This window comes from Mus caroli, unplaced genomic scaffold (genome assembly GCF_978045245.1).
Source record: "Mus caroli unplaced genomic scaffold, Mus_caroli_1 scaffold_14, whole genome shotgun sequence".
In the NCBI taxonomy this organism is placed as follows: Eukaryota; Metazoa; Chordata; class Mammalia; order Rodentia; family Muridae; genus Mus; species Mus caroli.
The window spans coordinates 110,634,688-110,768,908 of NW_028227269.1; the positions used below are offsets into that span (position 1 = coordinate 110,634,688).

At 54.0% G+C, this 134,221-nt stretch overlaps 5 protein-coding genes and 1 long non-coding RNA gene across 12 annotated transcripts; 4 read left to right on the forward strand and 2 right to left on the reverse strand.

Annotated features, from left to right (window-relative positions):
- Positions 1–842: 842 nt before the first annotated feature.
- On the forward strand, positions 843–27,855 carry Inf2 (inverted formin 2). 5 transcript variants are annotated; one of them, XM_029484716.2, is made up of 24 exons: positions 843–961; positions 12,023–12,422; positions 13,328–13,443; positions 13,526–13,685; positions 14,171–14,204; positions 15,154–15,295; positions 15,784–15,925; positions 16,086–16,988; positions 17,482–17,627; positions 17,885–17,946; positions 18,337–18,439; positions 18,929–19,014; positions 19,451–19,551; positions 20,308–20,378; positions 20,456–20,563; positions 20,861–20,931; positions 21,687–21,807; positions 22,436–22,600; positions 22,779–22,881; positions 23,010–23,171; positions 23,687–24,313; positions 24,398–24,473; positions 24,813–24,872; positions 27,194–27,855. In XM_029484716.2, exons 2-23 carry the CDS (start codon positions 12,032–12,034, stop codon positions 24,826–24,828), a joined length of 3,906 nt encoding a protein of 1,301 aa, XP_029340576.1. In that variant the 5' UTR covers positions 843–961; positions 12,023–12,031; the 3' UTR covers positions 24,829–24,872; positions 27,194–27,855. The 5 variants fall into 5 exon arrangements, with proteins under 5 accessions (XP_029340576.1, XP_085686829.1, XP_085686830.1 ...); XM_085830703.1 differs by lacking the exon at positions 843–961 and adding an exon at positions 9,900–10,079; XM_085830705.1 differs by lacking the exons at positions 843–961; positions 24,398–24,473 and adding an exon at positions 9,903–10,079.
- Positions 27,856–31,905: 4,050 nt separating this feature from the next.
- On the forward strand, positions 31,906–54,307 carry Adss1 (adenylosuccinate synthase 1). Of its 2 annotated transcripts, none has more exons than XM_085830707.1 (13): positions 31,906–32,034; positions 40,731–40,833; positions 44,580–44,642; positions 45,070–45,120; positions 45,425–45,491; positions 46,536–46,643; positions 46,772–46,853; positions 46,993–47,119; positions 47,814–47,968; positions 48,776–48,900; positions 50,552–50,649; positions 51,985–52,134; positions 53,909–54,307. In XM_085830707.1, exons 1-13 carry the CDS (start codon positions 31,921–31,923, stop codon positions 53,959–53,961), a joined length of 1,296 nt encoding a protein of 431 aa, XP_085686833.1. In that variant the 5' UTR covers positions 31,906–31,920; the 3' UTR covers positions 53,962–54,307. The 2 variants fall into 2 exon arrangements, with proteins under 2 accessions (XP_085686833.1, XP_021034777.1); XM_021179118.3 differs by lacking the exon at positions 31,906–32,034 and adding an exon at positions 32,357–32,653.
- Positions 54,308–57,650: 3,343 nt separating this feature from the next.
- Positions 57,651–61,945, forward strand: Siva1 (SIVA1 apoptosis inducing factor). Its single transcript, XM_021179119.2, has 4 exons — positions 57,651–57,886; positions 59,586–59,780; positions 60,598–60,754; positions 61,774–61,945. The coding sequence occupies exons 1-4, from the start codon at positions 57,769–57,771 to the stop codon at positions 61,829–61,831; spliced, it is 528 nt and encodes a 175-aa protein (XP_021034778.2). The 5' UTR covers positions 57,651–57,768; the 3' UTR covers positions 61,832–61,945.
- Positions 61,946–66,835: 4,890 nt separating this feature from the next.
- Akt1 (AKT serine/threonine kinase 1) lies at positions 66,836–87,442 on the reverse strand. The gene is made up of 14 exons (XM_021179218.2): positions 87,166–87,442; positions 84,695–84,833; positions 75,990–76,118; positions 73,037–73,148; positions 72,617–72,764; positions 72,034–72,165; positions 71,886–71,951; positions 71,071–71,139; positions 70,672–70,797; positions 70,470–70,598; positions 70,180–70,394; positions 69,905–69,992; positions 68,121–68,223; positions 66,836–67,786 (listed from the first exon to the last, which is right to left on the reverse strand). Exons 2-14 carry the CDS (start codon positions 84,738–84,740, stop codon positions 67,707–67,709), a joined length of 1,443 nt encoding a protein of 480 aa, XP_021034877.1. The 5' UTR covers positions 84,741–84,833; positions 87,166–87,442; the 3' UTR covers positions 66,836–67,706.
- A 4,364-nt stretch (positions 87,443–91,806) lies between these two features.
- On the forward strand, positions 91,807–95,919 carry Zbtb42 (zinc finger and BTB domain containing 42). Of its 2 annotated transcripts, none has more exons than XM_021179665.3 (2): positions 91,807–92,069; positions 92,499–95,919. In XM_021179665.3, the coding sequence occupies exon 2, from the start codon at positions 92,516–92,518 to the stop codon at positions 93,776–93,778; it is 1,263 nt and encodes a 420-aa protein (XP_021035324.1). In that variant the 5' UTR covers positions 91,807–92,069; positions 92,499–92,515; the 3' UTR covers positions 93,779–95,919. The 2 variants fall into 2 exon arrangements, with proteins under 2 accessions (XP_021035324.1, XP_085686834.1); XM_085830708.1 differs by having other exon boundaries at positions 91,812–92,069; positions 92,677–95,919.
- Positions 95,920–111,961: 16,042 nt separating this feature from the next.
- On the reverse strand, positions 111,962–114,353 carry LOC147001333 (uncharacterized). Its single transcript, XR_015045141.1, has 3 exons — positions 113,471–114,353; positions 112,715–112,914; positions 111,962–112,370 (listed from the first exon to the last, which is right to left on the reverse strand). It is a non-coding gene; the product is annotated as an uncharacterized LOC147001333 (long non-coding RNA).
- Positions 114,354–134,221: the final 19,868 nt, after the last annotated feature.

Sequence of the window (134,221 nt, forward strand, 5' to 3'; positions counted from 1 at the left end):
TCCAAGAGCCAGTCAGCACCTGCCTTAGTGGTGCACACCCAACACTCTGGGGCCATCCCAACACTGGCTAGCTATCAAAGGTTGCTTTTGGCCCTGTGCTTGAGATGATAGGGCGGAGCAGATAGGGGGCACAGAATACTGAGATGGACATTTACAGGCAGCCAAATACTGGGTCCAGGATAGAGTGGCTACAGGAGATCCAGAGCCCTTCACTCCGCCCACCCGCCACATGCACCCGCCACATGCCCTCCACCCAGCTTGGAAGATTCAAGGCTCAAGTAAGTGGAGACCCTTTATTCACGTTCATAAACCTTTTAAAGGTACAACTTCAAGTTGGAGAAACTGAAGCGCGTGGGCGCACAGCCCAGGCTCGGGCCAGGGAGAGCACTTCAGCAGGTCCTCAGGACAGAGCTAGAAACTGGAAATCGCTATCTCCAATGAAAAAAGGATGAAGGTAGGGACATCGGAGGACTCTCGAGATCAGCAGCCTACAGCAGGGCTCCCGTCTGGGAGGTAAAGCTGGACCAGAGGTGGCGGAGAACCTGACCAACTCGTGAGTCCACCAGATGGCCATCGTAGGGGAGAGATAAGGAACGTGCTAGGGAGCCCGGGCGGGAACTGACAGTGAGGTCAGAGGCAAAAGGGCCATTCCCAGCAGGTCTCTAGAGAGTCCCGGAATGTCCCATTCCTTTTCATTTCTCCGCCCCCGCAGAGATGCCAGACCCGGGTGGGCAGGGCTTCCTTGGAGACCCCACCCCGCCCCGCCCCGGGCAGCACCGCCCCCCACGTGGCCGCCGCCGGGTGGGGCCGCACCTCCCCTTCCTCCCTCCAGCCCCGCCCGGCCCGCGAGCGCGGTTAGACTGTGCGGAAAGCAGCCGCGAGGCCGCCGCCCGCAGCCCCAGACGCTCCGGCGCCGGGACACAGCACTCTCTGCACCATCTCTCGGCTGTACCCCCACCCGGTAAGTCCACGGCTTCGGGATAGCCTGGAACGCAGAGGGAAACCGAGTCTGGGAGCAATAAGGGAAATGGTTGGGGTTGAGGAGAGGACTGCCGCGTGTGCACCAAGGTGGCCAAGAACCTGGTTCCGCGCTCTTAGCCCTCGACTACGGGCTAATACGGAGATGATGCTCACTGCTCATAGGGTGTTTGCTCCGGGTCTGACTGGAGGAGTTCCCCCACCTTGCGGCTACCACATCCTGACCATGAATCAGCCACAGTTGAGAAAATAAACTTCAACTGGAGGTCCGCCTCCGGGAAAGCACAGTGCGAGCTTGCGGCCCCGCCCTGCAGCTAGCTTCTAAAGATGCCCGCCGCCGGTGGGCTAAGGCAGACCTGAGAGAGTGACACAGCTCTGTTTCTTGTGGCTACCGCTGTCTACTCTCCTCCTGGGCAAGGACGCTGGGGAAGAAGGTGATCTTAGTAGGAAACCCAACTATGCCTTGGTGGACTCCCTAGAGGACTATGGGATGGAGAGCTGTCTATGGGCCTGTGTGTCCGGTCTTCTAACCACTCAGTGCCCAGTGGCACACGATGACAGGTTGGACACACCAGGAGTCAGCGGCAAAAATGACCCTGCTCCTTCCTGCCTTGGGCTCCAGGTCAGTGCACCCACTCTAAAGCTTGCACGCCCAGGTCGAAGCTAGAGTTGGTAAGTCCCTCCTTACCCGTCCTCTCAGGGCCTCAATTCCTTATCTAAACTTGAAGGGTGAGGAGAGTGGCTCAGACTGTATCCCTTCAGGGTGTCACCCAGGGCAGGGGGCATTTGGGAAGCAGACACTGTAGCCCCTAGAGCAAAAAAAAAAAGGGTGTTTGTTCCAAGGCTGGAGACAAAGGCGTCTCCCTGTCCCAACCCGTTGGTTGGGGAGCAGCTGTTCAAGTTGACCTAGCTGGGGTCCCCCTAGGACCAGGTAGGAGTTGCCCTGCCTAGCTCTGCCTTCCTACCTTTTCCCGGCAGTCTCTAAGCTTCCCTCCCTGGTACCCAAGCAGGCTGTTGGCAAGGGTTCTGCTCCTGAGGGGTTAACCTTCAGGTGAGGCCCCTCATTTTGTGGGGGTGCTGATGGCTGTCGAGCTAATTGCACCCATCTCGCTGTGCTGAGACCTGAAAGCACCTACCTTAAATAGACTCGTTCACCTTCTACCAAAGTGCACTTGTTACAGGGGAAAGTTTTCAGGCTTATGAAAGCTGTTGGGGGAGGCAGGAGAATTGCCGGATGGTGGGTGACGGGGACACCTGTGGGTGCAGGCAGGCTGCTGCTGGGCCATTCTGGGCAGGGATGGTGGCGGTCTCCGGAGTAGGCTGAGTCCTTGGGCTCTATGAGGGTCCTCACGGTCTGAAGGACGGGGCCTGATATTGTACTGCCTGACTGTACACAGCAGGTGTTTAATAAGTGCATAGTTCCTTGGCCAGTGGGCATCGTGGTTAGAGACGGTATGCCTCTCTCTTTCTAGAGTGAGCTTCAGAGTTAGTCTCTCGGGGCTACCATAAGGGGAACGGGCCTAGGGACAGCGGATGTAGAATGGCTGTCACTGGAGGTGTGAGAATGGGGCCCTAATATGTGGCCTTCACCCTGGTAGCCTGACCTAAGTGAGGAAGGTCTTGTGAGAATGTTCAGACAGCCTGGGCCTTGAACCAAAGTAGGATCCGTTTAGAGCTACCCCTGCTCAGGACCCAGTACATGGATCTGTTCACAGCTACCCCTACCCAGCACCCAGCACCCAGCACCCAGCACCCAGCACCCAGTACATGGATCTATTCACAGCTGCCCCTACCCAGCACATGGATCCATTCACAGCTACCAGGGCACACAGCACATGTCAACTCCAGCTGTACAGGAACTGGGTAGGGGAACGTGCCGGCTGAGCCTGTGTTCCCTGTGCCCCTGTCCTAAAGTGTGATTACATAAGGAACAGGACAGGAGCTAATTAGTGCCAGTCCTTTGCTGGGGCTACCTCCGTCATCCCTTGAGCACTGTCCCCAATCCCTATTCCCCTCACCTCCCACAGTCTGTGAGCAGGTCTGCGTGCTGAGAGTAGACAAGCCAAGGGCTGACGGGACCCATCTGGCCCTTTGGCTCTCACTTTGTCTGGAGAGTATGTGAGCTACTGTCTGTTCCGACAGGAGGCACGTACAGTGCCTGGTGCTGTAGACATCAGTTCCTGCCCTCACATCACCCCACCCCCACCCCAGGAGGTCATATCCATGCCACACAAAGCCCTCTTACCCCCATACTCCCTATTATGGAGGTGTGAGGATGAGGCCCTAATATGTGGCCTTTGTCCTGGTAGCCTGACCTAAATGAGCAAGTGTTTGCCACATGACAAGGTCTCAGGACTGGACACTGCAGTTCAGAGAGTAGAAGGCTTTGTCCAGGTCAGGTAGCCTCTGCTGAGTGTCTAGACGGGGTGTGTGAAAAGCAAGCTCACCCTCCAGTCTCCCTCTCCTCCACTGGCTATAACAGGACCTGCTGCCTTGAACACCTAGTGCCCGGTTCATCAGGTATTGGTAGATGGAGTCAGGTGTGGCTGAGGGGGATGTCACAGTTAGTGTTGCTATTGCTGTGATAAAACACCATGACCCAAACCAACAAAAACAAAAGACAACCTGAGGAGGAAAGGGCTTACTTCATCTTACAGCTCCCAGGCCACAGTCCATCACTGAGAGAAGACAGGGCAGGAACCCGAGGCAGGAACTGAAGCAGAAGCCAGGAGAAGGACTGCTTACTGGCTTGCTTCTCAAGGCCTGTTCACCCTGCTCTTTTAGGGTATTTCCAGGACCACCTGCCCAGGGGAAGCACCACCTTCCATGGGCCAAGCCTACCCACATCCATCACTAGTCAAAAAAAAATGCACTATAGACTTTCCCAGAGGCAATGTGACAGAGGCCTTTTCTCGGCTGAGGATCCCCTTGCTAGATGACTCTAGCTTGTGTCAAGTTGACTAAAGGGTGTGCACTGCAGGCCAGGACTCTTCACCACTGTGTGAGGACAGGACGCCCAAGGCTGCTTTCCTGTCCCACCCTCTTGATGGCTTTCCTTTCTGTAGGAAGCAGACAGGACAGAAAAGGGGATGGGACAGTCTAGAACGCCTCTGCAAGTCTCCTGCCCCTGGCTAATTCCTGTGGCATGTGGACTCCTGGGAAGGCAAATGGGCTTGAGGAGAGCAGCCTAGACCCCAAGAGAGGCCTGGGCAAAGTCGTAGTACCTGGGCAGCAGCCCTTGCCTGGGCTGTCATAGCATCCCACATGTTTGCAGAGCTGGACTTGCTCATAGCATCCCAGATTCACGTGGGTACTGCGTTGCCATGGGCTCTGCCCCACCAGCAGCTTGTGTGGCTTGCACTGACAGAGTTCCTGCTGACGAGAGCCTGGGTGTAAGGCTCTTAGTGGATGGGAGGCACCAACATCAAAGCCAAGTACCGAAGCCAACCCAAGACCCAGTGGGGTCAGGAGGGTCACACATATCTGCTTAGCACACCTGACCCAGGACCCACCACCTCCAAACAGCCAGCACCAGCTCCCAATCCCAGCTTGGTCCTCCCAGCACTGAGTAGGAAGTTGGCCCTTGCTAGAGGTAGGTGTGGCCTGAAAGCCACCTGGACCCCTCCAAGGTTTGTAAGGCAAACTGGTATCTCTGTGGCTCAGTCTCCCTGCCTGCCTGGTCCAGGGCCCCCGAATCCCCGGGCTGTGGTTTTCCTGTGTCCTCGCTTCTGCTCCAGGCACAGCTCTACTGCCGCCTGGATCCACGGCAGGGAGGTAGACAGCTGCTCCCACCTGGCCTAGGCTGGGAGAAAGGTGCTGCCTGCCCCCTGCCTCTCTCTGTCCCACTTCATATGTAGACACGAGTGGCCTGAGGACAAGACATCTCTCAGGGACACCCACACAGAGGGCCCAGGCTATGGAGGTATAGACAGGAGTAGGGGCCAAACCCTTGGCGTGGTACAGAGCTCTGCAGCAGGTTGCAGGGAGATGGGCCATCTCTAAGAGGGAGATGGGAGGTCGCCCCTGAGACCGAAGGGTAAGCAGTAGGTATGTGGTGCTTTGGGACCTGATGGTGGTTGTGTGGACAGTGCTGGGTCAGCCAATCCATGCTGAGTGTCTAGGGCTCCTTGGTGAACATCCTGGCTAGGGAAACCCAAGTCCAACGTGGGCTGGCTCTTGCAGGAGCCTCGGTGTCCTCATTTCCAGGCTGAGGATCTTGCTCGCCCGGTTGGGCCTGACAGGCTCCCTGGGACCAGGTGGCTGAGGAATGCTGAGCGGGGCCAGGGAGAAATAGAGACTCTCAGGGCACAGTCCACCCTGTGCGGCAGGTGCAGTTAAGGTGACACTCTTTCCTGACGGCCAAGATGCTGGCTGTAACACGCTTGCCGTCCAGCGTGTGAGGACAGAAACAGGAAATCTGCTGGGTTGTCTAAGGAACCAGCGGGTCAGAGTTGAAGCCCTCTCACATGGAAGCGGCCTTGTCTTCTCTATGAGTGCTGGCTGCTGCCCCTGGCTGTGCTAGGGGATATGAGTGCTGTCCCTCCCCCACTCTCTGTGTCTTTGTTCTCTTTGCCCCCGGGGAGGGGAGGCTTGCAGCTGGACACTGGCAGAGGGTGGGGACCTGATCTGGCATGTGGGTGGACAGGACAGCTTTCCCATGCCAGGCACAGACGGGGGTGAGGCCAGACTCTGAGGCAGGACTAGCATACAACACTTGTCACCTGCATCCTGAGGGACGACAGTTCTTCCCAGACTTGGAGAGGCCTGGCCAAAACCAACTGGGGATCAGAGGGCACATGGATCCTGGTGGGGGAGGGATTGTCTAAGAATGACTGGTTTTGGAGAGAGAACCCAAGCAGGTGAATTCTAGGATGACCCCCGTGGCCACGAACCCTTGAGTGCAGCCCTGCAGATGCAAGGAAGTTGAGGTGAAGATCTGGGATCTGTAGCCCACAGCCGTAACCCTGCCTTCCCCCCTGAGGAGCCTGGCAAACCCAGAACCCCATATCTGCTATCCTTCCACAGAAGGGGCTCAGCCACAGGAGGAACTCCCCAGCCCATGTACTCAGAAAGCGCCCTCACAGATGGGTCATTTCATGTCAGAGGGGGCCAGGCTGTCAGAGTATACACTGACATGTACTTCACCTTTGTCCATGTACTTATGCAGCTGGGGAGTCAGGCTGAGAAAGGGGCCCCTCTAGTGACATTGCAAGTTCTGGGACAGCTTGAGTCCCCACTGCATCCCAGAGAGGGTGGAAGTGAAAGCAGCTTCCTGCCGTGGGTGCCTCCACCCTTCCTGTCTCCACGTTGCCTGAGGGGAAGAGGGTGTTCTGAGACCACCCCAGCCTGCCCACAGAATCCCAGACATGCTGATGCCTGGCACCAGCTGCTTTGTGCAGACCTTCCTCCTAGAGAGCAGGGTCAGAGGGGTGTCCCCTTAGCCCTAGCAAGCATTTCCTGTTGACTGTTGCCATTCCAGCAGGTGTCCTGGGGACAGTCCAGGTGTTAATGTAGTCGTCGAAGCTCCACAGCCCTGTCTGTACAGTGCCAGAGTTCCATCATGCACGCTCCTTCCCAGGGCCTGTGTCAGGACCTATGCCCTGTGCCACATACTAAGGAGGCCCAGGGGGAACTAGTCTCCTCGCACACTCTAGGAAACTCCTTGGGATTTGGAAGTCCAGGGTTCTTCACCCTCATTCTGAGCCACGGTGTCAAGAGGAAGTAGGCCTGAGTGCCACTTGAACAGCCCCTTCACCGGGCCACGTGCACGCCATGTCTGTGGATATGGGGACAGTGAATGCTTTTCTTCTTTGAGGCCCACTGTGCAGAGAGACTGTCTTACCTGAGTTGGGCCACAGGCCAGCTGAGGTCCTTCCACCTTAGGTCCTCACAGTCTGGTAGGAAGATGGCTTGCTGGGAGCTGAGACTGCATGAGAAAAAAGGGAAGGGGGGGGGTCAGAGCAGGACAGCGGCTGTCCTTGAGCCCCAGGAAGCTACCAGGAATGTGTGCACTTCTACAAAACCGAGGGTTGTCAAGCAGTGGAAAATTTGGGCTCCTGGAAGATCTAAAAATACAGTGTGGCAGCCCCTGCCACCCAGTTCCGGAATCCTGCTTCTGCTGTCTCCCTCCCACCCATGGAAGACAAGCTCAGTCTTTTGTGTTTCCCCCAGCCCCCGCTGGCTCTGGGCCCAGTAGCACCCCAGGCCTTATTCTGGTGCTGGCAGAGTGCCTTCTCAGAGCTGCCTCTCCAGCCCAGGAAGCAGCCCCTCCAGCGATCCCCTAACCTGGCTTGTGCCTGCCCTAGCCACTTACCTCAGCAATGGTTCATCAGCTCCCTAGTGCTGGTAGGGGTTGGGTGCAGATGGCAGCTCCTGCCTCCTCGGGGCTTAGGTGCAAGGCCTGGGCTGCTACACCTCAAGGGATACCTGCGATATGTCTGAGAGCCAAGGCCCAGGGTTGCTGGCTGCAGGGCCTTCTGGCTCCTGGAACTATATAGTCCATGTTTCCCTGGATATAGAGATAAAGGAATTGCGATGTGGAGGTCTGTGGCTTACTCGGGTTCCTTAACGTGTGCCAGGCGACCCACGCAGGACTTCCTAGCTACTGTCTCTGCCTCGGTTTCCCTGTTTGCATGGGATCCCAGGTATGTGGCTCGGCCCTCCTCCCCCACTCAGCTCCCAGATGAGGATTAGTCAGTGGCGGAAGCTCTAGAGCTCCCTGAGTCAGAGGAGCTGCCCAGGCATGTGGGATGGAGGTGCCATGCCCGGCTGGCCCAGAGCTTGTGGAGGAGGCAGCAAGCTATTACTGAGAGCCACCCTCGCAGGCCTGCAGCCCTGGTCCTCTCCTGGAAATCCCATCAGTGCCCAGATCTGGGCAGGTCGCCACAGACCCTGAGGGAGACCTTGCCTTCAGGAGCAGTCTAAGTGGAAGGCCTGGCCTGGGCCTGTGGAAAAAGTGACGCTTAAGAACCATGTGTTCCAAAATACAAACAAACAATAAACAAACCGCATGTAAGGGCTGCAGAGATGGCTCGGAGGGTAAGAGCACTGACTGCTCTGCCAGAGGTCCTGAGTTCAATTCCCAGCAACCACATGTTGGCTCACAATCTATAGTGAGGTCTTGTGCCCTCTTCTGTCATGCAGGCATATATGCAGGCAGAACACTGTGTACTTAATAAATAAATCTAAAAAACAAAAAACAACAACAAAAAAAAAAACCATGTGTAAGCTAGGCATGGTAGTGTGCACCTTTAATCCCAGCACACTGTGAATTCAATGCCAGCCTGGACTGTATACCCAGTCCCAAGTCAGTCAGGGCTACATAGTGATACCCTGTCTATTTTTATTTTTATTTTTTGTAAGAAAGAAAAGTATGGGTAAGGACAAGCTGCCCTGAGCCCCTGGATCTAGGGCCGTATCTGCAAAGGCCTCGCCCTCTGCAGCCCTGTTAGTGCTGAGGGAATTGTGTAGGCACGTGAGAAGGTCTTCATGTCCTGTTCCCTGTCTGCCAGAGCCTGGGCTGCAATAGCAGCCCTTCTACCCCAGGATGCCGACTTCCTGTACTGGGCCATCCCCTACCCCTCAGGCAAGGCCAGGATAACCAGCCCCTCTGAGTCTCTGCCAGGTCTGGCTCAGAGTTGGAAGTGGGAGGACCTCTCATTCACAGATGGCATTAAAACAGCTGTGTGCCAGCTGTGGCGGTACACACTTGAAATCTCAGCACTTCGGAGGCACGTTAGAGGTTAGGAGTTTCAGCGTCAGTCTCAGCTACATAATGAGTTTGAGGCCAGCCTAGAGAACATGAGGCTCTGTCACCAAAACAAAACGAAACAACAAAAACCTGCGGCAGGTCTTCTAACTGCTCGCTCTGACCGCTGGCTCTACCTCTGTTTGGATCCCACTGCAACCAACCCACATTGCAGATGGGGGGGGGGGGGGAGAGAGAGAGAGAGAGAGAGAGAGAGAGAGAGAGAGAGAGAGAGAGAGAGAGAGAGAATTTCCAAGACACACAGGTGGAAAACGCAGGAGTGATTCAGCCCCAGCCTTGTTTGGCACCAGTACCTTCCCGGGTACAGTTCCCCAAAGATGGCTGGAATAAAGGGGTCAACCTCCGCTCTGTCAGAGGTTTGGAAGCAGGCAAGAGAGGGAAAGCGTCATAGTTTCTGTAGGGGAGAAAAAGGGAAGGCCTTGTGGAGGCCAGCAAGAAGTGGGACTGTGGCTCCAGAGATTTGCCTTTCTCTGGTTGGCTCTGAGTTGGGATCACGGCCACAGGGAATGCAGTCTTTCACTGATTATTGATCAGGCCCCAGCTGTTGGTCTTTCTGGACTGTGGAATGGCTGGGTGCTGTCTCAGGACTAGCCACCAACACCTGTCCACACTCAGTGTCATCCTACAGACAGGCAGGCAGCCCGGCACATGTCACAGGGGAACGAATGTGCTCCTCACTCTGGCATCTTGGTTTCCAGACAGGTGGCTCTCACAGATAAACACACTCCATCAGTAGGGCTTTCGGGGCCTCCCAATCCCAACACAAGCTACCCAGGTCAGTGGGCATGAGTCTGGGGCCCACTACACAGATGCAGACAGGAATCCCATCAGGGAGTGAGTCTACAGCCCTGGGACACACAGGGCCAAGGACTGGCCAGTGCCAGGGGGCAGCTGTGAGGCAAGCAGGTAATGTGTCTAGGGACCTCGGGCTTTAGTGGTTCTATAGCCTCAGAAAGATTGGGTGGATTCGGCATGAAAACTGGGGCTCCTCGGCAGAGAGAACTCTGGATGCCAGCGCCAGGTCTTGGTGAGTTCATACTCCGGCCACTCAGCCTGTGCCAAGGGGACAGGGCCTCTGGCCAATGGAGGCAGGGATGGGGGTGGGGAGACAGCTCTGGGCACCTCTTTGGGCAGCACAGAAGCTGGAGAGCGTGCAGAGGCCAGTCAGCCAGCTCTGTTCTGTGGTAAACCTTCTACATCTACCACCAAGACATACTTTGGGGTGTAACGCTGCCAGAGAGGGACCAGGCCCAGGCTGGCAGCGGGGATGAGAAGCCGGGGGCAAGGCCCCGAATGGATGGGCAGAGGCGGCCGTAAAGTCTTGCGTATCTGGGTGAGTAGAAGGCTGGATGGCCGAAGAGGCTTTGTCTAGGACTTGGTGAAGGCAGAGATCAAGGGTAGGACCCTGAGTCTCCGCCCAGTTAGGCACAGCGCAGAACCCAGGCTACCTGGACATCCCTCTTACCCAGAGGCAGGAGAAACAGCCCCAGGCAAGTCTCAGGAGCTCCCAGTAACTGAGGCGGAGATCCAGAGAAGGAAGCTGAGGCTTAAATATGCAGAGTGGCTGGGCTGAAATCTGCCAGGGGGTTCCAGGCCAGTGTCTGCTACACACTGGGAGCTGCCTGCGCCTAAGGCAGACCTACCTACTGGCCACCGGCATTTGAAAGGGTGGGGAATGGGGAGCCAGGCAGGAGCTCTGTCAGTACTGCTGGGCAGGTATGCTCTGGGGCACCCTCTCCCCACCCCCAGGGCAGCACAGTCTTAGGTGAGAACACCTAGGACCCAGCGCCACACTGGCAAAGTGCCTGAGCTCGTATTCCACTCAGGTTATGGACTGGATACCTCTTCAGCCTGGGGTCTCCCCTTCCCTCAGAGAGCAGAGTAGAACCAAAAGTGACGTGCACTGACCTCCCAGAATTCAGCGGGTCCCAGGAACATCCGCAGGGGACCCGTCAATATGAATGTGGGTGCAGAACCAGCCTCCTGGCGTGCTGCCTGCAGTCCTTCACCTGCCCAGCAGGTAGAATACCTGTCTCGTTATCTATGGAGAGTACAAGACCGGGCCCTTGGGATGGCTCCCACTATGAGAGCTTGTCCCACCAAGCTCTTTCCCTCCGTCTTTCCCTCCCACGGCTCCATGCTCCCTTTCTCAGATGCTAAATATAAGATCCCAGCCATACATGGTTGCAGGAGAGCCTGGGATGCCCCTGACCTTTGAAGCTGTCCCCAGGGGTATGATGGGGCAGCACTACGACCAGCCGGGCGCAGTGCGGATGCAGGAGACAGACAGCAAGAGTGCAGTTTGTCCGTCTACAGTTACGCTTTGGGGAAAGGCATTATTTGCAGAATGTTTTAGGCCAGACTTGCCCCCTCCCTCCACTGGGGGTGGGGGTGAGGCGGGGACGGGTCATTTCCTAAGTTGGAGTTGAGACTGTTGCTAATGAACCAGGTGAGGTTCTGTGTGCTGAGGGACAAGCTGAGACCAGAGGAAGCTGCCACCCCACTCCGTAAGCCCTGGGCATCTCATCTTACCTAGTTCTCAGCCTGCTCCTGTGACTTGCCCCTCCTCTCAGTGTCCCGAGGCTGTGGGCAGTGGGAAGCGCCTGGAGCCAGATAAGGGATCCCAGAGAGGCTGTTTTTGCTGTGTCACCACCACGATGTTATAGCATTCCAGCTAGCATGGCTGCCTGCAGCTTCGCTGACCCCAGGCCTCTCCTAGTTGAACTGGCACTAACAAGGACAGAACGAGTCATACTCAGGCACAGGTCTCTCTCTCTTTTTATTTTATTATTTTATTTTTGTTTTGTTTTGCTTTTGTTGTTGGGTTTTTTTGTTTTGTTTTTTTGTTTTTGGCTCTTTGAGACAGGGTTTCTCTGTATCACCCTGGCTGTCCTGGAACTCACTCTGTAGACCAGGCTGGCCTCGAACTCAGAAATTCTCCTGCCTCTGCCTCCCAAGAGCTGGGATCAAAGGCGTGCGCCACCACGCCCAGCAGGCACAGGTCTCTTAACCTAGCTACCTCGTGCTGAGCCTTGGGCACAGGGTCTTTGTGTGTAGGTAGGCCCTTCATGTCTGCTGTTCAAATCTAGGTGGAGTGACAACAGCCTTTACTGGGGTCAGGAACAAAGTGCCTGTCCCAACCTTTCATCACTGGCCCACAAGCAAGAAACTTAAAAGGGAAACCGAGGCAGCAAACAGTGCCTCCGCGTGTCACTTATGCCCACACTGGCTTTCCTTGATCAGACTGATGGCCCTGTCCCTCTTCTGTTCCTACAGTTTGACAAGATGTCTGTAAAGGAAGGCGCTCAGCGCAAGTGGGCGGCGCTGAAGGAGAAGCTGGGGCCGCAGGACTCAGACCCCACGGAAGCCAACCTGGAGAGCGCAGACCCTGAGCTGTGCATCCGGCTGCTGCAGATGCCCTCGGTGGTCAACTACTCGGGCCTGCGCAAGCGCCTGGAGAGCAGCGATGGCGGCTGGATGGTGCAGTTCCTGGAGCAGAGCGGCCTGGACCTGCTGCTGGAGGCGCTGGCACGGCTGTCAGGGCGTGGCGTGGCCCGCATCTCGGATGCCCTGCTGCAGCTCACCTGCATCAGCTGTGTGCGTGCTGTCATGAATTCACAGCAGGGCATCGAATACATCCTCAGCAACCAGGGTTATGTGCGCCAACTCTCCCAGGGTAAGCTGTGGACCGGTCTGTGAGGGCGGGGGAGGGGGGGGACCTGAGGGCTTATCAGGGACCTGGTACAAAGAACAGGTCCCCACATACACTCTGCCTGGCTCCAAGCCCCGTAACAGCTCAGCCACAGTCCTCCAGGCCTGGCCCATACTGCTGATGATACAACCCTCCGCCTTCCCAAACGTTCCCTGGTCACCACCCCTCTGTACCCAGTAGGTCACCCCTGGCCACACCTCCTGCTTCTGCCTCTGCATACCTCAAGAGTAGTTTCTGGCTTATTGTAACACCTTGGCTATGGCAAGAAAACCAAGGTGGATAGCGATCTTTCTGTGGGAGCAACTAGCTCCCACAGGGGCTCCAAGACCTAGGAAGCAGTGACCAGTGGGATGGGATCTGTGTGAGAGACGGAACCAGAGGCTGCCAATATGTCTAACCCAGGACCCACACCAATTGTAATCTGTCTCCCTAGCCTGGACCCGATTGCACCCCTCCATCAAGCCCCTCATCACAGCCAGATGTGAAGTACCCCCAAAACTTGCCTAGCTCAGGATGGAGAAGACTGGAGCTCATAGGGACAAGGAGGAATTACAGGCTGTCAGGAACACAGTTGCTGTCAAGTTTGGGGAAAAATGAGCCTAGAACCACCTGCAGGGGCTGGGCTGGGCTGGGCTCTATAGACCCCAGGTTCCTGCTCCTGCCTTCAAGCCCTTTCATGAAAGGGCCTGCCTTGACCCGAGAGGAGAAGTCGGGGTACTGGGAAAGATCAGTATGGCAAAGCTGGGCCTGGAAGTTTAGCTGGAGCTGTCACCCTAGTCTCTAGCCCTGGATTCAGATTGCAGTTGTGTTAAAGACAGATGGGGAAGACAGGACAGTGGGTTTCCTGAGATGTTTCTGACCCTCCACAGCTCTGGATACCTCCAATGTAATGGTCAAGAAGCAGGTGTTTGAATTGCTGGCTGCTCTGTGCATCTATTCGCCTGAGGGCCACGCACTGACGCTCGATGCCCTGGACCATTACAAGGTAAGTGGGTGGAGCGCGGGGGGACCCAGGCCAACAGAAAGACTCTCCTGCTGGCTGGACCCTGACCCCACCCGACCTGCAGATGGTGTGCAGCCAGCAGTACCGCTTCAGCGTCATCATGAATGAGCTCTCGGACAGTGACAACGTGCCCTATGTGGTCACCCTGCTCAGTGTGATCAACGCTATCATTCTGGGCCCCGAGGACCTCCGCTCTCGTGCCCAGCTGCGGAGTGAGTTCATAGGTGAGTGCCTTCGCCTGCTGCCAGGGCTTCTTGAAGACCTCCAAAGTGTCTGCTGGGCCAGCTCAGTCTGTGCCATACCCCCTGGGGATGTGGGACTGCAGCAAGTCCTTCCCTTACCCCACACCCCGTAGGCCCCCAGGGGAAGGCACTGTTCCAGGGTCTGGGTGCTTCCTACCCCCACCGGCTCCTGTGGTAGATAGAGCATCAGCACCGAGGGTTCTGTTTTGCAATTGTGTGGGTCTTAGGATCAGACAGGGGACCTGCTCCTAATTTTAGCTCTGTTCCTTCAAGGAATGGCCTCTGAACAAGCACTACCCTGTGTCTAGACCTTGTCCCCTTTTGGAATTTTAAGACTCCGTGATGGTCTTAAAGGAGGGTAAAGGGAGGTAAAGGAGAGTGAAGTCCCACGTGACCAGGAACTGGAGACAGAGATAGGTCAGAGGCAGTCTCCAGACTTTCTAACCCCATCCATCCATCCATTCCAGGGCTACAGCTGCTGGATATTCTGACCCGGCTACGGTGAGTCCCTGCTGTGGCTGGTTCTGCCAGCTGCTCTCTCCCCAGTCCTTTCTTGGGGTTCCCACCACCTGACCCAGATCTCCAGGCAGTATCTCCAGATGGGCTGAGAGATTGCTTCCAGGAGTGAACCTAGGACTCAGGCTAGACGCCTTCCTGGGCATTGCCTGTCGGAGCCATATGGGCAGGTTAGCCCAGGGCTTCCCGTTCACTTGGGATTGGGATACGCAGCATGTCGTTGCTGTAGAGTGTGGTACATACTTCTGATGGTTGCCCCCCTTGCTCTGGAGTTCTAGTATAGCCTGGCGTCTGTCTGCTGGCCCTGGCATCTCCAAAGAGAGTCCATCCAGTTGGGAACCCAGTCCTGACTATAGTCAAGTCAGAGCCCACTGGGACCTGTTTATTTCCAGGAAATCAGCGTGGGCAGCCTTACTGACTCCACTATTGTGGAAGTAGCCCTGTTGCAAAGCTCTACTTCCAGGAAGTCAGCGTGGGCAGCCTTACTGACTCCACTATTGTGGAAGTAGCCCCGTTGCAAAGCTCTGGGACCTGTCTCCAGGGGGACAGTGAGGGGGCAGTTATTGGACAGGCAGAGGTGGTGGTGTCAGCACCTGGTCCCAGTTTACACTCCTGACATCTGACTCAGGCTAATTCCCTCCCCTCTCATGTTTCATGGTGGCCCAACCCCATCCTGCATCCATCATGAGAATCTACCCTACCCCACCCCTGGAGATGCCCAGGTGTCCTCTGGGCAGCCTGGCAGGGTGGGAGGCTCAGACCCATGATTTACCACTCCAACTGCCATTCCAGCTGCAGAGCCTCAGGCTGGCCACAGAGTCAGTCGACCTGGGCCTTCTAGGTCCAGTGTGCTCACGTGGGCTGTGCGCAGGCTGGATCTGTGGGTAGGGCTTCCAGTGGGACAGCCGCTCAGCCAGTTATCCTTCTCCCTTAGAGACTTGGAGGATGCGGACCTGCTGATCCAGCTGGAAGCCTTCGAGGAGGCCAAAGCGGAGGACGAGGAGGAGCTTCAGCGTATTAGCGATGGGATCAACATGAACAGCCACCAGGAAGTCTTTGCCTCCCTGTTCCACAAGGTGGGGCTTGGCTATCTAGGGCCAGGGCCTCTGCTTGGGTCAACCCCATGATGGCTGGGGCAGCAGCACAGAGCTGGTACCACAAGGCAGAGGCTGGGTTGTCCTGGGGAAGCGGTTCTGATGCAGGTCCCGGGACAAAGCTTCCAAAGATCAAAGCTATCCGAGTTGGCCATGCCTTCCTGCATCACAGCTAGGTGCTCATTACTGGGGACTTGAGAGAGCTCTGAGGCCTGGTAAGGAGGGTTCAGTAGACTGAATCTTCCTGGCCCTAAGTCTCAGTTACTGAATGCAGCAGCTGTCATCTCAGGGTGACAGTAATAGGTAGAGACCAGGGGTGCCATTTAATGTCTCATAGCATGTCTCGGTGCCACCAGTAATCCTGCCACTGAGTCATTCATCACCAGGGCTTTAGTGAAGTGACAGGGCTGTAGGACAGGATGCCCCTGGCACATGAGAGGATAGCCATTTGTCCCTTTTGGTCAATTCAGGTGAGCTGTTCCCCAGCGTCGGCCCAGCTGCTGTCAGTATTGCAGGGTCTCATGCACCTGGAGCCGGCTGGCCGCTCAGGCCAACTGCTCTGGGAGGCCCTGGAGAACCTGGTGAACCGGGCTGTGCTCCTGGCCAGTGATGGTGAGAAGCTGGGAGGACCGAGGCGTGCCGCAGGGCACAACCCGTCGTGAAGACCCCGAGGTCTTTGGCTATGTGGGGAGGCCATGTGGGAGGTGGCCACCCTTTGCCTTGTTTTCATCTCTGGCCCTCTCCCTTGACTCTGTACACTTCCTTCCTGCAGCCCAGGCTTGCACCCTGGAGGAGGTGGTTGAACGACTGCTGTCCATCAAAGGGCGGCCCCGACCAAGCCCCCTGGACAAGGCCCACAAGAGTGTCCAGACCAACTCAGTCCAGAATCAGAGCAGTTCCTCCCAAAACACTACTACTCCCACAACTAAAGTGGAAGGCCAGCAGCCAGTAGTGGCTTCTCCCTGCCAACACATGGGCAGCATCCAGAGCTCCAGTGTTGACATAGCTCCACAGCCAGTAGCCCTTGAGCAGTACATAACAACCTCAGCTCTACCTATCCCACCACTCTGCAGCTCCACCCCTGTGCTCCCTCCAACCCCACCCCCCCTGCCAGGCCTAGGGGCCACATCTCCCCTTCCCCCTCCCCCTCCACCCTTGCCACCCCCTCTGCCAGGCTCAGGGACCATATCTCCCCCTCCACCCCCACCTTTGCCTCCCCCTTTGCCAGGCTCAGGGGCCACATGTCCCCCTCCCCCTCCCCCTCCACCCTTGCCACCCCCTCTGCCAGGCTCAGGGACCATATCTCCCCCTCCACCCCCACCCCCACCTCCCCTACCAGGTACAGGGGCTGTGTCTCCCCCACCCCCTCCACCACTTCCATCTCTGCCTGATTCCCACAAGACCCAGCCCCCGCCCCCGCCCCCGCCCCCACTCCCTGGCATGTGCCCAGTTCCTCCCCCTCCTCCACTACCCAGAGCAGGCCAGATACCTCCACCTCCTCCCTTGCCTGGTTTCTCTGTTCCCTCCATGATGGGTGGTGTGGAGGAGATCATTGTGGCCCAGGTCGACCACAGCCTGGGCTCAGCCTGGGTCCCCAGTCATCGCAGAGTGAATCCACCCACACTGAGAATGAAGAAGCTGAACTGGCAGAAGCTACCATCCAATGTGGCACGAGGTGAGCCCCTCCCTGTTCCAGCCCAGCTTTTCTGAAGAGGGTAGGTACATACCGGTCATTCTCCCTACGAGTGTCCACTGTTCCTGCACCTACCTTTGCTTAGCCAAGGCAGCCAGGCCCTGTCAAGGCTTCATTCCTACCTGTCTTACATGGGACTAAAGGCCACCTCAGAGGATATAGTCTCATCCTGTACACAGCCCTGTGGGTCACAGGTGTCTGCTGCTATAGGCCCTGCCCTGCCCTCTCTAAGGTTCTCTGCCCAGTGTTAGGTGCTGAAACCGACAGAAGGCAAGCCAGGGAGAGACCTGGTCACCTGCCAGCATGGACGTGTGCGCCCACACGTGTGTACATAGCTTGGAGGGTAGATGATGCATTCAACCCCGGCTGGGCTCCATGCACATCCTGTTCAGTCCTCAGAGGCCTCACTTGGCACAGCTGGAGCCCCAGGCCCGCAGTAAGCATGGGTTTCAGCAGAGCCTTGCCTGCCCCGCAGAGCGCAACTCCATGTGGGCCACACTGGGCAGCCCCTGCACAGCCGCAGTGGAACCCGACTTCTCCAGCATTGAGCAGCTGTTCTCCTTCCCCACGGCTAAGCCCAAGGAGCCCTCTGCTGCCCCCGCCAGGAAGGAGCCCAAAGAAGTAAGACTAATGACAGGGCCTGACCTCTCTCTCCTCCCAGTGTGTGTGTGTGTGTGTGTGTGTGTGTGTGTGTGTGTGTGTGTCTGTGTGTATATGTGTGTATGTGTGTGTGTATATATGTATGTGTGTGTGTCTGTGTATGTCTGTGTGTGTGTGTCTGTGTATGTGTATTTGTGTGTGTGTGTGTGTGTGTGTGTGTGTGTGTGAGAGACATCCTCTGCCCACCCTCCAGATACCAGCTAAATGGGGGTTTCTAGGTCACTTTTCTGGACTCCAAGAAGAGCCTGAACCTCAACATCTTCCTGAAGCAATTTAAATGGTGAGTGAGGGAGTAGTGTTGCTGCCAAACTCAGCCCCAGCCGAGCAGCCAGCTCTTCCCGGCATCCCAGCCCTGCCCAGCAGTGCCCTCTGCAGGCCTGCCAGGGCCATGCATGCTCCATCCCTAGGGCAGGAGGCTGTGGGTAGCTACCACAGTCTTATCTAAGATTCCTACATGCCAGAGTACAAGCGATGCCCAGAAAATCACTGATAGACCTTAGACAAGCTGTGGCCAAGTCAAGGGAAGACAGCCCTGCCTCCCAGTTTCCAAACCCTTACCTAAGAGTCCCTCCAGTAGCGCCTCGGGTGCCCACCAGCCACCCCCATCTCTAAGCATGGCAGGAGACAGGGAAATTTCCTGCTTCTTGACCCCTGCCCTCCCCCTCTCCAGTTCCAATGAAGAAGTCACCAGCATGATCCAGGCTGGAGACACCAGCAAGTTTGATGTGGAGGTCCTCAAACAGCTTCTAAAGCTTCTTCCAGAGAAGCATGAGGTGAGCCGGGGCCCTGATCAACCCAAGGAAGCAGGGATAGCAAAGGCCTGACCCACCTCACCCCAGGGGAGATCCAAGACTGGAGCCCCAGACCTGACTCACCTCACCCCAGTGGAAATCCAAGGCTGGAGCCCCAGACCTGACCCACCTCACCCCAGGGGAGGCCCAAGGCTGGAGCCCCAGACCTGACCCACCTCACCCCAGGGGAAATCCAAGGCTGGAGCCCCAGACCTGACCCACCTCACCCCAGGGGAGGCCCAAGGCTGGAGCCCCAGACCTGACCCACCTCACCCCAGGGGAGGCCCAAGGCTGGAGCCCCAGACCTGACCCACCTCACCCCAGGGGAGGCCCAAGGCTGGAGCCCCAGACCTGACCCACCTCACCCCAGGGGAGACCCAAGGCTGGAGCCCCATGGTGCTTCATGAGGAGCTGAGGCAGGCAAGTGCAGGTTGGGCAGACGATTGGTTCCTACATGTGGCCCTTCTGCAGATTGAGAACCTACGGGCGTTCACTGAGGAGCGAGCCAAGTTGTCCAATGCTGACCAGTTCTATGTTCTCCTCCTGGACATTCCCTGGTGAGCACGGTGGCCCTGGGATCCTGCTTAACCTGTGAGGAAGGAAAGGTGGAGAGAGTAGGGCAGGAGCCGAGCTTGGGTGAGGGAGAATAGGTCAGGAAGGCAGCTGTCTCTGAAACAGAGTCCCGAGGGCGCTGGGAATGAGTCATCTGGTCTGACGTAGTCTAAGCGTTGCTCCTGCTTCGCAGCCCCTCTCAGAGCAGAGGTGAGGCCTCTTACGCCCTGAGGCCAGAGACTTCCCGAGAAGCTCCGGGCATCCTGGGCTGCTACCAAGTTGCCCGGGCCTGACTTCTGTCCTGGGCACAGGCCTAGGAATGTATATGTTCTCAGCCCAGGCCATGGGGACTCTCCCTCAGCCCACCCACCAAGGGCAGAGCCTGTTCCCACTGGCAAACATGGTGGGATCTCCAGGCCCTAACCCCCTCCTGTGCACCAGCTACCCGCTGCGGGTGGAGTGCATGATGCTGTGTGAGGGAACAGCCATCGTCCTGGACATGGTGCGGCCCAAGGCCCAGCTGGTGCTCACCGCCTGCGAGAGTGAGTGGGGCCCAGAAGCCTACAGGGCTGGGAGGGATGGGCCTTCCACATGTGTCAGCCCCTGCTGGAGCCATGTCACAATGGCCACGTGAGGTGCCAGCTTTGCCACCGAAACCCATAGTCACCTCTGCTGCTAACACACACACACACACACACACACACGGTCCTGTACACTCACTCATTGCACACTTGAGTGAGAAAACACTCCATACCCACAGGCACAACATGCGTACATATATATATATTTGTATACAGCCACTCAGACACACAGAGCCACAAGGGTATACATACACTGACAAGCATACATCCGCCTTCTGTGAACAAAGAATGGCAGAAACCTGCTTGACCACAGTGCAGGGACACAGATGGGCTCACTTCTCTCACGAACCCAGCACGGGACGTCCCCGCTCCCATCTCAACCACTGCACTGGGCGGGTCCTCTCTGCCACCCATGCGACAGGGTCCTGAGAACCTGGGGTGTGGGGTGCCACAGATTAGAAGAAGTTCCTGTAGCATCCCAGAGTCCTCACCCAAAGTTCCTGGTCATGGCCATACACACCTGCTGAAGCTGAGGGTCCAGCAGACGTGAACACTGCAGAACGTATCCCCAGTGTCCCTACACCTATGGATGGTGAAGGACCATAATCCCACATAGCCCAGGCCTTGTTTCCTTTCTGGTGCTGGGATGGGCCTGGGCAATCCTGGGGTATACCCAGAGGCTTCAGGCCCTCCTTCAACACTGCTCATCCATCTTAGGCCTGCTCACCAGCCAGCGGTTGCCAGTCTTCTGTCAGCTGATCCTCAAAATCGGGAATTTCCTCAACTACGTAAGTCAGAGCTGTCCTGCGGCCTGCCTCCCACCGTACCCTGAGAGTCAGGGCGCCTCATTCCCTGTCCCTCACAGGGCAGCCACACGGGAGATGCAGATGGTTTCAAGATTAGCACCTTGCTGAAGCTCACAGAGACCAAGTCCCAGCAGAGTCGTGTGACGCTGCTGCACCACGTGCTGGAGGTGACCTCTGGGGAACCAGTTGGGTGGGGTGGGGTGGGGTGGTCCCTATGGCTATCTCTGTTCTGTCCTCAGGCCTATTATTCTTGAGACTGAGCCACAACACTACCTGTCCTCAGCAGGCCTTAGCTACCACCACCCCACATGTTGGGACAGGCTCAAGCGTGATGTAGAGGCCCTGGGAGGGTCAGAGGGCTGGTGGAAGTTCTACTCACGTCACGATGGGGTGACGACAGTGCAGGATGACGTCCTGCACAGGCTCAGGACCAACAGGGATCTTACTGGTACACTGTGTTTCAGGAAGTGGAGAAGAGCCACCCGGACCTCCTACAGCTGTCCCGGGACCTGGAGCCACCCTCTCAAGCTGCAGGGTGGGTGTTCCTGCCAGCCCAATGCCTTAGCAGCTCAGACTGATTCTAGCCTCCTCAACAGCAGGGCCTGGTAACAGCTAAAGCATAGCCCTGTGCCTCAGGACCACTCCAGAGATGCTGACGTTCACAGTGGGTCAGGACTGTGTCAGCTCTAGCTGTCAGCTGTGTGACTTAGATCAGAACATGAAGCCCAGAAGGGATGGGGTGACCGTCTGGCACAGCCTCTCTACAAAGTGAACTTTCCTCACAGCGTAAGCCAGGTCACGCAACTCACGATGCAGATGAGGAAGCTGAGGCTTGGGAGTGGTGGCTTGGGTCTTACCACCCAGCAAGCAGGCGAACCCCAGCTGCAAAGTCTGTGCTCCCGTGCCCCACTGCATCGGGAACTTTGGGTTCAGCAGCTGCTAGGCCTTAGGGCTAATCAGGCAAGAATGGAAGTGGGCCCAACAGCTTTGCTAAGGCTCCCAGCTATGCCCAATATGACACAGGCCCTGTTTTACAACGAGGGACCAGCATTTTGACAGGACTGGCTGAGTTGAGTGTCACTAGAACAGGCACCTAAGCATACAGGGCCCTCTCAGGACTGACTGGCTCCTGGAACCTGCAGTGTGAAAAGTGTGAGTGACCCAGGGCCCGTAGTGGGGTGTTTGAAGAGGCCTGCATAGTCTCAGGGACTGTTCGGTCAAGGGCTCCTTGTGACCGTATGTCCCTGATGCCTGATGACCCCACCCATCTTGCCCCTCGGCTCCTTTCAGAATCAACGTGGAGATCATCCACTCAGAGGCCAGTGCCAACCTGAAGAAGCTTCTAGAAGCGGAGCGGAAGGTGTCCACTTCCATCCCTGAGGTGCAGAAGCAGTACGCTGAGCGCCTCCAGGTAAGCCGGCAGAAGAAAGGCCTCCCAGTACATTCCGTGGAGGAGCGCAGATCCTGGGATGTGCAGGGATGGGTAGAACAGTGGATGGGCGAGCAGCTCTGCTGGTGAACACAGGCCAAGCCAAGCGGACAACAGCCTGTGTTGTGTCCGGCTAGCAGATCACAGCCTGGGTTCTAGCCAGGAAAGGCATTTTGGAAACCTGGAAGAGAAGAGGGGCTAGGCGACGAGAGAAAGATGTAGCTAAGACAGACAGATTTTGATCAAAGCTCAATTTTACTGTTCCGCACGCAGTTATGAAGCAGGGGAAGGGGGCCCAATTCCCGCCAAATAATCTCGGGGTCCAGTAGCAGGGTGACCACGTGTATGGCTCTAAACAGCAAAGCGGCAGGTTCTAGCAGTGGGCTTGGCAGAACGCCCTGGGGGAGGGGAGACTACACGCCTGAATCAGCAGAGCAGCTCCTCTGGCTCCTCTGTGGGCTCCCTGGCCCTAGGCTAAGGCTCCCAGGAACACCCAGCGTGCCACAGACCCTGTTCTACTTGCAGACCTCTGCCCAAAGGTCCTGTGCCTAGGGCCTCACCAGCATTTGCTTCTGACTCACTTGGTGGTGACTGGGATTTATGTCCCCAGGCCAGCATTGAGGCCTCTCGGGCGCTGGACAAGGTGTTCGACGCCATTGAGCAAAAGAAACTGGAGCTGGCTGACTACCTATGCGAAGACCCCCAGCAGCTGTCCCTAGAGGACACGTTCAGCACCATGAAGACCTTCCGAGACCTCTTCACCCGTGCCCTGAAGGTGTGTGGTGGGCCCAGGGGGAGTTAGGTGATGCCTGAGACCGGAGTGGGGTTCCCAGCCAAGCCAGGCAGAATTTGCCCCTTTCTTCCCAGCTCTGGCTAGGTACGCACCATGTGTCCTTGGTATACCCACTGAGGGTCACTGGGTTGGGTGATGAGGCTCCCGTCTGTCTGAGCAGGAGAACAAGGACCGGAAGGAACAGATTGCAAAAGCGGAAAGGAGGAAACAGCAGCTGGCGGAGGAGGAGGCCCGGAGGCCAAGGGACGAGGACGGGAAGCCTGGTAGGTCTCAGGGACAGGTGGGACCCAGGTGGGGCTTCTGGCCTTCCTCACTCAAGCCTAGCAGGGCTTGTCCTGGGGTGGCCTCTGGATCGCTGAGCTGCTCTAAGGTCTGTGGCTCTGCTCTGCAGTCAGGAAGGGGCCTGGGAAGCAAGAAGAGGTGTGCGTCATCGATGCCCTGCTGGCCGACATCAGGAAGGGCTTCCAGCTACGGAAGACAGCCCGGGGCCGGGGAGACACTGAAGCAAGTGGCAGAGTGGCTCCCACAGAGCCTCCAAAGGCCACAGAGCCTGGTGAGACCTGAGCCTGTGACCTTCTCCCCACTCCCTCCCACCACTTATACCCTGCCTCCGAGAAGCCCTCTGGGACCTGGACCTTCAGGGCCCCTTACACACACTGCTCTGGAGACATTTGGGGGCCTAGGGGGTGGGATAGTGAAGACCCAATTGGCACAACTCTGAAACTGGCCTATGAGAGGACTGTGCCCCTCCTAAACATTGTCATCTTTGGGTGGCCAGGGGATGTGAGGTTGGGGGTCCACTGCTGGACACCCCTGAGTTCAGGGTACTGGAGATATTCAGACAGGCAAACCTTAGGAAGGGCTTCACTACTGGGACTCTAGAAATGGATGGTTTTTGTGGCCCTTTGGATGTCCTCCTGTCCTCCATGTGAAACCATGTTGGGGGGCTCCTGAGAGTGAAGTTTACAGTGGTTTAGGAAGGTTCAGGGTCAGGAACACTTCCTGGGTGAGACCAGAATGCCTAAAATCCTGGCCCTTGCCCTTACGGACACATCCGTCTATCCACAGCAACTGCCAGCAATCCTACCCAGGGCACAAACCACCCTGCTTCAGAGCGCTTGGATACCACAGCAGCTGACGAGCCGCAGGGCTGGGACCTTGTGGATGCTGTAACCCCCAGCCCCCAGCCCTCCAAGGAGGAAGATGGTCCTCCAGCCCTGGAGAGGCGCTCCTCCTGGTATGTGGATGCCAGTGACTTCCTGGACCCTGAAGATACCCCGGATGCCCAGCCCTCTGAGGGGGTCTGGCCAGTGACTCTGGGAGATGGTCAAGCTCTGAATCCCCTCGAGTTCTCTAGCAATAAGCCTCCTGGAGTCAAGAACTCGCACCAGGACGCTACGGATCCTGAAGCCTTGTGGGGCGTCCACCGAACCGAGGCGGACAGCACCAGTGAGGGACCAGAGGATGAAGCTCAGCGAGGACAGAGCACCCACCTTCCCCACACAGGCCACGGGGAGGATGAGGATGGAGAGGACACAGCCCCAGAATCTGCACTCGACACGTCCCTGGACAGGTCCTTTTCTGAGGACGCAGTGACAGATTCCTCAGGGTCTGGCACCCTCCCCAGGGTCCAAGGCCGGGTCTCAAAGGGGACAAGCAAGCGGAGGAAGAAACGTCCCTCAAGGAACCAAGAAGGTAACTGGAAGGCGGGTGTTGGTGAGCAAGGCTGGGGGACAGCTGGGTCTGACCGTGTGGTTAAAGCCGATTGTCCCTCAACAGGGCCTGGGACCTCTCCCTGCTGTCCCACCCTTACCCCCGCGGGTCCTACAGGCTCAACCAGCATCCAGGAGAGAGGGTGATTCAGTGGGGCACAGCACTTCACACAAGAGGGCAGCTTGGGGGGCCACGGCCTGCATCACTCACCTGCTGCACATTCCTGCCTCCACACCCCTTCTGCGGGGAGTGGAGCAGGGTAGCCCTGGGCTCTTGCTGCTGCAGGGTGGTCTGACATTAAGTTCCTAATTGCAGCTTCTTTCGTCACCATGACTAAAGAATCAACTTTGGTCTGGTGGTTAGTTTCTGACCCTGTCCAAGAGTGTTGGCACGGCTGGCCTGGCCCCCACAGATCCCGCCACCCTAAGTTCAGGGCTGCCCCGTGTGCTAAGCTGATGAGTGTATTTCCTTTATTTGAAAGGAGAGTTTGCCCCTGATTCTGATGATATTAAGGCAAAAAGGCTGTGTGTGATCCAGTGAGGTATGTATGCAGCCTGGCTTGTGTTGACTAATGATGACAGCGGGTTCCGGGGCCTCAGCCTGCTGCCTGGCCCTCCTGAGCACTAACCTAGCTTGTCTCCAGCCCTCTCTGGATACCAGTAAACCCCTCCCTTGGCTCATGGTGGTGGTGCCTCTGCTGTGCTGCCTTGTTAGAGAAGGCCTGGCTGCCAAGCCTTGCCTGCCCAGGGTCTTCTCTCTCGCAGCTGGACACAACCTCAGAACTGGACTCCAGGTGGGCCTCCAAGGCATGGTAGAGAGAGCCAAGCTACGCTCCCTGTAGGGAGTGGGACTCCAGGCCTTTGTGGGCACAGTGTGGGCTCTTTGGGGATGGCTGTTTCTTAGTCCTGTAGGACAGACTGAGGTTGTCCCTATTCGTGTCTCAGCCCTACATGGTCAAGGTAATGGCAGCTTTACTAATCCCAGCTTCCCAGATAGGCACCTTCCCTCCGCACGGGGCCAATCTTCCCAACGCTACTCTCGCTCGCCTGTGGTCTGGGTTATGGTCAAACATATGCCAGAAAAGACTGTACGGAAATGGGTGTGTCAAGTGCAGATGCTGCCAAAGGCAAAGGGGCAGGGGCCTCCCCTCCCTGTAGCCAGGAGCAGAGCTGGATCCATATAGATGCCAGGTTGTCTTTCTTAGTGTTTACTTCCACGAACAGAGACCATGACCAAGTCTTATAAAACCATTTAATTGGGGCTGGCTGACAAGTTCAGAGATTCAGTCCAGAATCATCAAGGCAGGAGCATGGCAGCATCCAGGCAGGCATGGGTCAGGAGGAGCTGAGAGTTCTACATCTTCATTTGAAGGCTGCTATTTGTGGAATACTGACTTCCAGGCAGCTAGGATGAGGTTCTGAAGCCCACGCCCACAGTGACACACCCACTCCAGCAAAGCCACACCTCCTAATAGTGCCACTCCCTGAGCCAAGCATGTACGAACCATCACACAGGTCTTCCTCATATGGACCATGGTGGGTCTTCTGGGCTCCACTCATGGCAGGACAGCCAGAGCCAACATGTGGCCCAAGACGTTAAAGATGCATTTAGACCAGCTTGGGGCCCTGTCCCGTGGCCAGGAACCATGGATGGAGGAAGGCCCGGCTAGGACAAAAAAGTCTGGCCCCATCATGAACTGTGGGAGCCTGAACAAACCCCAAACATCTCTGGCCCGGCACAGGGACCCTGGGTCTGCCTGCCTGGCACTCTGAACTGCTGGCCACTGGGCTGAAGTCTCAGGATCGAGGTACAAGGATGAGGTCTGTTGGTGCCTTGTAGGCAGGAGCCACAGGAAGCTCAGAGCATGAGTTTACCGTTACTCTTGGCCCAGCCTGTGCAGTGGTCTTTCCTCATTTTTTCAATACTGTTGACCCTGCAGTCTGGACTGCCCCATTGGGTAGTGCATTTTGATGAAAACCAGCTCATGTGTCTCTGGATAGACAGCCTTTCCATGCCGAGCACTCCTGTTCTAGCTAACCCAGATGTGCTCCACTCCTGCGTTGGTTGGTTCATTTCCCCGCTCCCTGCCGTGTCCTAATAATGCTCTGGGCGAAGCTTTGACAGCCTCTGCTCTGCTCCTTTTCCCTTCCCTTCTGGGCAGATTCTCAAGCTCAAGGCTCCAAGGGGGAACCTGGAGCCCCACTCACCACTGGTGGAAAAGCAGGGTTTTTAGGCAACTCGAGAGTATTGGGAGCAGGGTTCCTACAGGCTCAGGTTGGTGGCAGTTTTAGTGTGTGGCTGCCAGCCCAGGGCCCTCCCTGGGCAGCACCCAGTCAGATTGGAAGCAGGAAGGACCAAGTCCGGTTCAAAGGACCCAGCGAGGCTGGTTGAGAGCAGACAGTGGGTATGGGTCTGTGAAAAGTAGGCCATTTCAGCCGGGCGTGGTGGTGCACGCCTTTAAGCCCAGCACTCGGGAGGCAGAGGCAGAGGCAGAGGCAGGAGGATTTCTGAGTTCAAGGCCAGCCTGGTCTACAGAGTGAGTTCCAGGACAGCCAGGGCTACAAAGAGAAACCCTGTCTCGAAAAACAAACAAACAAACAAAAAAGTAGGCCATTTGGAGCCCACTGAAGACAGTCCAGCTCAAGGAATCACACCTGGTTGTGACAGCCTCCGTGACAGCAGCTTGTGGGAATCAACTTAGCTCTATCCACTCAGATGAATTCTGCAGCCCCAGAGAAGAATCTGGCACCAGAGTGGACCCGGATACACTTCAGGGTCTGGGGATGGCAGTGAGACCCTTTATTGGGCACCTAGAGCTTCCTAACAAAGGCTGCTGTAACATTCTCATTTCCTTCCCCACAGGCCTCAGGTCCAGGCCCAAAGCCAAGTGAGTGCTCTCGTCGGCTCAGCACATCGGCTGGATGTGTTGCCTGGAGAGGCTCTTCAGGGCCAGGCTGGGACTGGGCCCCCGAGAAACCCAAACTCCGTGCCTTACCCAGCCAGGATCCTTGGGAGCCTTGGGCATTGATGCTGGAACCTGGCCTGGCACCCTGGGCCACCTGCACGCTCTTAGCCTCTGCTTTTGCGAACCACTCCCACCCCCTATCGCATGCACCACAGGGGTGGGCGGGAGCCTCCTGCCTGGCTCTAGGGAAATGGATACAGACACCTGCACTGGGGCTGAAACATCCCCTTTCCCCCAAGCCCCATGGCTCAGTTGATTTTTAGCTGAGTGCTGTTTTCTGCATCTTTATTCTGCTATGGCTGAGTTGGGGTTAGTGAGGGCCTGAGGGAATGCTCGTTGGAAGTGCTGTGGGTAGGACCTGGCAGGTAGGCTCTAGGGAACAAATATCCAAAAAGTTCATGAGCACAATGAGTGGTGACCAGACCACTGCAGCTGTCATCTCCCTTGGTGTGTGCCCGGTGGGGAACAAGCTGCCCCTGCTCAGCCCCTCTCATGTGTGCACTGTTGAGTCTGCAGGCCAGCAGGGATTTTAACCAATAAAGAGCCACCTTGTCTGTCATGAGTGTGGTATTTAGACCATTAGAATAGGAAGTAACACTGGAAGGGGGATCTGATTTCTCTTCCCCTGTGGCACTGGGGTGATGGGACTTGGTGGAGCCAAGTGAGTGGGGAAAAAGGCTAGGTGGGAGTGCGTGGTGGGAAGATGGATGGGTGAACCAGGGGAGGGGTGACAAAGGAGCAGGAGAGGAAGCCCAAAGGGCAGGACCTGGACCCATGCATGCTGCTGCCCAGCCTGAGTGGTCTCTTGGGTCTGCAGATGCATTCATCCCTGCTCACACCACCAGCAGATAGGATGAGACATGAAGCCATGTACTGATGGTCGTCTTCATCAGACTGTCACCTGCCACCGGAAGAGGATGAAGGGGGTGGTAAGCTAGATGGAGTGCAGCAATATCACACGGGAGCTTTCAGATACCTGAGTGGATGTACAGGCTGCATGGGTGTGAGGCCTGAAGCCAGGTAATTCCTCGGGCAACAGTGGATTTGCAGGCCGGGTTCCTCAGAGGCACTTGGTAAAGGCAGGAGAGTCTTATACATCAGGCTCTTGCAAGTGGGGATCCCAGCTCAAGAGAGAAGTAAGGGCCTAGGGCAGGGAGGCCATGTTGGGGCTCATGTTGCCATCCGTGCTCAGGTGCCTGCTGGCCTGCCCCAACACCCTGAAAACTGCTGTCTGTCTGCCCTTCAGCCTTTAGCCAGGGTAGTATCCCTAAATACTGTCCAGGGACCCTGTCCCCAGACTCCTAGGAAGTCCAGTGTCTTAGGGTTTTTATTCCTGCACAAATACCATGACCAAGGAGCAAGTTGGGGAGGAAAGGGTTTATTCAGCTTACACTTCCACGTTGCTGTTCATCACTAAAGGATGTCAGGACTGGAACTCAAGCAGGTCAGGAAGCAGGAGCTGATGCAGAGACCATGGAGGGGTGTTACTGGCTTGCTTCCCCTGGCTTGCTCAGCCTGCTTTCTTATAGAACCTAGACTGCCAACCTAGGGATGGCACCACCCACAATGGGCCCTCCCCCTCTTGATCACTAATTGAGAAAATGCCTTACAGCTGGATCTCACGGAGGCATTTCCTCAAGGGAGGTTCCTTTCTCTGTGATAACTCCAGCTTGTGTCAAATTGACACACAGAACCAGCCAGTACATGCAGTCACTCCTGGGCCTGGGTTCAGTGCTGGCCCTTTGCTTACTTCTAAGCCCCTGACAGTCAGCCTCAACCTCCTTTCTCTGTGTAAACATAGATTCAGCCACTCCCCAAGCATCTGCTGATGGTTCTCAAGCCCCGGGGAGGTGGTGGTGGGAAGGAGATGGGAACTAAGACCTGACGGGGGCAAGTGACAGATGGCTCCACACTGCCATGGTGTGATGGCTAATTTGCATTGTGCGAATCTCACCCCGCACTCTGCACACTCTTCTGCCAAAGGCCGTGTGATGGCCAGCAACTATGATCCAAAAGGCTAAAGAGGTGGCTCAGCCGTTCAGCACACCGGTTGCTCTTGCAGAGGACCCAGGTTGTATTCCCAGCACCCACATGACAGATGACAGCCATGCATAACTCCAGTCCTAAGGAGCCTGATGTCTTCTTCTGGCTTCTGTGAGCAACAGGAATGCATGCAGGCAAAACACGCATACACACAAAAAAATTTCAAATTCGTGATCCAAGTTTTCCACTACCGAAGAATCCCTTCGTACTCAGGAGCATCTACGGCTCTGGCCCTAGCCCTACCATCTGGCTTTCTCTGGATTTGCCCGTCCCAAGCACGCCATATAAATAGAGGTATTGAAACTGTGCTTGGCTGCTTCCGATTGTTCTTGAGAGTCGTGGGGCAGCACTTCGAAGCTCATGGCTGAGTCACATTGTGTCGCCGGTTGGATTGAGTTCCTTTTTCCCATTCAACAGCTCCTGTGTGGGGGATTCCATCTGAGGGTGTGTGAATGGTGCTAAGGGCGGGACAGGCCTGGTGTGAACCGTTTATATCTCTGCTGTACACACCTAACCCGGGTGTGACTTTTAACTTTTTAAAAGACTTTCCCAAAGCTGCTACCTTATCCCCACCAGGGATAGTTTTAATTTTTTTTTAACTACTGGTGCGGGAGTGTGTTTGCCACCGCGTTCATGTGGGGATCAGAGGACAACGTCTGAGAATTGTTCTCTCCTTCTGTGTGGACCCAGTGGATGGGTGGCAAGTGCCTTTTACTATCCAAACAGTCTTGCTGGTCCCTTGGGCGATTGCTTCTGCAGCCTAGCTCTGTCAGCTCTGTCTTCACACTCTGGAGTCCCCAGGTATTGAATTGTGAACAGTCTGCTCCTGGGGTGGAATGCTTACCTATCTCATCCTTCAAACCTGCAAGGTCAGCACCTCACCTGCTTGGGGAGGACGGAGAGCACTGCCTTCCCAGTCTTCCTCCCCATTTTTTTCTGGAAGTCAGCCTCGTGGCTAACAGACTTGGGAAAACCCAGCCCAGTGGCAGCTATGAAGCATCTGGAACCTCCTTGCACAGGCTCATGGGTGCCAGATCATGTGCGTTGTCTGTGTGGCGGTGTCTCTTGATAACCCAGAGGGAACCATAGGTGGCGCTGTGCCTGCATGCCCTCCCTCTAAGCCTATGCAAAGCTTAGCAGAAGTCACTTGTCTGAGGTCACACAGCTGCAAAGCCAGACTCCCCCCAAACTTAGCGGCCGCTACACTGCCCACCATCCCGGGCTGGGCTCACTGAGTGGGTGGGGGTGCTAATTCCGGCTGAGCCTTGTGACTGGCAGGGTCCCAGCTGTTGAGCCTGAGTGAAGCTGTTTTTAGAAAAGCCCTCCCCGTTCTATGTGGGCCCTTGGCTATTTATAGTCTCAGGCTTAGAAGCCTCAGTGCCAGGACCCGTCTAAGCCCCCATAGTAGGTCCCTCTGAACCCTAAGTGCCTCTCACCCAGAACCCCAGGTTCCCCCCAGGAAAGGGAGCCAGGATTCCTTTTAGGCTTGCAGCAACACCTCCCAAGGGGACGAGGGCAAGCATTAAAGTGACCGAAGTGACATTCAACACTGGCACTCTTAGAGCATAATCTTTCTCACCTGGAGAAAAAGTTCATTGTGTAACATTCTGCCAGCCTCTCTCCTCCCTCAGTCCTCAGAAGCTGCTGTGCCCCCTACCCTTCCTCCTGTGACCCCCCCCCCATCTTCTCCTGTTTACCCCTTGTCTCTGTTCCTGCATCAGCCTTCTCTGCCTGCTTTGCCTTCCGGGCACACCTTCCTGAAAGACCTTATCAGGTATTTCTGCCTGCCCCAGCCACTGCTCAGGAGATCTTGGCCTGAACCACTAACTCTAGATGCCACGTCTACTGGCTTGCCCCCTCCCCACTGTGGCACTGCGTGAGGTAGAGAAGGATATTGTAATCTGCACACAAAGACTGTAAGGCTCTTCCGAGAAGTAGTGTCCAGATCCGAGGCCCTGACTGCTTCAGCCATAGCAACTGAAGAGAGTGTCTATGTCCCTATGTGAAACAGAAGACAGACTACCATGACCTGCTCAGCCAGGGAGGGTAGCAGCAGTGTGGCTGAGGCTGGCTGGGAATAGCCTTTCTTCCCCAAGCTGGGGGAGGGAGGGGTGTCAGTCCCCCAGAGGGTGTGTCCAGTCTCACTGGTCTTGTGACAGTCCTGCGAACTGCCCCCAGGACAACTAGGAGCCTGACTGCTCTGTGAACCTGTCCCAGGGGTCAGTCAGCACACCCTGGAAGGACACCCCCCAGTGAGGGGTGGGGGGGAGCATGCCACACAGGCCTCCCAGCCTCAGGACTTTCCCTTGTCCCTGTTTCCAGTCTGGACTGACCTGCTTCATCTACTACTCAGGAGTGAGTATGAGCAGGCCAAACAGTGTATTCAGATTGGAGCCCGGGAGTGGCAGAAGCCATTGACCCCGAGGTTTCTTGGAAAGTTGAATCCTGCTCTGCTCCTGGGTCCCTCAAGTTGCTCTGACCCCGAGTGGATGGGGGTACTTCATCATACACTTGGCGCTGGGGTCTAGTAGCTAGCTACAGCCACCCAAGAGCTGCATATCTTGGGCCAGCAGGGGTGACTATGTGGCCTGGTGGAGAGACATCGTCCTTAGTTAAGGTGACTTTCTGGGCGGCTCTCAGGAGAACAGTTCCTGGTCCTGGACTCGGGGTTCAAGATGGGGAAACAGGTGATCCCGCAGGCAGATCCTCCAGATTAACGGCAAAGAAACATTTGTGGTTCTGCTTTTGTTAACGGCTCTCTTGCTCCGTAAAGAGCAACTACCTCCGCTGTTTGTGCAACCCCAAACCCTAGTCCTAGCAGGCCAGTGGGCAGGGGTAGAGTCCGGGTCGTGCAGCACTGGCACCTCTCACGTCCTAAGGTGTTCTGAGTCATCTGCTTGCCCAAGTCGTGTCGGGGTGTCTAGCACCCTAAGTGCGCGCCATCTGCAGCGATAGCGGCAGGGACAGGGAGCTGTGGCCGCAGGTCACCGAGGTGCGTCACCGCGTGCGCAGGACCCGCCCCCGGCCCGCCCCCCTCTCTAGGCGTCCGCATTTAATGGAGCGAGAGCTCTGGCGGCGGCGGGCTCTCGCTTGGCCCAGAGCAGCGGAGGAGCTAAGCCAGCATGTCCGGGACCCGAGCCTCCAACGACCGGCCCCCCGGCACAGGCGGAGTCAAGAGGGGGCGGCTGCAGCAGGAGGCGGCGGCGACAGGCTCCCGCGTGACCGTGGTGCTGGGCGCGCAGTGGGGGGACGAGGGCAAAGGCAAGGTGGTGGACCTGCTGGCCACGGACGCCGACATCGTCAGTCGCTGCCAGGTGCGGGCCAGGCGCCGAGTCCCTCCCTAACCTGCCCAGCGAGCCTCTCCCCTTCCCCGGGATCCGGACGAACCCCTTCCTCCTGTGCCCTGAGTGGGTCACAGCCTTTTGGATTCCTCCCTCCCAGGAGTACCTTCCCCACTGCCTAAGTCCTCCTTCCCACACACACCCTCTCACACAAAGCTCTTGGCCTCCCACCACCCACCCACCTCCTCCCCAGGGCAATGACAGGAGCCCGAGCTAAAAATATAAGTCGCTGAGTTGAGGACATGGGATCCTCAGGGGTAGGGCGTTCCAGGGCGGTGACGGTGGGCCCTCCAGTGGGGAGAGCCCCAACGGGGTGGGTCGAGGTACCCTAAGATGCAGCAAAGGGTGAGAGCTACTTTCTGAGAAGGGGGGTGTCCTCGGCGAGTCAGCCAGGCAGAGACAGGATGAAGATAGGAATCTAACCTAGAGGAACGCAGGGTCAGGGGCCTAAAGCAGAGTTCAAAGGGGTCCTGGCTGACATGGAGAAAGGAGGAGTCAGAGATTTCCCGGGCAGGGTGTGACCCGGTGGCTGGTAGTGCTCAGAGAAGGCCAGAGACAGTCTTTGTGCCCTTGGCCAGCTGCAAAGTGCTCTGAGCGCCCACATTTGTTCTGACTGACTCTGGACAGCGGGTGGGTACTCTCCTAGGGCTAGCTGCCTGCTCTCCTTAGGTCTCTGTGGTGTTGAGCTGCAGCTGACAGCCACGCTGCCTCTGCGGTGCCATCCTCAGCACAGAGGGCTCGGTTTGAAGGAAGATACTCTGTCATACGGGGTTTGGAGCCACACTTATGGCTGCTGACCCAAATGAAGGTGGGGACACCTGCTGGAGTTCTTTCTCCCTGGTTCTGTGGCTTTCTTGCTGAGTTCCCGGGGACTCCTAGGAGGCCCCAGGAGGCATAGCTTGGTTCCCTGGGCCACATTTGCCCAGCTGGGGATGAGGATTTCTGGAAACTCTCCTAAGAATGAGGAGATAGCCTGCTCTCTCACCCTGTTCACCCTTCTCCCTTGAAGTCTCTAGGTCCTAAGGACAGACCTTGGGCCTCCTAAGCCCTACACCTTGCATGCATTGTCCAGCTATGTGTATGCAACTGGGATTCACTCCCAGCGGTCTGGAGGCCTGCTCTCCAGTGACCCAGCACCAAAGCCCCCACCCTTCCTCAGAGCCGTTTGCTCCTGTGGCACCTACAGTCTTTCCATACAACTTGCTGGGTTTGGTCAGCACTGTCAGGGGTGAGCCTCGATGGTCCCAGGCTCCATCTCCTTCTGCGGACACAGTTCCGGGTGAAGATGGGCTATCCCTGCTCTATGCCCAAGTCACCATGACAGATCCGGATCCCCATTTCTTGACAGGACCTTCAAGGATCAGCGCAGGACCACAGTCACCCACTCAGAGGGGCTATGTCTCCCCACCACCCGACCTCCCCAGCAGACCCAAACAGGTGTTCCCCCGAGGAATATGAGAGTAGAGACATGTTTCTCTTCCAGTCTCTCATGAACTAGCCCGTCAGGAACCTCCCACAGAGCTCCTCTACAGGTTGGGAAACTGAGGCTCAGAAAAGTTGAAGAGCCAAACTAACTGCTCCTTTGAATCCCTGGAAGCCTTTATCACAAGCCACCATGGTGGCACAGGCCTATCCTCTTCCCCCCCACTTCATGGACAAGGCAAAAGAGTCAGCCTTCCATCGGGGTACCACTCAGGCCCTCTGGAAGTCAACTCCAGTCCTTTCCCTGAGTGCCCAGCCCCTGAGTCATTGCAAGCACTTGGTGACTCTGGTTTCCTGCACTTGTCCCTCCCCTTAGCGGGGACCTCTTTGCTTGCCCGTGGCCTCCCAAATCTTCCCTGATCTTATGTGCCTATGGCCAGCCCTGTGTGATCAGAGGCTGGCAGGGTGGGGGCTAGGTAAGTTGCCTCTGGCTTTGAATGGGTGCAGGAACCAAGTGAAGGCTCCAGAGGCCAAGCCCGAAGCTGTGCCAAAGGGCTGGCAAACACAAGAATGCAAATCAAGCCCCCCTTCCCAGTAAGTTCGCTACCTAAAAATGCTGTATAGCCCGCTAGGCTACCCATTCCTTGGGCTTCTGGAGAGTGAGCTGTCCTACCACCTAACCCTTAGAGCCGATGGGGCCATCCTCCAGATCTGGCTTCCACACTTTTCAGTGTCCACAGACACTTGTTGCTGGTCTCCACTACCCTGGGTTCTGACTCTGCCCAGCCCTGCCAGCTACCCTCATCTCTTGCTTTGCTACCTTGATTAATAGAGGGTGTATGGGTCACAATGCAATGCTGAATCCCCAGGAGCATCCCTGGCCTTGAGTCCAGCCTGCATTCTTCTTTCTCCCCGTGTCCCTGCTCTGATTTGGTCCATGCCCCACCCTTCCTGACACATAGTCAGTCTTCCTCTACCCTGCATCTCTGAGGCTGCTGGGGGCTGCATTGTCTTCCTCTCTGGTTCCTCTACTAATTCCACTCCTCCAGGCAAGTCTTCCTGACCTCCCGCTCAGGGTCTCTCTTCCTTTCCCTTGGAGCCCCAGGCACCTCTGCCCAGGCTTCCACTTTCTGAGTCCTCCATGTTTCCTCCTCGGCCGCCTGACTGTCCAGCTGTGTCCAGATGTTCCCTCAGATGGGTCTGATGTACCTGTTACCTGGAGGGTGTGCTGGCCACTATCTTCTCATGCATTCCATTGCTACTCTAGGCTCTCCCTTCTATGTCCACAGTAATCTTTCTCTGATATTTGCAGTAGTCTGGGGCTGCTGTCGAGCTGAGCCTTGTGGAAGAGCTGGCCCCCAGGCAGTAGTAGATAGCCAGGGCTGTGACCACAAGGCTTCTCTAGTAGAGTGGCAAGTGGCACACTTAGAGCTGAGGTTCCATGCTGGGACCCTCCATGCAGTCTGCAGGTGCCCTGGCGCTTTCCCCGAGGGAACATAATGGGAAACACGTGACCTCGGACCCCAGGCTGCTCAGGCAGCCTCTGGAGGGTGAGAGGAGCCACAGCCTTGTGCTGGGAATGCCTGGAGCTGACTCTAGAACCAGGTCTTCCTGTGCCTGCACTTGTTGATGGCTTTGATGGCCAAGCAGTGTCTCCAGGAGAGGACTCCCAGGGTCACATAGCCACACATCACCTTGGGAAGGATTTTGGGAAGGATGTTTATATCTCCTATATCTATACAGGAGACATAAACAGGCCAGACCTGTTTCTCCCTATAAGGAAAGAAGCAAGTGAGTTGTATGTCTGTGAGCATGGACAGGAGCGGGACAATGACTGGACAGTGGAGCTGGCGACATGTTAGTAACTAGGCTCAGTCCTGCAAGCACACAGGACATTCCACCCAAGGCCTGAGGGACAGCCAGCGCGTACAGAGCAGAGATGTCCAGTGGTATCGCTGTGGTGAGCAGAAAGCCCTGCAGATGCTGAAGGAGCTGAGGTGAAGCAGAGCAGAGGTGCAGGAGCCCTGGGAGCTAAATGTCTGTTCCTCAGCTTGCCCCTTGTGTGCACAGCACATCAACACACATGTCACTCACACAGAGTCCTTCCTTGCTGTCTGTGAAGAGGCAGAGTTTCCTAATTAGCCAGGGGCCTCCTGGCTATCTCAGTCATCTCACTGTACTCTACCAGGTACATACAGATATAATCAGGCCAGAATAGGAAGGCGGTAGACTGGAAGGCAGAGGCCCAGAGCACCCCCTAGTGGAAGGCAAATGCCACAGCACCCTGTCCAGGGACCTGGAGGACAAAAGATAGGGAGAGGATTAGGAAGGCCCCAGACATGTGCTGTGGGTGCCCTGCATCCACACACAGGCTTCCTGGATGGAGGAGCCTAAGTAGGCAGGGTGGGGGTATCTATTCCAGGTCTCTGTCCAGCAGGGCCCTGGGACTGTCCTGAAAGGAGATACCGGGACACTAGTTGGTTACATCCAGTCCTGAGGTCCTCTGCGTTGCTTAGGGTCTTTGCACTGACAGGGCTCTGGGTAGTCCGAAGGAGCTGTGTCCAGATGGCCACAAGATGGGGTAACTGTAGGAAAATCGTTGGAGCCTGTGGGTGGGATCTCAGAGCTGTGGGGGCAGGTGGGCTCTGCAGCTGCGTGTTAGGCATGGATAGGCAAAGGTAAGGAGTGTTGGTTTCTGCAGTGCATTTCCACAACCATTGCATATGCAGCCCAGTCAGAGGATGTCCCTACAGGGCCTGCACCCGGAACCCTTCCCTGCCTCACACGGAAGCTATGGGTCATAACTGCAGGGCAAAGCAGAGGTTGGGACCAAGTTGATCTGAAACCGGATCTGGTTTGCTTCCGGCCCCTCTTTGTTTTCTAAAGACAAAAGTCTCTTGTCTTAAACTTCTGGACACCAGGGCCTGAGGGCTCTGGGTGACCAACCAGGCTATTGAAGAGTGCTAGGGGGACTTCGGTGCACACAAAGTCCTCAGAATTGTGCTGTGGTGAGAACTCTGGGAGGAGCCTGGCTGTACCAAGTGGCACTGCTGTGCCCAGCAGGCTCCTGGATGCCTTGACCCTGGGCCCTGGTGTGAACCCCTGTGGTACAGATATCTTGAGGTATGTGCTTTGAGCTGTCTATGTAGCCGTTCCCTTTACCTGGTCTTGGTGTGCCTTGGGGTGACCATACCAAGGGTACTACTCCACGCCATTCACACTGTAAGTGGAGAGGAGCTATCCTTGCTGACGGGCCCCAAAGACTGTGCCCAGGTGCCTGGTGTCTATCTGCAAACATAGGCAGCTGGTCATCTTCTGGTGGACCCCCAGGAAGGGGAGCCTGAGCAAGTACTTAGCTCTGACATCACAGGTCCTTCTTAGTGTGCAGCAACCTATGGTCATGCTGACAGAAGCCCCCTACAGTAGGGCAGGGCCACCGCAGGCCTTTGGGCTATCTCTGACACACTGGCCAGTGCTGCTTGGGCACTGCTAAACTCATCCTGGTACTGAGGGGTCAGTGAGATTCTGAATTCTATGATGCCTTAGAGCAGCCCAAGGCTGGCACACATCTTCATCCTCCAGAGCTGGAGTGGCGTAGGGAGTTTCCCTACCTGTTTAGAGCTCCGTAGGGCCCTCAGGAGCCTACCCACTCAAGGGGTTAATGAGCCTCAGAAACAGAGCTGACCTCTGCCTCTCCTCACCCAACCTCTTGCATGGGAGCCATGTCTAATCAGCTGTACTGGGCAGGTCTAAATGTCCCACAATCCTTTACAGAGGTTGGTGACTTTCATCATGCCCAGATCCGATTGAATGTCTGGTCTGGGTTAGTAAAGTCAAAGAAATGTGCGCGTGCACATGTGTGCATGCGTGTGCGTGTGCGTGTGCGTGTGTGTGTGTGTGTGTGTGTGTCAGCGTGGGGTGGGGGACTCCTGATTCCATCTCCACCAACTGTCCCTGTGCTTCTGATCAGTCTAAGATTTCAATGAGAAGAGGGAGACTGTGACCCTGAGGTCCCACAGGGTTGCTGGAAGCCCAGTGTCCTGGGATGACGTATGCCTTAGCAATGGCCTGTGCCGGATGCCTGGGCATTGCAGTGGGCTCTGGCCCTGAGGTCATCTGATATCTGTTGGCCCATGGTACTCAAGCCTGTTCCTAGGCACCTGTGTTTACCCTCAACACAGACAGGCGGGTGCTTGCTGTCTGTGTCACCAAGCCAGCTGACGTGGCCCTGGGCACTCAAAGAGAAGGTGGGAAAGAGCACCCTTCCTGGGGTGTCTGGGTTCCATGGACCTTGCCACACAGTGGGAGGCAGGTTGGCACCTTGCTGTCCCTGGAGGTCAGCCAGCCCAAGCAGAGCTCATCCATCTACGCTCTGCTGTAAGCCCGTCTTCTCTTGGGACCTCAGTTTCCATATCTGTTCTTGGAGACCATCTTGACTGCCTCAGGCAGGAAACATGACAGTGAGTGTTCACATAATTGAGGAATTGAAAGGCGGCGGCAGCGGCAATTCTGCACCTGCTGTGGCAAAGCCAAGCATGGATACAGTCTTGGAACCCAAGTCTTGCCATGGTCCCTCTTGGGACATGGGCTTGTCCCATGCTGATGGTGTGACTTTACAAGCCTAGGGGCAGGACACAGGCATCTGCTGTGCCTAACTGATGGCAAGTTCAAAGCCAGAGCTGCAGGAGGCTCCCTCAGTTCCCACTTCCTTCATGCCCCCACCCACAAATACTCTCTCCTTCCCACTAGTCCCTCTGGGCCTTTTCTTAGGCAGTTTCCCTTCCAGCACATCTGTCCTGTTCTGTGTCATTTCTCCTGCTCCATGGGAAGCCCAGGGTCACAGAGGTTGTAAGGACAGACTGCTACCTCCAGGTTTCCCAAGGAGGTAACCTCCTGAGCCTGGAGCCACCCCAAGAATCAAGAGCTCCCTGCAAGTCTTGTTAAGCTGGTGGGCCTCCCGGACAGTCCCCGCCCTTTACACAGCAAACAGCTCCAGCAGAATTGTTTCAGAGGCTTCGGGACAGACTGCATAGCATGCCTTCTCTAATAGTTGGTTGTCTGGGGGCCACGCCATGAAGTTGGCCTCTAGCTGACCCATCTCAGTCAACTACATGGTAATAAGCCCCACAGAGGGCAGGCAAGGAACAGGAAGCTTAGGCATACAGGTCTGGGGCCTTCTCTTAAAACTCTTGGAAAGTGAAGTCCTTGGAGGGAAAGCCCCTTACCCAGGCTCTCAGCATCAGTATCGTCTGCCGCCTACCTCAGCAGGAGCTGGGAAATGTGATCCATCATATCCCAGTGCTTAGGGGTGTCATGAAAGGAGGTGAACCTTCACTGAAAGGCCTACTTTAGTAGGCAAGGGAAAGATGTGTGGAGCTGAGGTGTCTCAGCTCCATCAGCAAGGTGAACAAAAGTGTCATGTGCCTGGCCTGTTTGTCTTCTGGGGCAGGGAGGGGAACTGGAGCTGAGGGTCCCCAAGCTACAGTGAGCACAGCTGCTCTCCACTGTAGAGTTAGGGGGACCACAGCGCAGTCTGCAGGTGGGATTTGGTACTGCAGGCCATAACTCTCAACGTGTGGGTTGATCCCTTTGGGGGTCACATATCAGATGCCTTGCCTATCAGACGTTTACATTGTGATTCATAACAGTAGAAAAATATACTTATGAAGTAACAACAAATTGGGGGTCACCACAACATAAGGAACTGTAGTAAAGGGCCACAGCTTTAGGGAGGCTGAGAACCATTGTTCTAGAAGGCCCTTGTGCCTTGTTCCCCAACACACACACACACACACACATACACACACACACCAGCACACCCAGACTACAAGTTCCTGCTGGACAGAGTTCTGCTAAGGAGGCTCCCCTACCTCCTGTGGGTGGAGGATTCCACAGTCAAAGGCAAGAGAGTTTTAGTGACTCACCACCATGAGGCTCTGGGAGCTGGAGGACTGAGTGTCCAGGGTATGGAGCTGTGTACTTGTGGTCAGGTGACTGGCTAATGGCAGAAAGATGCCGGAGCCTGAAGCCTGTCCTTGGCGTGGGCCCTCTCCCCACCCTGAAAACCCTATTCCAGCTGGACTATCCACAGTCAGCCTGAATTCCCAAAAGAAGCAGCCTTCCTAGAACAGGCTGACCTAGGAGTCACCTGGTCCTTTCATTTTCACCCAGGGTGGGGCCTGGTGAGGACTCTGTGTGTGTGTGTGTGTGTGTGTGTGTGTGTGTGTTTGTGTGTGTGTGTGTGTGCAAGCTGGGCTGTGTGTGTGTGTGTGTGTGCAAGCTGGGCTGTGGGGTCTGAGTCTGCGCTTTCCACAGGGATGGTTCCTCATTCCTCTCTGGTAGAGAGGGGGGCTCAGCAAGGTCCACCTGCCAGGGCTGCAGTAAGCCCTAGGACCAGGCTGGGCCTGAGCACCTCCATCTGGCCATCTCAGCATCAGATACTAACTCAGCCCAAGGTCCTGACCATTGATTTAGACTCCCCAAGCCCTAACGCTGGACAATACTGGGCTCTTAGGCACCATGTCGGGAGAGAGCTGGCTTTGGAGTGAGGCTAGAGTACTAGGCAGGCCCCTGTGAGATAGTCTTCAACACTCGGATACCAATGGCTCATTCCGGTCTCTGTTTCTAGGGGGGCAACAATGCGGGGCACACAGTAGTGGTGGACGGCAAGGAGTATGACTTTCACCTGCTCCCCAGCGGCATCATCAACACCAAGGCCGTGTCATTCATTGGTGAGTGCCCCTGCAGTCCCAGCCTGACTTCCTGAACCAGGATGCCAGTGTGTATCGAGAGGGTGGGGAGTCTCACTGTACAAACCCCAAGGCTGGAGCCCAGAAAGTGTCCTCTGAGCCTGGTCTTAGCAGGAGTCAGAGGGTAGAGGAAGCTCTGTGGAGCACACAGAGCTCTCTCTGTCTCTGTCTCTCTGTCTCTCTCTGTCTCAGTGTGTGTGTGTGTGTGTGTGTGTGTGTGTGCTCAAGTTCATGTGTATGGATATGTTTGTATGTGTGCCTTCGGAGCACATGGGCCTGGGAACAGCCTGGGCACATTTATAGCTGTTCTTTCCTGATGCTGCCTGGGCTGTTATAGCCATCTACCCCTCGGACAGCTGTTCCAGATGCCTGACAAGGCTTCCCTACCCTGGTCTCTCTGGTTGACGAAGAAGACCCCCCTCTCATCCAGCTCACCCCCAGCCCCTCTTGTCTTCATTATTCTAGCTCTGGCTGATATACTTGTGGCTTATCTGACCCCCACATCTCAGTCAGGAAGCAAAGGCAAGGTACTGCCTGGCCAGCAGCCAGCAGATAGCACAGCCATGGTGTTAAGAGCAGAGGAAGGAAATCTGCAAGCTAGGGGCTGGGGTGGGCGGAGTCAGGGCTCAGGCTGGAGTGGGCGGAGTCAGGGCTCAGACTCCACAGAGCCCCTCCTCTCAAGTACACGCTGTCTCTAGCCCTCCGGGTTCAGAGCCAGGATGGTGGTGACAGTCACCTTCTACAATGAGAAGTCCCAGCTACCGAGGTGGCCTGTCCCTGTGTGTGCTCAGCAGAGCGGCAGAATGGGGTGCTGTCCATCCTTTGGGGAGCCTACAGGAAACAAACTGCTTCTACCCATCCAGAACCTTCCCTGGTGGAACATCACAGTGACAATGCAAGTGACCCAGAGCATGTGCTGCTCAGCCCTGGGGATGGCTTGGAGCTGACAACAGGAGAGTGACTGGCAACTGGAAGCTTGCTCAAGAACAGAGGAGCCGTGCTCATCCAAAGGGTGCCTGCTCGCTCAGAGCAGCCACTCGGCAGGAGCACCAGCCTGTGCTGAGGGTCAGCTTGCGACATTCCTCGCCTCTCTGCTGCGGGGTTATTTCAAGATGTTGTGGCATTTGAGTGACCTTTTATGTTCAGGGTGGCTTGTGTAATCTCTGAGTCACTCCAATCTGGACTGGTGTTCCACCTCCCTCTGCCAAACCTATGCCATGGCCAACCCCACGAGGCTGAGGCTAGCATAGGGTTCCTCCTGAGAGCAACGGTGATCTCTGCTTACTTGGATCTCCTCAGTCCAGACCCTACACTGTGTGTGGCTTCAGCAGGCCCTCCTCGCCCCTCTGGTCGGCCTGTGTATCGGCATCGAGCTGTAAGGGTTTACTCTGAGGATCCTGTATTTGGTTTTCCATGAATAACAATAGCCTCCAGGATCCTTGTAGGGTTCTGGGAACCTTTTAGGGACCACATTTTTCCGTGCTTCCGATTCTTTTTTTTAAAGATTTATTGATTTATTATATGTAAGTACACTGTAGCTGTCTTCAGACACTCCAGAAGAGGGAGTCAGATCTTGTTACGGATGGTTGTGAGCCACCATGTGGTTGCTGGGATTTGAACTTCGGACCTTCGGAAGAGCAGTCGGGTGCTCTTACCCACTGAGCCATCTCGCCAGCCCGTGTTTCCGATTCTTATGGAGCTGCTTCGTTGAACCATAATTTACACATTGCGAAATCCACCCATCGTCAGGGGTGGAGAAGGGGCTCAGTGGTTAAGGAGAGCCGCTGCTTTTCCAGTTCCCAGCACACGTGTGGCAGCTCACGAGTTGGTAGCTTAAGTTCCAGGTTATCTGACACCCTCTTCTGGCCTCCATGGGCACCAGACATGCTCAGCCATATGCAAGCATAACACCCACACACGTCAAATGCAATACAATAAAATAGAATATTTTAAATTACCCACTGTAAAGGCGAGGCAGCACCGTTGATTCCAGAATGTTCTGAGGCAGTAGTTTATATTTGTGTTGGTTTGCTTTGCTTTGCTTTTAAGGAGGGGTCTCGTGTAGCCCAGGCCAGACTGGAACCTGCTCCAAAGCCAAGTCTAACCTTGGCTTGTCCTCACACTGAGAAGTGGGTTGATTTGAGAATTTGAGAACCCAGACTGGCTCCAAACTCATGATCCTCTTGCCTCAGCCTCCCAAGTGCTGAGAGTCCGGGCCTGCACATCGTGTTTGCAGTGGGCTCAAAGCTGCTGCTCTGAGTCCAGAGTCACAGCCACTTAGACCAGGATGCAGTCTGGTGTTCTGGGCAGAGAAGGCTAGCCCTGGAGGCATGCAGGGGTGGGAGCTGCAGGAACAGGGGACTGGGGAATCTGGGTTCTGTACATGTTGGATAGAAAGAGGGCTTCCTGCTAGGCCATCCTGGAGCAGGCAGCTTGCGGGCTTGGGACCCTGGCTGTGTTAAAGCTCAGTCCCTCCTCTCTGGACGACGGTGGTTACCACATGGAAGACAGCCTCCGTTCCTATTTGCTTTCTTTTGCTGAGGCACTCCGACTAAAAGCAACTTGGGGAGGAGGAGAGAATTTATTTGGCTTACATTTCCAGGTCACAGTTCATTGTTGAGGGAAGCCAAGGCAGGAACTTAAATAGGATCTGAAACAAAAACCAAAGAGGAATTCTGCTTACTGGCTCTCACTCTCTGGATCATTCATGCCCAGCTCTATCTGTCAGTTCATCTATCTATCTATCTATCTATCTATCTATCTATCTATCTATCTATCTTCTCCTCCTCATTCTTTGTTTGGGTCTTGCTATGTAGACCAGGCTAGCCTTGAGTCATAGAGATCTACTGTGCTTCTTCCTCTAGACTGCTGTGATTGCAGGCATGCTCCACCATGCCCAGCCTCGGCTAACTTTCTTTTACAGCCCAGGCCCCTGCCTACGAATGGCATCACCCACAATGAGCTAGGGCCTCTCACATCAATTAGCAATCAAGACATGCTCACAGGCCATCTGATCAAGGGAGTTCTTCAGCTGAGGTTTCTGCTTCCTGGGTGACTTAGGCTGTGTCAAGATAAAAACTAAACAGGATGCCTCCATAACTGCCCTTGCCTCACACCAGCTGGGGCTGAGTGTGCAGCTTCCCCAGACACTCCATCTGCCTGCGTTTTAGGGTCCTCCAGTCCTCCTGACAGCTCACTTCCTGAGGCACTAAGAAATATCCTAGCATATGACATTCACAGATATTTATCCCCTAACCTTCCAGAGGCCTCACTACTCTCTAAGATGTGTCAGTTATAAAAAGTGGCTATAGCCATCTGGGGCAGGCTCAGTGCTCAGCCCCTTTGGGTGAACACCCAGGATTGAGACTCACGGTCTGCAGAACTTTCCATCCCACATACTAACACTATGGAGCCCTAAACTCCAGCCCACCTGTCCATCCTCCGCTTCCCCCAGGGTCCAGAGGCTGATCGAAGCTCTCTGTCTAGCTGATAGGTCCAGAAGCTCGCTGTCTTCCTGAGTGTGGCAGCTTGAGACCTCACCTTAGTGGGCTGTAGGGGGTCATATCTTCCATGTCTGAGCCCAGTGTCCCCAAGTGTCACTATGCTGCTTCATGCCATCGAGTGACCACATCCATCCCCAGAGTCTGGGCCCTTGAGTTGTTTGCCCTTGCTGTCTACCCATACCATTTGAAATGTAAATAGTCATGATTCCGTGCCCTGTGTTGCAGGCAATGGCGTGGTCATCCACTTGCCGGGCTTGTTTGAAGAGGCAGAGAAGAACGAGAAGAAAGGTAGGCCATCTGTGACCTTGCCCCCGCCCCCCCCCATACCCTCTTCCCCCCGCCCCCCCCCCCCCGCTCACAGGCCCCCTCACTGTGCGCTAGCTCAGCAGAGCCCTCACTAAGCAGCAGAAGCTGGGCAGCTCAGAATTTCTAAAACTGCTGCTGCAGGCTCTGCCTACAGCATCACAGGCCCCTAAATTGTCAAAGTGCAGGACATGGAGGAAGAGGCTGAAGCGAAAGGAGCTCTAGCACGGGTGTGGTGTCTCTTGGGTTGCAGTCCGGGGAGCTCAGCAGGCAGTGCCAGGGCAGGGCTGTGGCTGCTGTGCACTGTGTGTGCTCCTTCAGAACCTGGCACACACTTGAGTCAACAGTACTGAGGGGGAGGGTCACCCAAGAGTGCCCACAGTGTGCTGTCTTCTCTGCCACATCCCCGCAGGGCTGAAGGACTGGGAGAAGCGGCTCATCATCTCTGACCGGGCTCACCTTGGTAAGCTTCCCATGGGGCCCTGGGGTTGGCCCCTTCTTGCCCTTTCCATAGTACAGAGCTCAGGAGACCCTGGAGCGCCTACCTGGCACCATAGGCTGCTGAGCCTCAGGGTAGCAGCTAGGTCAAAGCCAGGGTCATACTTGGTTACCCCTTTGTGGAGCCTGGGACTCTGGGATCCCTGTTCTGCTCCCAGCCAGGCACCCTTCCGCTGACCCATTCTCCTGACACAATCCAGAAAATGAAGTCCCTCACAAACTTCTACCCTCTGCTTCTCTCCTGCCCATGTGCTGGCTGCTGGCAACAGTGTTCGACTTCCACCAGGCAGTGGACGGGCTGCAGGAAGTACAACGTCAAGCACAAGAGGGGAAGAAGTAAGTTCCTCTTGCCACTGTTGTTCTTCCTCTTCCTGGGGACTTCCAGTCCCACAATCTGGTGGCCTGGGTGCAGGTCCTGCCTGAGCAGGAGAGGGGCCCTTGTCATCCACTAACTTAGGGGTCCTGTGAGAATAAAACCTGCAAGAACAACAGGGTAGCCCAGCCTTGGGGGTCACACCCTGACTCTGTTGGCTGCCACTGCTGTCTCCTGCCACAGCTGCACCATCCTGAGCACGGGCACATCCCATAGAGGAGCAGGACAGACACTGAAGAGGCCTGACTGCCCCTGCTTGACCAACAGCCACTGCAGCCTGCAGCCCCCATTCCTGCTCCTGCCCAAGTGATGCTTGCTCTTCTATCCACTCAGGAATGTTATTTAGAATTCCAGATGTGCCAGGGATGCAGGTGGGAAGCTGTCAGGGGCACACACACACACACTGCCTCTGCACAGGTGCACAGTGCTCACATACATGTCAAGGCACATTGATTACACAACTCTGCATATGAGCAAGAGTGTGTGTTTGCATGTGCACACGGCACACGGGGCACACAGGTGCCTGCACGCATGCATGTACCCAAAGGTTCACATTCATGAGCACTCGTGTGTGCTTGCACTTGTACGGATACATGAGTCACATGGTGCACATGCAGTCATATATATGCACTAGCACAAGCACACTCTCACATGATCACACACACAAGACACAGGTGGCGACAGTGAGCACTTGATTGACTTGGGGTCGCTGGGGCAGACCTGAGGTAAGCAGAATCAACACTGCCACAGTATTCTTGCTACCAAGGCACTAATGTCAACATTTAGAAGCAGACAGGGAAGCCCTGATGCGGAAACCCAGGACTCTCTTCCCCACCCACCTGGCATCCTGCTGCTATGTGCTTGAGCTGTCCACATGTCCCCGCCGCTGCTGTTGGTGACCTCCTTCTCACCTTCTGGCCTTGATTCCTGGACTAGACCGTGGGTCTGCCAGAAGCTGGGGTGGGATCAGCCGGGCTCCTCAGCAGCGCCCACTTTGCATCTTTCAGTATCGGCACCACCAAGAAGGGAATCGGACCAACTTACTCCTCCAAAGCTGCCCGGACAGGCCTCCGCATCTGTGACCTTCTCTCAGATTTTGATGAGTTTTCTGCCAGGTAGGTCTGCCCACCCTCCCACAGCCCAGGGGTAAGACATGGAAAGGTGGGGGAAGACAGGCTGGGAAATGGAGCAGTCGAGGCCAGTGTGGGTCCTCAGAGGGTCACAGTGAGGGTTGCCTGCACAGATTCAAGAACCTGGCCCACCAGCACCAGTCCATGTTCCCCACCCTGGAAATAGATGTGGAAGGTCAACTCAAAAGGCTCAAGGTAAACTGGGCGGGGCTCTGGGGAAGCACATGGGGGTGGGGCAGACCTGGGCGGAGCCCAGAAGTCCCAAGCAGGTACTACTGCCAGCTTTCAGCTCCTGTGGGCTCTGCAGCCTCACGTGGTTGCACGGTCCTCTCAGGGCTTTGCTGAGCGGATCAGACCCATGGTTCGAGATGGTGTCTACTTCATGTATGAGGCCCTGCATGGTCCCCCCAAGAAGGTCCTGGTGGAAGGTGCCAACGCGGCCCTGCTCGACATCGATTTCGGTGAGTGCTCCACCGAGCAGTTCCATCCTGAGGGGCTCTAACACGGTCTTTCCTATCTGCTGGGGACTATAAGAACCCATGGAGCATGCTCACCACAAGGATCCCGTTGTCCTGTTGGCCTAAGTTCAGCTATATCAGGGAGCTTCCAAAAGGCTGAACTAAGATGAGGGAATTGGGACCGAGATGCCAGAGGGGGGTCAAGGGAGCCTTGCAAGGACAGGTACTTCATAGCGCTAGCCCTTGGCATGCCAGTCTACAGCCCTGATTGTTGGGGAAGCCAGGCCACCTCAGTACAGGCTCCTATGTGATTTGCACAGCACCCCATTTAGGCCACTGCCCCAGGACAGGCCCCCAGACTGGTGGCCGGGGTGATCCCCATAGAGCAGTGGTTCTCAACCTTCCTGCTGCTGTGACCCTTTAATACAGTTCCTCATGTTGTGCCAACTCCAACCAAAAAATTATTTGATACTTCATAATTTTGCTACTGTTATCAATCGAAATGTAAATGTGTGTTTTCCAATAGTCCTAGGCGACCCCCATGAGAAAGGGTCATTTGATCCCCAAAAGGGGTCACAACCAAGAGGTTGAGAACCACCACTATAGAGGGACTCCAACTGCCCTTTTCTGAAAAGGCCTCTTGGGCCCTGGGGTCTGCACAGGGTAATGAGTGTCCACTGATTGTTCTGTCCTGCAGGGACCTACCCCTTTGTGACTTCTTCCAACTGCACTGTGGGTGGTGTGTGCACCGGCCTGGGCATCCCGCCTCAGAACATAGGTGATGTGTATGGTGTGGTAAAGGCCTACACCACCCGTGTGGGCATCGGGGCCTTCCCCACGGAGCAGATCAATGTGAGTCCCAGCACTGGGGTGAGGTGGGATATTTGGGGTTGTGTCAGGTGGAGCTGTAGGTATGGGAAGGGGACCCTACTGAGCAATTCTCCATGACCTAGTGGGGTCTTTTTACAGCACAAGCTTAGAGGTGAGATGTTAGAGGCTTTGAAGGCCAGCCTGTTCCAACACCATCAGCAACACACGTCACAAAATGGGTGTGTGTGTGTGTGTGTGTGTGTGTGTGTGTGTGTGTATGTGTTCACAACTCCATTTTCCTGTCAAGCATGTGAGGCCCACAGATGAGTGGGAAATCTTCAGTACTTAGAAGTTGAAAGCAAGGCCCCTGTTCTAGCCTTGGAAGCATTTCTAGCCTTGGGAGCATTTCTTGAAACTACTGAGGCCTCAGAACCTTCTCCTGGCCTTCCTTACCTGGCCTTACCCTGACACCTGATTCAGATGAGTCGTGGCTCTTGTCCCAGGAAAGGGAAGTGTCTGAGAGAGCCTGAGGTGGGCTGTGTTTAGGGTGGGAGATAAACCCTGCCCCTGCACCCCAAGTTGCAGGACAAGCCCCCACCCCCACTTGCCCACACTTAAACAGGATAGGGGAGGTGGGTTGTCTGCGCCTCCACACACAGGCTGGGCCTCGGGGACAAGTCCTGCCTCCTCAGAACCACACTGGGGAGCAAAGCCCTGTGTGAGACCTCAGCTGGAGGAGGATGGAGAGGAGAGGAAGCCATGAGCACAGGAGACAAGCAGGCACACGCCATACCTGTCCTGGCCAGTGCCCAACATGGCGGGCACAGACGGTCCTTTATTCTCACATAGGAAATTGGAGATCTGCTGCAGAACCGTGGCCATGAGTGGGGCGTGACCACAGGCAGGAAGAGGCGCTGTGGCTGGCTGGACCTGATGATCCTCCGATACGCTCACATGGTCAATGGCTTCACTGCGTAAGCAGCCCTTCTGAATACTCAGGGTTAGGGTTAGGGTCAGGGCTAGGCACCATCAAAGCGACACCACACAGGAGTCTTCTCCCATCCCAAAGGCCACAGTGCAAGTGGAACTCCTCTCAGAGGATGGGCCCCAACATCTGTGTGGAGTCTTTTTATCCAACCAAGTACCCTCCCCAAAGTGAGGCCAACGCTAGGGAGTGACACGGAAGCTATAGGTGTGGAGCAAACCCAGAACAGGGTCACACTTCCATCCTGACCAATCCAAAATCACTGTGATGGTCATGTGAGAGTGGGTGTGAAGCTGCCCGGGTGTGGGACCAAGTGCAAGGTGAGGCTGATCCAGAGCTGAAGTACCAGAGCCAGGACAGAACATCCTCAAAGACAGGCATCTTTGGGAGTCATTCACTCCCTTACCATGCACATGCAAATGTGGCCACTGGTTTTGTCTGCAGGGCTTGGGGACATTCTACAAAGTACAGTGGTAGTTTCTAAGCCAGAAGGACCTGGCATTTCTAGAACCCTTGTCCCACAGGAGGAACTCTGGGAGGGGGTTGGGAAAGCAGACAGGCAGGCAGGGCTCCAGGTGCCTTCTGGAAGGTATGTTGTCAAGTCAGCCTCACAGCTCCCATGGACCGCTGGAAACCGACTTATCTCTCCCGAGGATACAGAACCCCAGTGAGAAAGGCTCCCATGGTCAGGAGACAAAGGTGGAAGGGGTCAAGGTTGGGTAAGGGCCTAAAGCAAGGCATCCCTCCATCCACAACAGGGGCCTTCCCAGGTCCTCTACCCCTGTAGGCCTGCGAGAGAGAGAAAGCCTGCAAGGATGCTCTCAGTTGGGATAATAGAACAATTTCCTTCAGGAGTATCAGGGAACACAGGGTAGACCTCAGAGTCTTTGCAGAGGCCTGATTGCTTAGGACAGAATGAGACTTCATAGGACGCTGACTTCCCTGTCTTCTCTCCATCTTGGTAAGAGGGGCAAGGCTCCCCCACCAGCATTGGAAAGTCTCTGGTAGCTTTAAGACAACCAGAACCTCCCTAGGTGGGAAAAGAGCTGCTAGGTAGCTATTAGTATGAGACTGGTGAAGAAGTAGCTGAGACCTTGTGACGTAGATGCAGGGTAGCACGGGTCTGCACCCCACATTCAGCCTGAGAAGGCACAGCCAGATGAGATCTACCCATGAAGTCTGTATGGAAAGAAGGGAGTAAAAAAAAAAAAAAAGGAGGGGGGGGAAGGAAAGAAACTTGGTACAAGGCAGTTTTGAAGAAAGCCAAGAAAGGCCACTGCCAGGTTGCTTTGGGGTGGTGCTTAAGCAGATGCATCCTGGGAAAGTGGAAGAAAAAGTGGGTACCGTGCTCTAGCAGTGGGCCCCAAAAGCCCCATGCTACAGGGCAAACATGGCAAGAGCATTGGGCAGAGGAGGCACCTGCTGGCAAGAGAGAAAGCCAAGATTTCAGCAATGCAGATGCAGGACTCAGGCCCAGAGGCAGCTAGTCCTCTAGCCTGTTCAGCAGTTGTATTGGAGGAATCCCCTAATCTTTGCCGTGTTCCGTGCAAACAACAGGAGAAAGGGGAGGGTGAAAAGCAGACATAAGCGATGACAGGGTACATTTCTCCATTTTGTCTCTGTTTCTTGTTTGGGGACAGGCTGGCATTGACCAAGCTGGACATACTGGATGTCCTGAGCGAGATTAAAGTTGGCATCTCCTACAAGCTCAACGGAAAGAGGATTCCCTACTTCCCTGGTATGTGAGGCGAAGCAAACCTGAGTTCTCTTCACTGTCAGGATACATCTTGAGCATCAGAATAGACATCCACTAGTTTCTAGGTGACTAGGAGAGGCATTCCTGCCTCCAGCAGGCAAAGGGGAGGGGTTGAGACTCTGAGGGCCACTGCTTGTCTCCTAAGACCTGCAGGCAGCTGCGTCTCTCAGTTTCTTGGGGAGGCCTGGCCCATCTCTGGGAAGCCTTGGGCCTTCTAGTGGCTTGGAAATGTGTTGAGATGGGGCTGAAAGGTAGGCTGGGAGTCCACCCTGCCACCCTCGCTAGCCTCAGAAAGGCCTGTCTCCAGGAAGATGGATAGCCTGGAGACTCAGGAGACATGAGCTGCCCTGAAAACCATGGATCTCTAGGGAAATGCATTTCAGATGAGAAAACCCTGCCCTGTGGATGGATTCCTTTTTATTTTCTGGTGCTGGGGATAAAACTCAGGGCCTTGCCTTTGCTAACAGGTGCTTAGTCCCAAAGCTGCCTCCTCATCCCTGAGTGACACATAAGAGTCTGGCCCGGCTCCTGTGCCTATGGGCCTTGTGTTTTCTTAAACACAGGGCTGTTTTTCTGGCGTTTGGGTTCTTGTGTCTGGAATATGCCTGTCAGCCTCAGGTCAGAGACAGGTCTTATCAACAAAGACTCCCTCTCCTGCAGCACGCTATAGGCAAACTACCTCTTGCTTGCCACTTCCAAGGAAACCCAGACAGACTCAGTCCTGTCCCTTGGCTTGTGGAGCCACGTGTATCCTTGAGGCCTGGGTTTTTGACCCTATTGACCCCTGACCTTTGAAAGGATGATCCTTCAAGGTCATAGAGTCTTGCCGGTGGCTCTGGGCTCTGTGGTAATGTGGAGTACCCAGGAAAGACACTGCCTGGATATGAGGAGTGAGAATCCTATAAAGATCCTATTCCAGCATCTTCCATTAGCAAGGGATGATGCACCAACTACTAGTCATGGGGTCCCAGCACAAAGTTGGGTGTCCCAAGCAGGAAGAGCCATGTACCTTTAAGGATGCCTTGGCTTTGGGATTCTAGAATCCTTTATAATGTCCAGTTGTACCTCAGAGTTTCCCTATTGACAAATCTGTCAGCTACTCAGCAGATGCCAGTGTCTCACAACTGGCCATGCTTCCTGGCTGGAAGGGGCACAGCCAATGTTTGAGCCCCACGGCATCCCCTGATCACTGCCCAATGCTGAAAAGCCATCAGGGCCACAGGTCCTCAGCAGCCAAGTCACCAGGTGAGAAGACGACCGTCTCCACAAGTGGGATAGTCTACAGACCCTGCTGAGCCCACCCTCTCCCACCCACAGCTAACCAGGAGATCCTGCAGAAGGTGGAGGTTGAGTATGAAACATTGCCTGGATGGAAAGCAGACACCACAGGCGCCAGGAAGTGGGAGGACCTACCCCCGCAGGCCCAAAGCTACGTGCGCTTCGTGGAGAATCACATGGGTGTTGCAGGTGGGTTCCTTTTACCCCCACACCCTCAGCCCTGGATACCCCGAAGGGCCTGTACCTCAACACAAGGCCTAGTGAGAAAAAAGAAACCCTGAGCAGTAACCACATGAATGGGACAGACAAGAAGAGGTAGATCTAGAACAGGTGCCATCAGGGGCAGGTCATTTCCTCAGCTCCAGCCAAGCTCGGGTCCACTGACTCAACCTAGGGTGTAGCCTAGGGTGGAAAAAGCAGGCAGTGTGTATGTGCCCTGTCGTCCATGTATGTGTACCACATACATGCCTGGTGCCCACAGAGGTCAGAAGAGGTCATTGGTTCCCCGGAACTGGAGCTACAGACATCTGTGAGCTGACATGTGGGTACTGAAAGCCAAACAAATCCTGGTCCATGCAAGAGCAACACGGCTCTACACTGCCAAGCCACCTCCCCTGCCCCAGAAAGGGAGCATTTAAAACTGTACTGTGGGGGCTGGTGAGATGGCTCAGTGGGTAAGAGCACCCGACTGCTCTTCCGAAGGTCCAGAGTTCAAATCCCAGCAACCACATGGTGGCTCACAACCATCCTTAACGAGATCTGGCGCCCTCTTCTGGAGTGTCTGAAGACAGCTACAGTGTACTTACATATAATAAATAAATAAATCTTAAAAAAAAAAAAAACTGTACTGTGGGCCTCATAATGGGTCACTCATCCTTGGGCAGCAGAAAGCTCAGGCAAGGAGAAGCACAGGGCAGGAGCTGCTTTCTAGGGCAGGGGAGGTGGCTCGGCAGTGTATGCATGCAGGCAAAACACTTATATATATAAAATAAAATTCTAAAAATCTAAAAATGACTATTTAATAAAACCCCACTCTACTTGGTGAACAATCAGACCCTTTGCCAGAGGAATGGAAAGCACACACCACAACGTTGTTTTTTGTTTGTTTTACTTTTTATTTTATTTTTTTTAAAGATTTGTTTATTGATTATATGTAAGTACACTGTAGCTCTCTTCAGACACTCCAGAAGAGGGACTGATCTCGTTACGGATGGTTGTGAGCCACCATGTGGTTGCTGGGATTTGAACTCCGGACCTTCGGAAGAGCAGTCGGGTGTTCTTACCCACTGAGCCATCTCACCAGCCCTTTTGTTTGTTTTAAAGATTTATTTATTTATTTTATGTATACTAGTACAATTATAGCTGTCTTCAGACACACCAGAAGAGGGCGTCAGAACCCATTACAGATGGTTGTGAGCCACCATGTGGTTGCTGGGAATTAAACTCAGGACCTCAGGAAGAGCAGTCAGTGCTCTTAACCGCTGAGCCATCTCTCTGGCCCCCAACATGCTGCACCGTTAAGGGACATTTTTTAAAGTGTATGTACATGTATACAGAGGCAGAGGGCAGCCTCGGGCACACCCTCAGGAACACTGCCTACCTCTTTTTTTTTGTTTGTTTTTTTTTTGTTTTTTTCGAGGCAGGGTTTCTCTGTGTAGCCCTGGCTGTCCTGGCACTCACTTTGTAGACCAGGCTGGCCTCGAACTCAGAAATCCGCCTGCCTCTGCCTCCCGAGTGCTGGGACTAAAGGCGTGCGCCACCACGCCCGGCCCGCCTACCTCTTTTTAAGATAGGCTTTGTCATTGGCCTAGAGCTCACCCAGTGGATTGGACTTGCTGTCAGTGAGCCTCAGGGCCCCACCCCACTAGTCCTGGGATGACCACGACTCCACCAGACTAGCATTCATGTTCATGGCCTCTCTCCTGCACTCATGGCCTCTCTTCTTTGCTTTGTTGCCTTTCAGTCAAATGGGTCGGCGTTGGGAAGTCCAGAGAGTCCATGATCCAGCTTTTTTAGATGCCAAGTAGAAGCCGGCAGGCCACACCGCAGTGTGCCACCGTGAGTGACAGCCGCAGCCGAGACCCTCAGCAGTACCACCAACATCTTCAACGAAACAGTCTGAAGCTATTTTCCATACTTTTATTTTTCTATGTATGTTTTCAGCTTGAAATTGTTGAACCCTACAACAATGTTACATGTGTGAAATCAACACTGTGTACATTTTAAAAAATCTGCTTTTAAAATGAGCCTAAGTGCTCATAACAGAGGCCTTCACTGACTGATTGTCACATGGTATGTGTTCAGTTGGAGCCATGTCATAATAAACATAGCCAGGGGCCACTGAGCCACCGAGAGGTCATTACACCTGTCTTGACTTCATCCTTGTTACTTTTAATCACGAATAACGACCTTTGCCAATGACCATGGTCTACCTGATGCCCTCCCAGAAAACAAAACCTCAGCAGCTGTCTGAGGAGTGTTGCCGCCAGCACAGGACCCATGAGAGAAAAATCAGAAGCAGACAGAACCAGACTGCACAAAGTGCAGCTTCCTCGGGGCTTATATACAGTGAAGCAGGAACCCATTTCCCAGGGTGAGAGAAAAAGGCTCACACAAAGTCAGACAAAAGTGGCTCCAGGTCATCTGAAAGGTGCCTGCCTTCAAAACAAAACACAATGATTGTCCAATCAGGCATTGGTGTGTGTGTCTTCACAATGTGGTGGCTGAGTGACACCATCCTCCAGAGCCTGAGAGAGTACCAGCATTTCCTGGTGGGCAATGTGCATGTTTGTTTGTTTGTTTGTTTGTTTTGAGACAGGGTTTCTCTGTGTAGCCCTAACTGTCCTGGAACTCACTCTGTAGACCAGGCTGGCCTCAAACTCAGAAATCTGCCTGCCTCTGCCTCTCAAGTGCTGGGATTAAAGGTGTGCGTCACCACGCCCAGCTGCTCAGCTGGACTCTTACATTTTTGGTGTCAGGGAGCTACGGTGTTATGCTTGCTCAGAAAACAATATCCAGCAAGCATATGCAAGACAGATTTGTATATTACAGGATTCCCAGAAGTGAGCATCTAAGCACACACATTTCTAGAGCTGCCAGGGTGTCCTTCTTGCCTCCAGGGACAGAGCAGCCCAGAGAGCCCCTCATCATCCTAGTCAGACACACTTGGTCACTGTCCCCAGGAGCTTCTCCAGACTGAACGAGACATGTCTTACTAGTACTGCCTCTGCTCCATGCTCGCTGCGACATCAAGAGGCCTCGAATGATGTGCCAGCATTTGGGGTCCATTAGGCCATCCCCACTCTGGAGACATATTGTGTTTTCACCTCCATGACAAAACATCTAAAAAAAAAAAAAAGGAAAGGATTTATTTTGGATCACTGTTTCACAGATTTTAGTCCATGGCCAGGCTGGCTCTGTTATTCGGGGTCTGTGGTGAGGCAGAAGCATCGTGGTGGGAGGTATGCCATCAGGAAGGAAGGAGAGAGACAGGACAGAGATGTGGTAAGGGACACTGTCAGACACACTCTCAGTGCGAGTGCGGCGTTTCCTCCAACCAGGTCTCACGTAGAAGCTGATTACCCAGGAACTCACTGACAGATTAACCCATTGAAGCTATGCCAGTGTCTTAGTTAGGGTCTTACTGCTGTGAACAGGCACCATGACCAAAGCAACTCTTTTTTCTTTTCTTTTTTTTTTCTCTTTCTTTCTTTCTTTCTTTTCTTTTTTTTTACATCTTTTCTTTTCTTTTCTTTTTTTCTTTTTTGGTTGTTTTCAAGACAGGGTTTCCCTGTGTAGCCCTGGCTGTCCTGTAGACCAGGCTGACCTCGAACTCAGAAATGTACCTGCTTCTGCCTCCCAAAGGCTGGGATTAAAAGCATGTGCCACCACCGCCCAGTCAACCACCAAGGCAACTCTTATAAAGATAACATTTAATTGGGGCTGGCTTCCAGGTTCAGAGGTTCAGTCCATTATTATCAAAGCAGGAACATGGCAGCGTCCAGGCAGGCATGGTGCAGGCAGAGCTGAGAGTTCTACATCTTCATTCAAAGGCAGAGAGGAGAAGATTGGCTTCTAGACAGTTAGGACTAGGGTAATAAAGCCCACACCCACAGTGACACACCTACTCGGACAAGGCCACACCTCCTAGTAGTGCCTCTCCCTGGGCCCAGCATATACAAACCACAGCCATCCTGACCTATTACCCTTCAAGCATGACGTCATCTGAGGACGGAGCCTTCAACACTTCACATTCATACTAGAACGGGAGTCAGGCCCAGTGGAACCCCATGGCGCGTGTACAGACTGCACTAGGAAGTGGGGATTCTGGGAGGAAAAAGTCCATTATCTTAACATGAACAACAGCCTTCTTAGTGGTGGTTCCTGAGCCAGTTCACTGGATTTAAGCCATGCAGTAGGGGGCAAACGCATGACTCCACACAGAGGTATCGTCCATTCTGTACAGTTCTACAACCGGGGGAAACCACCATTTGGGGGTGGGGGTGGGGAAGCACAGCAGTCAGTAGTCACTGGACCCTTGTTCTATTTAGAATTGTGCTCCCTCTTCATGTCGAAGGCCTAACTCCCAAGAGTCAGAGTGTAATTGTATCTGGATACAGTTTTTTGTTCGGTGTTTTGAGACTGGGTCTCTCTACCTAGCCCAGGCTGGCCTCCAACTCACAGAGATCAGCCTGCCTCTGCTTTCTGAGAGCTGGGATTAAAGGTGTGAGCCAACACACAGGGCTGGTGGATATAGTCTTAAAGAGTTAAAACAGGGTCCTTAGGGCAGAACTTAATTCAAAGTACTGGGTGTTATTATAAGATGAGGACACACACCCATCCAGTAAGAACAGGCAAGTTTTTATTTGTAGATTCTGGAAGACAAAAGCCTGCAGAGAATCCGACACTTTGATCTGAGACTTCCATTCTACAAAGTCTGGAGAATTAACGGGTGCTGTGTGTACACTCCGGGTCTCCTGTACTCCAAGATGAGCACAAAACTTAATGCACCCGAATAACTGACGTTCCGATTGTGTAGAAATAGAAGAACTGAGAAAACCCTCAGCATCACTGTTTTGCCTGTTCAACATGTTAGAAGACACCACAATATTTTTAAATCCTGACCAGCGGACCCGCAGGTGACGCCATAAACCCTCAGGCTCCCTGCCCAAGATCAGACCTCAGGGACACAAGAGGAACTCGTAGGGGAAGATGGGTGCCCCGATCCACTAAGATCAGGAGCTGGGATAAAGCCGCCACCCTACTGTTTGATACTGATATCTCACCTACCACCTATCACCGTTGCTTAGCGACAACAAAGCCTTGTGGCTTTTCTCGCGCTGAGCCCCGCCCTCGATCTCGTGCTGGTATGCAGAGTCCCTTAGCACACCAGGCCTGCCCACAATGTAGCCTCCCGCTAATCCCGCGCCCCACCCCAGAGCCCCGCCTCTTAGCTCCCGGCCTATCCTGAGCTGTGACATAAAGTAGCCCCGCCCCAACACAACCCCCCTCGGCCTATCCCGTGCCACGCCTTGCGCAGACCTCACCCCGCCGCGCCAGCGCCCTTGGCCTTTTCCCGCGCCCCTGCATTCCAGCCACTGCCTCCCTCAGCCTATCCCTCGCCGCTAACTGCGTAAGTCCCGCCCCCGATGTCTCTCCGGCCTATCCCGCGCAGCGGCCCGTTTGAGGCGAGCCCCCAGCCTTTCTCCGGCCTATCGGGCGCCGCGCCCTCGTCGGCTCGGGCCTCCGCCGCGGTCCGTGGGCGCCGTGACGTGTGTTCGGCGCGCTGCGCGCCGCTGAGGGCTGTGTCTGGTACCCGCTACCATGCCCAAGCGGAGCTGCCCGTTCGCAGACGCAGCCCCGCTCCAACTCAAAGTTCACGTGGGCCTGAAAGAGCTGAGCCACGGTGTGTTCGCCGAGCGTTACTCACGCGAGGTCTTCGGTGAGTGTGGACTTCCGTGGGTAGAGCGCGCCACGCCGCGCGGGGCAGCGGGAGACCCCGGGAGCGTCGCGAGCTCACGGTGGACGCTGCTTCAGGCGGCTCCTGGAGAAATCCGAGTCGGACCCGAGTCCTGCCGAGCGGACTAGCCTGGCGCGGGACCGGCGGGGGGACTGGGCTCGAGTGGGCGTGTGGCGTACGCTGCCCTGGGCCCTCGCAAGTGGCCTTTGTAGCGGATGGATGTTGCTGAGCATTGCCTTGCAGTGATGGCTTTCTGGGGCAGGTGTAACGCAGTGTACCGGAGCTTGGCGCAGTTTGCGGCTGTATAACTTTGAGCGGTGCCGCTGCGCCTTTGGAATGTGCGGGAAAACAAACTCCCTACGCAGCCTCGGTATTTGTCCTTTCCCTCTCTGTGCTCTGGGAACGCAAACTCAAGTGCTGAGACGCAGGGGCGATGCATGAAGCGAAAGGACTGAGCTGCAAAGAGTGTGCCCCCCCCCACGCCCCCCAGTCTAGACATGGCCGGGCGTCGTGGCTTGTTTTTTTTGACGCCAGCACTCAGAAGGGAAAGGCATGGGCTTTATAGTGAGATGTCTTAAAACAGCAATAACAGAATGCAAACACGGCCGCAATGCAAATGCAGCCGGTTAAAGTGCAGTCTATGCAAGCCTGGACGTGAGTCAGTTCCCAAGAACATACAGTAGGAGAGAATTCCTGAAAGTTGACTTCCAACCACACTCATAGTAACTAAATAGCCAAGTAAATTAATTTTTTTTTTTAATGTAAGCATGCAGTTGAAAAGAAGGCCTAAGTGTTCATTGGAACCTAACAGCCTGGCTCCACCCTTCTGAGGGCTTGTGTGTTGGAGCACTTGCCAGGCCACTCAGCCAGCCAGTCAGGAAGGGGTGCAGGGCTCTAGCGAGTTGTATAGTACACACAGTTCACCAAAACCCCAGCCCACACTCTGGACTCTGCTGGACCAGGAGTCCTTAAGGAGAATATTGCTCTCATCATGGAATTCTTCCCATTTCTTGTTTTTCAGACAGGCTTTCACCGTGTATCTTAGCCTGGCTTTGAACTTGAGTAATTCTGTCTTAAAGTGGGAGGCAACTGAGCTGGGAATAGCCACTCTTTTTGAATTTCTGTTTGCATCCAGTGTCACAGAGAGGTCCCTGGGTCGTGGGAGTATTTCTAGAACTCACAACAGTGTTTCCCTTTAGGGCTCCCTGGGCCTGAAGCCGGAAGGGAAGCAATCCACTATTATAGGTGTGAGCAGCCAGTTACCCAGGGTTGGTGGGTGGCAGGGCTGGAACATTCTGGGAGGTCTTTGTCAGGGGGTTGTTGTCATTGTCCCTTTAGTAAAGTTGTTCACTGGCCTGGCAATGGTTGTAGGTGCTGTTCTAAACCCGTGTCTGTTTTCTGCCTCCTTGGGACACTTGCCTTTGAGAATGAATGGTTCTGAGCCAGAGCTTTCTCTGGCACTGAGACAGGAGGAGGGCTAGGAGTGCAAAGAGGGCACCAACCCGGTGAAGTGAATAGCTGTGGCTGCTGACAATAGAATGATGGGAGGAGCACCAGAGTGGAGCACAGCCTGGTGGCTGGGAACAGGCAAAGGGGGCTCCAAGCCTTGTGGGCCATAGGATATCTGTGCAGCCGCTTTGCGGTTCGGAGAGTTATCTCAAGGAAGGATCTTCCTCCCCAGAAAGAACCAAGCAGCTCCTTTTCCAAGGGGCTCGGGCCTATAGAGATCACATATCGAGCGAAGATTGTTCCGTGAACCACCTGCGGGAGTCACTGAAGTCTGGTGTGGTGGGAGCCCCTCAACCTGCGAGGGGACAGATGTTGATTGGACCTGATGGCCGACTGACACGGTACCAAGCTCAGGCCTCAGAAGGTGGTGAGTGGCCGCTAGTGGGGCTGACTTGCTATTACACCTAGGGTAGATGGTGACAGTGTTCTGTTCAAGAGCCTTGACTACCTGGGCAAACAGGATCTACTTAGAGCAGTGGTTCTTAGCCTGTGGGTCACAACTCTTTGACAAATCTCTGTCTCTAAAAATATTTATGTTGCGAGATTCATGACAGTAGCAAAATTAGTTATGAAGTAGCAATGAAAATACTTTTATGGTTTCGGGTCACCACAACATGAGGAACTGTATATATTAAGGGGTCACAGACTTAGGAAGGTGGAGAACCACTGACTTAGAGCCTGGTAAGTGGAGCAAATGTTGCTGGGCAGTCTGCCCCTCACAGACATCCAGAGTGGAAGTCACCAGGTTCTAACTGTCATCTCAGAAGCTCTCCTGGCGTCCCATCTGCAGTAAGAAGATGCCAGTCCATTCCCTGTTGAGGGCTGGTTCTCGTGTGACTTGTGAAAAACAGGACTCTGCTTCAGCCCTGAAGCTTGTTGGGCCCCAGAGCAGCCCAGAAGCCTCTGGGCTGACCAGTGAAACAGTAAACCCCGTCTTGAGACCCAGACAGATACGGGGTTCTGATAGAGTACTCCAGGGAAGAGCGAGCCCGGCCATACTAGCAACAGGCAGGTGATCTGTCCTGGAGTCCTGTGACCAGTCCTGGGAATGCCTCGTTGTGAACCTTTAGTGCTCCAGGGGGTGATAGATAGGTTGCCAAAAGGACTCAGTTGCAGGGGAAGCAGGGTGCCTGTCACCCTCTTGTTCTTCCAGTGCTGACAGCCTCGGTGTTTTCTCCTCACAGGCCTTCCCAGGACAGCGCCCATCGCTTGTTCATCGTGCATGAGATCTGTGGATGGGAAGGCGGTCTGCAGCCAGTGCAAGCGGGCCCTGTGTGGGCAGTGTGTATACACCTGCTGGGGCTGCGGTGCTTTGGCCTGTGTGCTGTGTGGCCTTGCAGAGTGAGTGCTTTGATCTGTGGGGGTGCAGACATCACGGTCCCTCTCCCTGTGAGGGCACAGGTGCTGGGTGGGTGACTCAGGGATCCTTTTGCAAGAAGTACATGCTTCCCAGTTGTCTGTGGCCTACTTAAAGCAGCTCCCTGGCTTACACAGCCTTGTGTCTGGTCTTCTGAGTCCTTATTAGGGCTCCAACAGTCCACACTGTTGTCTAGTTTCAGTTTCTGTCCAGTGTGCGTATCATTTGAGGATTGCCTCACACACGTCACTGGGTGTATGTGTGTACATTCAGGTCATGCCTGCCCCTGTGTGTTAACTGTGTATTAGCAGAATGGAATGGATGCTGCTTACCCATTGGCTGCAGCCAGATGAGTCAGCTACTTAGAAGTGCTCAGTGAGTGGGTGGACAGTGTAGAGCCCTGTCCCTTTGTTCCACACTGTAAGGACTTGTTCTACCAAATGAGTATGGGATCAGCACAGTGGACCTGGATAAGCTCAGCCCCAACATTCTCTAAAGCTAATGCGTCAGATGGAAAGCCACACTTCATATGGCGAATCCTCGCCACCAGGGTGCTCTTCAGTGGTTTGGAGAGATCAGGAGTGCTTGCAAGGGTACTCTGGGGAGAGTCTCAGGAACCTTAGGGCTGGTTCATGCTAAGGTGGGAGGGAGAGTTTCCCAGGCTGCCTCCAGGCTTGTGGTGACTGCTGTAGGTCCTCAGGTTTGTGTCAGTGGCCCTCTTGTTGCTATGTCTTCATGTCACTCCTGTGTGTCTCTTATGACATCTCACCCGTCTGGTAAACCACAAAGGACTGGAACCAAGATGCAAGACCCACAGGATGTTTGCATGCTAGGCCTCCTTCCAGAGACAGTGGTGTCCCCAAACTGACCCTGAAATGCCTATCACCTGAGTCTGTCTTCAAACAAGTTCCCATTCTGATGTGTGATGCGATTAGGGCTTCAGTGAGTGGGGATGCATTCAGCTACTTAGGTATCTTCTCTCTCTCTCCCACCAATTGTGCAGCTATGCCGATGATGGTGAGAAGACACTGTGCACCAGCTGTGCTATGTTTGAAGCCTGAGGTGGCCACAGACAGTACAAGATGTTCACACTAAAGAGAGAGAAGGTGGCTTTTTATATGTTATGTTTTATACCTAGTAACAAATGAATAAACCTCTTTATATTTGCACAAGGACTCCTTCCCTTCCATCTGTTAACCGTTCTTAGGGTGGCAGTGATGGCTGCAGGGGCAAGCCCTCGCAGCTGCTCAGCTGTCTTGGCATTGAGACCCCTGCTTATTACCCACATCTGACAGGCAAGCCAGACCCAGCAAGTTCCTTCCTGTCCTCCCTCATCTGTAAGAGGAAGAAGCAGCTGGACTCCAGGAGTCAGGCTGCAGAATGGTCACCTGCGTACTAGACCAGCTCAGGCACTGAATTGCCACTGTCAGTCACATAGCCAGCCATCAATACCTACACTGCTGGGTTCCAGGTGATTTAATGAGCCCTTGTCCTCTAGGGGTTTGGCCCTGTGGAATGTCCTGTGTGGCAGTCCTCACCATATCTTCAGAGGTAGTTTATGCAGGGCTCTAAGGAGTACACAGGAGGTAACATGGCCTGGAAGATAATGGTGGGCCAGTCACTGCAGCCACCTGGGTCTCCTACTTACAAGTGGTTGGCTGGGTAGATAGGGCAGAGGTCTCCTTGTCCTGACCTCTACGGTTGGTTCCCATACACATCGACGAGGTGCTGTCCTAGATAGGGTTGGTTTAAGTTTCCCTATACGACTGAAAAGTTGGCCCAGAGGCCCTACGTGGGCAGGAGGCTAGAGAGGGCTGAGGTGGGGAAAGGCCTTACGCACTTGGGAAGTTCCCTCATTGCTGTGGATAATGGGATAATGGGCTGGTTTTAAGTGTGGAAGCTGGTGGTCTGTAGGTAGTGACTAGGAGCTGGGCCCATTAGGGCCCAAGGTAGCAGTTAGCTGCTGTAGCTGTGCTGTGGGGGTGGGTGCTGGGGGGCGGGGCACCCAGATAGGCCAGCCACTGAGGCTCTGAAAATGGAATCTGGGGATCCTAACTGGAGTCTGTCTATTTGCCTATTTAATTTTCTTTGTGGCAAGGGCTCACTGTGTAGCCCTGGCTGTCCTTGAACTCAGAGATCCACCTGCCTCTGCCTCCTGAGTTCTGGAACTAAAGGCGTGCGCCACCACGCCTGACATCCCTCTGGATCTTAATTAGCTGGCTTGAAGCCACTAAGCCACTTGAGCTGGCTGTTGTTGGCCAAAGCAAACCCTGACCGTACCTCACACCCATCCCATGGCTTCTGGTGCTGTTTTATCCTGGCCTAGCATCTTTGTACTATGAGCTTCTGCTGTAGCTAGCCCATCTCTGTCACCAGTGGGGATCATTGCCCAGTCCCCAACACCTTCAGGCTGCCCTCTCTCATAAACCCCAGACTTTACCTCTCCTGCTTCCTGCCCCGCTAGGGGTTCAGTCTACCTCCCAGCATGCTCAACGTGCTTTCTTTCACCTTAGAGCTTCTTGGCTCCCTTCTTGGCTGGAGGCCCTTCCTCTGGGTGTTTGTTCATTTATGTCTCTCTGGGTTGGGCTCAGAAGCACCCTAGTCCTTACTGCACAGCCCTGTCAGCTTTTCTGATCCACCATAGGGAATACGGATGGATGCTTGCTATTCCTTCCAGCTGCCATGCAGATTCCTGAGAGCTGTGATGTGGCTTCAAATGACATCTTACATGTCACAGACCTGTAGTAATCTGCCCAGCATCCAGCCATGAGGTAGTGGGGAGTGTATTTGAGTGTGCAGGTCAGCGTGGGGTGCATGCATGAGTTTGCATGTGGAGCCAGCAATCTACTTGGTGTTGTTTGGGTTTTATTTGGTTTGTGGGTGGTTTGGCTTTTGAGGCTAGGCCCCATTTGGCCTGGAGCTCACTGATTAAGTTAAACTGTGGACAGCAAGCCTCAGCCCCCCCCCCCCCCCCGCCCCGTGTCAGCCTCCCTAGCATTAGGAGTGTAAACAAATGCCACCACTGTGCTTTGTAAAATACATATTGTGGGGGCCAAACTTGGGGCATGTTTACATGGCAAGCATTTTGGCAACAGATGCCCCGGTTCCTATCCAACTTTAAAAAAAGAACAAAGTACTTAGATATTGGACAGCACCCAGTGTCAGATGATAACCCCAGAGGGCATGAGATGAACCCGGGTTCTGCTGAGAACCCTGCCTGCTGAGCATCCGCCTGTGGTGTGGGAGGAGATTGAGAGAGCTTGTGAAAAGGATTGAGAAGATTGGGGGATGAGAACTAGGGTAGCCAAAGTTTGCATAGCAGATTGTCAGTGGATCAGAGCATCCTTGATGGTGTTAATCATGTTGTTGAGAGCAAGGGAGGGAACAAGAAGCAGTCCACATTCCCAATAAAGAAGGGATATGGAAGACGGGTGGTGGTGGAGCACGCCTTTAATCCTAGCACTTGGGAGGCAGAGGCAGGTGGATTTCTGAGTTAGAGGCCAGCCTGGTCTACAGAGTTGAGTTCAAGGACAGCCAGGGCTACACAGAGAAACCCTGTCTTGAAAAACAAAACAAAACAAAACAAAAAAAAAAATGGGATTTGGGCAGGATCCTCACCACCATCTTCATGCTCCGTAGGTAGGCCTCCCTCTCCTAATGCAGACTGCCTGGCCTCTCCTTTGTGGTGAAAGCCATGCCTGACAAAGCCATTGTCACCATTACTGGTGTATAGCAGTTTTCCATCTTGGAGAGCTCTTTAAGACACAGGATGGTGGGCTGGAGAGATGGCTCAGTGGGTAAGAGCACCCGACTGCTCTTCCGAAGGTTCAGAGTTCAAATCCCAGCAACCACATGGTGGCTCACAACCATCCGCAACAAGATCTGGTGCCCTCTTCTGGAATGTCTGAAGACAGCTACAGTGTACTTACATATAATAATAAATAAATAAATCTTTAAAAAAAAAAAAAAAAAAAAGACAGGATGGTGAGGGTGGGGCATGGTAAAACACTCCTGCAGGGAAGCTCCTTATGCTCAGCAAGCAAACTTAAGGGCTTTAGGAAGTCCCTGAAACCGACCACATTCACTAGGGCTTCCCCTCCCAAACGTTCTCAGATCAGCTGAGCTGCCTCAGAGGCTCAGACCACTCTCTAGCCTGTTGAGCTGCCTGTAGTTTGTTTTGGGGTATGCTTTTGTGAGCTGTCACCCATGCCTTGGCAATGCAGCTGTCTTCTGAGTCATCTCTGTTCCTGTAAACAACCTATATTCTCATATGCCACCTCCGTCAAACTCACTGGTCCTCCAGGTCGGGCTTGGGTGATATCTGTACTCTGCTGTCATTGGTTCCTTAGCTGGGGTTAATAGGTGTTTGCTCACATCTCTCCAGTGCTACACTACAAACACTTAACTATATCCTAGAACAGAACTCAAAAGGTCTTGTTTCAACTCGGTTCCCATAAGACAAATAGTAAACTTTGCTCCCTCCTTTCTAGGCCTTAGTGTAGGTCATTTCCCTACATGGAAACTATAGTCATCAAGTGGCTACACACCTCATTCCCACCGGTCTCCACCCTAGCAAACACCATTCTACTTCCTGCCTTATGATTACTTACCTCATTTAAGCTTACCAGACCCTACCATGGCCACAGGGTCTATCCCCTATCTGCTCTGGTGGTTTGGGCTAGGCCAGGCCTGTCTTTGGAGAGAGGGTACCACTTCCCAAGAGCACTCCCTAGATGTCTGGCTCTCACCTACAATGATCATGTTGGGCAGCTTTCATGAGTAACAGTGGGCTCAGGAAGAGAGCTTTGCCCACCTCTGTGTTGCGGGCACAACTTCAGGGCCCCCTCCTCTGTACTAGAGACACGTCCCTGAGAGGTCTTGTGGAAAGAGCAGCCTGTAGCCGGCCCAGCCCTGGCTTTAGCTGTGTTTGTTTCTACGTTTCAGCCACTTTAGGTAAGATTTAGTGCTAAGTCTGAGGGCCACAGAAAGCACTACAGTCCTTATTTCCTTCCTCCCTCCTTCTCCCCCTCTCTCCCTCCTGACTGGATCTAGCTACACTGACCTGGCTGGCCTTGAACTCAAGTGCTAGAACTAAAGGTGTTTACCACCATCCAGATCCAGCCGATGTTTTTGTCTATAAATCTTACTTCAAAGTCAGTAGGTGCTGGGCAGTGGTGATACACACCTTTAATCCTAGCACTTGGGAGGCAGAGGCAGGCGGATTTCTGAGTTCGAGGCCAGCCTGGTCTACAGAGATTCAGGACAGCCAAAGCTATACAGAGAAACCCTGTCTCTAAACAAACAAACAAACAAAACCAAAGTAGGCAATGCTGTGTACTGTTCCAGGTCATCCAAAGAAAATCTTTGGCTGTTATAGAAGTGGATATTCTTATTTTCCAGAGGTCCAGATCATCACCCACCCTAACTTTGCAGGAGTCAGACACCATCCCAGCAAGGCCACCAGCCACTAGGCTCTCTGTACATGTGTAGTCCATACCTTCGGGGAGGCCATCTGGCTGGAGGCCTCTAAATGTTTTGCTGAGCAGTTGCTGTTGCTTGCTGCAGTTCCACCAGTAGTCACCAGGTGTCACCAGCAACATACTCAGTATATCTTGGTGGGGGCTTGGACTCAGGATCGCAGACACTCTAGAGTGACCTTGGCTCCTGTCACCTTCGTCCAAACCCAGAACAGTTCCCAGTTCTGTTCAGTCACAGATGTGCTATGTCACCTCAACCAAAGCCTCCTGAGCCTTTTTTTTGAACTGTATCGCCAGCGAGTTATCCTTCCTGGTATCAGGGCCTGGCTTATTGCTCTGCCAGACACAAGACAGCTGGGGCTGGCAGGTGTCTTGGATGGCCAGGGAGGGTCACTGCAAGAGTAGACTCCAGAGACGGTCAAGATTCTCCCACGTCTGTCAGGAGTGTCCTGCCATGGGGACGACATCCCCGGGAAGCCTCAGGGACCAGTTCCCAGGACCCACCCTGACGTGACCCCAGCCACACCCCTTCACCTCCCACCCACTAACAAGGCTGTGATGCTCCACACCAGAAAGCAAACCACAAGCTTGAAAAGCAATTTTTATTGAATTTGGAGGGACAGTTTCTTATTATAATAGTAAAAATGCTGAAGCTGAATGTTGTAAAAAACGACATGGTGCAGCAGTGGCCAGCGTCTGGCCGGGAGGGGACAGGCGAGGGTGACGGACAGCGGGAGAGGGAAAGCATCTAAAAGGACAAGTGCTAGGAGAAGGGCTCACGTGAGGCGGGCACTCCCAGGGTACCCGTCAAGAGCCACCACGCGGGAGCGGGTGCGGGAGAGCAGGGGCTCTCCTGTCACCAAGATTAAAATCCCCTAAATGTCTCTGAACAGCATGGGACACAGCAACAAACCGGATTCTTGTTCCTCTGTCCACCTCACTTGAGCCCTGGCCATCCCATCCACCCTAGGGCTGAAGCAGCTGTGACCTCTCCCCGCCCAGAGGGAGAGGGCCAGTTAGCATACCACAGGGAGGTGCTTCTGGTGCCTTCTCGCTGGACTTTGGCCCTGGACCCTAGAGACAGGTGGCGGCCAGGGTGGACAGGCCAATGGGGGCAGTGACGGGACCCACCCAGACCCATGAGCCCACATTGCACATGGTCGCGTCAGTCCTTAATAGTTTTCTACATGAATCTAATTGTTCTGGGCACTGAGGCCACATGTGTGGTCTCAAACTGGATGAAATAAATTAAGAAAAACCCCAGGATAGTTTTCCTCCTGACCTGGCTGGGAGGTAGGCTGCTGCCCACAGTAGAAACATCCTCCCCTGGTCCTGGAGGCTGGCAAGGTTCCTCCCCAGCGCATCCGAGAAACAAAACATCAGGTTCAGATGATCCATGCGGGGCTTCTGGACTCGGCAATGCAGAGGAGCGCGGAGCTGCCAGCCACTGCCCCAGGCCTCAGGCTGTGCCACTGGCTGAGTAGGAGAACTGGGGGAAGTGCGGCCTCCGCTCACTGTCCACACACTCCATGCTGTCATCTGTGGGCCACAGGAGGGCTCAGACCAGTCTCCAGAAACAACCCGCCCACCTGACACATGCCAGAGGATACAAGGGGGCCCTGCGAGGGGGCAGTGACTCTGGCCCTCAGAACACTCCCTCCCTCCCCTCCTGGCTGCTACCACCCTCCAAAGGGTTTATTTGATGTTTTTAGTTTGGGGGCTGAAGAGATAGCTTAGTGGTTAAGAGCACTGGCTGCTCCGGTAGAGGACCCAGGTTCAGTTCCAGTTCCCACGCGGCTGCTCACAACCAAAAAAAAAAAAAAGCAGGAGTGCAAGCCGGGCACTGAGGGGCCGTGGAGCAGGGTGGCCTCACCTTGATCAGGTGGCGTGATGGTGATCATCTGAGCTGTGAACTCCTCATCGAAATACCTGGTGTCAGTCTCAGAGGTGACCTGGGGCTTGAAAGGTGGGCTCAGCTGAGGAGCAACAGAAGGCCTGGTTATTACTGGGTTCCAGTCCCTCCATCCTCTCTGGGCAATACTGACCTCCTATCGGGTGGGCACTAGCACTAGGGAACAGCTCTAGGAGATGGAACTGGGCAGGGCAGGGGAGAGCAAGCCCAGAGATGCCCAAAGTGATGAGAGGGTAGTGACTGCCCACCTCCAGGCAGTGGGAACTCCTTTCTCTGGTTGTCATTTCCCTTCTGAGGTTTTTTTTTTTTTTCTTCCCTTTCCATTTTTTGAAACTGGAGTTCTGTGTAACCCCAGGGACTACCTCTGTAAACCAGGCTGGCCTCAAACTCAGGGATCCACCTGCTTCTGCCTCCCAGGTGCTGGGATTACTTGCACACAGTGGGACTACTTGCACACAGTGGGACCACTTGCACACGGTGGCACCACCACAGCTGTGGCAGGACTCGAAGCAGTCTTCAGGTGAGCTCACCTGCCTCACTGACAGCCCAGGAAGAAGATAAGCTGCAAAGTGGTGTATGCAGTGGAGGCTGCTAACATCCTTTTGGGTCTCACAGGCAAGGACCCTCAGTTGCCATCCCTCCCAAATCTAGTGTGAAGGCAATGCGGACTCTGACTCATGGGATCTCTAGTTGGGTGTGGGCAGGAAAGGCATGCCATCCACACCCCCACATGCTGCTGGCCCCGTGTTATCTAGAAGGTACAGGGCACCCAACACATCAAGGTATAGTGTTGAGACCACCTGCTGTGTCCCTCGTCAGCCTGGGCCGGGGTACTTAGGAGCTGGAGAGAATCACACTTAGGGGTGAGTACAAGGGGCTCTGCTCTCTGCAGTGGCCTACACTGTGCCAGAAGGGCAGGGGCTGTCCCAGAGTGGGATGAGGTTCACCCTAGAGTTGGAGACACCTAGACATTACCCTCCACCCTCAGCTAGCTTTCATCATAGGGCACATGAGGAGATCTCCAGGCAAAGGACAGGAGCAAGGAGCAGGTGTAGGCAACAGGGGCACAACTGAGGGCCTGGAGAGGCCAGGTGACTGTGCGAGGTATGCAGGGCTGCATACTACCCTCTACTGTGCGAGCGAGCGAGCAGTGAGGGAGGAGGGTGTGCACAACCCTGTGGCTCTGTGGGGGCATGTGACTACACAAGGCTGTGGGCCCAGCATGGGTGTCTGAGCCAGCAAAATATGGAGTGTTTGCATGTGTGCACACATGTGATTCAGAGATGGGCACAGTGGCCAGAGTGAGACAGTGTTTATATGTATGTACACACATATGTGATCCAGAGATGGGCACAGTGGCCAGAGTGAGACAGTGTTTATATGTATGTACACACATATGTGATCCAGAGATGGGCACAGTGGCCAGAGTGAGACAGTGTTTATATGTATGTACACACATATGTGATCCAGAGATGGGCACAGTGGCCAGAGTGAGATAGTGTTTATATGTATGTACACACATATGTGATCCAGAGATGGGCACAGTGGCCAGAGTGAGACAGTGTTTATATGTATGTACACACATATGTGATCTAGAGATGGGCACAGTGGCCAGAGTGAGACAGTGTTTATATGTATGTACACACACGTGTGATCCAGAGATGGGCACAGTGGCCAGAGTGAGAGTGTGTGCATGTGTGCAAACACGTGTGATCCAGAGATGGGCACGGTGGCCAGATGCACACCTTCTTCTCATACACATCCTGCCACACGATGTTGGCAAAGAACCGGTGCTGCATGATCTCCTTGGCGTCCTCGGAGCCCCCACCGAGCCTGTGGGTAGGAGACAGATCCAGGGCTCAGACACTGCATGCAAGGTGACAGGTCACAGGGATACTCGCAGGGTAGGGGTACCCCTAGCTGCCTGACCACCCCACCCGACATGTGACTAAGACTGTGGCGGGTACAGTGGGTAGCAGCACTGTCTAGAGGCTGAGCCTGAAGCCCCGGCAGCCCTTACCTCTGTGTAGGGTCCTTCTTGAGCAGCCCAGAGAGCAGGGACTTGGCCTCAGGGCCGAGTGTGCGTGGGAAGCGGATCTCCTCCATGAGGATCAGCTCGAACAGCTTCTCGTGGTCCTGGTTGTAGAAGGGCAGGCGACCACACATCATCTCGTACATGACCACGCCCAGCCCCCACCAGTCCACTGCACGGCCGTAGTCGTTGTCCTCCAGCACCTAGATGGGGGACTCTGTCAGCATGTGTCAGGGCGTGGGAGGGTGTGAGGGAACACACAGGAAGTAGCAGAGCACCTCAGGGGCCAGGTACTCCGGCGTTCCGCAGAATGTCTTCATAGTGGCACCGTCCTTGATCCCCTCTTTGCACAGCCCGAAGTCCGTTATCTTGATGTGCCCGTCCTTGTCCAGCATAAGGTTCTCCAGCTGTGTGGGAAGACGTTCAGTCAGTGAGGCCAGACCCCCCCCAGTCCCCACCCGCCCTGCTCCATGAGCACACCTTCAGGTCCCGGTACACCACGTTCTTCTCCGAGTGCAAGTAGTCCAGGGCAGACACAATTTCCGCACCATAGAAGCGGGCCCGGTCCTCGGAGAACACGCGCTCTCGAGACAGGTGGAAGAAGAGCTGTGGGGTGGAGCGCACCGAGGAGGACCTGTGTGAGGGCCCGCCAACCCTGACCCACAGGCAGAGGGAAGGTTAGGAACTAGCCCCCAAAGAGAACTGGAGACCGCGAGACTCCAACTCAGGAGAAATAAGACATCCCCAAACGAGCAGCTACAGGCTCACATGGCCAGGGCTGGCAGCACCAGTGATCTGTACTACAGAGAGGGTTCAAAGCTCTCAGAGGGACAAGTTCACCCATCAAGTGCCCAGGTCTGAAGCTGCCTGTGGCCCTACCTCACCCCCGTTGGCATACTCCATGACAAAGCAGAGGCGGTCGTGGGTCTGGAATGAGTACTTGAGGGCCTGGAATGGAAGGTAGGGCAAGCCTAAGCACAGTGACACTGCCCCCTGCCACCCCAAGATGGATCAGGGCACATCTTAGGTATCACCGTAGCCCAAGCTGGCCTAGAACTCAGCAGGGACTACAGATGCAGGCCACCATGCCAACTGGTAGATTTTTAAGATGAGAGACATGAGGTCTAGGTTCAACTGCAGGGCAAGATGGCTTAGAAGTTAACTATACCAAGTTCTGGGGTTCCCAAGAGCCTCCAGATGGGGAGGTTGACACAACAGCTTATAGTTTCTAGACCTGGCGCACTGAGCCACCCCGACAGCCTTTCCATCATGGACCACGGGTGGAATAAGCCCAAGACGCTGACCCTGGAACTCAATCAAGCCACTGTAGCTGAGCTTCACTAACAATCAACCTGCGGGACCAGCCTAGAAGACAGGTCTGAGAGGACTGCAGGGACGGAGAGCTGAGGCAACTCAAGGTCTCAGCAGAGTGAGAAGACCTGCCTCCTGCACACTACAGCTGTGGGCATGACTGTGCCTCACTCCTGCCTCCTGCACACTACAGCTGTGGGCATGACTGTGCCTCACTCCTGCCTCCTGCACACTACAGCTGTGGGCATGACTGCAGCCCCACCCCTCCGTCAGCCCACCTGATGCCCATGAAGCCCTTGTCCATGTATGGGTGCAAAGGCAACAGTGTGGGAGTGACCCACTCTTCCCTATCCCACAGGGCCACACTGATGGCCACTGCTTACCGTAAGGAAGGGATGCCTAGAGTTCTGCAGGACACGGTTCTCAGTAAGCGTGTGGGCAACCTCATCCTGGAATGCAGAACCAAGTAAGCACCCATCTCCCCTGCATCCCACTCCTCTCAGCCTCCCTCCAAACCTGCCCTCCCTGCACCTTGGCGACGATGACCTCCTTCTTGAGGATCTTCATGGCATAGTAGCGGCCTGTGGCCTTCTCTTTCACCAGGATCACCTTCCCAAAGGTGCCCTTGCCCAGTAGCTTCAGGTACTCAAACTCGTTCATGGTCTGTGGGCAGTAGACAGAGCCCGGTTAGAGAGAGCCCTTGCTCACCACAACCAGCCTATGGTAATAAACCATATGCCACCGCCTTCAGCTTGACAGTGTCCAGAGTGAGCAAGCTTCCACCAAGTTAGCCGACAGCAAGAGAGCTGGCCACAAGCCAGGCCCATTCTCACATGTGCTGGCCTGCGCAGTCAGTGAAGGGCTCTGCACAGTCTAGTCAGAGCCCTGGGCCTTGGGAGTCAGCAGGCATCTTCATGTTACTTACTTTTAAGTACTGGGGTCTCATGTCTCATGCACGCTAGACAAGCACTCTGCCAACTGAGGTGTCCTCAGCCCATGTCCAGAGGAGCCAGGGGTACCCAGACCCATACAGGAAGCCAGGCAGGAATACCAGGACCTACCAGGTCCCTCCACAACCCCTGGCAGCCCCAGCAGAAGCAGAGCCCAGACTCACCACACGGTGCTTGGGCTTGGCCAGGGACACCTCCATCTCTTCAGCCCCTGAGTTGTCACTGGGTGAGCCTGATCGGAAGTCCATCGTCTCTTCTTCCTGCCTCTTGAGTCCGTCGGCCACAGTCTGAATGGCGGTGGTCCATTCTTCCCTGCAGCAGGTCAAGTGAGGCCTCAGGCACCAGGAGGAGCTGTTGCATGGCTTTCGCCAACCCGCTGCCTGGCTGCCTGGTCCTGAAGCTGCAGGCGACCACTCAGATCCGGGGTCTCCACACACTCAGAGTATCAGGAACATCAAGGTACCTGGGATGCTGATATTTCTCCCATTATGCCCCACTCATCCCACAAGTGCTCCAGTCTAGTTCTCCAGAATGGACTCAGCAGAGGCCTCAGGCTCTCAAGCAACCATACCCCGCCCACTCACCGCTCCTCAGGCGTTTCCACATGGAAGGTGCGCTCAATGACTGTGGTCCACTGCAGGCAGCGGATGATAAAGGTGTTGGGCCTTGGCCGCTCTGTCTTCATCAGCTGGCATTCTAAAGAAGTCAGGGGAGCATCTATCTGTTCCTCTGTGAAACTCCCCTTCGTAGTCCTCACCAGACAGAGCCCAACCCTGTCCCAGGAAGGTGAATCTCATCCTCACTTTAAAAATGTATTTGCCACGCCGGGCGTGGTGGCACACGCCTTTAATCCCAGCACTCGGGAGGCGGAGGCAGGTGGATTTCTGAGTTCGAGGCCAGCCTGGTCTACAAAGTGAGCTCCAGGACAGCCAGGGCTATACAGAGAAACCCTGTCTCGAAAAACCAAAAATAAATAAATAAATAAATAAATAAAAATTAAAATGGAGCCGGGCGTGGTGGCGCACGCCTTTAATCCCAGCACTCGGGAGGCAGAGGCAGGCGGATTTCTGAGTTCGAGGCCAGCCTGGTCTACAAAGTGAGTGCCAGGACAGCCAGGGCTGCACAGAGAAACCCTGTCTCGAAAAACCAAAAAAAAAAAAAAAAAAATGTATTTGCCAGGTGTGGTGGTGAACACCTTTAATCCTAGCACAGGTGGATCTCTGTGACTTTGAGGCCAGCCTGGTTTACAGAGCAAGTTCCAGGACAGCCAGGGCTACAACAGAGAAACCCTGTCTCAAAAGGCAAGCAAACACACACATTGATTTCAGGGGCTGGAGCGATGGCTGGCTCATTGATTAGAAGTACAGCTGCTCTTCCAGAAGACTAGAGGTTCAATTCCTAGCACCCATGTGGCAACCCACAACCATCTGTAACTCCAGTTCCAGAGACCTAATGCCCTCTTCCTGTCTCTAAGAGCACCAGATCCACACATAAAACAAACAAACACCCTTCCTTACACACAAAACAATAAAATGTAAAAAGTTTTAAAGTTTTAAAGCTTTTTGTTTGTTTGATATAGGGTCTTTTGCTGTGCGGCCCTGGAAAACTCCACGTAGACCGGCGATCCTCCTGCCTCTGCCTCTCAAGTGCTGATTGACAGGCTCTAGCCACCACCGCTGGCATTTCTGTTTTCTTCCTATGTAATTCTGACTCACCTAGAACTCACTATGTAGTCTACACTGGTCTTGAACTTGAGGTAATCATGCCTCAGCCTCCTGAGGGCCAGGAATACAGCATGAGCCACCACACCCTGCTCCATCCCCTCTCCTTGCCCTAGTTCCTCTCAAAGAACTGAGACCCAAGACCTGCCACAGCTGAGATGCTCTGCTCTGAAGGTGAAGGAACCAGTCAGGCTAGATCAGTTAGCCCTACACCAAAACTATTCTGAAGTTCCTCTGTCCTTCAACTGCTGATCCCTACCTCATGTGGGGCCTCAGGGATCCAGCCCACACCCCTTTCTGGTACAGAAGTACCTTGCTGTTTTCCCAACAACATACAGAGTCTCTGGAAAAGTCACACATGTGCTCAGCACGCAAGCCTCACACTGGGAGCACACACAGGAACAAGGATACCCAGAACATGAACACCTGGTGGCCACACCTAGAATATGCACACCTTTAAGGGTGGATCATGGGAGCAGCCCAGGCCCTGAGGATATGTGTGCAGCAAGAGGGCTTCCCGGCAAAGCAGGCAGGAGGGACTGAGGGGCCTCCCACATTCCATCGTCTGGGTCCTGGCAATGTGAGGGGCCTCCAGGCTCCAATGAATGAGCAAGGGGCAGCCTGCCAAGCAAGGGGCCAAGAGGGGCTTGAGGCCCAGCCTTGGGAAAGGCCTATGTCAACATGGGGTGGGGGGAGGGGTGGAAAAATCACCCTGAGCCTTGTCTCCAGCACATCTGAGACAGCCTGTCAGGCAAGCAGATGAAAACTAGCACCAAGTGGGGGTCTTAACCCCTCCCTCCAGAACCCACCTCAGAGAAAAAGCCTGAACACAGCCCCACCCTGCTTTGTTCCCAGCTAGGCGTAAACTGTCTACCTCCTGAGGCCCAAGACCTGCTTGAAGGCCAAGCCCTGCCCACTGCCCAGCGGCCCTTGGCCAGTACATATACCTATGTGTCTGCTCTAGAGAGGCCCCTTTCCTTCCTCCTGCATAAGTAAGCTGGGATTCCTTTCCTATCCAGCTGTAGAGGCAGCAACCTGTGTTAAGCCCTAAGACTCTGGGGCAGACCTGGGGACTGGCCAAGTGCCCAGAGATGGAAGGCCCTAGGATCTGAGGCAGGTCAGACAGAGCTACCTGCAGGGCAGGAGCATCTCAAGAAGGCTGTGAGGATAAATGGAGACCCAGCTATGCTAGGCACATACTCTACACTCCAGACTGCAGCCCAAGGAGGACTCCAGAGTCCGCAGTTAGTAACTGCCCGGGCTTACTGCTGTCGCTTAACACTGTCAAACCTATCCTTGTCCAGCTCCAGGTAAAACTGGGCTGTGACAATGTGGCACAGAGATCAAAGACACTGCATCTGATCCCCAAGCTCTCAGACATTTTCACAGTGTCCCCAGCTCTATCACCCTCACCAGTCCTGGAGCAGGGCTGACTCCCATTGACCCTCCAGCAACAGGAACCACAAGACCCATAAGGCAAAGGGCTTCCGATGGCCACCTTCCCAGGGAGAATCACAGAGACGGTCCTTGGGATGTCATTCACTCCTAGAGCTGGGAGCCTCTCCTCCCGCTGTCTACCCAAGAGTTCCCAAGGAATGCCCTTGAGTGGCTGTTTAATCCACAGGGACCCTGGTCAACCCACCCACTAGACCAGGTCTGGCCACTCACCAGTTTTAGAGGAGGTGACTCAGAGCCAGTACTGCCCAGTACCCTAGGACTAACAGGAGGCTCTCCTCAGGTTTCTCAGTGGGCAGTTTCAGCCTCCCTGCTGGCCTGCCTAGCCACCCCATTCAACCCGCATGGCTAAGACACTTACGTGCCACTGAGAAGTTGTTGAGTGGGGACTCTCGCTGATCCACATCCTGAGGCCGTTCCTTGTAGCCAATAAAGGTGCCATCGTTCTTGAGGAGGAAGTAGCGTGGCCGCCAGGTTTTAATATATTCCCCTGCAGGGGATAGGAGACATAAGGAGCTGCATGGGAACTCCACTGTGAGGACCCAGATGCCTGGGAGGACCCAGGCACAGAAGATCCAAGGAGAGTATAGTGTGAGGTGGGGAAGAAGGGACCTGGGACACTTCCATCTTCCCAGCAAGCACTGGCACCAGGGCACAACTGGCAGTGCATGCAGCTGGGAGCATCATCTAGGGCTCTGCCTGCACAGCAGACCCAGGAGGTGCCACAGCTGGAACAGGGGTGCTATGCCCAGCTGAGTCCCACCCCGGTCACCCAGGTACACAGGAACACTGTTCCCTCCAGTTTTGCAACATCAGCCATACGCAGGCACCACACTCAGGAATCGGAGCAGATGTCCTCTGTGATCTCCCAGCGACTGTCATTTTTCATACTGACACCCGGAAAAAATGTTTAATTTACATTTTGCAGAGCAAGGAGTCTGAACAACAGGGAACTAACTAATTAGGCAACTTCTTCATCTGAGGGGACACTAGGTTGAGAATAGGAGGGGCAACCCACAGGGCTGGGGTCCCTTAGCTCTGTCTAGGATAAAGCCTGCCTGCTCCACTGGGCCCTAAACAAGGTCACCTGAGGGATGTGTGATGAGCGACTGCTTGTCTAGACCACCTACCACTAGGTGCTCCTGGGCACAGACCCAGTCACAAGGTCAAGCACCGTGGTCTTGGGCATAAGGCAGTGCCCCAATCGCAGTCCATAGCCCCAGGGAGGCTGGCCAGCTTTCCTTCTTTACCCTCTAACGGTGGTGTGTACCAAATCCAGGTATTCCCAGAGAACACTTCCCCGGGTGAGATACAGTCTGCTCAGTATAGTGTATCAGCTGGACCTGTCCATGCTCTCAGGACCTGCAGGGGCTCTGGGCAGCAAGCTGCAGGGCTCGACCCATGATCTACCTCCCACCATCTAGCCCCTTCCCATGCCCGGGAGTCCTTTCCAAACAGCAGCCTTGTTCTGCATGACCCTACACCCTGCACAAAGGGGGATGAGAGGGAACTGAAGTGATGGAGAGAGGCTGTTGGCGAGCCCGGGGAACACGTGAATAGAACCACTACCAGGCCAAGACTCCCACCCCAGCGGCGAGCAGCTCCAAGAGCTAGGGATCCCGTCTTCTTGTCATCGCTGCAGACCTCCTAGGTCTGACAAACCGATGCAGACCCTGGCCCCACAATGGAAAGCAAAGCAAGAAAGCCCTCCGGACTCTTGGCAAGTGCCCAGATGTGGCCGGGGCTCCTCCAGGGCATAGGCAAGTTTATTCTGATTCTCTTCAAGGGCCTACAGTCCGCATGCAACCTCTAGAGCACCTGTACACCCAACCCACCTCCCATCTTTAGCTCCCAGAAGCCCAGCTCTCCAGCACAGCCACCCCTTTGGGCACCAGCCCTGCTTCTGACCAGGTGGCACACACCTGCAGGTATTCACACACCCAGCAGCCCTGCGACAGCCCCTCCTCTGGCACAGGGCCTAGAGGGTGCCGTGGTAGGCAGGGGCTCTGAGTAATACAGCAGAGCACTGGGGGGTACACAGCCCACCCCCCATCCTGTTCCTTCCCAGGCCACCCGCCGTGTGTGCCCACCCGCCAGCACCAGTCTGGAGCTGTCGGCCCCTGATGGAGTACCCTCCCATCTCACCAGCTGCTGCTCCCCGGGACACTAACTGAATACGGAGGCTGATGAGCAGCGCACCCGCGCCCCAGAAATCCATCTTGATTTGCCAACTGCTGCCCATCCCACTGTGCCCAGTGCAGGCCCCAGCTCTGGCCCCCACACATAGACCACCACCATGACCCTGAATTTCCTATGGGCTCTAAGCCTACATGACCAGCCCCAAGGCCTGGCAGATTCCAGAATATAGACCTGGAGTTACAGACAGGGGGCACTCACCAGGCAGAGGACAAGGTAAGGACCCAGCCCCACATACACACAGAGGGCCTAGGTGCCCTTCCCCTCCCTGGCCACACAAAGCACACAAAGGCCACATGGCCAAGGAGAACTGTAAAGTGAAGTGGCCTCATGAGGACTTTCCCTTTCACAGTAAAGGGGGGCCACAGCTCTGACACACACACAGATCTCTTTCTCTAAATCCTGCCTCAAGGTCTAGCCAATTGGTCACTGGGGGTACCGGCTGAGCCAGCTGCAGCCTGGGCTGTGGCCCGCATGTTAATGAGTTCAGACCAGACAGACCCCAAACCTCACTCGACTGCAGAAACGGCCAATATGATAGACAAATACAAGAGGCGGCTGCCCTGGCCCTCTGGAGCTCCATGGTACCTAGGAGTACTCCTGCCTACCCTGGGGGGTCTCTTTTGGGAATACAAACATTGGCAGGTCTCCCTCAAGTCCTTCATAGTCCAGCAAGGAGTGACTGAGCCTGAGCCATTCTGGCCTCTGTGGAAGTGCTAGGCTCTGGCCCAACTGGGATCTTCTTGGCTCCCTTGACCCGTCTGGATGCTTGATACCCTGAACTCAGGGGAGTCCATCTGGGCAGCATGGCAGCATGGCAGCAGCCAGGGCCCTCCACCTGGCTACACAGCCCTGGGGATTCAGGTGCACACGGTCCACAAGATGTGCAGGCTCCTCCACCTGCAGGTGCCTTACCAGGCCCATGTTAACAAACACATGGACAGATGACAAATGACCAGGCACCACCTCCACAGTGCCATTCCTGTGGCTCTTGAGGGTAGAAGCCTGACAACAGCTTCTCAACGAGAAATAAAAACCAGCAGAACAGAAGACACCCAGGGCTAAGCCCGGCCTCACACCACAGTAAACCCAGCTCTCCACCATATACATCTGCAAGCCCATTCAGGAGGCGTCACAGCTGCTATGCAGAGAGGACAGCCGGTACCCACTCCACCCAAGGACCTGCTCCACCTTCTAGCAACAAGACCAGCACCTAGGAAGAGGCAAGGACTCCCCAACAACTTCAGGGCTCCCTCAGGCCCACCTCCACCTCCAGGACCAGATTCTGTCCAATCCTAGGGGAAAGGTACCCAGAGGTGCTACCCACTGGTGCCTCAAGGTCTAGGCCTTCCAGCATCTGTGTGGGTGAGCCTCCGAGTCCCTGCACCTAAATCACCACACTAGGAAGGAGGGAGGCAGGGCACACCTTTAATCCCAGCACTCAAGAGACCCAGGCACGACTGGCGTCCTCTCACACTGGCCTGGCCTGGGTCCTGACCACTGTGAACATTCTCTCCAAGTCCCCGGTTCTTGGGGAAACTGCTGGATAAACACTTTGCCGCAGTAGCAGTGGCGGTGGCAGGCGGCAGCTGGCAAGGCGCCAGGCGGCACCGAGCTGTTTCTCCACAGCAAAGTGAGCCCCAGCAGGCCTGGGGAGCAGGCGCCAGCTGACAGCAGCGACCAAACGTCCCCTACCACCAACACATCCATCGCACCGACAGCTGCCGGGCGCCCATTTACCTTCTCCAGCACATTGAGCAAGCGGTTTGCTGATGGCAGCCCATTGGGGCCATTAGCCCAGCTCTGGCTGCCTTCTGGGCAGTGGGTGGTCAGCAGGTGGCAAGGTCATCTCTAAGGCCAGCCTCCCAGGCCCCTTTGCAGATCCTCGGACCCATGTCACTTGACCCCAATAGACTCAATGACCAAGCGCTGGGCAAAGGCAGGGAGTGGAGGGGGTGTGCTGTCCACAGCAGGTGAAACCCCAGGTCTGGTGTTCTAGGGTACAGCCCAGGTGCAGCCTGTCTGAGAGGGGTGCTCATGTGGGTCTCACAGCGTGGGGTACCAATGGCCAGTGGCACTCCACTGGGCCTAGGTGTGTTTTTTGCCATAACCCACAAATGTAAAATCTCACCTAGCAAGAAGTAGGATGCACTGTACCCACCAGCTTTCTGGAGAAACCGAGGCTTTGAAAAGGGGACCCTAGCAGTCACAGAGAGGCAGGAAATAACCAGAGCTGAGGGCCAGCCAGGACACAAACTGCACAGGCAGGCCTCAGCTGAGAAGAGCCAAGATACAGCAAGCACGCGACTGCAATGCGTCCCAAGGTCTCTCAGGTTCCTGGAACCCACAGTGGGTGGCACACCTCTCCACTGCCACCTCCAGTCCAGTTTCCTGAGCCACGGGGAGTACTGGTCGAGACTTTAGCCTACCCACCCACATCTTACATTTGCCTACTGCCTCCACAGCAGTCCCCACCCTCCCCGTACCAGAAAGGAAGGCCGGCCCACAGCCCCACTCTGCCATACACACCATGCACCCCCAAGTCTCCCGTACCATTCAGGTCATCCTGTTCACCTTAGTCCCACAGTTTTGGGGCAAGCCACAGGGCCACTGTCCCACGCTGGCTTTTAGCCTCCCTACACCAGCCCAACCCTTCTCATTCGTCCTACTTCCCCAGACACAAGACAGCTCACAGACCCCACAACGTTCCTGTGCTGAGTCCCAGCACTGAAAAGGCCGAGGAAGGGAACTCACTTGAGTTCAGGACAATCTGGGCTACAAAGTAAGACCCTATCTCAAAAAACAACTAAATGGGGGAGAGGGGACAGCGGTTGGGGAAGGGGGGCACCGACACAAAAGCCACTCAGAGGCAAAAGATAGTGAGGCATGCAGCTACCTGCAGACAGGCCACCGGTACTAAGGGGCTCCTGGCTGCTCTGCTCACCAGCGTGGGCTAGAGTCTAGGTCTTGGCTAGGCAGACTCTTCTGGGGAAGTGCTGGGTGTGGGTAGATCACCAGCCATGGTGGGATGGCTGGGACAGCCACAGCTACTGTTACAGGGAGGGCCTAAGGCTTGGTGCTGGCTCTGGGCCTGGCTCGGGTGTGACTGGGCAGAGAGGATTGCCAGAGGACAGAACAGTTCTCCCCACTACCCCATGGCACTTCTAGGAATCAGCCTGATGCAAGCCCTCAAGCTACTCCTAGCAGCAACAGTAGGCCCGGGTTCTGGCCGTCCACACAGCACCCCACCCCCTTCCTGGTTTCAGTGCACTTGGCCACCCTGCAGAGCTGGCAGGACCAAGAGGCTGCCCCAGACCCAGCAGTTCAGTGGAGTCCCATGTCCCCACATTTTTCCTCACCTCCTGGTGACCTCCATGTGGCTCAGCCCCACTGGGGCAACTCTGTCTAGAAGATGGTCGTCAGGAAGCCGAGAGGACTGCTGCCCACTCTGGGGAGTCACCAGGCCAGGCCGGACTGACCCCCACACCCCAGGAGAAGGCCACCCAGCTTCCTCTTTTGTTGTTTGTTTTTAAGGGAGAACTCAACACGCTCACAAAACAGGAAACTCAGTCCCAGCACCAGCCAAGGCTCAGCGGCAGCCACACACCGCAGTGTACTGTCCCCTCCATGAATGGGCCCTGAGCATTCAGCTGCCATCTCTGTCCAGGTCTCCAGGAATGCCACATGCTTACCTCTCCCTCAGGATCAGTCACCATGCATGGCATTACTCCTGTCCCTAGATGTTGACCTGCCCGCTGGGCTCGGGACCCTTGACTCTCCCCAGAGACCATGAGCTCAGCACAAGCGGATCCACACCCAAAGCCAGAGAGCCCCATACTATATGCCAGCTTCCCTCTATCCTTGTCCAAACTGCGCCCACCTGCCAGGCGCTAACCCAGTGAGAACATCCTGGTCTCTCCTAGCCCGCTGGGTCCCTCAACTAAGTCTGCTGAGTGAACCTATGACGTGGCCCCACACAAGGTGGCCCTGCAATTGTCATGTGCCACCTACTCTTAAACGCATAGCCCTTCGTTCTCAGACCTTTCCATGTCTCAGGTCTAGCCACCTGCTGGGAGCTGGGAAGACACAGACATAGACAATGGCTACCCTGGCCAAGAAGGTGAGAAGAATCCCTGGCTCCAGTCTCTACCAGGGCAGCTCTCACGCATACAGCCCGGCAAATGTCAGGGATTTGAGGGAAGAACACAAAAGACTAACACAGATAGGCCTGTGGCCTCGGTACACAGCTCATTTGCAACCTGCAGGCTGAAATCAGAGGTCGCGCGGACAAGTTCAGCCACACCTGCAACTTAACCCCAGGCTGGCTGTTAAGAAGACATGGTTCATCGACCCCAAACCTCTGCATCTGGAGAGCAGCACTGAGGTTCATCAGACCAGCCACCTCTCATCTCTAGGAGCTCAAGCCCAGTCTCCCACGGGTCTATGTTGTTGGATGCATAGGGAAGCTAACGCCCAGTCACAGATCAATGCACAACTAGAATGTCTGCTCTTGTACTGGGCACTGGCTGGGCACCCCCTGACCCAGAGCACAAACAGAGCTCCTGGGAAGTGGCTTGGGGAATACTTCCTGAGAAGTAGGCACCTAACTCTCAAGGAGGAGGAGAAACCTGGCCCTGGGGTCTCTGTAGCCATGGAGTGAGGAACATCCTCTCTTCTTTGCCCAAATAGCCCTGAAGGCACGGTCAGCCCACGGGGAGCTTGGGGAGGAGCCAAGAACCAATGTGCTCCAAGCCCCTGGCTGGACATGGGAGACCTAGCAAAGATGGGTTCTGTTCCCAGTCTGCGGAGCTATAACCTACAAAAGCAACAGAGGGAGGGACATAAGGAATATCCAGGTGTCTGAAGGATCATGGGACATTAAGAGGCAACTGCAATAACCTTCCCTCCCTGCCTACCCCAGCCAAGTCATAATGGCCTCAGGGAAGAAGTCTAACATGGCAATCCAAGACAGGGAGAGGGCTGGAACCCCAAACTAGTGATGCACACAGGGCTCGTTGTGGTCAAATGTGTTGAGAGGTCCCACTCTCGTTGTGTTCAAGGGGGAAACAAGGACCGCCAAGACCTCGGCAAGCAGGAGCAGGCCAAGCATGGGTCTTGGCTGGGCCAGAGCAAGGCAGAATAGGAGGACCCGGCCCAGGAATGTGGCATAGATGCCATTGCGCACAGCAGAGCCCCTACTACCTAGGCTGGGGCTGGAGGAGGATGAAGGACCATGAGGACAGCATATCTCTCTGGCCTGAGGCTGGGAAGACCCCCACCCCAAAGACAGGCAGCCCTGTCAGTTCCACGGGGCAGGCAGGCAGGCGTTGTGTCCCCTTGCCATCCCACAGCTAACGCATGCTCTCACGTCTTTATCCACCACCATTTCCAGGGCATGCATGGGGAAAATCAAGGCCTAAAGAACTCAATGACCTTCTTCTCCTGGAGGGGGACAATGACAGAGCTGCCAAATCAGTTCAAGCACAGCCTCAGCATGTCCACAGGACCTAATGTCCTGTGCCACCTGGCCCCTTCAGAAAGCTCAGTCATAAGGAGCAATATGACACTCCCTAGGCCTCAGAAGGGTTCCTACCTGGGGAGAGAGGCCCAGCAATCTCTAGGTTGGCCCTAACTCTGACAGCCATACAATACACACATGTCCATGAAATAGACTGTTTATGGCCTAGGGTTGGGGAGAAGAGGGAGCCAAAGAGGCAGACAGCAGGGCATGACCCAGGAATCTGAGCTTAGGAGGCAGGACTCCTAGTGGGCTGGGGAAGGATGCCCTGGAGAACAAATGGGAAGTCAGGTGGGGGCAGGAGCCAAAGGTCACAGCCTCCTGGCAAAGCCCAGCACAGAATCTGCCCTGCAGCCACCCGAGTGGGACCTCTCAACACATTTGACCACATCTTCCACCCCTGCTTGAGCCCTCCTGGGTCCCAACCATCCTCCCCAACTTCCCGTAGCTCCTGTGCGCCACCCCCTCACCACCCAGTTCTGCCAGAGCTGTAGGTACTCGATAAAGCCCCAGGTCCTAACACCAACTTCTGTCCCCACCTCCCATCTTCTCTATCTGAGTCCTCCTCCCGACACCCAAAAGTACAATTCCCTGTCTAGAGAGCCAGGAAGGAGAGTGGGAGGAGAGGCTGGGACTGGCAAGGATCACCCTAGGGCTTCCGGAGGGAACAGGTCTACAGGAAGAGGAAGTCAGAAGGGGGTGAGATGCCTGCCCTGGGGCAAGAGCAAGTGACTATCCTGGGGGAACTGGCTTTGAAACTTACTCCTGGCAGGCTGGAGGAAGAATGGCGGGTAGGCTGGAGGTGAGGGGCCCCAGGCCTGGGAAGAGTCCATCTCAGTCAGCTTTTCAGTTCTGAGCCCCCTGACTTCAGGAATCCGGGCCTGAGGTGGGCAAAGGGCCCAGCCGAGCAACCCTGCCCTGCCCTGCCCTGCCTGCCCTCAGGAGCCCTTGGGCAGTGCCCAGGCTACTCGTCTGCCAGCCCTGGAACAGCAGCCACGTCCTTGCTGCCTTCCAGGAAAGCCAGGCGTGAGGCTGCTGCAGCTGGCCCCACCCCCAAGCCACTCATGGCAGGCCCCGCACAGGGCCTCAGCCTCTGGCCAAGAGGCCCCAGGAGGAGGCCGTGACCTCCATACTATGGGAAAAGCTGGGCCTGCACACTCCTGAAGCAGGCCTAGAGCCCCATGACGGGGAGGTGCCCCCTTCTGTCCGCTAGGCCTAGACACAGCAAGCACTTTATGATACAGTCTGCTGGGTCAGTAAAGACCCCACCACCACCATCTCCGCCCTAGTTCCACATTGAAGAGCTAGGCAGACCCAGGCCCGCCTGCTTCTCCTGTGGAGTGCGGACTTACCTCGTTTGTGCAGCCAGCCCTCCTTTACAATGGCTACGTCGTTCATGGTATCCGTGGCCCCCAGAGACAGGGGTAACCCAGGGATGATGCTCAGAGTCTCTTCTCAGTAGGCTGAGCCCAGCCGGCCTGGCCGCAGCGTCTAGAAGAAGTCAAGAAAGCACGTGAGACAGGCTCCCACTTGGGACTAGCTTTCGTGAGCCCCAGAGGGCCCACAATTACCCATATCCCCTCATGTGATCTACCCATCTCCGGTTCCCAGGTTCCCTCCTCACCCTTACTCCCTGCCAGCCTGCCTGACGTGTCTCCAAAGGTTGCTATAGAAGACCTCCCTCCAGTAGATGCTACACCCAGATCTAGGCCTGGTAGTCTGGGGTGCAAGGCTGTGGCCAACCCCCATCTTCCTGGTCTCTGCTGGAAACATTCATTTCCAGAAGGCTTTTCCTGTTAGGCAGCTAGTTCAATTTGCTACCCCAGCAGATAGGCCACCTCCTCCAGGCAGCCCTGACTGCTTCTGCTCTGCCTCGCACTAGTGAGGGGTGCTTACCACTGTCTCACCACCCCCTACAGTCTGGGAGGCCTACTGCAGGTCGCAGGGTCCCTACGGCTCACGTTAGGAACACGGGAAGGCCAACACTGAAGAGCACTGGTAGAACAGGAATGGTATGAAGCTGAGCCCAAAACCCTTCAGGACAAAACTAAAAACTCCTCAGGCAGAACCCCAGACCCCCTTGGGAACACAGCACCCTGCCTCTGGAGCTATCTCGTTCACTTGGTGAGTACACACTAGGCACGTATGGTTCTGTCGAGCCTTCACCCTATGCCTGAGACAGAGAGACTCTGAGACAGCCTGCTGGGAGTACCCAGAGCAGTGGTTACGACCCACAATTACAGTATCCGGGAGCCCACAAACAGGGCAGGTAACACACAAGACGAAGGGTCCTGCAGCGGCCAACCAGCTAGCCTGTGCAAAGCAAAGGGTGCCAGCTCACCTCGCAAAGATCCCCCGCCCCCCCATTGCTTCTCTTCCGGAGGGACACCTAGGTATCCTTCAAATATCCCAAGTCTGGGCATTCTGGGAAAGTGTGCCTGAACAGCCCTTGACCAGTAAGCCTGTGTTGTCCCTCCACCTGGAGTCCATGTGGACAATCCCCAGGGAAAGACTGGAAGGCCACCGTGGAGTAGATCCCAACTAGGGTCTACTACAGCTGACTGACAACCCCCTATGTCATCTCTCTAGCCCAGAAGACACAAGCTGGCACCCAGAGTCTCTCACTTTGCCTTGTATGAAGCTAAATGTGGAACAAAAGGAAGGCCGGCTGCTATGTGTCAAATGCCAAATGCCAAAGTAGGAAAGACCACACCTGGCCCAAGAAGGAAAGAGCCCTTCCCTCAGCAAGCAGGTGGCGACTAAAAGCCAGAACGAAAAAGATAAGCCAAGAAGAAATCCCAGCTCAGTGACTGTCAGAGTGGGTGTGGCCTGGAGGCAGAGGGCTGTACTGCAAGATCTCTCTCGGTGGATGTCCCCTACCCCCACCCAGCCCCAAGGTCTGCTGATGACAGTCAGCTGTCCAGAGCCGTGTAAAAATAAATTCATACACATGGAGTGAAGAAACACAGCAACATTAACGCTGATGCCCACATCAAGCCGCCTTAAGCATGGGACACTCTTCCCACCATGCCTTGCCGTAAGGGCATATGGTTGCCATTGTTAAGTCTTAAGAGTTCAGCCCCTCTGGGACATTGGCCCGTGAGCCACACGCCCAGCTGGGGCCCCACCAAGGCGACTCGCCCTTCACTTTAGTGATGGCTCTAGGCAGTCAAGGCTAGCCACCGGGAGCAAGACCAGGGGCCTGGGGGAAGGAGGAGTTTGGCCACACAGCAGAGGCCCAAGGTTCCACCACCGCCCAACTTAGAAACCCGTCCTCTTTAGACAATTCCATCAGCTCAGCCAGTATCCCGGATCCGGGAGACCAAGCCCACGCCGTCCTCAAGGCCCCGGCACCTCCAGAAACCTCCTAGTCCAGGAAGCAGCTTCCGGGCCCAGGAGGGCTAGCAGTCCTTTGTGGGCTAGCCTGGGCACTGTGCCACCGCGCACAACTTTCTGTCCGTGGGAAATGAGTTCTCCTTCCCAGGGCCCTCCCACCGCACGCAGGCCGCGGGGCGAGCCTTTCTCCTACCCTCGCTGGCCGAGTGCCCGGGCAGCCCCAGGCCCCAGGGCGCACCGGCCCCCACTGCGCACAGCAACAGCGCCCCTCTCCCGCGACCTGGCCCCGCGGAGCGGCCACCCAAGGTCACGCAGCGGCCGCCCGCACCCTCGCCGGCGTGGGCCTCCAGCGCGACCAGTCCGGCCCCGCGCGCTCCCCGCCCAGGCCTCCGCTCGGCCACTTCCTGCTCCTGCTCCGAGGCGCGGCGCGGCCGGGAACAAAGCGGGGTGGCCGCGGCCCGGAACAGGGCGCGGCGCGGGCACTCACCGGGCCGCCGCGTGCGGGCGACGGGGCCTAGCCGGGCCGCGGCCTCGGGCGCCCGCCGCTCCGCATCCCGCGGGCGGGCGCTGGGCGGGGCCGGCTGAAGGCAGCGGCGTCCGGGCGCGCGCTGCTGGCCGGATCTGGGCCGCCGCGGTGCCGGCCGCAGGACGCTGCTCGGTCCGCTCCGCTGGTCCCGGACTCGCGTGCGCTGCCGCGCTGGGCCGGCCGCCCGCCGCCTCGGTGCTGCCGCCGCCGCCGCCGGCCCGCCTTCTCCCCGCCCCGCGCCCGCGCCGCCCGCCCACATCCGCCTCCGCCGCCCCGGGCGCCCCCGGCGCGGCCCGCGGCCAGGGCGAGGCACCCCGTGAGCGCGAGCGCGGCCCCACAGGCGCCGCCCTCGGGTGGCCCCGAGCCAGGGCCACGCGGGTAACGGAGCCCCGCCGCAGATCCAGAGCTCCAGCTCTGGTCTGGGTTTCCCGGTTTGTGGGACCTGGCCCTTCCCGGCCTAGCTCTCCAGATCCCAAGGAGGGAGGCCAGCGTGCGGAGTGAATCAGTTTGACTCTCAAGAGGCCCAACTGTCCCCATCTTGGGAGCCGGGAGAGACTGGTCACCGATGTCCTAAAGGCCAGCCTACACAAGAAGGAAGGCTATTGAGGGCTCATCCAACCCAGTACTCCCTGCCACAGCAACTGATAGGGACTCTCCAGGTGACAGGGAGGACGGGAGCACACCTGGACACCCAGAGGGGGCAGATTCAGGGGTAGGACTCAGTCAGCCAAGACCTTGCAGTGGACTCAGATGGGTGAGGCTTGGGGGGCGGTTCCTTATGGTGTCCCGGAATTGAAGAGTCAAGGTGGTTCCTGCCTCTTATCCATCCTCAGTCCTTCCCCCTTCGGCCAGCCTCAGCAGTTCCTGCGCAGGGCCCCTCCCTCATCCCAGAAGCCCGACTTGATAGTAACCCTTTTGTGAATTTACCTTCATGTGTTTGGTATTTTTAACCAGGGGACATTTTTTGTTTTTCATACAAGGGTCAGAGTTCACCAGGAGTGTAAACAAGAGGGTAGATTTAGTAGTCCACACTATCGCCCAGGATGGAAATCGGAACTCCTTCTCGGGCTCCTGGGGCTGACCTGGGGGAAGCACGCCCCACTCCCGGAGAAGAACTCACTCTCCTCTCAGCCACGCCCCATATTCATCAGACGGGGATGGGGATGGGGGGCTCTGTTCTGCGCCCTGTCTGCTGCACAGCTGCCCCAGCTCAGAGAGCCTCCAGGGCGCTAAGTCAGAGGCTCAGCAGCAGTTCTGTTCTGCTCCAGCTGTATCCCTGACCCTGAGGGTGACCTTCAGAGGCTGAGAGTCACACAAATATCCATCACTCACCCAGCAAACCTTCACCCCAGGCCCCCAACTCCTCCTCTCCTACTTCCCCCATCCCGTTGCTACACAGGTCTGGGCAGTTAGAGCCAGCAGGGCGCCCTCTTGTGGAACACATAGCAATTTCTGGCTGTTCTCCAGTGACCCGTCTCACTCGGATGCTCTTCCTGGAAGCCACTGTTGGAGACAGCTCCTACCTGTAGTGAGCCCTGTTTCAATGCAGTACCCAGTTCCGCCTCCCTTCTTTGTGTCTCTATCTTCCCCTGAGTCCGGAGGGGGTTGGGGGATAGGCGACTCCTTCTGGGTCCACACTTTAGCAACACCTCTTTGGGCCTCCTAGACAGAGCCACAAGGTGAGTAAGGTCTGCCTTACTGAGACTTGCCACTGGCCTGCTCTGCAGCCATGCTCTCCAACAAAAACTGTGGTCCCGGGGGCTGGCGAGATGGCTCAGCGGGTAAGGTGACTGCTCTTCCGAAGGTCCTGAGTTCAAATCCCAGCAACCACGTGGTGGCTCACAACCACCTGTAATGAGATCTGACGCCCCCTTCTGGTGCGTCTGAAGACAGCTACAGTACTTATGTATAATAATAATAAATAAATCTTTAAAAAAAAAAAACCAACCAAATCTGTGGTTCCTGACCCTCTTCCCCCCTCTCTCACAGAGGTCTTCCCCCCTCTCATCCCTGGCAGCTTGGTAGGATGCAGGCACTATCCTGAGCTAAGAGGTCTGGGCATCAGCTACATAATGAGATATGCTCTTGAGACAGCTCCCAGGTTAGATGGCACCCGAAATCTAGAGAGGTTCTGCCTGTACCAGCCGGACTGTGGCTCTGTGATAGCCTCTGTCATCTATTTGCCAGTAGAGAGGGATTTTGGAGTGGCAGGTGTCAGGGTTCTCAGCACAGATGGTGGATCAGTCTGAGGAATGTCGAGCGACCCTGCAGGTGTGGCTGGTCCTGCAGGGAGCAGTTTCACTGTCTTTGTACCTCACAGGTTCTCTGCCCTAAGACCTATGGTAAGTGAGAGGCTAGGCTGTGGAGGCATTGCCCAACATGGAGGAAGAGGGAAAAGGGGGGCTGGTTGGTGTCAGCCTTCAACATCCAACCATCATTTTCTCTAGAACCGTTCTGTGGCAGGCTTAGGCACACAAGCGTGGCCTGCTAAAGGAACAGGGACGCACCTTGATGGACAACCTGGGACTCTGCACAGGTCCGTGCAGGATGCGTTGCAGGTCAAGAGGGGTCAGGGAGGAAACTCACTAAAGAGGTGACCTTCAAGCAAAGACAGGAATAAAGAGGAGAGACAGTGACCGGGACTTTGGAAAGAACATCCCAGGACCACAGACACATCACCTTACGGTAGGCCTCAAAGTTAATTTTCACAGGTCCCTAGAATATGCTCTGATTTCCATGGTGCTAATCCCCAGTAGCAAAGGTATTATTAAGGGGAGAGGGCAGTGGTTCTCAACCTGTGGGTCATGACCCACTGGGGATAAAATGACCCTTTCATAGAGGTCGCCTAAGATCATCTGCGATGGTTCCCATGACGATTCGTAAAAGTGGCAAGATTAAATTTATGAAGTAGTGACAAAAATAACTTTATAGTTAGGAGTCACCACAACATGAAGAACTGTATTATTAAAAGGTCGAAGCATTAGAAAGGTTGAGAGCCACGGGATTGGGGCTCAGAAGAGGCAGGCTCCAGAGAGGTAGGATCTGGGCTTACCCTGAACATAGGATGTGGGCCATTCCTACACAGGTAGAGTGGTGGTAAATACTTGGACAGTCAGAGGGAACTGGCCCTCCCCGGGCTGCCGGGCTCCTATGTTGGGGGCAGCCAAGCTCTGCCCCTCAGCCGTGCAGTGCCTGGATACTCTAGGTGACTCTAGGCTTCTTACTGCAGGTGCCAGACGTAGAAAATATAGTCAAATGTGCATTTCAGACACATACATTTCTTTTCTAGGGCAGGAAGTTGAGACTGGGCCTTGGTATGTAGCTCAGGCTGGTCTAGAACTTGAAATATCCCTGCTTCAGTCTCCGTTTAGTACAACACTGGTTTTCTTCCCTGTAGAATCTAGGTTCTCCAGGAACCCTGGGAGCCCCCTTTAGGCTTCCAATACGACTTTGAACAGGCCCCCTGGAGCTGTCCCCAACAGCCAGAAAGCCCCACTTCACAACTGGGTACTCTGTTCTGAGTGTCTAATGAGCCGGGTAGGGAGTTGGGGGGAGAGACAGGACTCAGCGGCTGCTTCTACCCAGAATGCCTTTGGATATTCTACCCAAACCCCTGTAATTCCTGTGCAAGACCTCCTTCCTACTTACCCTCTAGCTCTCTATGTGGTGCCCACCCAACATTATTGGTCCCTGGACTTCTAACAAATGCAAGGTGAAAATTCGGAACGGGCCTAGCCCCATAGGAACTCTGGCCCTGCAATTTGGTACTGCGTGGCCCCTCCCTCACGCTAGAACTGTAAATGAGAGTGTCTAATTGACAAGCTTAATGAAGCTCAACGTGAGCGATGTCTCAAGCAACTTCAAGTCCCCTCAGCTAAGAATACCCCTCCGCCTGCACCCTTGGCAGCCATTGGTGTAGCCCATGCCAAGGGACCTCCACTCCTCTAAACCCGGAGCTCTATTGTCACGTCCTCTCCCCAGAAGAAGCAGGAGTCTCCTCAAACCCTGCTGACCCTGATTCCCCTGGAACACTGTGCCCAGGGTGCCAGCCCTGGCCTCTCTCCATATCACTCCTCCTACATACTGTGTGTGACCTGTCTGCCTAACTCCGGAGGTCTCCTGCCACTTCTCTGTGATTGTGTCTTTAATCCATCCCACCACATCTGCCCTATCCAGTGCCCTCTGTCACAGATCTTAGTGTGCTTGACTGTCAGCCCAGGGTCTGCAGAGGGCGGTAATTCTCTGTTTGAGACCCCAGCTCCACGGCCTGTCCCAGATGTGTTAACGTGAATTCAAGAGAAATCTTCCTAGGACGAAGTGAATTTCTTTTTGACATTTGTGGTCTCTCATTGGCGCCCTGACCCATCTGAAGGACTGTCTTCCAACGGGTCCGAGGCCATTGTCCCGGCTACGCTGTCCGTGACTGCCGGTGCATTAGTCCACGGAGAAGCAACTGCCCCTTTGTCCACCAGGGCAGTCGGGACCCCATGGAGGACACAGAGGCCCAGGAGACAAGTATCGCGAGAGGGTCCCGCACCCCCTCCCGTCACAGAGTGCGGCGGGCTAGCTTCTAGCGGGACTGACCGGGTGGGGCGGACAGAGAAGGGGTAGCGAGGTGACCTCAGCGGTTCGGCCGCTCCGGGAAGTCGCCCGGCCCGCCCCCTCCAGCTCCAGCCGGGAGTTTCGCTCTTCGGGGCGGGGCAAGCAGCAGGCGTTGCCCCGCCGGCCAAGTTAGTGAGCGCCCCGCCCGGCGCCGTCCGGGTCCCCGCGCCCTCCCGGCCGGGGCGCGCCGCCCCTAGCTCGGTGCGGTCCGAGCTGCACGGGAAAGCTTGCAGAACGAGCGGAGAGCCGCGCGTGCGGCGAAGGTGAGCACAGGGGCGGGTACTCGGCTCCGCCTGCCTAGCCGGCCGCTCCCCACGGCCGCGCTGCCATAAATGGGGCCGACGGCAGCGGTGGCAGCTGGCGGCGGTGCGGGCGGGCGGCGACTCCGGCGTCGGGGGGCGCGGCAGGCGGGAGAGGGGGGGCGGGCGAGGCAGCCTGAAGTCCTGACTTCTGTCCGCGCGGCTCGGCCCCTCCGCTGCGCCCCGAGCCCCGCCCCGGCGGCAGAGCGGCTTCTGTTTACTTTCGATCGAGTTTTTCCTGCTCCGGGCAGGTGCCGGGCAGCTCAGGGCTGGCGGTTGCGCGCGTCACTCCCGCGCCTCTCTGTGGGCTGCCTGCACCCGGGAAGGGCGCGTCGGGGCGAGCGGGGACCGCGGCATCCCCGGCGTGTTGACAGGCGTCCCGTTTGTGCCCAGGTGATGACTGCGGCGGCATGGAGTTCCCGGAGCACGGCGTACGGCTGCTGGGCCGCCTGAGGCAGCAGCGCGAGCTGGGGTTCCTGTGCGACTGCACTGTTCTGGTGGGCGACGCGCGCTTCCCTGCGCACCGCGCTGTACTGGCCGCGTGCAGTGTCTACTTCCATCTCTTCTACAGGGATCAGCCCGCGAGCAGCCGCGACACGGTGCGGCTCAACGGCGACATCGTCACGGTACCCGCCTTCAGCCGCCTGCTGGACTTCATGTACGAGGGCCGCTTGGACCTGCACAGCCTACCTGTCGAGGACGTCCTGGCTGCCGCCAGCTACCTGCACATGTATGACATCGTCAAGGTCTGCAAGGGCAGACTCAGAAAGAAGGACCCAGATCTGGAGACCCGTACGCTGGGGACAGAGCTTCCTGGGCAGCCACCACACCCCCTGCCTTCCTGGTCCCCTGCCTTCTGCCAAGCCGCACCAAAGGCCAAACCCCCATCTCTAGGGGTCAAGGCTACCCATCCCCTGCCAACATTTGGACCTCCGTCTTGGCAGGTTGCAGAGGAGTCAAGTGGGGCCCTGGACCTGTCACTGAAGCCTAGCCCAAGACCGGAGCAGGTCCACCCACCCTGTCTCCTCCAGACATCCCTCTGCAGCTCCATACAGCAAGTGGCCCAGCCTCTGGTGAAGGCTGAGCAAGATTCGTTCTCAGAACAAGATAGCAGCAGCCCGCAGAGCGCGGACCAATCCCCACCACCAGTCTGTGCTTCTGCAGCCCAGGGCCTGGCAGTGGACTTGGAGCCACTGCACATCGAAGGGACGGGCAGCCAGCAGCTTGGGCTGCCTGCAGAGCCAGTGCTGGACAGTGAAGAGCTGGGTCCCAGCAGGCACCTTTGCATTTGCCCGCTGTGCTGCAAGCTGTTCCCTAGCACCCACGCACTGCAGCTGCATCTCAGCGCCCACTTCCGGGAGCGGGACAGTGTCCGTGCCAGGCTCTCCCCCGAGGGGGCCGTGCCCACGTGCCCACTCTGCAGCAAGACCTTCTCCTGCACATACACCCTGAAGAGGCATGAACGGACACACTCTGGGGAGAAGCCTTATACCTGCGTGCAGTGTGGCAAGAGCTTCCAGTACTCACACAACTTAAGCCGGCATGCTGTGGTCCACACGCGGGAGAAGCCCCATGCCTGCCGCTGGTGTGAGCGCCGATTCACACAGTCCGGTGACCTGTACCGCCATGTTCGCAAGTTCCACTATGGCCTAGTCAAGCCCTTGCTTGTGTGAAGTGTTTTTCTGTATCCCCACAAGGTGGAGGGAGAAAAGGGGCAGGGTCTCCTGGGTGGGACTCTGGGGCAGAGGACAAAAGCACAGGCAGGTGGTAGCTCTACCCCAAGACTAGAAGGTTGCACCAGCCAACCTGAATGAATGCTGCTGCTTCTTGGATGGGTTGCCGCCTCCTCCCCTTCTCCCCACCTCACCCCTGAGGCTGTACCCTGCCCAGTTAGGGACACTTTCTTCCTCACTGTCCTCTCTAGCAAGGTTCTAGAGTGCCTGGCCTGCCCGCACACTGGGCAGTGAGAGGTAACTCAGTTTTCCTGCCCTGGAGCTTCCCTGTCCTGCTGGGATACTTGAGTGTCCTGGTTTGCCTAATGCCACGATAGAATGACTCAACTTGTCAAGAAAGTCATTAATGCAAGTGTCTTAACAGGGTGCACTGAGTGAGCAGGCCATTCCTGGTGAGTGACAGCAGGAGCCCCTGTTGAGAAGGCCTCAGGCACAACAAGTACCAGCAGGGGCCATAGAGATGCAGCTGGCCTTTCAGGAGGCATAGCTCCAGCGGGGACGCCTAGCATCATGAGGAGGGCGGCTGAAGCTGGGTGTCCCTGGAGTGGCTGTTACTAGGGTGGAACGGAGTGGGACTTTGGACAATGAAGGAGAATTTGGAAATGGATTGTCCTTATATCTGGAACCTCCCAAGGCCACTATGTGTCCCCTACTGGTTGAGGACCCTGCAAGTGTCCCCTATTGGCTTCATGGGGCTGGTGATGGCAGATTTTGCCATGAACCAAGCTTTGCATGTTGAAGCTGATGCTGTGTTCCAGCAGGCCTGACCCTGGGAGTCGCTCTGCTGCTTTCTGAGGGTCTCCCTGGAGCCGTGGTCATTCCCAGGCACCACACACACAAGGCCAGAGCTCGGCCAGCTTTAACAGGAGCAATGTTTGCCGCACCACCTCCTGCCGAGGGGCATGGGTAGGAGCAGCTGTCACAGGGAGAAGGGAGGCAGATTGTCCCTTCATCTACAGCCCTGGAAGGAAGGCTGGTGCCCTTGAAATGTGAAGGACTTCACCCTCTGCCTCTGCCGTGGATATGGGCCACCTTACTTTAACGACCTGCACCCCAAGCAAGCCTTGGTCATTTCAGGAAGGGGGTGGGGCAGGATGGGGGTTGGCCTCAGCAAGTGGTAGCGCTGCCTGAAACAACCTGCCCTCTCCCCAACAGGGCTGTCTCTGCTGATTGCAAGTGGCCCAGAGGCCAGTTGGGCAAGTCTAAGTCATGTGTCTTCTGCTAACACTTGATGTATTTATTTGTTTGCTTGGTCTTGGAGTGAAGTGACAGTTGGTCTCCCCAAGGTGGACAGATCCACTGTTCATCTCCTAACCATCTCTGTGCTCGCCTACTATGTCCATGGCTGCCCTGGGAAGCTGATTCTGATCAGTGATGCTCCAAGACTGGAGGCCCAGGACAGGCTGCAGTGCAGAGCTGGAGAAGAGGCAGTGCTGTCCTGGCTTCTGACTCCACCTCTGGAGAGGCTGGTAGGACCCTGTGACTTATGATCTGAGTGATCGCTCGCTCACTCCCTCCCTCACCCAACAGCGTGTGTGTGTGTGTGTGTGTGTGTGTGTGTGTGTGTGTGTGTGTGTGTGTGTAGTACTACACATATGCAGGCAGAACACCCCTGTGTTGGTTTTTCCTCTAGTGCTTGCTTTCCCAGGGCAGGTTGCCTACCCTCAGTCAACACTGGACTCTTGTTGTCTTTGGTGCACAGTTACTGTGAAATTAACAAAGAATGGTGACTGGTTATACGTTTATAACTGGCATGGTTCAGTTGTGTGTATGTATATGTCTGATATGCTACCTGTGTGGAGAGCACAGGACAGCTGTAGAAGGGGTCCAGGTGCTTTCTGCTGTGTGGGGTTCCCGGAGCCAACCCAGCTACTGTTCCTGCCTGTGGTCTCACTGCTGCTCCGCCCCTGGAGGGACCACTGGGAAATGACTCCACAGGACAGTTCTGCCCAGGTTTGGCTGGGATGTTTGCACAGCCCTGCTTGCGGTCAGCTGCACCGTTCCTAGAAATGAGCGCCGTCTTCCTATTCCACACACTCTGTTGGTCACGATGGCAGTGTAATAAAGCCAACCGCAGGTGATGATGGCTGTGATGATTCTGGGGGTTGGGAAAAGTGGGGTTTGCTAGGCTGGGAGTGGGGGTGGTGGGTGACCTGGGGACTCAGTCCAAGAGGTGCTCACGCCCAGTGGGGTAAGTGGACTGGGCCTAGTGCCGGGCAGCCTCTTCCCCCTGGTGCGGGAGATTGGGAGAGGAAACCCAGAGAGGCAGGATGATGCGAGGAGGGGCAGGGTCTTGGATCTAAGATTGATTCTGTGGTTGTGGTTCTCTGCCTCTTCCAAACCGTCCAGGCAAACCCCAGACTGTGTGTGTTCTTTGCTCTCTCATCTCCCCCTCCACATTACTTCACACTTCTTTCAGGGTGCAGCTGGACCAGAGGCTTTGCTGTTTTCCCCCTCACTCCCTCTTAGCCCGTTGTAGTGGGTGGCTGGGCTCCAGGCTGATGGTTAGGAGCCTAGGTGAGTTCCCCTTCACCTCCCTGTGCTGGCCATTGCATAGGGGTGCAGATGTCCCATGAGCCCTCCAGGCTTTGTCCACCGTCTTACCAGGCCTTCTGGCAGATGGAGTAGAATGGCCTCAGCATGTGCATGTCCCATTCTGCTTGGGCCAAGTTCGGGGCAGGGGGAGCCCTGGCCACCCTAAGCTGGTATCGGAAGGGCCTGACAGTTCTTGGGCCAATTCCTGTGGCTTTCCCAGTTCTGGCTTCAGATGTAAGTCCTGGGAGGAGGTGCCCAGCCCTCCCCTGTCCCACACTGGCCGTGCCTCCCACGAAGCCTGGATGGAAGCCACTGTCCTGCAGGAGGCCCTGTCATGTTCCCAGATGAGCCCATGACTCAGCCCAAGCTTCCCAGTCCGGGAGGAGGAGAAGGCAGCTGTTGCCATACCAATGGTGATGAGAAGAAGGGGATTCTGAGCCCTGGGAGGGGAGGCTTCCTGGGGCCCCTCTGGTCTGTGGACTCCTCCCCGCTGGGCTTTACTAAGCCTCCAGCTCCATTCCTAGACGGCACGGGCCTCTTGGCACCCTCCCTGGAAATGTCCATCTTGACCTGTTGGCCAGATGGTAAACTGAGGCGTGTACAAAGTCTTGGCAGTACCTCAAAATCTCAGCCAATGGGCAACAAGTCTAGGACTTGCCTGCTTCCCGGGAGTGTTGGGTGGGTGCCTCCGCTGTGTGGCAGAGTGAGCAGCACAGACCCTGGTGGCCAGAGGCCTGAGCACTCAGCAGAAGAGCAGGGCAGAGCTGGGGGTGGGGGGTGAGTGCAGGGGAGTCCAGACTCCTCCCTAGATACTGCAGCTTCCCAGGAGCCTCCAAGTGGACCACAGAGCAGGGTGCATAGGATAAGATGGCCGGCATGTGAGAGGAAGTGGGTGAGGGGTGGTCGAGGCCATAAGAAGCAAGTGCAGCAGGGGCAGATGCTGCCTCCCTGACTCCCTAGCCCTTGGCCTCAGGGAAGCCGTGCACCACATAGCATCCTTTTGCTCCACACCTTTCTGATATTCATAAACAGCACAGGGAGTTTGTGTAGACAACCTCATGGAAGGAAGAGGAACACTCACTGTAGCTATTGCTCCACACTTGACCTTCATGGGAGTGGAGGGGATGAGCATCAAGCTCCCCTGTGCCTGTGCCCTGGTCTTCTCTATCTACTCCCAACTCACTCCCATCTCTGCAGACAGCCCAGCTTGTAGAGTCGTCGCTATTACAGCCACCGCCGTGTCCCCCATCTTCTCGATGCCATCTGCGCTGCTTCTACATACCACCACCTCCACTGTCCTCATCGCCACTGAGACAGAGATTTCACCACCAGTGTCCATCTCTGTCACCTCCACCTTGACCACTGCTTGTCAGTGCCCCAAGCTCCATTGCCTCCACCAACTGAAGCCCTGCCACGAGCCTACCACGAGTACCATCTCTGAACTGCCATCTGCCTCTGCACGATCTCTACGACTTCCATTATGATTCCCACACCCACCATCATCTCTACCACCTCCATCACCACCACCACCCCCTCCTCCACCACCGCCGCCATCATGGTCCTCCATTATCACCTCCATCACCACCTCCATTACCAACTCCATCACCACCACCTCCATCACCTCCTCCACCACCACCTCCATCACCACCTTCATCACCACCACCTCCATCATCACCTCAATCACTTCCACCTCCATCACCTGCACCACCACCATCACCACCTCCATCATCTACACCACCATCACCTCCATCACCACCTCCACTACCACCTCCATCACCTGCACCACTATCATGGTCCTCCATCATCACCTCCATCACTTCCACCTCGTCACCTGCACCACCATCATGGTCCTCCATCATCACCTCCATCACCTGCACCACCATCACCTCCATCACCTGCACCACCACCATCACCTCTATCACCTGCACCACCATCATCACCTCCACCATCACCATCACTGCTCCCTTCTCCAGCTCTACCACCGCCATCACTGCCACCATTACCATGTTTTCTATTGACCAATTCTATCACATTCAGTAACACCAGCATCACTTCCACCTCACCATCACCCCCACACCCATCACTCCTCCCCCTCCCTTCATCTCTATCTCCACCTTCATCTCTGCCACCAGTACTTCTGTCACCACCTCCCTCTGTGTCACCTTTGGTGTCATCCAACAACATCACGACCCAGCTTATGTCACCTCTGTCATCATGATCATCACATCCACCATCACCATCACCCTCACCCTCACCCTCACCACCCCCACTCCTCCATGACATCTGTCGTCATGCCCACAACCTCTGCAGCCTCTGCCAGCATGCCCTTTATTAGGCCAGCAGCCTGAGTTCTCTGTAAGCTGAGAGGCAGCCAGAGGACAGGGCAGTCTCCATCCTACGTGGGGCGTTTGTTTTACTCCTCTGTCCTCCATGTTTTCTCTGTTTCCCTGAATCTCCTGTGAAGGAGGCCTGCACTTCTCCCTGCCAGTGCTTACTAGAACTCCTGGTACATGCGTGGACAGAGGCCTCTGACAGTCATGGTGGCTTCTGTTCTGCACAGGGACTCCGGTTCTATCCTGTCAGGCTCTGTCCTGCCCCCCGCCTCCTCTCTTCTGCCTCAGTGTTTCACTTGCAACACTGGAATAGAGTGAAGGTGGCTGCCTGTGTGTGTTGTCTAGAACGGCAGTGAACCGTCAGGGGCTGCTGCAGGTCAGAACAGCCCAGGCTAAGGACACTGGCACTCAGACCTGAGGCACGCCAGGCCAGCCACAGCATTGGGTGTCCCAGGACCTGTGTTGACATTAATGTGAGGATCATTGTAGCTCTGGACTTAGCTACTCTGTGGATTCTTTTGCCCAGGTTTCACCTCCTAGCACTAGATAGGAGAGAAAGAAGGATAGAGGGAGAGAGATGTAGAAGTCCTTGAACCTGATTTCCTTCTTTTTGTTTCTCCTTTGAACATAATTTTCTAACAAACCACAGCCCCCCACCCCCAACACACACACACAACCAACAACTACCAACAATGCCTATGGGACTCCAGCATTTATATACCCTTGGGGAAAATCCCAGAATTCCAAATGCCACACAATTGCAGAAACTATTCCCAGCTGGCAAAACCCTGCCTCTGCTAGAGCACGACGCAAATCATAGTCACCTGCTACAAAGCACACCTAGGATTTAAATGAAAACATATTCTTATAATATTTGTATTTTTTTTTAAAGAAACCAAAATTCCGGAATTCTCACTACAGATCACTGCTGTTGAGCATGGCTTGGTTAGGTCTACATCTGTGAAAGCCACCTCGTTGGTTCCTGCTTCTTTCTCTCCCTCCCCCCTTGGGCAGCTGTAGCATGTCATGGGGTAACAGGTAGCTATAGTTGCGGCTCAAAGGCTACAAAGTTGCTTGAAGTAGAGGCAGTTGTAGGCTCTAGGTTGGACAGAGGGAGGTGGTCCAGGTGCCCTGCAGCCACTGAGGACACGGGGACAAAAGCTGTGGTGCTCACACAGCTCCAGGTGTGGTACTAAGTGACCCCTCAGATAAGCCAGTGGCTCTCCAGGCCCATGGACTCTCACCTTCCTGAGCAGGATCCTACAGAATGGGAAAACTTAGGGAGGTGCTGGACTGGCATTCTGTTTTTGCCTTGGCTCTGCTCACTGGCCCGGGTTATCATGTCAGTCCAACAGACAGGGACTGAACAACAGACATGTCTTGTGGTTCCAGGGGCCAGAAGTCCTAGCGCAGGGACAGTAAGTAGATGAGCCCCTGAGACCCCTCTCTGTGTGTAGACTGGGTCTTCTGTGTCCTCAGTGCATTCTGAAGTACATGTCCTTTCTTAGAAGGACACAATCACACTGAACTAGAACCCTCCCTACTTACCTCTTTCACAGGCCTGTCTCCAAAACCAGGTGCCTCATTTCCTTGGCGGCTAGGACTTTGGTATGAGTTTGGTGGGGGTGGGGAAGACACAACTCTGCACACTGGTGTTTCAGATGTGTGTGGGAGGCTGAGAATATGGGCCAGGCCCTTCCTGGCCCCATTGGCCTGGTCCTCAGTGAGAACTATTGGTATTTTGCAGCATGCCAGGAGTGTCCACAGGCCAACAGGCACGAAAGGGAGGTGGGATATTTACTCCCTCCCAAGGGATCCCAGATCCGACCTCTCTGTCTGCCCATCCCACTGATGGCTCACCATGTCCTGCCTCTCAGGGCAGGTGACCGGTGTATGTGGCATGGATGAAGCCTGGCATGGCTCCTTCTCCCTACTGGACAGACTGGGTTTCCTCTTCAGCTTCTACCTGCCTCCAGGAGCCAGAGTAGGAAGGTAGGGGAGCACTCCCAGTCTGCACTGCTCCCCGTCTCTGCCCTTTGTTTTCTCTGCACACGCTCCTGTTAACAGTCCCATCCTCCTCAGCTGATGAAGGGCCTGGCTCTGAGCTCTCCATCCCTCGATTCTCCCAACCTATCAGTCTCCCTCTCAGCCCCTGCAGCCACTAATCACTTGAACGGACCCTCCTTTTGAAGGCGAGGTCTGAGCACCCTTTACTCCCAACACCCGTGGCCTGGTGCTAGTTTGTTGATCTTACCACCTTTGCCACCTCTCGGTCCCCTCTCCCCCTCCTTATGTGAGGTGCCACCACGACCCTGCTCCAGTTTGCCTCCCGGTTGCATGTCTTCCTCTGCTGTGACACATAACTTGGCCAATCTGAAGTTCTAGGTGGTCTCAACCTTTTCTCCAGGGTGCATTTCAGGCAGAAGGGATTCAAATACATCCAGGCAAAGACAGGGCTCTGCCTCATTCATACTAAATATAGTAGAAGAAATGTTAAGATTAGTCCTTTCGAGGAGCTCGCGATTCTGGAACAGCGTGTTGAAATAACCCCCTGGATAAAATGATAAATTTGAGACAAAAATACACATGACAAAACATGACTTGAAAACACTGGCGAAACATGACGGCAGTGGGCAGGGAAGAACACAGCACTGGGCACAGAGACCGGCCACGGGGTTGTGTGTCAGTAGCCACAGGTCTAATAGATGCCGACACTACCTGGTGTGACTTCCTTGGGAGTGTCCTTGGCAGTGACTTCTGCTTCCCCTTTACTGTCGGCAACCTCCGTTTTAGAAAGGCCACAAACTGCACCTACGTGATTAAGGTCTCACTGCTAAATAACCTTGCCCAGAGTCACAGAAGCCAGATTATCAGGTGACCTTCTGATAACATCGAGTGCGACACCCTGTTTCAACTTTGATCCTGCGCATCACCCAGCACTAAGCACACAGACTGCCATGAGGAAGACACACACCTCCGATGAGGAAGTCCTCGCTGGGTATACAGTAATCTGACACTGTCCCCCTGTACAGCTCATGCTCCAGAGTTCCCCCAAATAAGGCTTTGAGGGCAACACCCCACTTCATCTTCTTGGGAGATTAGACTTAGATCCAGCAAGTTACAAGAATAGCTAATAAGGCTGGGGAGGGGGGAGGGGGAGGGCGCATTCCATTTTCTCACTACCAGGAAATGCAAATTAGCAGAATGAGGTACCACCACACACATTCTAAGATGAAAAGATAGCATGGCAAAAAGCTGTGCGATGATGGGAAAGCCTTCATGATGCCCATCACTGCCTCCTGCCAGGACTCTGGAAAAGGCATGCAGCCCATGCTGGCTTTGAATTCATGAATCTCCTGTCTTGGCTTCCTGAGTACTGGGATTATATGCAGGTGCTACCATGCCCAGCAGGGACTGGCAATTTATAATGAAGTTAAATCCTCCACCTGTCATCGGACCCAACAATTCTTCTAGTGATGTGTTAAAGAGATAAATATGTACCCTCAAAAAGATTTACACTCAAGCCAGGCGTGGTGGCTCATGCCTTTAATCCCAGCACTCGGGAGGCAGAGGCAGGCGGATTTCTGAGTTCGAGGCCAGCCTGGTCTACAAAGTGAGTGCCAGGACAGCCAGGGCTACACAGAGAAACCCTGTCTTGAAAAACCAAAAAAAAAAAAAAAAAAAAGATTTACACTCAAATGAACAGTAAGTAGCTCTGGTCATTATTGTCAAAAACTGGAAAGTACCAGCATAGCCATCAACAGAAGGCAGGATGGGTACAGGAACTTCATGGAGTGAAAAAATCACGTGGTGGTGAAAACTGATACACAAGGAAGTGCATGGACCCTGCAGCAGAGAAGAGAGCCAAGCCACATACAGACAGGGTGGGGGTGGGGTGGGCTTGAGCATGAGTGGGGGCCGAACAACAGGGGCAACAGGTGCTGGGGCAGAAGCTGAGTACCCACTGGAGTCTGTGGGCTCCTCCTGAGCTGATGTGATTTGGGTCTTACAGGAATGTTACATGGGTATATCCATTGATTAACATGTGCACAGTGAGGCGGGTTCCAGTGCAGTAGGGTACGGCAGGTCGGCGGTGGGAATGTGATCTCTCTGCACTTAAAACTCTGGATAGTTTGAAGCTTATTGTAAATAATTTAGGAAACACAGAAAGATAACATTTTGCAGATTAAGAGAGAGAAAGCATTGTGCCCCACGTGGTCTGCTGAGAGACATCAAGCAGGAGCCAAGAACAAGCAGCTCTCATGGTCTTCCGAGGGCAGCTTTCTGCGACCTCACATGGCAGAGAACGCTAGCTCACCTCCTCTCCTCACAAGAATACTAATCCCATCACAGGGACACCACACCCACGGACCTAAGCTTAACCCCCTTTTCAGAGCCCAGCTGTAAACACCATCAGACTCAGACAGGGACTCAGATTTGGGGCATACAGATACACAGTCTGGAATTTTGGGATATGTTTTTTGATACTTGGGGCAACAGCACTCTTTGGGGGAAATTTGAGCACAGCCACCTATATTACAACTTGCACGGGTGTCTTCCTCCAGCAGTCCAGGGTATCAGTCCCATGGATGAGTGTGCAGAGAATGAAGTGACTTTGAAATAAGGTCATTAGGACACTTTTCAATACAGGAACATTGAAGAAGACCTAACTATCCACTGGAAGGAGAGCTGCTACCCTTCCATTGCATAGAATACAGTACCACCATCAAAAACAACGTGCCAGGCAGGCGACTTGGCTAAGTGCTTAAGAACACTGGCTACTCTTCTAGAAGACCCAGGTTTGATTCCCAGCATCCACCATGGCAGCTCACGAATGTCTTAACTGGACCCAATTCCAGGGAATCTGATGCCCTCTTCTTTCCATTGCTTTGCATGTTCAGACATACATGCAGGCAAAATAGACCCATAAAATTAAACCTAAAACAAAAAAGTGAACTGCGATAACGAAAATATTGCCAAGTGAAAATGACTATGCTGTCCTCCCTTCTTGATGTGATAAATTATATGATGGAGTTATATGCTCACGAATATGCATTTATACGCAAAGTATTTCTGGACAGGTATTGAGAACATTTTGGTTGTATTACAGAGAACTTAGCTCCTGGAAGACAGTCAGCTCTGTAAAGCTCCGCATCATACTACCAATTGTCTTCTAACATTTTGATGAACTGGATTAAAACCTAACATTCCCTTCATCCGGATTCCACCTCCAGTTCTCTGCTGTAAGCAGCAGGGTTTCCCCATGACTGACCAGTTGTGTGCTTTGTATTTCCTTCCCCTATTGTGACCTTGTCTTAGCACTTCTATTGCTGTCATAAAACACCATGACAAAACCAACTTGGAGGGAAACCGTTTATTCTGGCTTATAGCTTCAGATCACAGTCATCACTGAGGGAAGTCAGGGCAAGAACTCACACATGGCAGAAACTTGGAGGCAAGAGCTGATGCAGAGGCCACGGAGGATCAATGCTGATGGCCTGCTCCTCATAGCTTGCTGTTCCTACTTTTTTATGCCACCCAGGACCCAGGGGTTCTACCATTCACAGTAAGCTGCCATCCAATCACTGATCAAAACAATAACCCACAGACCTGCCTACAGGAGGCATTTTTCTCAATTAAGATTCTCTTTCCTGCCTCATGGTGGTGGTGCATACCTTTAATCCCAGTACTTGGGAGCCAGGACAGAGGTGGGCAGATTTCTGAGTTCAAGGCCAGCTGGTCTACAGGACAAGTTCCAAGACAGCTAGGGCTATACAGAGAAACCCTGTCTGGGAAAGCAAAACAAAAGATTCCCTCTTGCCAGTTGCCTCTGCTTTGTGTAGAGGTTGGCATGAAGCTGGCCAGCACAGGCTTACAGAACTCCCTCAGTGCCACACCCAAAGGTGGCACATCATCAGATGTGCTATGAGCACCTTGCTTTTCTTTCACACAAACGATCCCTTGTCCCTGTGTATGTGTGCACATGTGGAGGCCAGTCACCTCAAGGTGACCCCCCCCCCCAGCCATCCCTCCTTGTTTTACTGCTGTTTGTGATGTGGGCACTCTCTAGCCTGGGGCTTCCGGTAGGCTAGGCTGGCTGTCAAACTCTGGGACCCACCTGTCTTTATCTCCTCGATGCTAGATCACAGTGTGTCACTGTGCCTGCTTTGTTTTGTTTTAAGTTCTGACTGAATCCGGGCCATCGCTGTTATAAGGCAAGCACTTTACCTCAGAGCTCTCTCTCCACCCCAGTCCTTTCATTTTCCCACTCCTGTAGCATGTCACAGTGGGCTTATTCCAGCACACATTTATCAAGTTATCACGTCTCTTGGTGCTGGGCATCTGGGCAGCTTCTAGTTCTGACTGTAAGCAACTGTAACAAAAATTCTTAAATGGCACTGAAGCATTATGGGTACCCAACTCCCAAAAGTAGGATGGCTGGCCTAAGGAGAAGGCACTTACAATTCCCTCAGAGGGTGCCAAACTGCCTACGCAAGGGGCATTCTCTGTTTCCCTGCAGCCCTGACTACATTTAACAAATCAGGAAATTTTTAAATATGATAGTTCGCCACTGTGGTCATTTCTCTCAGCATGTGAGCATCTTTTTTCTAGGTTCACGGATCATTTGTATTTTGTCTGGATCAACTTGGTTCAGCTCTTACAACCACTTTCTTACTGAGTTTTTAAAGAACTTCTTAGTTCTTTGGGTTTTTAAAGGGCTTCTTAGGTTCTCTAATCCTTTGGTGTGAGATGGTAGGTGGTCAAGGTACAGCCCTAGCTATGACCATTGGGATGAGCAATGTCACGTGTTAGAATGCACACATCATCTAACAACCCTTGTGTGCAAATCTGTGTGGCGGTGTTGGGTGCTCTCCTGGTTCTGCACCCTCCTGTGGCCAGGCTGGCCATGATGAGTGGATGAGTGGCTGTAACAGATTCCCTGCCCCACGCCCCCCACAAGCAGGGCTGGCTGTACTCATTCCGTTTTGCTTTGGGTTCTCCTGGCTGCTTCCAACCCATTCTCCAGGTGGCCTCAGGTATCCGTGTCTGGAACATGGAGTAAAGCTACTCTGGGCTCTGCTCTACTTCAAGATGGCTTCTCCCAAGCTCCAGCAGACCCACTCCAGAACCAGCACTCTGTCACCCAGTGAAGCAGACCCTCCCTCACTCTTCTCAGGCTCCTTGGTTTCTTCCCACCAACCAGCAGTTACTCCTGGTACTTCAATCTATTCAGTCTCCTCTCTCATAGGCATCCCTGGGCCTCAGACCTGGCTCTCTGGGGGCCGGCTCTGACTCTTCTTAGGGACACCCATTCTTCCCTTGCGACAAGTTCCACCCTTCCTCTAGGGGTGCTCCGAAATGGACCTCTCAAAGTTCCAAGGGGAGCAGGGAGCCTTCACCTTTGCACTGTCTTATTCTCTCGAAGGAACTCTCCTCTCGACTGTTCATAGCCTGTCTTAGGGCTTGGAAGCTGTAGGCCTGAGTCCTTATGGCTTGGGATATTGAGAAGCTGGGGGTTTGGGGACCTTAAGGACTGAGAGTCTGGGAAGCTGGAGGCCAGATACTCTGAGACTTAGATTCTAGGCAGCCAGCGATCTTAGAGTTTTAGGGTCTGAGAAACTGGGGTCTAGGAAAGTAGTTAGGACTTGGGGATCTGGGGAGCTTGGGACCAGAGGAGCTTTAGGAGTCTGGGACCCCGGAACCAGGGCCCTTATAGGGGAACAATCACCCGCGAAGCGCAGCCCTATGCCCCTGCCCTTCGGCACTCAGACGTGGGTCCTTGTCTCTCCTGACGGACGAATCAGAGGAAGATGGATCAAGGGAGCAGTCTCGGCTGACACCAGAGCCAGTTGTGACCAAAGGACGCTCGTTCGTACCGACCGGCAATTTCCGCCGGACAGAGCCGGCGCAGCACTCGCCAGGACACCGTGGCGACAGCGGCAGAGTTCCACCTCACGACCCTGAACACTCCCGGCCTTCTGCACACTCGCTGCGCACGCGCAGCCCCTTCGCGCAGGCGCACTCCTCACGCCCCGCGTTCCGGCGTCACGCGGCCTCCGGGCAGTGTGGCCGCCAGGAATGCCGGGTGGAAGCGCGAGCCTTGGAGAAGCTGGTTCCTGCTCGACCCGTGCCTCCTTTAGTCACTCGTGCCTTGGAGCGTCCGCGAGGGCGGGGGCCTCGTGGGATGTGTTCAGCTTTGTGTCTGCAGAGTTGTCGGGAGGGCCTGACACCTCGTTGTGCGTAGCTGTGGAAATGAGGGAGGGAGGAGGGAGGGAGGCGATCCGTAGGATTAATGGTTGCTTCCCTGTCGATGGGATGCTGAGACCACCATTGTGACAGCAGAACCTAAGACAGAGGAGCTGCTGTTGACCTACCAGGTCCTCACCATGATGTTGCAGACAGCAGGCAGGAAGTTCAGGAGCATGTGGCTTCTCCACAGTAAGAAGATTGCTGTGGAAAAGAATTCTGATCCCCAGAGGCAAAAGCACATGTGGTCTAGGAGAAAAGCTATGCGCCTTTTGAGCTCCGTGACAGCTAGTCGTGGACTGAGAGATCCTGAAAAGCATCGCATCCCCAGATACCACGTCTGACAGTCAACACCTCCCTAACATCTCTGCAACCAGTTCCTTCAGCTCTATACCCACAGCTGCATCCAGAGTCCCTATGCCTCTTCTTTCTCCAGTTCTTTCCAAACAGTAAATTTAACCATGTCGCACATTTGCCTTCAGTCGGTTAACTATAGGATATGAATGAAAGTTCAGTGGGTAGGTGGGTGGGTGGATAGGTGTACTGACGAGCGGTGGGTGCATGGAGGCACACGTAGGTGTGTGAGTGAGTAGGTGTATAACGGGTTTTACATAGCGTTTTGAATCAGTGCATTGGTTTGAGGCTGGTGTGTCTGATGGGACCTCAACAGTCCAGCTGCAGCAGCATGGTGTGTAGCTATTTTCTCCAAATTGAAACATCCCTACACACATACACACACACACACACACACACACACACACACACACACACACGGAGGAAGGAGACTCCTAAGCTAATGAAACATACAAGACTCATAAAATTTTAAGACTCAAAAGGCCTCCTCCTCCTGGTTATGTAAACTATGAGTAATTTCTGGGGAAAGAGGACTCTTGATGGAGTCGTGTGCAGGTTGGGCAGGAAGCTCCTGGGATGAAGGTGTTGGAGTGGTCACCCATGCTTTGCTGGGCTGTCTTGATTATTCAGCTGCCTTTAATTTACCCATATTCCTATAAGTAACTCCTCTAAAATGAATTGACTTACCAACCTGGATGTGGGTGGAATGGTTTCCGAGGTCTGTTGGTGTCCTGTCTGTAGTGAATAGATACGTTTTGTGGATTTGGTTTATTGCTTGTATTGTGTTCATTGGGTTCCCAAAATATTACATGAGGATCCCACATGTAAGACGCTTCAGTTCCCTGCCCCCAGTTGGTTCTAATTGGTAAACAAGGTTGCTGGTGGCCAATGACTGGGCAGGGAGACAAAGGCAGGACGTTAGTTTTCCCAGGCAAGGGAATCAAGGGCAGAAGGATTTAGTACTACCATGGTGGGGAAACAGAAAGATCAGGCTTGAAAGCTGCAAAAGAGAGCAGCGTACAATCATGTAAGAGCCGGGAAGAGCGGCCCCAAACCCCCTCCCCCCTCAACTGGGTCTAAGGCAGCAAAGATGGAATATAGATTTTAATAAGTAATAACTCAGGAGTGTCAGAGGGGAGGCTTTAGCAATGCGGAAGTTTGGGAGTGGCCCAGATTAAGGCTTATTAAGTATAAGGCTGTGGGGCTGGTGAGATGGCTCAGTGGGTAAGAGTACCCGACTGCTCTTCCGAAGGTCTGGAGTTCAAATCCCAGCAACCACATGATGGCTCACAACCATCCGTAACGAGTTCTGACTCCCTCTTCTGGAGTGTCTGAAGACAGCTACAGTGTACTTACATATAATAAATAAATAAAATTTTTTTTTTTAAAGTATAAGGCTGTGTTCATGCGTGTGTGTGCATGTGTTTCTGTGTGTTTCTCATTCGAGAATCCACAATGTTGGAGCAGTAGTGAGGAACTCCAGCTGCCACTGCTGGGGGATTCGAGCAGATTAATCAACAACAGCAGCAGATATGTGCTCACACATCTGTAGGAAAAGTCACAATGCAGGGCTTGCTGGCATCTTCACTGTGCTATGGGTTTTCTCCTGTGACCGCCAGCAGGTTGCTACTGCTCTAAGCATCAGGCATCCCCTACATCCAGTGCCTAGAACTAGCTAAACTAGTGGAGCAACAGTGTTAATGCCCCTGCCCACCACCTTTGGATGACGTGGTCTGTGATCTCCTTTCCACTCACGCACGCAAGACTATATGAGTAGACTGACAAGATCAGTTTGAGGAAGGAGGGCTCTGTTTGGCTCTCAGCTTAAGGGTCTGGAGACACCTGTGACAGAGCAGAAGTGTGTCGGTATGCACTGGTGTAGCTGTTGCTGCAGGAGTCAGGGGCAGCTGGTCACATTGCACCCTCAGTCAGGAAGCAGAAACGGGTGAGTGCTGGCTGAACGCTCACGGTCTCACTTTATGCAGTCTGATTCTTGCCTGTGGGATGGTGCCACCTTAGCGAAGACCCTCACAGGTTTTCCCAAAGGTTTGTCGACTAAGGGATTCCAAATCCAGCCAAGCAGACAATGAAGATTCGCTATCACAGCCTCCCAGCTACTTGGCTTGTTTTTCTGCAAGAGGCTGGTACCAGGGCATCAGTGAATAATGAGACAACTTTTCCTGCTGCTGTACCTTATCCCGGTCAAACCAGGCAATGTATCTCTGCAATTGGTGGTGGCATCTGGGGATGATGGGGCAGCTGACCTATCACCAGGGCCAGGGCTGGCAGGGCCCTGGACATTGCTCGTGGAAGCCTAGCCTGGTCCATGAGCTATCCCACAAATCCTGAGAAGTCACTTTCTGTTTACCTAGGGGGGATTCTGTCTTTTGTGACTCCTGTGAGTTAAGCTGTGTCTCCAGAAATTCTGCGGAAGTCTTAGCCCCAGCACCATACTTGTGACCTGGTTTTGAACTATGAACTATGATCTTCACACTGAGATGACCAAGTTATGAGCTGCTTTGTAGTTGTTGTTTTCGAGACAGGGTTTCTGTGTAGCCCTGGCTGTCCTGGAACTCACTTTGTAGACCAGGCTGGCCTTGAACTCAGAAATCCGCCTGCCTCTGCCTCCCGAGTGCTGGGATTAAAAGCGTGCGCCACCACGTATGAGCTGCTTTTGCAGAGGGTCTGAGTTTGGTTCTAACACACATCTGTAACTCTGCTCCAGGGGTTCCAACACCACTGATCTCTGAGGGTCCCACACTTTTGCAACATGCCCACGTAAAGACATGTATGGAATTAAAAGTAAAATTTCAAAAAGGACATCTTGACACAGACAGATAAGCCCTGACTTCCAGACAAACAGAAGCAGTGGGCTGGAGAGGGAGCTAAGAGATGTGGTCTTTTACATGCATTGGCCCATGTGAGTGTGGAGGCCGCGAAGTCCCACACCCTGCTGTCTGCAAGCTAGAAAGGAAAAGCCTGGTATGGGTCAGTCAGTCTGCAAGCTCAAGTGCTGGGAGCAGAATTATAATGTCCTAGGTCCAGAGCTGACAGGTCTCTCTTAGTTCACACAGAGGCCTGCTATCCTTTCTCTCTGTCCAGGGCCTCCTAGATTGGATGGCGTCAACCACATGGATAAGGAGATCTCTCTGGTTCAATGCCAGCTTCTCAGCATCACCATATTCTGACAGCCAATAGGGCATCGCCGAGCCCAGCAGATGGGCACGGTGACAACTGAGGCAGAGACTCGGGCACTGTGGTAAGCTGAGGACTGCAGGATTGGTTGGCTGGGAAGTAGGAAGGATCCTTGGAGCCTGTGGCTACAGGACTTCACTCCTCCTGTTTATAGAACTGCAGAAGAGAGTGCCCTTTTGTTGTTTGAAGCCCAGGATATGAACAGGAAATCGAGCCCAGCCCAACCCAAGTGATTGTGACCAGAAGAGGAAAGGTGGTGGTGGATTTTGCTTCGTGCTTAAGGGTCCCAAATATAAATACTCCGGATACTACAGAGTATCCAGGCCCCTCAGTCAGCCTTTGCTTCTACAGCCTCGTGCTCCCCACCACCCAGCCCACTCCTCCCCGAGCCTACCTTCCCTGCCGAGTCTGAGGAAGGGGAGAGATGGCAAAGACTGTAGCAGTTAGGGTAGAGGCTGTGTCCTCTCCATCCTGAACCCAGTGTTGGAAATGCTGGCAGCACTGGAAACAGGTCTTAGGGGCTGCTCTTGTGACACTAGGTATGTCCTGTAGGGCCCATGACCCCTTCTTTCCCCAGCGTTCCTGAGAATGGAGGTTCCTAGAGTGGCAAGCACTCAAGGGATGGGGATGTGTTCAGCAACAGCCTTGAGGTACAGCAAAGAACATCTCAGGGTTTCCATTCCTGCACAAAACCTCACGACCGAGAAGCAAGCTGGGGAGGAAAGGGTGTATTCAGCTTACACTTTCCACACTGTTGTTCATCACCAAAGGAAGTCAGGACTGGAACTCAAGCAGGTCAGGAAGCAGGAGCTGATGCTGAGGCCATGGAGGGATGTTTCTTACTGGCTTGCTTCCCCTGGCTTGCTCAGATTGCTTTCTTATAGAACCCAAGACCACCAGCCCAGGGATGGCACCACCCACAGTGGGCCCTCCCCCCTTGATCACTAATTGAGAAAATGCCTTACAGCTGGATCTCACGGAGGCGCTTCCTCAAGGGAGGCTCCTTTCTCTGTGATAACTCCAGCCTGTGTCAAGTTGACACACAAAACCAGCCAGTACAAGGAGCCTGACAGAATTAGTTCCCACGGCTGTTTCCAGAAAGGTCACTGATAGATACAATGAGGTTGAGAGGAGTGCCGAGCTCACAAGGCTAATCGCCATGGGTGACCATAAGCTTAGCAGCCATGAGTCCCAGCCTGAAGAGCAAGGGAAAAGGTGGGTCAGGGAGACTATGCCACCAGCAGTGTGCCCGTCCAGTGCCCTGCTCAGCACACCTCACCTCTCATGGCTCATTCCATTCGGTCCATGGTCTCCTGAGGAAGGACCAGCGTCATCGAACCTGAGTAACCATCTCTCCACTGAAAAAGCCTTTATTGTGATTCTTAGGAGATGGGCCCAAAGAAGGTATGTCACCAGCTCAGTAAGCAGCGCCACAGGGCAGGCAGACTGGGGACTGGGGACCCCTAGTGTGGGTACTATACTTGCCAATAGAAGAGCCTGGTGGGTTGGTCCTCGGTGTGGACCACAGTCTATGCACAGTGCCAGTCTGCTTTCCTGCTTCAGAGCATGTCATGGGGAGGTGGGTAAGAGCAGTTCCTGTGTTCCCTGCTAGGACAGCAGCAACGAAGGCATGGGCCAGGGTGCTCACCGGGCAGGGAAGAGCCTGCCGTCCAAGCAGGGCCCTTGATTTCCTGGCTTGTCCCAGGCTCCTCTCCCACCTTCTGTGCTTGCTCACACTTTGACCTCCATTGCTGGTGAGACGTTGTGCCAGAGCTCAGCCTTCATCCTCACAGCATCCCCTCTGTGCTGTCAGTCTCCATTTTCATGAGGCACTTGGAATGAGAGCTCACCTGATGCCACTGTACCAACTGCGTTCCCAGGTAAGATCACAGTCTAAGACAGTAAGGCTAGGACTTTAATATCAGAATGGTGTGTGTGTGTGTGTGTGTGTATGTGTGTGAGATCATCCTCTCAACAGCTCCCCAAGGTGGTCTGTGGCTTGACTGTCCACCACACTTATATGGTTGGCATTTCTTATTACATGTGTGGCCCACACCCTATTTTGCAGTCTCTAAGCCCTTGGGTTCTGTCTTTGTGGGTGCCACAGCATGACACGTACCTTTGAACTCCAGAACATCAGGCACACCCTAGCATCCCTGGGCTTTTGACACCGTGAGGCCCCAGTTCCAGCTGTGAGGCTGCAGTCATTTACCTGGCTGGTGCAGAAGTGCCTTCTCCAACTACCACATCTGCAGCAGCAGAAGATCTGAGCAGTGAAGGCTGCATGGGCTCCAGGGCAGGAAAACACTTCCCGGAGCACCACACTGTCGAAGTGGGGAGCACCACGCTGTCGAAGTGGGAAGAAGAACCCTCTGTGGTGGCCCCGAGTCTGAGTGCATCTCTTCTCTTGTTCTGAGGAGGGAAGTATAGTCCTCCATCAATCCCCCCTGCAGGAAGCACGTCACCATGAAGATGAAGCCTCCCAGCAGGTCCTTGCAGGAGCCTCTGAAGACTCATCGCCCTGTTCCATCACACCAGTCCTGCATTTAAGCACAGACTCTGAGCTCAAAACATGAGCTGCTTCCACTTGATTGCCTCTTGAATGACCCCTGGCTGCAAATGACGTTTGTGGAAAGATTTCTGTGAGGCTGTCAGGGAGGGGGACCCAGTGTGCTCTCTCACAGGGGACAGAGCTTTGCTGCGAATGAAGTGAGCTTGGTGCCACTAGAAGAGTGGGGAGTGGCCTCCTTAAGGGTGCCATGTTTGCTGCCTTGGCCATCTTGTGTGAAGACTGCATAGCTTGTGGATGAGCCACTATGTGTCCTTTTTGTCCACCCAGAGGCCCTCTGCAGGTGATGTCTTTGATGGCATTTCCCCTAAAGATAAATGCCCCACTGCACACCTCCAGGGCTCTGTAAACCTGTCTCCCAGCTGTCTCCCATCTTCCCTCGTATGGGCTACACCTTACCAGCCCTTGTAAAAGCCTCTTCTGGAAGATAAAGCAGACTAACAAAGAACCTTCTGGATGTTTCCTCCGTGCCAGGGGTTGCTCTCCGCCATGGTCTCCAAGCATCCCCAGACACCGTTGCTCTACTGGGGCTGTGGTACCAGTTTCCCTCAGACCTTGCCTAGACCAGTTCAGGGTTTTATTTTGCTCCTTTGTTAACCAGCCAAATGGGTGCCCCATGGGGCCGCACACATACTGAGGGAGTCGAGGGAGTCGAGGGTAAGCAGCAGGCATCAACACCAGGAGAGAGAGCATCTGCCACTGCACTGCTGTGCCTTCCGGACCCGCTCGGGCCTGGCTCGTATTCACAGTTTCCCTTTAACGACAGGAATGCTGCTGTGCGTGTTTAATTTTATGTTTGTGCAGATCAAATATCACCCTGTGAGCCACGAGGAGCTCACAGGGGCAGCTGATGTTTGGGGACAAGTCAGAGCTCGATTCAAATGGGTGACATTTGAGCAGAACAGCTCGCCACCCTTCTAGCATCTTCCCGTAGGTCTACCGTTAGGACAACACCCAGAATCGGCGTCCTTTCCTGCTGCTGACCCTCCTCTAGGTCTCTGGGCTCTTGTGGCAGCAGCCTGGGTACCGGCCCGGAACCACAGTAAAGCTTGTTCTTGCTCCGTTCCTGCCGCATCCAGAAGATTTGTGTACTGCTCCGGAGTGAGCTGGAGCCGGGCAACCTCCCAGACCCACGCTCGCACCACACACTGCATTGTTTCTCTCGGGAGGGGGCATGTATTGAGGCCATTTGTCTTTTACTTTGAGGGGAGGCATAAGGGGAAGCCTAGCTGCATCTCCACCTGGGAAGTCTGTCTGTCTCTCACACTCTGGTGCAGTCTGTCTAAGGGGTTTAATGGCTTGTCACCTCCCCAGGATCAGGTCCAAGTGGAGTGACACAGTAAAGGAGGGGACTCCAGAGACATGAGGGTAGTAAAGGCTCTGTAACTGTTCTGACAGAAGACAAGAGGTGACCCGATCCTGAGATAAGGTCACCAGGGTGGGGGTAATGCCACGTAGAGGGAGGGAATGCTTTTTTCTGATTGGCCATATTAATTGAGACTGAGGGAAAAGCAAACGTTAGTAACTTCATACCAGGCTTCAAAGGAGTGGTGGTTCACTCCAAAAAGATCACACACCCCACCCACATGATCTCACCTGTACTGCCAGCACCCAGGAGGCTATGGCAGGGGGCTCTTGAGTTTGAGACCAGCCCGGGCCTTGTTTATAAATAAACCAGGATGAGCATCTAGAACAGCTGCCATTTTTGATGGTCTATGATGGTCTACTGCCACATCAGGCCCACCCACCTGTGCATCACAGGCCCACCCACCTGTGCATCACAGGCAGAATCACATAGCAGCAAAGGGGTGTCTATGAGTTTCCTACTGCTACCAAAACAAACCGCCACAAACCCAGTCACTACAAATGACCACTTCATTCTCTTCTTCTGGAGACCAGAAGACTTGAGTCAATGGGTTGTAGGGTTGGTCCTGCTGGAGGCTGTGGAGAAAATCTGTTTCCCTCCTTCCTAGAGGCTCCTTCCCAGGCCCTTCTTATAGATCACAGAGACAAGCATGGACTTCATGCCAGCTGTCACATATGTCCAACTTCAACACACTTTAGATCCACGGACTTAACCACAGGACATGCCCAAGAGTCACTTGAACCCTGTGAGAGGACTTGAGCCTTCTGTCACTTGATGTTCATGGTCTGTGATCTTAGAAACATGATGAGCCCCAGGGATTAAAGAGCGTCAATTTATGACTAGTATATAATAACCCCAGAAAGCCAGGCTGTTCTCCCCCGGTCCACCTGGATAGTCGTCCATTGGTCCTGGGGGAGGCTTGGAAGGATGCCCACAGAGGACAGCAGTGACTTCATAACTGTATCCCTTTCCTCAAGTCCAGCCTCTATGGTGGTTAAAGGGCTTTGTGTCTGTTCTAGTTTACATTGCTGTGATAAACACCATGACTAAAACCAACTCAGCTTACACTTCCAGGTCACAATCCACCCTTGAAAGAAGTCAGGGCAGTAACTCAAGCAGAAACCACAGACAAACGCTGCTTCCTGGCTTGCTCACTCGCTGACTCATACCTAGCTGGCTTCCGCATGCAACGTATACCCACCTGTCTTGGGATAGTGCTGCCAACGGTGGTTCTCCTTATATCTACCAGCCAAGCAAACTTCTTAGTGGTAAAGCTTGATCCATGTCCACACAGGCACTCCAATGGGTATGTAGTGACAATTTTGGAATTTTGGTTTCTTTCAAAACACAAAAATATTCTAAGAATCTAAGAATTTTCATATCCCAGGTGTGGGGACATGGGCTGCTTCAGGTTATCCACAGCCGCTGACTGATTTGCGGCGTGTTCTAGCAGGGGCGTGATTTTGCCTGCTAAGGATAGTTTTTGCAATTGTGTGACATTTGAAACTTTGGGGACATTTAAGAGGGTATATAAATGAGTCCCAAGAGGCAGTGTGGGTTGTTGGTTGGTTGTTGGTGGTCACTGTTTGTTAAGTAGTCATAGAAGAGGAGGAGGAGGGGGAGGGGGAGGAGGAGGAGGAGGAGGAAGAAGAGGAGGAAATTAGATATCCAGATGGTGAAGATCAAACTTCCCCGACTCCCCCCAGGAACTTGGTGTCTTTAATCAAACCAGCAGGAAGTATTCCAATGATAACACTGCCTCCTTTCCCCTCCATTCTTTTTTTCTCTCTTATCTAGTGATAGGGGATTGGGAGGGTGGAAGAAAAGGTTGCAAGAAAGAAGAACCCACAAAGTAGCCTCACAGGTGCTACACAGTGGCTACATGGGCTTACAAGAACATCCAGCCTCTGCAGCGACCATCTCCCCTTAGTTTGACTTTACAAGAACCTGATTCACAGGCTCCAACCAGCACAGAGCAGCAGACTCATGTGTCTATGAGCACTTGGCTCATAGAGACTCTGCTCGTGGGAGGCTGAGACCCTCATGTGGGGCAAGTGGAACCATGCCACCAGACAGAAGAACTGGTAAGGTCAAAGCAGATTTAAAAAACAAAAAACAAAACAAAAAAAAACCCAGTAAATCTCAAAATTGAGAACAGCAGGCATTAGAGTCAACTCCTGGCCAGACTATTGGTCCTGAAACATGTGACCACGACACCCCACTAAGAGGACCATGACAACAGTCACCTAGCACAAAAAAACTAGAGTTCTCCATGCTAATGAGGTGTCTAGATAGGCCCGAGTGTTTAGGCAACGAGCTTCCCTTCCTGGGCATCCCTTCCTGCAAAAGGTGTTCAATCTCTGGTCCACCCTGAGTAAGACCTATGCATTTTCATCTGCCATGAATAATAGTTTGGATAAGCAAGGATCGTCTCCTTCATCAAAGACTGGGGAGGTCTTTATCATGAAGAGCTGCACCCAGACCTCCCATAGACGGCCTCTCTTCCAGCCCCTCAGTACTTCTGGCACTCACTCGGAGATAAACCAGATTCCACCCCATGGACCCCTGTTCCCAACTCCGTGAGGTCCCAGCAATGTCTGTGTGCACAGGAGGATGGGAACCCCTTTCTCAACTCCTCGAGTTTCCCACTGGCTCTGGGTACACAGGAGTTTAAGAAACACAGCACCCATCCCAGATTCCGCTGTTTCTCAGCCAGAACAACGTGGACTGGGACCCCTATCCTAGACTGCACTCTGCCTTCCCAGAGTGACATTCAGGCAGTGCTCTGGCTCCCAGCATCACGGCAGACATGTGGCCTATCGCCCCAGCACTCTGCCTTCTCAGGGCGGCACATCAGAGGTGTTCGGACACTCACTGTTGGCTGAGAGGTAGCAGAGGCTCTCTGGGCCTACAGAAAGCAGGTGTGCACAGCCGCAATCCAAGGGAAGGCCAGACACATCACAAGGCTGCGTCCCACGGTCAAGGCCACTATAGTTACTGATGCAGAGCTATGATCCGATATCTGACAGAAGCCACTTAGTAGAGGAAAGTTTGACTTTGGCTCACAGATATGGAGGGTTCAGTCCCTGAGATAGTGAAGGCATGATGGGGCAGATTAGATCATGATGGAGGTAGGGGTCGAAGAGGCTGCTCCCATTAAGGGCTATGGAGCAGAGGACAGGACGTACAACCTCCAGGATCCGCCCCCCCCCCGGTGTCCTGTTGTTCTCAACCTGTGGGTTGCAGGGGAAAGGGGGAACGAACAACCCCTTCACAAGGGTTGATCACATATCTGATAGCCTGCCTATCAGATATTTACATTACAATTCACAACAGTAGCAAATTTACAGTTATGAAGTAGCAACAACAAAAATAACTTTATGGTTGGGGGTCACCTCAGCATGAGGAACTGTATTAAAGAGTCACACAGCATTGGGAAGGTTGAGATCTACTGCTCTGTCAGACCTCAGTTCCACAGCCTCATGAACGGTCCAAGTCCGTGGGGAGCACCTCCAGATCAAATGATAACATTGGCACTATGTGTACCTGGGGGCTGAAAGCTGATAGTGTCATGCATGTCCCCTAATGCCCCGATTCCTTCTCAGGAAGTCCCCTGGCCTTGGCCTTGGGACTTGCTCAAACAATGCAAAAGCCAGCTGCACAGTTGTACCCAGCCTGCATCTCTTACCTAGGACACGAGGGACAAAGGGTTATCACCACTATGGGGGTGAACAGCAACAGCTTCGCTACCCAGCTGCCCCTGAATTCTCAAGCCTGCCTTTTAGTACGTTCTGCCACCTCTGAAGGAACAAGTACCTTTACTGTCACACACAGTGACTGTCTGTGCCCCACTGTCCCTTCAGCAAGTTCACTGGTCCACCACCAGATGTTAACAACCCAGTCCCCGGGGCTGGAGAGATGGCTCAGCAGTTAAGAGCACTGGCTGCTCTTCCAGAGGTCCTGAGTTCAATTCCCAGCAACCACATGGTAGCTTACAACCATCTGTAACGGGGATTCGATGCCCTCTTCTCATGTGTACTCACATACATGAAATAAATAAATCTTAAAAAAAAAAAAAGCCAACCCAGTCCCCCAAACCTATTCAGAAGATCTTTCTCCTGGGGCTCCTTCTGCACCCCAGGGCTGGCCAATGGGTACTTCTGGGAAGCAGTGCCCACCACAGACACTGGGGGCATTGTAGAGCTGTACTGCCTGGAGGTGTGAGTAGATGGGTGAATGGAAGAGTGGATGGACAGAGGGTAGATGAATGGATGGGCGGGAGAATGGGAAGAAGCATTCATTACCCAATGGCCCATTTTGCCTGTTCGCTACACAGTTTGCTAATCAATGAAACTAGGAGTTTTGCAAAATAGTAACAGTTTATTCCTGAGTTGGCCAGACATGCTGCAGAGAGACTTCCCAGGTGACAGATCAAGGTTCCTTCAGTGGAATCACTTGTAGTCACCTAAAAGCAAGTAAGTAAGACTGGAAGGTGGCTCATGGTCAGGAGCACTGCCTGCTCTTACAGAGAACTAGCTAGAATTCTGTTCCTAGCACCCACGTGGTAATTCACAACCACCTGGAACTCACCCTGGACCCTTCTGCAAGCACCATGCATGTCCGTGGTCCACATACATACATACACATGGGCAAACATTCACACACATGAATAAGTATTAAGAAATAGTAATGAGGGCTGGAGAGATGGCTCAGTGGTTAAGAGCACCGACTGTTCTTCTTCCGAAGGTCCTGAGCTCAAATCCCAGCAACCACATGGTGGCTTACAACCATCCATGATGAGATCTGATGCCCTCTTCTGGTGTATCTGAAGACAGCTACAGTGTACTTAAATATATTAATAAATAAATATAAAAAAAAAGAAAAGAAAAGAAATAGTAATGAAAGCAAGCAACTAGCAGGTGCCATTGGGGTCGCTTGGGGAGCAAGAGCGGGTGGCTTCCATCTCCAAAGGAAGAGAGGGAAGGCTGCCAAGGTGGCTTCGTAGGTGGATGTCAGGGGTTGGTCATATGAAAAGATACTCTTGGGACTGGGGACTGGCTAGGGATGCTGCTGGAGCACAGAATGTGGGAGACTTGGGTGGGATAGGCTGTCCAGACAATGTGGGTAAGGAGGTTTTGTCCCTGTGGGTTGGAGCCGCGACTGCTGTGTTGACAGAGGTGTTTAAGGACCTGTCCTAGGTGTCTTGCCAAGTGTGTTTGGAGTATATTGGAGTAGCTCATTTGGGGACTGAATAATTCCAGAAGGCCCTGGGCCCTGCTAGATAGGACTCATGAAGCAAGCAGATTTCTCTGATCTAATTAAAAGTCAACGTTGTGTCAGCTGCTAACGGTGAGAGCATAGAGGGATAGTGTGGCTCCTGGGGACTTTCCAGCAAAGGGCCACAGACATGAATCCTGTCTGTGTGGTTTGATGTTGGCACAGCACAGCAAGGTGGCCACATCCTCAAAGTGGCAGGGTCTCACCAGGCTTCTAATCTCCTACTGCCTGGAGAACATGGGCCAGCCAGAAGGCTCTCGAGGGGGCGTGGCCGCCTTGCAGGACTTCGCAAAAGGGGAGGTGCTATGGTCAAGGTTCGCCGTGAGCAAAAGGTTTTGTCCAGTTATGCGCCTGGGACATTGGATGGGATACCAGTTTATCTCAGTCCTGTCCAGTCGAAGTTCTAGCCAGGATCCTAACACAGAAAACTCTCTGCAGACCTAGCACATCCCTGCTCCGCGCCTTGCCCAAGAGTCCCCATGGCCAGCGCGACCCCTGGCGGCGATACTGTGCAATTGCGCTACGCCCAGAGCTCCTTTTCTTTCTTTTGGATGATGCTCCCCCTAGCTCCCTACAGTCTCCTCTCCAGTACTTCTCATGCACCCCTCCTGTCTCGAGGGCTGCACTCTAGGGAGAATGTAGCCCTTCCACACCACGAACGCCAATGAAATCTGCATTGGTCTGACGGCTTCAGAGACCCTGAGCACCCCGGACTCCGAAAGTGATAAGTTAGAACAGCAGCAGATGCCTGAGAGGGGGGTTGCGGAAGCTGAGGGGCTCGGAGCAGAGAGAAGTCCTCACCTGAGGGGGATAACAGCATTGGCCAAGATCTGCTCTGCAGCAAGGAACCAAAGGGAGGGGACCGGATGAGGGACTGGAGGGAAGGGGGTCACCTAGAAGGTGGGAGCATCTTTATATTTCAAGTAGGACTGAGACTCAGCGAGGCTTTGCTTCAGAGAAGATGCTTTCTACCTTCTGTAGAGAATGTGAATCAGAGAGCAGGAGGCTGAGGAGTGCCTGGCCTGGTACTCCTCCCAGTGAAAGCCAGTGGCTATGGAAGGGAGGGCTGCTGTCAGGTGGCACGTGGTGATCCTGTGTGGAGGGGGAGGGTACAGTAGGGAGAGAAGATGTCAGAGGGGAGGAACAGGAATTAACCTCGGACCAGCTCCCTGGTGGGAGATAAGGAACAGAGAGGGATCTGGGTAGGGTCTTGAGTTCAGGAGCTGTAAGTATAGACTGGAATGTGGGGCTACAGGTCATACTGCTTCTTATTTTAAAATTGCATTTGTTTGTTTGTTGGTTTGTTGTTTTATTTGTAGGGGTGGGGTGGGTGTGCTGCGGCATATGTGTGAAGTTGGTCACCAGCACCCTTACACACTGACTGAGCTATCTTGCTGGACTGTCTTAGTTACTGTCGGATGCTGAAAAGACACCACGGCTAAGGAAACCTATAAAAGAAAACACTTAATTTGAGGCTTTCTCAGTTTCAGAGGGTGAGTCCATGATGGTCTTGGAGGGAAGCAGGCAGGCAGGCAGGGTGCTAGAGAAATAGCTAAGAGCTTACATCCTGATCCGAAGTCGGAGGTGAAGAGATGAAGACTGGGCCTTGAACCGACTTTTGAAACTCAAAGCCCACTCCCAGTGACACACCTCTTTCAACAAGGCCACACCTCTCAATCCTTCCCCAGACAATTCTACCAACTAGGAACCAATTTTTCAAATATACCAGCCCGGGGGGGCAGGGAGGAGGCAGCATTTTCATTCATACTAACACACTGATCCATGCTCGATGCTTGCTCTTTCTTCCTTCCTTCTTTCTTCCTTCCTTCATTCCTTCCTTCCTTCCTTTCTAACTCCTTCTCCTCCCCTTCTCCTCCTCCTCCTTCTCTTCTTCTTCTTCTTCTTCTTCTTCTTCTTCTTCTTCTTCTTCTTCTTCTTCTTCTCCTTCTCCTTCTCCTTCTCCTTCTCCTTCTCCTTCTCCTTCTCCTTCTCCTTCTCCTTCTCCTTCTCCTTCTCCTTCACAGGGTTTCTCTGTGTAACCCTGGCTGTCCTGGAACTCACGCTGTCGACCAGGCTGGCCTCAAACTCAGAGATCTGCCTGTTTCTGCCTCTTGAGTGCTAGGATTACAGACGTGTTCTACCACTCCTTGGAGTATACTGGTTCTTTGGAATATGGTTTTTGTTTTTTGGGGTTTTTTTTGTTTGTTTGTTTTGTTTTGTTTTTCAAGACAGGGTTTCTCTGTGTAGCCCTGGCTGTCCTGGAACTCACTTTGTAGGCCAGGCTGGCCTTGAACTCAGAAATCTGCCTGCCTCTGTGGAATATGTTTCTTAATAGCACACAGACTGTGCTCAAACATTAAGCAGTACATAGCATCAGACACTTGTAGCTCTAGATCCTAAGGGAACTAGAACTGGAAGATCACTTGAGCCTAGGGATTCAGGGCTAGCCCCATGATTTTTAAAAGGTATCTTAGGAGCTAGGGTGATGGTTCAGCAAGTGTGTGCTTGCCACAGGAGCATCAGCACTGGGGGTCCGATCCCCAGCACCTACATAAAAGCTGAGTGGGTGTGGCAGCCCACCTGTGCACTGTAGACAACGACTGAGGATCCCAGAAGCAGAGAATGACTAGACTAGCCAAATCAGAGCATTCTGGGTTCAAGTGAGAGACTCAGCCTCAGTATATGGAAGCAACTGAGGAAGACACCCAACAAACCAGGGGCCACACACACACATTCAAACACACATATACATGTACTCACACCACATACGCATACTAGAAAAAAGTATCTTAAGCTACATATGGTAGTACACACATGTAATCCCAGCACTCAAGAGGCAGACAAAAGAGGGCATGGTGACACTCACCTCTAGCCTCAGCACTGGGGAGGCAGAAGCAAGTGGGTCTCTGTGATTTCAAGGCCAGACTGGTATACACTGAGACCTCATCTCAAAACAAAACATTTAAAAATTGTTGTTTCAATTAAAAAAAAAAAATCCCTGGTCCTTGTTTTTTGTTCTCAAAAAAAGTAATGTTTTCAAACTGGCTGGGAAGTTGGCTTAGCAGTTAAGAGCACTGGCTGCTCAGGATCCAAGTTCAGTTCCCAACACCCTGTGCTGGCTGGCAGTGTCCTGTAACTCCTGCTCCAGGAGATCTGACACCCTCTTCTGGTCTCTAAGGAGACTTGCACATATGTGGCATATTAGACAGACAAGCAGGCACACATATGCACAAAATGTTTTAAGCAAAATGCGAGGAGGGCAGAGGCTTGTCCCTACTCTTCTGGTGTCTGCCATCTTTATCCTGATAATAAATGAGAAACTCTCTTTTCCTTGAACTCTCTGTTGACTCACTTCAGATTGTGGCAGAGAACTGTTCTGTGAGTGTCAAACCTCCATAGTGGAGCGGAGGGCACCCTAGAATCCAGACAAAGAGATGCTGCAGCTTGGGAGGTGACAGGTTCCCTTCCCTGTGCTGTGGAGTCAGAGGGCAGCCTCTTGCACAGAAGATCTTCTGCACTCAGCCACCTTGGCTTAGGGCCCTGAAGGACACATAAGTCACCCTGCTCCGAGCCAGAGGCTTTAATATTTGCTTGGAGGTTCTAGGACCTATGGGGTAGCCCAAACCTTTAGCTGATGAAGTGTATGAAGCCCCAAACCGCAAGCCAGGGGACAGAAGATGAAGCCTCCAGGACCCCAGAGGAGCCAAGTCAAGCTGCACTGTGCACACTTGGTTCAGCTAGAGATCTGTGCTCAGCACGAGTTCTTGCAATCACCTGAAAGAGTCTGGATGCTGTGCCCTTGGCTCCACAGACACCTAAGGTGAAAACTTGTCCCTGCAGCTGTGGGGTTAAGTGGTACTAGGAGGTACTAGCAGCTGTGGGGTTAAGTGGTACTAGGAGGTACTAGCAGCTGTGGGGTTAAGTGGTACTAGGAGGTACTGGCAGCTGTGGGGTTAAGTGGTACTAGGAGGTACTAGCAGCTGTGGGGTTAAGTGGTACTAGGAGGTACTAGCAGCTGTGGGGTTAAGTGGTACTAGGAGGTACTGGCAGAACCCTCAAGGGATTGCCATGAAAGTGAAAGGCAGACAGATCATGGGGTGAGAAAGCTGATGGTCTTACACACCCAGAACCTTCCCGTCTATAGCCAAGAACAATCTTGTAGGTGGGTGTCAAACCCCCCCCCCCATTGTTGGCATAATTTCACTGTGACCACACACATGCTCTTTAGTTCAGTCTTTTAGGGTTGGTCAAAACTTGCTTAATATTCAAGCCCTATCTCAGAGTTCGTCTGGCCTTCTTGCCCAGGGCCTACCCCTGATAGATGGCATGACCCCTGTGACAGGTTCTGGCAAGCTCTGCCAGAGAGACTCTGTGTTATCTGGCTTGTGGTCTGCAGGTCTGCTGTGTGGAATGCCCCAAGGATAGACGTGATGACATATAACCTCCCTACATGAGTGAAAGGGGGCAGAAATCTTACCTCGCTGCAGAGATGGGGCCTACACAAGTTCTCTAGGATTGGACAATGTCAGGAGGTTGAGTGTGCAGTTGAATCCTGTGGCTTTATAAGGAGACCACGGTGGGCATTGGACCAGAGTATGGACATGTATGCTCCCTATCTCTGACCATGGGGTGGGGGCCAGGGCTACCTAAGGACTCGACATCAAGAAGCTACCACAAGATGAACCTAGAGATTTGACTTTCAAAACTGTGAGCCCAGATAAACCCCCTCTCTTTATAAAGCAGCCTGCCTTGGATATTTTATCATTGTAATACCCAGGAGGGACATGTGGTTACTCCTGGGTAAAATTATCCTCTCCTCAAATCTGCCACTCTAGAGAAGAGACCACATGGCCAGGAGTTGTGACTGCAAGGAGTGACAATCGCTTATTTTAAAATGTTAGATAAAATAGATAAGTTAGGGCTGGGCGGTGGTGGCGCATGCCTTTAATCCCAGCACTCGGGAGGCAGAGGCAGGCGGATTTCTGAGTTCGAGGCCAGCTTGGTCTACAGAGTGATTTCTAGGACAGCCAGGGCTACACAGAGAAACCCTGTCTCAAAACAAAACAAAAAGAAAAAATAGATAAATTTTTAAATATTAGCTAAAATATTAGAACAGACTTTTATTCAAAGGAAGCACTGGTTTTCTAAGGGACATATTTAGAGAAAGCTGAGCTAAACATCCTGGGTTAGCATTAAGTCAGCCTCTGACATAGAGCAGTGGGAACCATACAGGGTTTCCCCTGCTGTCTTCATTTAGTGAAATAAGGAGTTGTTTGCACCACAAACTTCAACCTAGATTTGCTGCCTGCTCTGCTCCAGTTTTTCTGTCATCACAAGATGGCTGCCACAGCTCTGCGCATCCTCATGGCTTGCCCAGAAAAGGAAGCAATGCAAGGAAGAAAGTGTCTTCTTCACTCCATCTCTCTGGGGAACAGCATCCCCAAAGGCACACCCCAGCCACCGCGATGGCAGCTCCTCATGCTGCCCCTAAATTGAACAAGTCCCTGTGCCAGCTGAGGGCCTGCTCCCTGATGATAAAAAGACCTAGCTGTGGGGAAGAAACAAGGCAGAACTTAGGGGCAGGTGGCATCAGCGACAGCCATGCTGGAGAGCATCGAGTTTCCTGTAGCAAGCCTTTTCCATCTCTGTGCCTTGCCCACCAAGGGAACTGCAGGGTTCTGTGAGTGTGTGTACGTGTGTGTGTGTGTGTGTGTGTTTGTAAACACACATACACAAATATACACACACACATATATACACATATATACATACATACACACATGTATATATACACACACATATGTGCACGATGGAGAGTTGGGAGGATCGAGACAGGACCGGTGGACATGGGTTCTATGATCCACCCTTAGGTTCCAATAGGCCCACAGGGCTACCCAACATGTGACTTTTTCTAGCTTGTGTCACCCTACAGAGGACCATGAGGCAGAAGAATAGGCATCCAAAGCCCAGATCACAGAATGCATAGGGACACTAGAGGCATAGGAGGCAGTAGAGGTGTGAATACAGGGAACAGGAGCTGTGTGGCTGCTGGAGCGATGGGGGTGAAAATCATCAGTGAGGTGGGGAATGCAGGGGTGAGTGAGGTGGAATGCAGGGGTGAGTGAGCTGAGAATGTAGGGGTGAGTGAGCTGAGAATGTAGGGGTGAGTGAGCTGAAAATGCAGGGGTGAGTGAGGTGAGAATACAGGGGTGAGTGAGGTAGGAGTGCAGGGGTGAGGAATGCAGGAGTGAGTGAGGTGAGAATGCAGGGTGAGTAGATACGAGTGCAGGGGTGAGTGGGGTGGGGGTGCAAGGGGTGGTGAGGTGGGAATGCAGGGGGCAGTAATATAGATAGTATCTGGCATATTCTCCTGGATAGCACCAGTCTGCATGGGTGAATGAGGTGGGGATACAGGGGTGAGTGAGGTGGGAATATATGGGGTAGTGAGGTGGGAATGTAGGGGGCAGTGAGGTGGGAATGCAGGGGGCAGTGATATATAAATATTGTCTGGCATATTCTCCTGTATAGCACTAGTCTGCAGGAATGAGTGAGGTGGGAATGCAGGGGGCAGTGAGGGTGTGACTTCAGGGCAACAGTAGGAGTGAACGTTGCGCAACAATGGAGGGACAACAGAGCTGGATTGGGCCCTCAGATGGTGCCAAGAGTTTGAGGCCTGAGATGTCGATACCTCTGGGGAGCTGGGTGGTGGTGCCCAAGGATGAGAAGAGGAAAGTAGGGTGAACTACAGGGGGATGATGGAGGTGTGGGAGGAGAGAACCCTGCCCTGTGGGTTTCTGAGATTTGGGGAGCAGTGGGGGTGTGAATGTAGCAGATCTGTGGATACACTCCGGCTTTGTGCTCAACACTGTTGTCTCTGGCTCTCCTCCAGCTAAGGAGTAAATACACTGCTTCTTTGGGGCCAGCTGGTGGCTGGAAGTTTGGCAGCATTTAGTTTTTGTGCAATAAGCAACTGAAAACAAATCCAAATCAAAAGGATACTGTGGGTCCTACAGTCCCAAAGCCCAGAGAGTCTGGGGTTCAAGATGAGACTTGAAGCATGAGTCCTGGAGGGTGGCCCCAACCCACCCTCAGCTCACAAGAGACTGCTGTGAACTCACTGTGGCAGTTTCAACAGGCCGCAGCATGCTGGGGCCGTGTGGGAGATCAGAGCATCTGACCCTCACTGCAGCCCACTTCCCTCCTCTTCTCATCCTTGGGCACCACCACCCAGCTCCCCAGAGGCATCAACATCTCAGGCCTCAAGATCTCTGCACCATCTGAGGGCCCTGTCCAGCTCTGAAGCCATAGTGCCTTATCCCTGAAGTCCAAATGACCTGCTGCACACCCCCTTGATCCTGTCTCATTTCTTGGGGAACCCCTACCCTCCTGATTCTCTCCTGAAGAATACAGGGGAATATTCTGAGCAACAGAGGGAAGCTGTGCCCACCCCCCATGTCCCCTCCCAAAGAATGTGTCATCTCTTCTATAAACGAAGGTTCTCTCTACTTACACCTCATACTCCTGCTAGCAGTTGGAGGTGTGTGTTTCATCCCCAAGTCTGACATATTCTCCTGGATAGCAGTTCTCTAATCATGGGTAATGTCAAGTGGCTTCTAAGAACATATAAGTTTACCAGCATTTAATAACTTGTAATATGTATGTATGTATGTATGTATGTATGTATGTATGTATGTATGTGCACTACCTGCCAGAAGATGATGTCAGATTCCTGGAGCTGGAGTTATAGACAGTTACGATCTGCTTCTCTGCAAAAGCAAGTGCTTTTGACTACTAAGCCATGTTTCCAGCCCCATGAGCAGCTCTTGTTTTTTCTTAAACAACCTAGAGGGACTCTCCGGTAGCACAGGCTGGCCTTGAAGTCTTGGGATTATAGGCATGCACTGCAGCCCAAAATGAGCATCATGAGGCAGCAGCCTCGCTGTCTTCCTTTCCCATGGTGTTTGGCTGGTTTCTGAGATCAGTACGGCCTTTCTGTTCCACAACCAGCCCATTGTGGAGCATGAGTTACAATGTTTCTCTAGTTTGTTGCAATTCTTTGACTTTGCAGCAGTTCTCTAGGCAAAAGGTGCCATTTGTAACTTAATTTAATTTAGTCCTGGAGGCACGTGCTTTTACCTGATGAGCCATTTTGCTGGCACATATTTAGGACGCTGAAATAATCACATACTCAGTGGCCACACAGACCTGTGTCTGTGTGCCTAGTAAGTTATTCATGACAAAATGTTCCAGGTGATCTTATGGTAGATTCCACAGCCCTGGCAAGGCTGGGGACACCCTCTTACCCCCACCCACCACTACCATCTTTTTCAGAGGTCTATGCACCCCTCCTCCTCCTCCTCCTCCTCTTCACTTTGATAGTAAATATATGTAACACACTGTGATGGGTGTTAATTTGATTGGTTTGAAAAGCTTTAGAGAATTGTAAAACCCCAGGTGTGTAAGAGACTTTTGGGAGAGGATTTACTAAGGGGAGAGAGGTACTGTGGATGTGGCAGGCACCCAATAGGCCGAGGTCGTGGCAGATGAAAGAGTGTGAGAAGGTCTCCATGAGCACAGCTACCTGCTCTACCACACCCTCCACCACTCTAGGCTTCCTCCCTCTTTCTTCAAGGCCTTGTGACACAGAGTCAAAGTCTAACATAGATTTGGTACCAGCAATGGGGTAACTGTCAAGAACTGGCACTGTTGCTATGACTACCTGACCATGTGATGAAGAGCCTTTGGAACTGCTTTGTGGAAGAATTTGGGGAAAGTTTAGGGGTCCAGGTATGATGGTTAAACTTGTCAAGTTGATTGGATCTGGAATTCAGTCTGTCCGTGAGGGTGTTTCCTGGAAGGACTGAGGGAGGCAGGATGACCTTTGCATAGAGTATCTGGCACCTTCTGACAGTAGCCCAGATGTAATGAGGCACCAGGGAAAATCTGCCTGGCTTCCCTTCTTGCTGGTGAGTGTGTCTACCATTGCTGCTCCCATCAGAATCCAGCTTTCTCAGGTGTTCAATATGGGCTGAAGATCGGCAGCTCTCCAGGAGTCCTCCAGGCCTCCAGTGACAGACTGGGACTCCTGAGACATCTAGTCCTGTGGACTGGGGAGATACTGGGCTCTCAGCCTGTCCAGTACGCGGCTCCCATTGTTGGATTAATCAGCCTGTGCTGGGTAAGCCGGTAGAATAAATTCCCTTCAGAATACACATTTGCACTATCAGTTCTGCACTATAGGGGGTCCTGGCAAACACAGCAGGCTAAAGAAGGTCCAGAATGTGACAAACAAAACCCAGTGGGTAATTTTGGTAGGAGCTCAAGAGTAGAGTATTAATAAAAGGTGGACATAGACATTTCATGTGGAGATGAGGCCTTGGGAATTGGAGCAGAGGCCCCACGGGTCATGTCATAGGGAGGCACTTTTCTTTCTCTTTTTCTTTTCTTTTTTTAAAAGATTTATTTTATGTATATATGAGTACACTGTCCTGTCACTGTCTTCAGACACACCAGAAGAGGGCATTAGATCCAATTACAGATGGGTGTGAGCCACCATGTGGTTGCTGGGAATTGAACTCATGATCTTCAGAAGAGCAGCCAGTGCTCTTAACTGCTGAACCATCTCTTTAGCCCCAGGGAGGCACTTTTCTGTAGTTAGTACACGTGCAGATGGAAAGAGACTTTAAAGGTGACACACTGCTGGAGGAAGTTTCAGGATAGTCCAGAATCCAGGTTGTGCTACAAAACTGCTTGCAGCCAAGTTTTGAGAATCCAGAATAAAACACAGTGAGGAAAGGCTTAGAAAAAAAGTGACTTTGCCGAGAAAAGAGGTGCATGCGTGTGAAACGGGCTAAGGAGAGAGAGCATGGCTGCCTGAAGGAGAGTGCTATTAAAAAGAAGAGTGCTCAGGGCTGCAGAGATGGCTCTGAAGTTAGGAAGACACAATCCCCAGCAGGTCTGTGACCACTCACAACTGCCTGTAACTTCCCTTCTGGGGACTCTGATGCCCTCTTGTGGCCCCTTCAGGCATCACATATGCATGTGGTGCAGACATACATGCAGGCAAAACACCCAAATACATAAAAGAATTTACAAAAAACAATAAATCGTTTTTAAAGACAGCTTGGGCTTGGAGAGAGTTTTGTTGGTAAAGTGCTTGAATTACAAAGAATGAGGACCCAAGCTGAATCCCCAGGACCCACATAAAAACACCAGGCACACAGGCATATGTTTTCTTGTTGTTTCTTTTTCTTTTTTTTTTTTTTTTTTTCGAGACAGGGTTTCTCTGTGTAGCCCTGTAGAATTCACTTTGTAGACCAGGCTGGCCTCGAACTCAGAAATCTGCCTGCCTCTGCCTCCCGAGTGCTGGGATTAAAGGCGTGCACCACCATGCCCGGCTTCTTGTTGTTTCTTTAAGGCAGGATCTCACTACGCAGGCAGCTCAGGCTGAGTTAGCACTTACCAGGTAAACCAGGCTGGCCTTGAACTCACGGAGCTCCACCTGCCTCTACCTCCAGAGTGCTAGGATTAAAGGTGTGTGCTACCACACCCAGCAGCAGTTTACATTTGTAATCCCAGCACTGGGGAGATGGAGACAGGAGGATTCCTGAGACTTACTGGTCAGCCGGAAGACATGGTGAGCTCCAGGCCAATGAAAGGACATGGGACGCCGTTCCTGACAATGACACCTGCAGTTCCCCGGGGGTCTCCACACACATGCCTGCACACACAGCACACATTAAGGAGAGAGATTTGGAAAGGTGCATCATGGGAGTGTCTGTGAGGGCACTTCCACCGAGGATTAACTAAACGGAGACAACTTGCCCAGGATGTGAGTTCACTTTCCGTAGGCTAGGAGAAGAGAGAAGTGATTGATTATAGGCCGATATTCTCCGAGACTATCCGCACCCTCCATGCTTCAGGGCTGTGACATGCCCTCCTCTGCTCTGTCCCAGTCTCCCTGCCACGATGGACTGAAGCCTCTGAAACTATAAACAAGAATACATTTCTCCTCCCTTAAATAGCCTGTATCAGGGATCTTGTTACAGCAAGGGGGCTGGAGAGATGGCTCAGTGATTAAGAGCTGCTGCTCTTCCGAAGGTCCTGAGTTCAAATCCCAGCAACCACATGGTGGCTCACAACCATCCCTAATGAGATCTGATGCCCTCTTCTGGTGTGTCTGAAGACAGCTACAGTGTACTTACACATAATAAATAAATCACCGGGTGTGGTGGCACACGCCTTTAATCCCAGCACTCAGGAGGCAGAGGCAGGCAGATTTTTGAGTTCGAGGCCAGCCTGGTCTACAGAGTGAGTTCCAGGACAGTCAAGCTACACAGAGAAACCTTGTCTTGAAAACCAATAAATAAATAAATAAATAAATACATCTTTAAAACAAATCAAACCATTGAGCCATTTCAATTCAGAGACACGAGCATCCACGTGCTGTGTAGCTATCTCCAGGAAGAAAAAAAAAATATATATATATATGGTTTGTTTTTTTTCCCTCTAGCACATAGAAGCCCCACTCTCCCTCCTGTTTCTGTGGCTCTGACCACTCCAGGGCCTCTAGATGAATAGACTTGCTAAGCCTATGTGTGTGTGTGTTTGTCTGTTTTCAAGTTCACCCATGATGTAGCACCTGCCAAAACTTCTTTCCTTTTTGAGATTAATCATAGGTTATCACACATGGACACATCTATCCACTCTCCTGGATACAGGCATTAGCTGTGTTTCCTTCTTGGCTGTTGTGAATCGTGCCACAAGGATGGTGAATGTGCTACCGGGGGTGGGGGGGGTGGGGGGGAAGAATCCCCAAAACTCCTTTATTTGCTTCATTTGCTCTCAGCTGGCTTAAAAGTCGCTAAGTCTGGGAGTCACACAGCTGGGCAGTCGGTGAGTGGTGTCCGTAACTTCAGAAGTAATTGCTCAGACCCTGAGCTGTGATAACGGCCCCCTGGCTTACTTTTCAGGGACCCAAAGGCTGTTCCTGAAAACACTGACTCTCGGTCCAAATATATGTGATGGGTTGCTGGGAGTAGCTGAAAAGGTTTGTTGCTTTCACCTTAATCTCTGTTTGCCCTGCAAGGAGGCGCATGGGTCCTGAGGGACCTCCCTTTTTAGCACTTGCAACAGTGTTAGCAGCTATAGTTCTCTGGTAAAGCCCTCCTCCTCCTTCACCACCTCACCCCATACTCCTGAGGCCTGGAGTCATCAGGCAAAAATGATGGCAGCTGTTAACCTGCCCCAGCAAACAAGTAAGGACAGACCCCTCTTAAGGACAGACCCCCTCGCTTAGGCGCCAGCCAGAGCAGCTTGGTCTGTGCTGTCTCCTTTTCACTCAACAGCCAAGGCCCTCTGAAGCCTGGCCATTTCTCTCCACACTTCCTACTTTTATTGTTTCTGAGCCTTTCAAAAGCCCCAAGAATGTGGTGAAAAGTGTGTGAGTGTGTGTGTGTGTGTGTGTGTGTACCTGTTCATGCCTGAACTTCCAGTTCTTTTAGGTGACTACCCAGAAGAGGGATTGCAGGAGCACATGCGAATTTTAAATTTTCTGTCATTTCTGTAGTAACGGAGCCATCTTACACACCAAGGCCCCCACTTCTCCACCCCTTCCTCTGTAACTGCTCTGCTTGTGTGGCAGCCATCTTGAGAGGTATGAGGTGGTCTCTCACTGTGCTTCTGACTTACACTTCCAGAGTGATCAGCGGTGGTGTCCATTTTCCTCATGTGCTTCTTGGCCATGTGTATTTGTTTTAGACATGTCTACTATGGTGGTTTGAATAGGTGTGGCCCCCCACAGATTCATGTATTTGAATGCTTGGCCATAGGGAGTGTGGCAGAACTGTGTGGAGCTGGCTTGGAGGTTTTATAAGCTCAAGTCTAGCCAGTGTGACAATCTCCTTCTGCTGCCTGTGGATCAAGACCTAAGAACTCTCAGCTCCTTCTCCTGCGCCATGGCTGCCTGCATGCTGCCACGGTTCCTGCCAAGACAATACAGGACTAAACCCCTGAAGCTGTAAGCCAGCCCCAGTGACATGCTGTCCTTTGTAAGAGTGGCTGTGGTCGTGATATCTCTTCACGCCAATAGAAACCAAGCTAAGACATCAAAACTCTTTCAAGCCTGCGGCTATGTTTAGCAGGTTACTTGGTGGAAATGGTAGGTCCGCACTGGCGGGGTTTCCTTACTTGGTCTGTGTGCTCTTAGTTTGAACTAAAGGAAGCCTCTCTGCTCAGTGGCCTTAAGTGTCACCCTTACTTGATGAAGACTCAAGCTACTACTAGATCTGCTCTCAGACCCCAATGCTACTGCTCAAGTCACTCAAGCAAGCTTGGCCCCTCCTCCCCTTCCAGTGAGCAGCAGCCCACTCCAACCCTGCCCTCATGCCTAAGGATACCGACCCCATGACAGTGCACAGCTGGCAGGGGCCTCAGTCAGAACCCAGGACACCATTCCTTCACCTCCTGTCCTTCACCTTGGAAGGAGCCACAACCCAGGGAAAAGTCTCAAATAGAAAATAAATAAATAAATAACGTTTATAAGCATCCATTACTAAGGAGTGAGCAAGGGGTAGCTAAGCTAAGACAGTGAAGCCGCTGGGGAAAGGGCTGTTTACAGAGCCAAGAGAATGGGAGAGCCCCGCTTGGGAGTTGGGTCTCAGAAACAGGATAGTCTTAGTCTACTAGGGAAGAAGCTGGAAAATCCCTATACAGCTCCCGGAAGCGGAGGCCGGGGCTAACAACCCTGGCAAGGACAAATGGGATTGGAAGACAGGAAAGTACCCAGCCCTCCTCTTTCCAGTACCCGACAAGTCTCCTCTGCCTCCATCTCTTTCAGTTCCTGGCCTCTCCCTGGAGTCCTGGCCTCCCCCTCAAAGTACTCCCGTTCGCCCACAAAGACATCTAGAGCTCTCTCCAAGGCCTTCATCTCATCAGGTCTCAGCTGGCACAAACTTCCTGAGCCCCACTGTCCTTGGGATGACATCCAAAATCGGTCACGAGGCTACAGGTTCCTCCTCTGTCCATACCGCAAGCTAGGCTCCCCCATTTGGGCCTGTACTATAAGCTCGCACGGCCCAACAACCTAGCACGTTCTCATGCAGCTTTTCCTATCCGTCTCTTCTTGGCGGGCTTGCCTCTACTCTCGAGTTGTGTAGAACCCCTTCTACCTCCTTCTACAGGGCAGGGATGGGCAACTGTGCCCCAGGCTTTGGAGCCTGGGCGGGGTGGATTGGGTTCACGAAGCTCCTGTACCAGCAGGATAAAGCGCACATTCCTAGGCCTGGAGTTCTGCTCTGCATTCCACTTCCGCCAAGGCCCTCACTAGTAGTACCCTTCAATGGGAATGCAGGAATGCACTCTGAACAGTACTCCCTTCACCACCCTGCAAAGCCGCTCCGCCCCACGCTAATCCTTTCCCCCTTGGCACTAGAGGGACACCTGATACCTCCATTGTTGCACCTGGCACCAGCTAGCGGCCAGTGAGAACTTACCTCAGGAACTGGGAG

Excerpts from the sequence above, each read along its gene's own strand:
- Inf2 (XM_085830703.1), top strand. The coding sequence starts at position 10,014 with ATGAGAAGCCGGGGGCAAGGCCCCGAATGGATGGGCAGAGGCGGCCGT. Across the intron at positions 15,296-15,783 it reads TTGCCTCCCTGTTCCACAAG|GTGAGCTGTTCCCCAGCGTC; the intron begins GTGGGGCTTGGC and ends TGGTCAATTCAG. Across the intron at positions 20,932-21,686 it reads CCACCCTCTCAAGCTGCAGG|AATCAACGTGGAGATCATCC; the intron begins GTGGGTGTTCCT and ends GGCTCCTTTCAG.
- Adss1 (XM_021179118.3), top strand. The coding sequence starts at position 32,462 with ATGTCCGGGACCCGAGCCTCCAACGACCGGCCCCCCGGCACAGGCGGA. Across the intron at positions 46,644-46,771 it reads TTTGATGAGTTTTCTGCCAG|ATTCAAGAACCTGGCCCACC; the intron begins GTAGGTCTGCCC and ends TTGCCTGCACAG. Across the intron at positions 47,969-48,775 it reads TCCCCACGGAGCAGATCAAT|GAAATTGGAGATCTGCTGCA; the intron begins GTGAGTCCCAGC and ends ATTCTCACATAG.
- Zbtb42 (XM_021179665.3), top strand. The coding sequence starts at position 92,516 with ATGGAGTTCCCGGAGCACGGCGTACGGCTGCTGGGCCGCCTGAGGCAG.
- Akt1 (XM_021179218.2), bottom strand. The coding sequence starts at position 84,740 with ATGAACGACGTAGCCATTGTAAAGGAGGGCTGGCTGCACAAACGAG. Across the intron at positions 70,599-70,671 it reads TGGTGTACCGGGACCTGAAG|CTGGAGAACCTTATGCTGGA; the intron begins GTGTGCTCATGG and ends CTTCCCACACAG. Across the intron at positions 67,787-68,120 it reads CATCACGCCACCTGATCAAG|ATGACAGCATGGAGTGTGTG; the intron begins GTGAGGCCACCC and ends TGTGGCCCACAG.
- Siva1 (XM_021179119.2), top strand. The coding sequence starts at position 57,769 with ATGCCCAAGCGGAGCTGCCCGTTCGCAGACGCAGCCCCGCTCCAACTC. Across the intron at positions 57,887-59,585 it reads TTACTCACGCGAGGTCTTCG|AAAGAACCAAGCAGCTCCTT; the intron begins GTGAGTGTGGAC and ends CTTCCTCCCCAG. Across the intron at positions 59,781-60,597 it reads AGCTCAGGCCTCAGAAGGTG|GCCTTCCCAGGACAGCGCCC; the intron begins GTGAGTGGCCGC and ends TTCTCCTCACAG.